This window comes from Microcaecilia unicolor, chromosome 5 (genome assembly GCF_901765095.1).
Source record: "Microcaecilia unicolor chromosome 5, aMicUni1.1, whole genome shotgun sequence".
In the NCBI taxonomy this organism is placed as follows: Eukaryota; Metazoa; Chordata; class Amphibia; order Gymnophiona; family Siphonopidae; genus Microcaecilia; species Microcaecilia unicolor.
In genome coordinates this window covers 88,642,425-88,786,603 of record NC_044035.1, presented here as the reverse complement: position 1 = coordinate 88,786,603, position 144,179 = coordinate 88,642,425, and positions in this window count along the sequence as shown.

The following is a 144,179-nucleotide window of genomic DNA, read 5'->3' as shown; positions in this document are numbered from 1 at the left end:
CTGTTGTAAAATTTGGTCAAGACAGATTATGACTCATATTTACAGCTTGACATCAACATGATGCAAGGGCAAAAACCTAAAATCATTTGTCTACATATCATTTAATTAAAAGTCTGATTTAAACACATGCATGGGCCAAATCAACAAGAAAAAAAGAAAACCAATAAATACATAGTAAATGTCTTACTGGAGAAAAGAATAAAACAATAGTTTAAAATGGCATACAGTCTAAAAAACAAAAAAAGTGTATATGTATTAACCCTCCACCCTTCAAAAAAAATCCATGGTTGCATTCTATTTACTCGTTAAGTAATAGATATTTTCCACCAGCAGATCATAATCCAAACATTCAGCAGTATTTTTTATGGACTGCGAATGTATAACAGTAGTGAACACAAATATAAATAGCAAGTTCAGGGTTTCTGTGGAATAAAGAAGAAAGGAAGGAAGGAATTTTGTGTTTATCGCATGCCTTTTTTCAGCTGTAGCACAAGAGGACTAAACATTCAGCTACAGTAGGTATTAGCCTCGTCTGCTCTAGAAAAGGCCTCTATCTCTACAATACTTATCCTGAAATACTGCACTGGGCATGATCCCCACATCGATGGTTATACATGAGGTTCTGCCTTAGTACATGCAGCATATGGCAAGGCCTAAGAAACCTGTATACATAGAAACAGAAAAATGAAGACAGATAAAAAAACATTTAACCTATCCAATCTGCCCATCTTTCACCTACATTGATAAAACAAAGTTTTCACCTGTAGCAGATGTTCTCCGAAGGCAGCAGGCCAAGTATTCTCACATCTGGGTGACATATGATATGATGGAGCCTAGTGCAGATACTGACTAGCAAGATGAATGTAGAAATTTCTAGTAGTATCCCACCATGTGTGCGCTGGTACCTTTCTGCCCGACGCGCAAGTGCAGGTCCTTCAGTCATGTAACATAGATAAATACATCTCCATGCAGATGTGGGAGGGTATGTGAGGATACTTGTCCTACTGTGCTCGGAGAACACCTGCTACAGGTGAGTAACTTTACTTTCTCTGAGGACAAGAAGGCCAGTTGTATTCTCACATCTGGGAATCCCTAGCTACCAGGCTCACCAATAACAACAAAGTTAGGACAATTGGGACTCAAAACATCGAGGCCTCAAAGTCAATTAACCTGAAACTATTTATATACTAGTTGTGAAGGTGCAGCCTGGAACCAAAGCAAACTGGGCTCAAGGTAGAGGAGTTGGATTCTAGACTCTGAACAACTTCTTCAGAACTGCCTGTCCAAACCAGCTATCACGTCAAGTATCCTGCTCAAGGCAGTAATGAGATGTGAAAGTATGGACAGAAGAGCACATCACAGCTTTGCAAATCTCCGCTATGGAAGCTGACCTCAAATGGGCTACCGACATAGCCATGGCTCTGACATCATGAACCTTGACCTGACCCTTTAAAATCAGCCCAGCCTGGGCTTAATTGAAAGAGATGCAAGCTGCTAGTGTAACAAGGGGTTAAGACTTGGGGAAAAGAGAAAAGAAGACGAATAATTAAAAAAAAAAGTATTGTTACCCAGTAAGGGCTCCGGGCTGGATCTTGGGGGGCTGGGGAGAAGAGAGGTGCTGCAGGAGGCAGCAGCGATTTTTGGGAGCGCTGGAGGAGACCTGCGCTGCGGGAGGCAGCGTGGATGGGTTGTTGTTTTTTTGCGCCGGTGCTGTGGGCCGTTTCGGAGGGCCAGGGGATGATTGGGTACATCCCCAGGCAGGAGCGGGCTCCCGGGGACGATTGGGCCCCGGGAGTGAAGACGCATTCGGGGCTGGTGAGAGGCACTGAGAACGCTGCATAAAGCAGCATTGAAGGTTTTTTTTTTTGCTCTCGGGGCGAAGAAGCGAGGCCCCGGGAGTGAAGAGCGGTTCCGGCGAGAAGAGGGCCGGAGAAGACGTCGGCGCGAGTGTGCATGAGGTGGCGCGCGTTTTTCCGTTTAGGCCGAAGCCGGGGCCTAGATTTTGGGCCGGTTGTGGTTGTTTTTTTATTTTGGCTCCGTTTCGGCCCCAGGACGTCGAGGACCGGAACCAGGGGAAGTCTACACGTGTGGGGAAAATCTACATTCAGGTAAGGGGGTTTTTAACCCAAAATTTTAATTTATTTATTTTTAAATTGTACAAATAGGGTTTTTGATTTTTAAAAAATCAGGGATTGGTTTAATTTAAATTTGGTTTTCAGTTTCGGGTTCAGGGGATTTTTCCTGATTTTTCCAGCGGGTTACATTTTGAATTTTAATATTTTAAGGGGGTCTTTTGGGAGGGGTCAGGTTTTAAGGGGTTAATTAAGTGTTAATTTTTTTAATTCGATAGGGTAGGTCCGGGAGGGGAGTTGGAAATTTTTGGGATGGTTTTTGGTCAGATTTAGGGATTTTGGAGGGGTTTAGAACAGTTTATTTGAGGGCGGACATTGGAATTTGGGATTTTTAAAATTGAAAAACAGGGATGGATAGAGAATGGGGGATTTAATTTTTGGGCCAAATTTTAAGGGTTTTGGGTAAACGGTAGGGGGGCTAGGATTTTTGGAAATATTTTTCCATTGAAGTCTATGGGATTTTTCTATTCAAAATGGTGCTGGAGCAGTGCTGGTCAACATTCCACAGGTCAGCTTGGCCAGTTTAGAATTTTAAAAAGGGATGGTGATTGGCTGAGCTGACTGCGGAATGGCAAGCCAGTGCTGGTCTCCTTGGCAACGGTGGTTGGGCAGTTGGTCAGAATGTGTTTGGGAGTCAAGGTGAGAGGAGGTGTGGTGTGTGTTGGGAGTGTGTGAGAGTGGTTTCAGGGAAGGAAGAGGTAGAGGTTTGAGAAAATATTGGGAAAGTATTGAAAAATAGGATATTGGTTAGAGTATAGGCTGTATAGAGTATAGGTTAGGGTTAATATTCATTTTTATTGGGATTTTGGAATTTGGGGTATTTTTAGAAAGTTGTGGGGTTTGGAATAGTGTATAAAGTGTATGGGAAGTTGGGGTATAGTGAATAGTCTGAATTAATATAAGAATCTAGTAGAGTTAACTGAGTTTAAAGGTTAAGTTAATAGAGAGGGGATAGGTATAAGGGTATAGTAGGGAATGTAAGATTATAATTAAGAGTATAGAAGTGGAATGAGAGGTATGTTTGCATGAAGACTGCCAAACATATTTAATAGGAAAGTTAGATAAAATAAAAGTTTAATTAGAGAGTGTAAGTTTGTAGGATAGGGAATTGGTTAATTATTTTGATTTTATTAGCTAGATGGCCCCAGTATAAAATTGTTACGGACACTAGGTGTCCTGGTACCTGGTCAGTGAAGGGAGGGTCTTGCTTCCATTTATTTTATTAAAGGGTGAGGTTTAGGAGGAAGAGCCGTCACCTGCAAAGAATCCTGGAAAGGCTGACACTGCAATTACAAGGGCCCCAACGCAAGAAAGGTTCACCGGCGCACTGGAGAAAGAGGAACAGCCTACAGCTAAGTGACTGTACAGGGAATTCTGTGACTGGGGGTAAAGGGAAAACAGTGGGGTTAGGTAACCTGAGAAAGAAGAGAAAACAAATCAAACAAAATACTTACCTGTACCTGGAAAAGTTGGGTGTAGAGGTCCTCTGTAAAACAGAAAAGTGAACACAAAGAATCACATTCTAGGAAAACACTTTTTAAGGGAATACCTAACAATATTAGGAAAGGTTAAGGGAATAAAGAGGAAAAGAAAATAAAGAACTTATCTGATATATAATCTGGTGCAGCGCTGAAATTCAATCTGAAAGAAAAAGAAATGGAATGTATGGTAAATTTGGGGGTTTAAGAAATATTCATTATTTTTATTGAACTGTTTTTACTATTATATTGAAAAGTTTTTGAATAAATGTTATTCGATTACATAAAAAAACAACTGATCGCTATCTGATTTTGGGAGTTTGGGCAGGAAAGATCCTAAAAGTTTAGTTTATTTTCCTCTCCTGGTCTTAGAGACTAGGAGACGAGGTTAGTGATTGTACCCATCCTCTGACCTTGGTGATTGGGATCTCAATTTGGCTGTCACGACTACAATCATCCGGCTATTGAGACCCCTTTAATTATTACAGCATACCCAAGGCTGAGGGGCTGTGGCACACTAGCCAATTAGAAATTGTATATTTGTCAATGGCTACCCCCATCTGGTTTGGATCAAAAGAAACAAAAAGGTGAGTGGACTGTCTATGGGCTTTAGTTTGCTCCAGATAGAAGGCTACGGCTCACTTACAATTTAAGGTATACAGTACACTTTCACCAGGAGGGGCATGTGGTTTTGGGAAAAATGTTGGCAGAATGATTGACTAATTACAATGGAACTCCAACACTATCTTAGGAAGGAACTTAGGGTGTGTACAAGTAACTACTCTATTGTGGTGAAACTTAGTGTAAGGTGGATCAGCTACTAGGTCCTGAAACTCATTGACACTGTGAGCTGAAGTAATCACCACCAAAAACACAACTTTCCAGGTCAAATACTTCAGATTACAGGAATCAAGTGGCTCAAAATGAGCTTTCATCAACTGGGTGAGGACAATGTTGCAATTCCATGACTGAGCTGATTTTAAAACCAGACTCAGAGAGATGCAGAAGGTATTCAAGCAGTTTTTATGTACGACAAGTGAGGGAATCTAAGGTCTTGCCTCCTCCACATAAATTAATTTTTTTATTTATTTATTGCATTTGTATCCCACATTTTCCCACCTTTTTGCGGGCTCAGTGTGGCTGTGGGATACAAATGCAATAAATAAATGAGTAACAACTCTTAGTAAAGTCTTTCCTGGAAGCCAGCATGATATGAGAAACATCCTCTGGCAAATCTAAGGATTCAAATTCTAGGCTCTCAACATCCAAGCCTTGAGGACCTGAGACTGAAGGTTGGGGTGCAGAAGGAATCCCTCATTCTGCATGATGAGAGTTGGAAAACATTATAATCTCAATGGATCTTTGGAGAACAACTCCAGAAGAATAGGAAACCAGATCTGCCTCAGCCAGTACGGAGTGATTAAGATCGTAGTTCCCTGGTCTTGCTTGAGTTTCAGCAAAATCTTCTCTATGAAAGGAATTGGAGGATACGTATACAGAAGACTAGGGCCGCCGAGAGACTGGGCTAGGCCAGGGGCAAGGCTGCCCCCGGGGCCCCGCCCCCGCCCCTGCTGCTGCTCCCCCCTCCACCCCCCCCGAGGTCGCCACCACTCCCCCCCGAGGTTGCCGCCGCCGCCGCTCCCCCCCTCCATCCGCCACCGGGCCAGGCCCCTGCATTGAAATTGCAGTCTCACCTCCGTGAAAGCAGTGCTGCAGGCAGCAGAACGCCTCCCTTCAGCCCTCCTTCCCTCCTTGTGTCCTGCCTTCGCGGAAGTTACATCAGACGAGGGCGGGACACAGGGAGGGAAGGAGGGCCGAAGGGCCAAAGGGAGGCATTCTGCTGCCTGCAGCGCTGATTTCACGGAGGTGAGACTGCAATTTCAATGCAGGGGGCAGACGGTGATGACAGAGGGCGGGTGGGACTGCGGCGCCGGGCCCCCCTTGAGGCCCGGGGAATTTTATCCCCCCTGCCCCCCCCCCTTTCGGCGGCTATGCAGAAGACCTTCCCCCAAATAGAGGAGAAAGGCATCCAATGCTAGTCTGATCCTGGAAAAGAACTGGAGGACCTTTTTGTTGATGTGAGAGGCAAAAAGATCCACTGAGGGGGGGCTCCACTCTTGGAAGATATTACGGACTATGCCCATGTTGAGAGACCACTCCTGCGGTTGCAAAATCCTGCTCAGTCTATCCACCAGGCAGTTGTCCTTTCCTGCTAGGTATGTGGCTCGGAGGATTATTCCATGAAGGAGGGCCCACTGTCACATCCCCACTGCCTCTTCACATATGAGGTAGGGTCCCATACCCCCTGCTTGTTCAAATTGAACATTGCAAACTAGATGTCTATTTGAATGAGAATAATTTGGTTCAGTAGCAGATCTCTGAAAGCCTTTATACATTCCAAATGGCCCTGAGCTTGAGGAAATTGATATGGTAAGCTGTTTTCTGAGCAGAGCAAATACTCTGGGTGTGAAGGCCATCTACATGATCTCTCCATCCTAAGTTGGATGCATCTGTTGTTAACACCTTCTGAGGAAGTGGAATTTGGAATGGCAGACCCAGAGTCAAATTTGAACAAATTGTCCACCAAAGAAGAGCATGAGTCATCTCTGGAGGAATCTGGATTACATCCAATAGATTCCCAGCTGCCTAAGACCACTGGGAAGCTAGGGTCCACTGGGCCTCTCTCAAATGGAGATATACCATGGGAGCGACATGTACTGTTGATGCCATGTGGCCTATTAATCTCAACATTTGCTGAGCTGTGACCAGTTTACTGCTTCAGACTTGCAAGGCGAGTGCTACCAAGGCTTCTGCTCTTGCTTGGGAATGAAAAGCCTGAGCCTGCAATGCATCGAGCAGGGCTCCTATGTACTCCAATCGCTGAAACAGGAGATGGTAGGACTTGGGGTTCTTTATCATAAAACCTAGTAGCTCAAACACCCAAATAGTTAGGCACATTGACTCTGTCGCTTCCTCTTGCAATGTGCTCTTGAAAATCATTCAAATAGGGAAACATATATACTCCCAGTCTGAGCAAACATGCTGCACCTACCACTAGATATTTGGTGACTACCCTGGGAGCTGGCATGAGGCCAAATAGAAGAACATGATACTGGTAGTGGTGTCTCCCTTTTCAGAATCTGAGAAACTTCCTGTGACTGGGAAATATTAAAATGTGGATATAGGTATCTTTTAAGTCCAAAGAGCATAGCCAATCTTTTTCCTGTATCATGGGAAGTAGAGTGCCCAGGAAAATCATCCTGAGATTTTCTTTGACAAGGAATTTGTTCAGGGTCCTTAGGTATAAAATGGTATGAAATCCCTCCATATTTTGGGGCACAAGGAAGTACCTGGAAGAGAATTCCTTCCCTTCTTCCCCTGGTGGCATGGGTTCAACCGCATTGACCTGTAGAAGTGCAGAGATTTCCTCTACAAGTACCTGTTTGTGCTGAGAGCTGATGAAGAATGCTCTTGGTGGATAATGTTGTGGTCTTTGATGCTGAGATGGACTATTTGAAGAACCCATCAGTTGGAGGTTAAAGGGGCAATATTTGCTGGAAAAATTCAGCCTCCCTCATCCAGCTGTGTGAGGCGCTCTGTGATGAAGCAGTGGGTTTCTAAGCCTGTGAACTGTATTAATTATTTCATGAAGTGTATTTCTCCTAATTAGCTAGAAGATGGCATCTGTTTTGTGTTTTAAAGCTGTTGCAGAAAAGACTATTTTCTTTTCCAGTTTAAGCTTATGAAAAGGCAATTTGCAGTACTATTGGCCAGATACTTTCAAAGTTGGTGCCCTGGGCTCTGATTGGCCCTGGAGTTCAAATCTGGCCAGAAGTTACTAGAATTTCCCCCAGTCTCAGCTTGGGAGTACAAAGGAGAGGCATCTCTGCCCTGAGACCCTGTTCAAGACTCGCGAGCAGTTCCCTGAAACCCCCCAGGTGCTACCCAGTTAGTAACAAGTGTTAGTTTTAATGTTGATCCTTCTTTTGATTATCTATTATTGTTTGCTATACTCTTTCACCTGGTATGTCAAGCATTCACTGTTCTACTGTGACAATAAACATGTTATTTTTTTGGCTCTGTTGTCCTGGACAGACTAAGAATCCTGGTGGTCTGTGTGTTGATTCTATGAGTGCTTTCCAGGAACTGTGGGACCCCTGAGAGTGTGGCCCCAGTACCTGGGAATCACCAAGGAATAACTTGAGAGTGGGAGACTCATCCAGAGGCAAATGGGACCCAGTCGGGGGGAGGAGGGTACTAGTATAGAGCAAGTGCCCAGGTGCAGGTGGGCCTGAACATTTCTGGGGACTGACCCTCTAGGTGGCTGCAGGGTTAACCCCAGGTGGGTGACAAGCTGACTGGACCTTCTGAGGATAGGCCTGGAGAGGCTGAGACTGGGGCTGCTGGGCAGAGTGAGAAGACAGTGGAAAACAATGAATTTGAGAGTAGTAGGGTTGCTGCCTAAACCTACTTGAAAACCTCCTAGAAGAGGAGGGTGCAGCTAGGGCTGCTGATACAAGGGCTGGATGGTATCCATATATTTTTTATGAGGTCAGAGACCTCCTCCACCTTGTTCCCAAAAAGATTGTCTGTTTGGCAAGGTACATCTGCCAACCTCTCCTGAACCACTGGGTTTAGGTCAGAGACACATAGCCATGAGAGTCTACATATCCCCACACTCATGGTGGAGAGTCTGGATTCAATATCAAAAGAATCATAAGTGCCCCTGGCCAGATACTTTCTGCACTCCAGTTGCTTACTGGCCAACTGACGAAGCTCTGTGGTTTGCTCTTGAGGGAGTGGAACCATGTCTATACCTTGAAGGTTGCCAAGATAGTCATATCCTCAGAATCAGGGGAAGAGTCCTCTCCCAACATCGAGAATGGTACTGCATGGGTTGATGTCGACATTGACACCCTTTGAGATGTTGGTGCTGAGGATCTCTCCACAGGCATGGTAGGAGACTCAGGAAGAATCTGAAGCTGATCTGAAGATGGTGAAAGCACCCTCAATGTCTCAGCAGAGTGCAACTGCAGTATCTGCACCAGCTCCTCCCTAAGTATGGTTCAGTACGGCTCATCAAAGGAAGGCATCAGCAAAGGTTGACAAGCTGGGACAGATGTAGCCTGAGAAGGAGTCAGTGCTAAACCAGAAATGGGAACCTGGCTTCTCAGAGACTTGCACATAGGCTCCTCTACCAAAGAAGGGGAGTGCTCCTCTCGGTGCTGGTGCTTCTCATGTAGATGCTGATGCCCTGGCACTCCCAGCACCAGCATCGAAAAGAACTGATGCTTATTTTTCTTGGACTTCCCTTGACACCAAGCATCATGGTCCTTCTGTGCCAACGGGGATGACATCAAATGCATATGCATCCTTGGTGTTGGTTCCAATGCTGACCAGTTTCAGGGCCTACTTTCAGCACTCAGTGTCAAGCGAGGTGAACTTAATGCCAGTGAACTCCCAGTGGTAGTTGAAGTCTCAGCAGCAATTGAGATCAATGCTTCCGGTGCCATTGTTGATGGACTAGCCTTTGAGGAGCCCAAAAGTTTCTCCTGCTGGACCTGCTCCACCTTGTGTTCTCAACTGCATTTTCAAACAGAGAGAGAACAAGTGTTAGGCTCATAGTAAGGCCAAAGGCACCCAATGCAACAGGAGCGCAGGTCCATCACAGAAATCACCCAACTACATTGGGCACACCTCTTGAAGCCACTGGGGTCTTCTTAGACATAAAAATAAAAAAAAAGAATTACAGCCAAATTAAACTCCTCAATTGTGAACTGTAAAAAGGGGAACATTAAAACTGTGGCCTAAGTGGCATATAGAAAAGAATGAACACATCTGGAGTCAGAAGAGTGGCTGTGGCTCTAAAGGATGCTATTCATTATGATAAATGAGAACTAAATGTCTCTCAGCTGTGCCAAGTAACCACAAACAGATGTCATGACTTTAAATAGCCCTACTGCACCACCCTAATGGTAGTGCTGTGATATACATAAGTGCAGGGATTAGGTGCTGCTGCATATTTTCAGACTGAGTGCAAAGGTGGCACTGAAGTAGTCAGTATAGATGCTGCTTCTGCCTGTCATCCTTCCCTTAGCAGGTCTACTCAGATCCGTACAACAACTCTTAACTATGTTTGGTAGGTCATCTTTTCAAATTGCATAGCAAAATAAAATATAAAAATGTACTATACTGGTTCAGATAAAAAGGTCAATCAAATCTAGCATCTAAGGACATGCATTCATTTTAAAAATAATGCAATTATAAGGCCAATAAAAGTAGTTTCAGTCTGTAACTCTTCAAGTGTGCCATTAACGTTGACAACATTGCGGTTTATGGGGTCAGACACATTTGAGCCGCCTTTAAAAGCAAGGGATGAAAAACATGAATCACATATCAATAATGTTGAAACTTGTTTTGACAAGCAGCCAAACAAGCTTATCCCTGCCTTACTTCTCCCAAATTTCATGGCTAATGATGTCTGCCACTCAGCAAGAAACTGAAAGCAAGGACAATCCTGCACTGAGAAGGAGGCAGAAAGGTGGTGAGCAGAAAATTATGTTGTTTCTATCTTAGTGTCAGAGAAAAAAAAATAAGTTTTAGGACTCTCTTAAGCTCTGTGGCTCTTTTCAAACCTACAAAGACTTGATAGTGCATAGTGAAGATGCAGCCAGAAAATCATCTACTACTACTGTTAGTACTTTTAGGGCCCTGTTTACTAAGATGCCGTAGGCGCGCAAACTTTTTAGCATGCGCTAAAAATTAGCATGCACTGATAGAGAAACCCATAGGAATATAATGGGTGTCTCTATTATTAGTACATGCTAATTTTAAGTGCACGCTAAAAAGTTTGTGCACCAACAGTGCGGATTAGCAAACAGGGCCCTTAATTTTTATAGCACTACCAGGCATACATAGTACAATGCACATTTAGGATAGATAGATGACCTGTCATTTGCAAAAATATAGGCTATGTCAATGTTATAGCCCAGGTCATTTCATATTGTCAAAATGGCATGAGCTATGGCTGTGAGAAACTTGAAAATTCTCCTGTGTTGTTTTCAAAAGAGAGTGCACACTTTTTGATGAGAATGTGTATTCGTGGGGAATTTTGCAAGAGTGCGCACTCCCATCAAAGAATTTGTACTGCAAGAACTGTAGGGCACTGTTCTACCATCACTGTTTGCCTAATTGACAATTTAACACCTCCATGGTCATTCCTAGGCCACTTTGCTGCCACTGTTCCCTCTAAGCTAAGCAGGAGTCCTCCACCTACAGTCTTGACAGTGGGGGTGCAGTTTCACTATCCCATGTTCAATATTGACAGACAGGGAAGCTCTGCAGGACTCTAGGGAACTTGTGTGTCCCTAGAAATTGAAAACACAATATTGAAGCACCAACCCCCCCCCCCCCCCCCCCCCCCCACTAGCAGCAATGCAGTTGGAAGACTCCTGCTCATTTTAGAAGGAACAGTTCTTGCTGCTTCTGCATGCCAATTGGTTGATTGCAGCAGTTGTATGTTTGTTAGCTGTTTTTCTCTTAGATTGGCTCAAAGAGGGGTGGAAAATCTTGTGATATATGAGGGTTAAGGGCAGGAAATTGATCAATGGCATGAATGCATGGTTTGCTTTTACAGATCTTGGAAAGCCTGAGTTGCTTGCTTCTGAAGAGAATAGTTAGTTTAATGGCTCCAAAATGTCTGAATAACTGATTCTGCAATGTGTAGTATAAGGATTTTTTTTTCAAGCTGACTAAAGATTATATAAACTATTGAGGAAGTCCAATGTATATAGGGTTACCATATGGCTCCAGAAAAAGGAGGATGGATTGAGCCAGCCGGGTTTTACTTCCATTGGTTTCAATGGAAAGCAATTGCTTTTAATGGAAGTAATTGAGTCAGCCGGGTTTTACTTCCATTGCTTTGGAAAGCAATGGAAGTAAAACCCGGCTGGCTCAATCCAACCTCATTTTTCTGGAGCCATATGGTAACCCTAAGTGTATATGATACCGCAGTAATCCAGATGAGAGGCTAATAAAGCATATAATAGTGTCTGTTGAGAGGAGTTGTCCAAGTAATTATGTATACAGCAGAATAATCTTAGTGTCCAGAAGCACTTTAACACCAAGCCTATTTATGCAGTAAAAGTAAAATGCGGATTGATGATTACTCCTAGATATTTAAGCTCTGTAATCAAAGTAATCTTAACACCACCTATGGTTGGGACCATGGTAGTAGATAAAGATTTATCTGAGATCCTGAGAGCCACTGTCTTAGAGAAATAAACACCAAATATCTCCCAATTACTCAAAAGATACGTCAAATCATACTGCAAACTAGACATCTGTCCTAGCAACCTGATAAGAAGCTCCCCCCAACAATTTATAACAGACCTCACGAAACACTTGAATTACATGCTACAAAACGGTCTTTTCCCAAAGGATAAAGGAAATATTCTACTTACTCCACTACCTAAAGACGCGAAGAAAAGCACAAATGACTTAACCAACTACCGCCCAGTAGCATCTATCCCGTTAATAACCAAACACATGGAAGGTGCAGTGACGAAACAACTCACCAACTACCTAGATAAATACTCAATCTTACAAGAATCTCAATCAGGATTTCGAGCGAACTACAGCACAGAAACAGTACTAGTTACCCTAATGAATAAATTTAAACAAACAATTGCAACTGGCAATAACTTACTTCTCCTACAATTTGATATGTCCAGTGCCTTCGACATGGTCAACCACAGAATACTACTACATATCCTGGAACACTTTGGAGTTGGAGGTAATGTTCTTAATTGGTTTAGAGGTTTCCTGACAACCAGATCATCCCAAGTAACAACTAATATGGTGACATCAGACCCATGGATACCTGAATGCTGAGTCCCCCAAGGATCCCCTCTCTCACCAACCCTCTTTAACCTAATGATGATACCACTAGCCAAGCTATTAGACAATCAAAACCTTAACCCATACTTATATGCAGATGATGTCACGATCTACATCCCATTCAAACAAGAACTAAAGGAAATTACCAACGAAATCAACCAAAGCTTCCAAATCATGCACTCCTGGGCGGATGCATTCCAGCTAAAACTCAATGCGGAAAAAACACAATGTCTTATACTCACATCACATCACAACACAATACAAATAAATTCACCACCTTAACCACCCCTAACTTCTCCCTCCCCATCTCAAACAATCTGAAAATTCTGGGAGTTACCATTGATCACAATCTCACACTTGAAAACCACGTGAAGAACACAACAAAGAAGATGTTCCACTCCATGTGGAAACTCAAAAGAGTTAAACCTTTCTTCACAAGGGCCATCTTTCGAATCCTAATACAATCCCTGATACTAAGCCACCTGGACTACTGCAACTCACTTTACGCTGGCTGTAAAGAACAAATCATCAAGAAACTCCAGACAGCCCAAAATACTGCAGCCAGACTCATATTCGGTAAAACAAAATATGAAAGTGCAAAACCCTTAAGAAAGAACCTACACTGGCTCCCACTGAAAGAACGCACCACGTTCAAGATATGTACGATTGTTCATAAAATCATTCATGGAAACGCCCCTACCTACATGCTAGATCTCGTGGACCTCCCACCCAGAAATGCTAAACGATCCTCCCAAACCTTTCTCAACCTACACTTCCTCAGTTGCAAAGGGGGTCAAATACAGCTTCTCCTACATAAGCACGAAGATGTGGAATGCACTACCAACTCACTTGAAAATGATCAACGAACTAAATAGCTTCTGCAAAGCCTTGAAAACCTCTCTCTTTAACAAAGCCTACCACGAAAATCCATAATGACTAGAACACAACCCTTACACTCCTTTATTCAGAATGTCTCACTGACCCTCCTGTCTTCGATTACCCCTTTGTAACACCAATTGTATTTCTCCTCTGTTACGGCAATGCCATAACAGATTTCTGTAAGCCACATTGAGCCTGCAAATAGGTGGAAAAATGTGGGATACAACGCAATAAATAATAATAATAATAATAAATGGTTAGATGCAAGCCAATCAGATGTCATATTCAGACAATGTTGGATCTTGCAAGATCAATAGAAAGAGGATCAACAAATCAACTAAAAGGATGTCATCGGCATAATAATAAGCTTTGATCCCATGATCTTGTTTGAGTGTTGTAAGCAGGCTTAAGAGGATATTAAATAAGAAAAGTGCTAAAACAGAGCACTGCGGAACACCACAAGAAAGAGAACAAATAGGGGAAGCTGTAGAAGTCCCTGTAACTGTAAATGTCCTGTCATGTAGGTAAGAAATAAACCAGACTAACACTTTACCTGTAAGGCCAATAGATTTAAGTCTAGTTATTAATAAAGCACAGTCTACCAAATCATAAGTGGCAGAAAGGTCCAATGAGATGATTAGAACCACCTTACCATCTTTGAAGGCTGTATGAATATCATTCAGGAGAGCTGTTAGAATAGTTTTGGTGCTGTGTTATGGATGAACCTCAGATTGTCGTAGGTGCAATACATGCTTATTCTCCGTGTGCTGGATTAACTGATGAAAAACAACTTTGTCAATTTGGATAGGCAACAAAGATTTGAAATTGGTCTGTATTTCTGAGCTAAAGATGTATCAGAATTCACCTTCTTCAAAATCGGTTTCACAGAGGTGGGTTTCCAGGAAGCAGGAAACTTACCTTTGGATAAGCTTTTAGTGTCCAATTACAGAGCAAGTGGAATCAGAACGTGTTTTGGTATTTTATTCAAAATGATGAGATTAGTTCTCAAGTACAAGTTGTACAACAAATAGGAGATTAACGTTGTGAAAGATATTGATGAAGACAGATTAAAGGTTCAACAACAAAAAGCATTTTTATTTCTTCTGAGGTTATTGTTGTTAAAGCCACTGACTGGTCAAGTGACGGTATAATGTAGAAAAACTAGGGTTTAGGGTAGAGGATATAGATGTAATTGTAATCATAGACTGGAGCTGTTGTATTTTATCTACAAAGTGATCTGCTAACAAAATCAACAGGGAGGAGTATTAGTTGGACAATATTAAAAGTAGTAGCAGTTAGTTCAGAAAGCATAGAAAAAAGAATCTTTGGTCAATTCACAGCATTAAGAATTGTAAGTGTAGTAGTGCTTTTTGCTTTTCTTTATCTCATTTTTCTTTAGTTCTGATAATGGTATAGGTTTCAAAAGTTAACATCTATTTTTATGGCCATTTCAAATCAGATGAAAGAAAACAAGTTGGTACTAAGCCCAATCCCTGATATTGAGGGAATCAGTGCTAGCCTTTTGATCATATTGCTGCTTCATCTTTAAGTATTTCTGTTCAGAGACCTCCTTGGCTACTTCTCAGGCTATTCATAGCTTTTCTTCATTTACTTGACTCTAATCATCTGAATTATTAATCCTTAATCTGCTTTGAACTCATCAGATGCTAATGACGTCTGGAGAAGCAGTGTTGTTCTACCCAGGAAAAGAAATTCTGGGGTAAATCCAGTTGAATTATGAATAAAACAACTGTATATTTGATCAAGCTGCTATGGAATATACTCTTACTACACTCATTTCTTATGAACCCAAAAAATTCTGTAGAATTTGATGTAATGTTCTGTTAAATCTTTTCCACCTCATATTTCTTTACAGGTGGTAAAGAGTGGAACATGCCTTCTTAATTCCATGTTGGATGTTTCCAATATATGGACACCCATATCACAAATATTTAGAACAGGCTATATCCTTTTCTAAGCTACATATGAGATGGGCATCCATTTTTGATGTTCTGACTTATATGTACTTTCTAAAATGCTACTCTACATCACAAGAAAGACAGACAGGGTCTCCAAATAAATAGGCATAACCTAATGGAGAGATGGGACATTTACAGTTCATAACTCGAAGGCATTTCTAATGCTTAAGAAGCTGCATTTTCCACTTGAAAGGGAGTTAAACCACTTGGAATGGTTTATAGTTTATTTTGATTTGCTATACTGCCCTTCCTATCAGGGGCGTAGCCAGAAAACAGATTTTGGGTGGGCCTAGGCAACAAGTGGGTGGGCACCAAGTGTTCTCCCCCCCCCCCCCCCCCACCACCCAACCACCACCAAAATAAAATCTCAGGCGGCAGGATAATGCTTCTTTCCTCCTTGGCAGTCTGCAGCACGCATGTGCTGAAAACTAATATGCAAGTGCTGATATCGTGGAGAGTAGCATTTTCATTTCCATAAGGTGGAAGTCTTCAGCTGGTGGAGCTTGGGATCCCCACCAGCTACCGCTAAATGTGTGCTACTGTTGGGTGGGCCTGAGCCCTAGTTGGGTGGGCCCTGGCCCATCCAGGCCCACCTGTGGCTACGCCACTGCTTCCTATAGAGATCACAGGGTGGTGTACAATCAAATAAAATCAAATAAGAAAAATACAGTATATAGTAAGAAAAGGAATGCCAATTATTATAGGACAGCAATAATCACTCAGAGAAAAAAAAAGGAAAGAAGGTCGGTGAACTCGCAATGCAATGCTACAGCCCATAGAGGCATCACCAAACGCTCACTGAAGTGTAAGATAGGATGTTTCAAGGCACACTTGTGATGGTGGAGCATTCCATAGTAGAGAAGGTGCTATACAAAAAATGCACTAGTTCTGGTTAAGTCAAACCATGCAACCATAGAAGAGGGAATATAGAGATGCTGGTCATTTAAAGAACGAAGAAGTCTTGACAGAGCATATGGAACAATGAGGGCTACTATATACGATGGAGTACCAGAATAAAGATCCTTGTAATTAAGGGTCATGAGCTTGATATTAATATGGTAGGCTATAGGAAGCCAATAGAACTGAATTAAAAGTGGAGTAATATGATCATAATATTTAGAGCAGGTAAGGATCCTAAGAACAGTGTTCTGTACTGTTTGTAAACAATGAAGTTAAGTTGCAGGAAGACCAGAATATATGACATTACAGTGAACAAACCAAGAGATAATGAAGGAGTAAAGAAATGCTTCCTGGGATCTTTTATCCAAAAGCGGTTGAAAAATGTGAAATTCATATAAGTAATAAAAGGTAATCTTTGTCAGTGATGCGATTTGCTCCTTAAAGAAGAGTTCCTGATCTATGATTATTGTCAAGTTATCTTTGAGAAGAAACTACGCTGGTTGGCTGACCAGAAATTTGAAGTGCGAGAGAAGGAACAATAGGTTTCCCTGAAACCCAAGTAGCAACGGTCTTAGAATGATTCAGGATAAGATGATTATAATATTGTCAGCATAGTAGTGGGCAAGTATACCAAGATCCTGGATGAGTGTTGCTAAGGGGCTAAGGAACAGGTTAAACAACAGTGGTGCCAAGACTGAGCCCTGTGGCAGTGCACAGAGAATGGGAAAACTGTCAGAGACAGAGCTCTGATAAGAAACTAAATACATTCTGGAAGTAAAAAAAAGAAGGAAACCATAGGTAAACAGTTCCAGTAATCCCTGCACTAGCAAGCCTTGACAAGAGCAATGTAAGATCAATAGTGTCAAAAGCTGCCATAAGATCATAATATGATGCTACAAGGGCTATTTTTTTTTTCATGAAAAGGATAGTGGATGCCAGGAATGCCCTCTTGGAGAAGGTGGTGGAGACAAAAACAGTAAGAGAATTCATGAAAGCATGAGATAAACAAACAGAAACATTAGAAGCAAAAGAACAGAAAGGAAGCATTGGGATAGCATGCAGGGAAAGGCAGTTACAACCCAAAACTCAAAGAGAGTACTGGGGGTAAGATGCATGGAGTGTCAGTTTTAGCCCTAAAAAGGTTAGGCGAAGGACACAAAGGAAAGGGAAATGGACGTTGGGCTTCATGTGGAGAGTTGGATGCTCATCTACCCTGAAAATGAGAGAAACACTAACAAAAATACTGTATGGGTTTTCTTTCAGAAGTGCAAAGAAAGTTTTTCCTTGCTATTTTAAAATATTTATATTTACATAAGTAAAAGAATGTAATCATTTTTCTTTCATGTACTTAGTAAAGTATCATTAGCTTGCAAGAATGCAATCAAAATTCCCATCTACTTCAAAATTAGAAAAAGGTCAGGGCGAACAAGGAGAAAAAAAAATCATTTCAAGATGGCTATCTTGATTATTTCTTTCCCTTTCCTTATAATTCATTTCCTTCCTATTGTGTATCCAATTTCTTTTGTCAGGATATCTTCAAGTTAACAAAAGAGACTCTTCTGATGACAGAAGGAGGAAAATAATCCTCCTAAGAACCAGAACATGTTTACTATTTAACTTTCCAAACCTGTTTGCCTCTCTGAAGTACATCATCCGCAATGATTTCCAATCCTGATACAAGCTCAAGTTGCTTGAGGAAACCTGTGGCCTTTCTTCGAAAGATAATAAGGAACAGACCTCTAAGTGTCTGTTGAAAAGAGTGAAAAAGCTGCTGTCTGCCACTCCATACCCTGGGGAGTTAAGTGTTATTGTTGGGAAGCAGACAGGCCATGTGCACCAGTGGAGGTTTACAATGGCACATGCTAGTGACAAGAGACATAACATCACAGTAGTGGCTCCTGAATGGCTGAAACTATTGACACACGTTGTGGTCTTTTAGTTAATACTGCTTTAATCATGGCCACATTCCAGCAAGCAGTAAGCATCATTTAGACTCCTTTACCTAATTAAAAGTGAGTAATCACATCGTTAAAATGCCCTTTCCAAACAGAAATAATGTAGCTTTTGTTACTGACTGGGTTTATACAATGTACAGTATTTCAATGTGTGTAATTTTGTTTCCATATTACTATAAAAATAACATTGTGTTATAATTTATTTTATTTATTTATTAGGATTTATTTACTGCCTTTTTGAAGGAATTCACTCACGGCGGTATACAGTAAGAATAGATCAAACATGAGCAATAGACAATTACAGCAGTAAAAATATTCAAAAACAATACAAAGTATGGCATGGTATACTATTTACAATTTCAACACAATACATAATAGAACAACATGAACATTATAATTGATAGTGAAGGGTAAAGCAAAGATGTAACATATAGATAGGTAAGAAAGTAGGATGAGTAAGAAAGTAAGGTGATTGATTTAAAGAAAGTTGCACATGAGGTCAGAGAAATGGTTAAATATTATCTCAGCTAGGGTAGGAGTGGATAAACATGTCCTGCTGCAGTATTTTTTTTTGTTACATTTGTACCCCGCACTTTCCCACTCATGTCATGCTCAATGCGGCTTACATATTGTATACAGGTACTTATTTGTATCTGGGGCAATGGAGGGTTAAGTGACTTGCCCAGAGTCACAAGGAGCTGCCTGTGCCTGAAGTGGGAATCAAACTCAGTTCCTCAGCCTGAGTCACTCCTTGTGTGTGTGTGTGTGTGTGTGTCATATTGTCTTTATTGAAACTTGCAACAAGACAAACCAAGCATACAAACAAGCGATAAAACAAGCAATAAAACCCGCTAACTAATACATAAATAAAACCTTACTGGCCAATACCCCCGCCCCTCAACAAACCCTCCCACTCAGGGAGGCTGAAACGAAAAACCCCTCCAATGCCTTGCCCACTGTAGTCCAGAACAATGCTCCTTCTCCCTCACTGCCAGCTGCTGGACAAAATGTACCACATCCCCTGCCACCTCCTGTACAGACAGCCACTTCCGATATAATGAAGCTTGGCAGCGTGCCTGCCACAGGAAGTAACAAAGGGCTGCAGCGATGATATACAGTGTCTCCCTACACCACCCCTTTCCTTTTGGAAACCCTCCATAGGCCCATTCTGCATAAGATAGCTGGTGGAAGAAAGGAATCCCTAATTGGCGGGCTACTGCCTGACAGACTTGTTGATTGAACGGGCACTTGAGGAGGAAGTGGTCCATTGTTTCATCCTCCGTCACGCACTCCCCCCTCGGGCACTTACGATCATTGCTGTTTCTATTTTTCATGTTAGCTCGAACATAAAGCCGGCTGTGGAAAGTCAGCCAGGCCATGTCCGCAATCTTCCGGGGGAGGCGTGATGAATTGAGGAAAGCCAGACCTTCCTCCTGTAGTGGACCTGGGCAGTCCCTCAAGGCTAGACGTGTTGAAAAGTGTGTCTGAATAATGCGGTGTTGTAGCTGCCTCCTGTCCTCCTTCTGGATTTCCTGTACTGTGATACCCCATCTCTTCACCAATCTCAACAGAGGTGAGATGTACTGTGGCAAGTATCCCGCCTTCCCTCGCAGGGGCATTGCCTGACCTCCCCTCACCCAATCCCTCAAGTACCGCTGAAGCCAGGAGGCCATGCAGTCTGCCCAAGCCGGCCTCCCTTCCCGCAAGACCCCTCCCAGATTTTGTTGGAAAAAGAAACAACTAAAATGTACCACAGGGTTGACCATTCCCAACCCCCCCTCCCTTTTGGGCAAATAGGTCACCTCCCTCCGGATAATATTCATCCTGTTCCCCCATAGCTGTTGGAAAAACAAGCTGTATACTCTGGCATGTAACGATATAGGCAGTAAACAGACCTTGGATATGAACAGGAGAAGGGGTATCAGATAGGTCTTAATGACATGCAGTTTTTCCACAAACCGCAACTTATATGATTTCCACTGGGCCACCCTTTCCTCGACTCTCCCCAGCCCCTTCTCCCAGTTGATCGTATCATAGTCCTGTCTGCCTACCCAGAGACCCAGGATCCGTACTTCATCCCTTGCTACTGGGTACTGACTGGGAAGTTTGAAAGCTGGTCTGCCCTGTCCTACCCAAATTGCGGAGCTCTTATCCTGGTTTATCTGGGCCCCCGCAGCCTGTGTGTATTCTGCCATCCAGGTCTGAACTCGCTCGGCTTCCTCCTTGCTACTGATTACTACTGTGACATCATCTGCGTAGGCGACACATCGCCATGTGTGTGAACCCAAAGAGATGCCCTCTAGTTGACCGCTAAACCCTCCACTCAACCTTCTGAGGAAAGGATCTAAGGAAAGGACGTACAGCAAGGGGCTGAGGGGACACCCCTGCCGTACCCCTGACCTCACTGCAAAGCTCTTGCCCACCCAACCATTTATTAGAGTGCTACTCCTTGCATTGCGATACAAAGTCTGGATCCACCCTATAAACTGGTCGGGTATCCCATAGCACCGAAGCACTAGCCATAGGTACTCCTGGGACACCCTGTCACAAGCCTTAGACTGATCAAGGGTCAGCAAATACTTTCCCTTTGTCCCTCCTTGACTCCTTTCCACTATTTCACGGATGGTACAAACTGCTTCCACTGCCCCTTTCCCCTTCACCGAGCAAAACTGTGCTGAGGACAAGAGACCACCCACTGCCCCAGCCAGGCGGTTGTAAATAATCCTGGCCATTATTTTCCTATCTACATTCAGAAGACTTATGGGTCTCCAGTTCTCGATAAGTTCCAGATTTCCCTTCTTTGCGAGGAGAACCAAAATAGAACACTGCTGTGAAGGGGCCAAACGCCCGTTCTGCAAACAATTATTAAAAATTGCAGCTAACACTGGAATCAGGACCACACGGAATTTTTTGTAGAACTCTGGGGTCAGCCCATCGGGACCCGGAGTTGTACGTGCTGATAGCGTATCAATAGCATCATCTACCTCTCCTGTGGTAATGGGCCTAAGCAGTTGTTCCATCTCCCCCTCCGAAACCTTTTCCAAGCCTGGGGCACTCTGCACGTATGATAGCATGAAGTTAGAAACCAAGCTCTCTTTCCCCCACAATTGGGTGTAAAACCGAATGACCCTGGCCTCGATTGAACGTTGGTTCGTCAATCGCTGCCCTGCTTCATCTCTCATAGCATAAATGACCTTGTGTCCTACTGCTACCTTGCAATTCTGGAAAGGATCCGGGGAATACCGATGCCCATATTCCCTTTCCAGAAGCAAAGCAGCGTATCGATCATATTGCAACAGCCTCAACTGGGCCTGCAAAGCTTCTATCTCTCCCTTCTCTAGATGGTTGGAGACCGCGTGGTCCAATTGCTTACGAAGACGACAGCACTGTGCCTGTAACCCCAGACTCTGCTTCCTGGCTAGGGACCGGAAAAGGGCCTTGACTCGCCCCTTTACCATGTCCCACCAGGCTCCCTTATCATCCATCACCTCCCATAGTGTTTCTTGGTCTGCTAAAAAACCCTCAAATATTTGTCTGTTTTCCTCTACTTCTAATAACTTTGCACTCAGTTTCCAAAATCCTGGGCCTTTCTGCGCCCCTTCGCATATTGTTAAGACTGTGGAAACTAAGGCATGATCTGAATATTCCGTCCATCTATTCGGCTGCCCCTGAAACTTAGCCAACCCGCCTACAAAGAGCCAGTCAATACGGCTCTCCGTGTCTCCCCTTCTAAAAGTGAACCCCTTCCCTCCCGCCACCTCCAGTCTTGCCTGTTTTACAATTGCTGCCAGCTGGAGGCTGTCATAACCCACCTGACGCCTGGACCCCTTTCTATCTGCTTGCTGTAAGACCATATTAAAGTCTCCTCCAAATACCACCAATTTGCTTGTATATAAATACGGTTTCACCCGGAGCAACAGCTGCTTGCGTTCCCAACTAATCTGGGGCCCATAAAAGTTAATGATTCGCACTGCTACCCCTCTAATGAAAACGTCTAAGACAACACACCTCCCTATCTCCACCTCTATTTCCCTCGTAATCTCCACTTCTCGGGTGGCAAAAAGAATAGCCACCCCTGCGCATCTTTCTTTGGCCAGAGACCAGAATGAGGGCCCCCCTTTCCAATCTCTCTTGGCCCGGTGCAGGAGCTGCAAAGAATCCAAATGAGTCTCCTGCAACAGGATGCAGTCTACCTTGCACTGGGTCAAATCGCTAAAGGCGACAAATCTAGTTCTCTCTGCCTTTATGCTGGCTACATTCAGAGTTGCAAAGATTAAGGACAAGGCAGCCATGGTTTATTTCTTAAATTTCTTACCCCTCCTCATCTCTTCACCGCAATCCCTCTTCACAGATATTCCTGCCCCCATCATTTCTTCAGGATCCTCTATAATTTCTTCTAATTCCAAATCCTCCCACTCTGAGTCATCTTCCCCGGCTTTCTTTCTACCCTTTTTTTTCTTGGTTTCCTCTGGACCAGCCCTTTCCCCTTTCATCCCTTCCTTACCCTCCTCTATTTCCTGCATGAGGCCCTTCGTTAAACTAGTAGGATGTGATGTTAGACTGGGGGGTAACACTGCTGGCTCCTCTCTGTTAAGTCTTTCAGATGATTCATTCCTTGCTCCCCTCCCCTCCCTCCTCTTCTCCTCCAAAACCTCCCTTTGGGGTGGATTCATCTCAAGATCACCCTCTCCTTCACCTGAAACCTGAAACACTGCATATCGATTACTCTGGCTCTTCTCCAGAATATCTGTTCTCCCCGCTCGGGCTAGCCCCCTCCCCTCCTTCCTCCGACCCCCCTTCCCTCCATGTTTCCCTACCAGGGTCCATGCTTCCCCTTCTTCTCCCCCCTTCTCCCCACCTCCTTCTTCCATCCTTTCACAAATACCCCTTCTTTGAATGTGATCCAAACCTGATGCCCTTTTCTCCCCCTTTCCCTTTCCCTTAGTGCCTGCCTCTGTATGAATAGTGGTATTTGATTTATCCATTAATCCCTTTAATGCTTCCCGCTTCTGTCCTTGTATCCTTGTAGTTTCTGCTTGTGCCCCTTCCTCCCCCCTCCTCTCTTCCTCTACCTGATTGTGCGATGCTTGTGGGCACTTGCTAAAAGGGTGCCCCAAGCCTCCACACAGGTTACAGCGTATGGTAGTGCAGTCGCTGGTGTCATGATCTGTACTACCACATCGCGAGCACTTTAACACTGTACATGACATGCTTAAGTGACGGAAAGATCCACACCTGTAGCACTGTCTGGGTTGTCCTGCATAAAAGCATTGAATTCGATCCCTTCCAATGTATGCGGCTGAAGGTATATGTTGGGTGACATAGCCTGCCTGTTTTAATTTTACAAGGGCACTCCACCCCCCCGCCCACACACGACTCTGGTCTGGTATTTTGCTTAATGGGGTCCTAATTTCGGCATACCGTCCCAACCAGTATGACAGGTCTGCAGCCATAAGAGATTCATTACGTACCAAAATGGTAATCTGGACTGCGTCCTGTCTACTGATGGGGACAGCCTTAAAATCCACCCATCTACCCTGATGCTGCACCTCTGTGTACTTTTCCCAAAACAGGTCCAAACCTCACCCTGTTAAGAAACTAATATCATATTCAGGGATTCCCACAGGGTGTATGCATGCATACAAATCTTCAGGGATAAAGCCAAGGGAGAATACCATTCTTAAAACAACCTCTCTAGGTGGTGCTACCCCTGTGCCCACCCAACGCAGCTGGACAACATTTCGACGTTTTGGGGTAACACCGCTCCCGGGACCCCGCAACGGACCAGAAAATGGATTTCCCCTTGTCTCCATGTCTGACTCCTGCCTCCCCTCCTCCTTCCCTGTCTCTGCCCCTCCTCCCCGTACTACTGCTGCAAAGGATAAAGGGGCTGATACCAGTATGCTCCCCCCTTCCCCACTCCCTTCCTGCCTTCCTCCCCTCCCCCTCTCTTCCCCTCCCTCCTCTCCCATGTCCACTAACCCCACTATGTTCAGTTCACTTGTGCTGTTTCTGTCTCTTCCCCCTCTGCAATATTCTACTTCCAGTCCTTTGCCAGTTGCTGCTGTTCCCAACCAGCACTCGTTCCCTTGCTCTGCAACTGTCCCACTCAGACCAGGTCTGGGATCTGTCTCCTCTTGTAGCTGACACTCTCCTCCATGCACTTTCTCTGTTTCTGACACTGTCATACTCAGTCTGAGTCTTGGCTCCGCCTCCTGGTGCAGCTGACACTCTCCTTCATGTACTCTCTCTGTATCTGGCACTGTCTTACTCAGTCTGGGTCTTGGCTCTGCCTCCTGGTGCAGCTGACACTCTCCTCCATGCTCTGTCTTACTGGGTCTGGGACTTGGCTCCGCCCCCTGGTGCAACTGACACTCTCCTTCATGTACTCTCTCTGTATCTGGCAATGTCTTACTCAGTCTGGGTCTTGGCTCCACCTCCTGGTGCAGCTGACACTCTCCTCCATGCCCTGTCTCACTCGATCTGGGTCTTGGCTCCGCCTCCTGGTGCAGCTGACACTCTCCACAATTCTCTCTCTCCTTTCTGGGACTCCTGCTTTGATGGGCATGAGTTTCTGAGAAGCTCCCTTCTGCTCTTTCTTCTTGTTTCTGAGTGGCAGAATCTATTGGGAGCCCCTGCCTGTCACTGAGCTTCCCCCATGATGTCATCAGCACTTCTGATTGAGATTGGATGGCAGCTCTTGGACAGCCCTGCTCAGAGGTCTGCCCTATCAATTCTGTCCATGAGTGACTGTGGTGTTCCCACGATGTTCCCGCCCTCTATCCACCATATTTGCTCTCAGCTTCTTCCATCTCTTGTAGTACTCCACTACTCCATTCCTGTACTTTCCCATCCTCTTTAGTCTCTGTCTCCATCTGCAAAACCCCTTGTTTTTGCTCTACTTTCCCTCCCGTTGTTCCTGGTAACTTCTGTACTTGCTCAGTGTGTAGTGATTCTTCTCCTACCTCAGCATTCAAACTGTTCTGATTCTCCTCAGCATTCAAACTGTTCTGATTCTCCAGGCTGTCTTTCTTCTCTGTCTCTCCCAGCAAACCTGAGCTCTTCTCTGTGGGTTCGGCTATGCCCTGCCAGCTCTCTAAGTATAAGGGACGTTTTTGAATTTTTTTCAGTTTCATAGCTCTTTTGTGTTCCAAACTTGCCAGGCTCTCTTGCTGCATGCAGTGCTGGAGCCCCTCCTTATCCACAGTACCTGCCACAACTGGACTAGGAGCCTCTGTTCTACAAGGCTGGTAAGTGGATGGAGCACCTAGCTCTTGGGAATCCTGTAGGAAATAAAATACTGGTGATAACTGGGAATTATTTGTGTCAGCCTTGTCTTTCCCTCCTTCTGGCTGCTGCTGTTTCTCTTCCCCTGCTGTCCCTTCCAGCATAGCCTCTGGGGTGTCTGGAACCACGGAGTCCTGTGTGTCTCTGGGTTCTGCTTCCTGCTGGATCTGGGACTGCGTCTGGGTCTGCTGCATGCGTTCCCTGTTCAGGAAAACCTCACGAAGGGGATTATCTCTGCAGTTCTTTAGTTTTTGCAGCTGCCTTTGTTTTGCTGTAAGCCGCTTCTGGAGTGCTTCAACTCCCTTAACATACTTGTCTCGTGGGCCAGTGGAAGCCAGGTTACACATAGTTTTTGCTAGCTTCAGCCGCTTCCTCAGTACCTCTATTTCACCTTCTACTCGATTCATTTTCTTCACTGATCTAATTACCTCTTCAGGAGTCATATGCTGGGCCTCTTTCTTCTGCCAGGCCCTAGGCCTGGATTCCTTCTCCTCCTCTTCTTCCTCACTAACGTCCTCTTCAGACTCTCCGCTATTCTCTTCCACCACCTCTCCTCTGATACTGGATGCAGAGAACCCTGCTCTGGAACCCGGGCCCTGCCTTCTTGCCCCCTGTTCTTCACCCAGCTTAGGAATGTTATGGCCAGGACTTACAGTCAGGGTGAGCTGGCTCCTCAGCAAGCGCTGCTGGGCTCTGGTCCTTCCTCCGTCCACAGGCCTGGGCTCTCCTGGTTCTCCTGGTTGCATGCTTGGGGCTTGGGTGGAGGAAGCCTCCCCTTCATAGTGTTTCTCAGCTCCAAGTGTGCTAGGCCTTTCAGCCTGGGGCCCTCCTGCAGGGGGGCCCCCTCCCCTCTGCATTGTTCAGCAGCCACAGGGTACAGCAGCTCTCCTTTCAGCACCTCTTCACCACAGGTCTGTACTCTGTGTGTGTGTGTGTGTGTGTGTGTGTGTGTGTGTTCCACCTGCTTCCTGAAGTAGAGATAGTCTTGTGTTAAGCGCAGCCTTTCAGGCAGTGCATTCCAGAGTGTGTGGGCTACTCCAGAGAAGACTCACTTGCCGGTATCATTATCATACATTATTGAACTGGGAAATGGGCTTGGCAGTGCTAGTATACAGGCTTTATGTTTTTCCAAGGATAAATTGTCCTTTTACTAAGCCGCGTAAGTGTCCACATGCGCCCAACGTGCACAAAAATGGAGTTAACATACGGCTACCGTGTGGCTCTTGCAGTAATTTCATTTTTGACACGCATGGCTGAAAATTTTTTTTTAATTTTCTGCTGCGCGTATCAGACGCATGCCAAGTGGCATTTGGCGCATTTAGGTCATTACTGCCCAGTTTCCGTGTGAGACTTTATCACTATGTCAATGGCTGGTGGTAAAGTCTAAGACCCAAAATGGATGGCGGCAATTTTCATTTTGCCGCATGTCTATTTTCAGCAAAAAGTTTTAAAAGGCATGTTTTACAGGTGCACTGAAAAATGATTCTGACCGTGCCCAAAACCTTTGCCTACTCTACTGCAAGCCAATTTTCAGCACACCTTAGTAAAAATACCCCTTTATGTACTAAAGATTGAAGGGACATAGCAAAAGTGCACTTCCTATAAAAAAAAAAAAACAGCACAAAACCCTCAAAGTTCAGGTGTTTTCTGCTATTTTTTGTGCAAGGTGCACTTCTGAGGTAGTAAACCTTCACAAGGTCCACTTAGCATAAAAACTCATAAACATTTCCCCATTAATAAGCAACTGAAATGCAAAATCATGACAAACAGCTCATTAAGGGGAAGGGTGGAAGTTATCAATATGGGCTGCTATTAAGATGGGTTATTTTACCACAAGTCATGCTTTTTTAGCACAAGATCTCGGTTTAAAATGGGATCCTGTGCTAAATTGAATGACGTGTGGTAAAATAGATTATCTTAATGGTAGCCCATGTTGATTATTTCCTCCTAAGGCATAAAGGGGCTTATTGTACAAAGCTGCGCTAGTGATTCCTGTGCCGCAATTAAGAGGAAGCCCATAGGAAATGAATAGGCTTCCTTTCATTTGCTGCACCGAGAATTGGTAACGCGGCTTTGCAAAAGAAGCCCAAAATGCACAAAATAGCATTAAAAAATGCTTTGCAGGCTCTTATCATTGAAAAAATGATTACAGCTCAAGAGTTGTAGTTATTTTTTAAGAGCTGGAAAAAATTGGCCCTCATGTGAAAGGGGGGGGGGGGGGGTTCTTAAACTGGAGATCCCCCAGGATCCCCTCGGGTGGATCCATAACTCTCTAGAGGCCTAATGGACCTGAAGCAATCCTACCTTGACCTGATACAGGGATATAATATAAGAACCCCCTCCCCATCCAGAAAGTCCTACTTCACCTCTTCTATAAATCAGGTCAAACCAGCTCACCTAGGCCAAAACCTGCCCTTACTATTGCCCTGACTAGTAGCAGATCCAGGGGGAAGTGAGTTCAATTCCCACTGTAGCTCCTTGTGACTCTGGGCAAGTCACTTAACCCTCCATTGCCCCTGGTACAAAATAAGTACCTGAATATATATAAACCACTTTGAATGTAGTTGCAAAAACCTCAGAAAGGCAGTATATCAAGTCTCCTTTCCCCCTCCCTTCCATTTTACCCTAACAGGTCTGGGGTTGGTGATGATGGGGCCAGCTGCTATCCTATTCAGAATGGTACTGGCAGGCCCCCCAGTGACAGATCTGCAGTACCACTGGCCAGGAGTCAAATTGTTATAATGGCACAAACCCTTATATTATTATTATTTATTGCATTTGTATCCCACATTATCCCACCTATTGCAGGCTCAATGTGGCTTACATAGTTTTGTTATGACATTGTCATTACAGAATATCAGATACAGTTAGTAGTGTGTAGAGATTAAGTAGGGAAGAAAGAGGAAGTGATTAGGCGGGTGATAGTAGAAGTGGATTTTCCTAAGTGGTTGGGTTGGGAAAATGAATTAGTGAAGCTGTTGGCTCTCATTGTAGGCCTTGTTGAAGAAGTATGTCTTCAGAGATTTGCGAAAGTTATTTGTTTCGACAATTGATTTCAGGTCTGTGGGTAGAGCATTCCATATCTGTGTGCTCGTGTAAGACAAGGTAGTGGCATGCATCAGCTTGTATTTTAGTCCTTTACAGCTGGGGAAGTTCAAATTGAGAAATTTGCGGGATGTTCTTGTGGCGTTTCTGGGAGGTAGGTCCACTAGGTTCAGCATGTAGATCGGGGCGTCTGCATGAATAATTTTGTGTACAATCGTACACATCTTGAACGCAATGCGTTCTTTAAGTGGGAGCCAGTGCAGTTTCTCTTTTAGGGGTGTTGCACTTTCATATTTAGTTTTTCCAAATATGAGTCTGGCGGCAGTGTTCTGGGCTGTTTGGAGTTTTTTGATAGTCTGTTCTTTGCAGCCGCATATAGTGCTTTGCAGTAATCCAGATGGCTTATTACCACTGACTGTACCAGGGTGCGAAAGACGTATCTCGGGAAGAATGGTTTTACTCTTTTGAGTTTCCACATGGTGTGGAACATCTTTTTCGTTGTGTTCTTCACGTGGGTATCGAGAGTGAGGTTTCGATCAATGGTAACTCCGAGAATTTTCAGGTTTTGTGAGACTGGAAGAGAGCAGTATGGTGTGATTATGGTAGAGAAGTTTTTTGTGTTATGTTGGGAGGTGAGTACAAGACATTGTGTTTTTTCTGCGTTAAGTTTTAGTTAGAATGCATCCGCCCAGGTGTGCATGATTTGGAGGCTTTGCTTGATCTCGTTGATGATTTCATTTAAATCATGTTTGAACGGAATGTAGATAGTGACATTGTCTGCATATATGTAAGGATTGAGGTTTTGATTGGCTAGCAGTTTGGCTAACGGTATCATCATTAGGTTGAATAAGGTTGGTGATAGGGGGGATCCTTGGGGTACTCCACATTTGGGTGCCCATGGGGGTGATCTGTCCGCGTTCGTTACTACTTGGTATGATCTTGTGGTTAGGAATCCTTTAAACCATTTGATTACTGTGCCTCCTACTCCGAAGTATTCTAGTATATGTAATATTATTTCATGATTAACCATGTCGAAGGCACTGGACATGTCGAATTGTAGGACGAGTATATTGTTACCAGTTGCGATTGCTTGTTTGAATGAATTCATTGCGGCTACTAGAACAGTTTCGGTGAGTTTGGTTATGAGTGGGATAGATGCTACTGGGTGGTAGTTGGTTAAGCCCATTGTGGTCTTCTTAGCATCTTTCGGTATTGCAATCTGCCCCTTGTTGTAGTACTGAGAGTCTACCACTAGGGTCTGTCTGTGCCATTTTGAATAAGACAGCCAGTAGAATAGGAGTGAGTGGAAATCACTCCAGTCCCTTGCCACATTCCTTCAACCCCTTGGGATGAATTGGAGCACTGGAAGTCAGGACAAAGTGCTTCAAGACTACTGGGCCACCAGGGAGTTTGGGTCCTCCCAGGGAGAAGTCCAGTAAATAAATCCATTTCTAGCCAATGAACCTTTAATTTTGTCATATTGCTGTTGCATGGACACATTTGCAGTTTCTTTTTTTTTTTTTTATTAAGTACATACGTACATAAGCATTGCCATACTGGAACAGACCAGAGGTCTATCAAGCCCAATATCCTGTTTCCAACAGTTGCCAATCCAGGTCACATGTACCTGGTAAGATTCCAAAACAGTAAAACAAATTTTATGCTGCTTATCCCAGAAATAAGAAGTGTCCCTCGCCCAATCCACCTTAATAATGGTTTATTGACTTTTCTTTTAGGAACTTGTCCAAACTTTTTTTTTTAACCCTACGTTGCTAACTGCTTTTACCACATTCTCTGGCAACAAAATCCAGAGCTCAATTACATACTGAATGAAGAAATATTTTCTCTGATTTTTTAAATGCACTTATTAGATTCATTGTGTACCCCTAGTCCTTGTATTTTTGGAATGAGTAAACAAGCAATTCACATCTACTCATTCAACTCACTCAGGATTGTATACATCTCTATCACATATCCTCCTCAAAAGTCTCTTCTTCAAATTGAAGAGCCCTAGCCTCTTTAGCCTTTCCTCATAGGAAATTCACCAATCCCCTTTATCATTTTGGTTGCCCTTCTCTGTACCTTTTCTAATTATACTATATATTTTTCTGAGATATGGTGACTACAATTGTATACAGTATTCAAGGAGCAATACAAAGGTATTAGAATCTCAATTTTGTTCTGCATTCCTTTCATAATAATCCCTAGCATCCTATTTGCTTTCTTAGCCACTGCTGCACACTGAGTAGACGGTTTCAACATATCAACAAGAATACCTAGATCAGTGATGGCGAACCTATGGCATGCGTGCCAGAGAGGGCACGCGGAGCCCTCTCTGTTGGCACGCGCGCCGTCGGTCGCCTCACCCGAAACTTAGCCCTCCCACCCACCCGGCATCAAGCATTCCTCCCTCCCTCCCACCCGGCACCAGCCCGCCCGGCCTCCATCCCTCCCTCCGAACCCGAAGAAATTTAAAAGTCTTCCCTTGTTCGAGTAGGCGGCGTCAGCATCAGCAGTAGCAGCGAAAAGCGTACTGCTGGTTCATCGCGTCTTCAGCCTTCCGTCTCTCAAGCTCTCTGGTCCCGCCCTCATTTCCTGTTAGGGCGGGACCAGAGAGCTTGAGAGATGGAAGGCTGAAGACGCGCCAAACCAGCAGCACGCTTTTCGCTGCTACTGCTGATGCTGACGCCGCCTACTCGAACAAGGGAAGACTTTTAAATTTCTTGGGGTTCGGAGGAAGGGAGGGATGGTGGGCTGGTGCCGGGTGGGAGGGAAGGAGGAATGCTTGACGCCAGCCCTGGTGCACGCTGGGTGGGTGGGAGGGAGCGAGGTCTGGTGCTTGGGTGGGAGGGTGGGAGGCCTGCCTGGTCGGTGGGTGGGAGGCCTGCCTGCTTGCTTGCTTGCTGCTGCTGCTGCTGCTGCTTGGGTGGGAGGGAGGCCTGGTGCTTGGGTGGCCTGGTGCTTGGGTGGGAGTGCTGGGTGAGTGCATGGCCTGGTGCTTGGGTGGGAGGGAGAGAGGCCTGCCTGGTGCTTGGGTGGGTGGGAGAGAGGCCTGCCTGGTGCTTAGGTGGGTGTCCTGGTGCTTGGGTGGGAGTGCTAGGTGGGTGGATGGCCTGGTGCTGGGTGGGAGGGAGGAAGGGAGGGAGGCTTGATGCTGGGTGGCCTGGTGCTGGGTGGGAGGGAGGCCTGCTGCTGGGAGGGCAGGGGGGAGAGGAGGGTGGCTGGATGGGAGGGCAGGGGGAGAGGAAGGTGGCTGGACATGGGCGGCTGGAGGAGGGTGGCTGGAGGGGAGGGCAGGGGGAGAGGAGGGTGGCTGGACATGGGCGGCTGGAGGGGAGAGGAGGGTGGCTGGACATTTGTGGCTGGAGGGGAGAGGAGGGTTGCTGGACATGGATGGAGGGCAAGAAATGAAGAAGAAAGGAGGAAAGTAAAGAAATAAATGGAAAGGAAGCCCTGGAAACAGAGTTAAGAGAACAGATAGCAGCAGAATCAGCGACTAGGACCAATATGGATAGAAAAACAAAATCACCAGACAACAAAGGTAGAAAAAAATCATTTTATTTTCATTTTAGTGTTTGGAATATATCCAATTTGAGAATTTACATCTGCTGTCTTATTTTGCACTGGGTATACTGGAGCTGTAATAACTTACAGAAATGATTTATAATGAAAGAAAATCATGTTATTTTTTTCTCCTATACTAGTATAATATTTTCAATGATGTTTGTTTATATGCGCCAAGGCTGGTGTAAGGGGGTGTGGCTATCATGGGGTGGAGTCATATGTGGTGACCCCGCCCATAATGAGTACCGGCACTTCACGATGAGTAATTAGATTTTGGGTTGCTGTTTGGGCACTCGGTCTCTGAAAGGTTCGCCATCACTGACCTAGATTCTTTTCCTGAGTGGTGACTCTTAATATGAAACCTTGCATCATGCAGCTGTAGTTTGGGTTCCTCTTCCCGATATGCATTACTTTGCATTTGCTCACATTAAATGTCATCTGCAATTTGGATGCTCATCTCCCAAATCTCATAAGGTCTTCTTGCAAGTTTTCATAATCCTCTTGTGATTTAACAACTTTGAATAATTTTATGTCATCAGCAAATTTGTTCGCTCATTATTCCTGTTTCTAGGTCATTTATAAATATGTTAAAAGCTGTGGTCTCAGCACAGATCCCTCTGGGACCCTTTTTTAAAAATTGGTATTACATTAGCCGTGCTCCAATCTTCTAGCACCATACTTGAATTTAATAATAAAATACTAATTACCTAATAATAGATCTGAAAATTTCATTTTTTAGTTCTATCAGTACTTTGGGATGTATATCATCTGGTGCACATGGTTTGTTACTCTTTAGTTTGCCTTATTGACCCAGTACATCTTCCAGGTTTACAGAGATTTGTTTAAAACCCTCACTTCCCCCCCCCCCCCAATACCTGGGGACCAAGTGGACCCCAGGCATGCTATTTTGTTCTGATTTTATATTCATATGACATCATAATAAAGGCTTGCTAAGACATCATAATGCATAAAGTAGGCTATGCAAAGTCTAGCTTTTGTATATAGGAACAAAAAGATCATGTAAAGCTGCTCAATGTGCTTTGTCAGTCTGGGGTCCCCATGGACCTCAAAAGGAATAAATTTAGTGCTGTCCCATGGTTGCACCAATTCATATGATCTTTGACCCATATAAGGGCATATCAGCAGGTGACAACTTATAATATTGTGCCATAAATAGATTTACAATGGATGGGGCGAATGTCGCCCCCACATTCACCCCATCCATTGCAAATTTATGGCACAATATGAGAAGAAATGGTTAGACAATTCTCCATTTAAAGCTAACATCGCTATATGGAAACGTTATATTGACAATGTGTTTCTGTTATGGTATGGTGATGTAACGACTCTAGGCCAGTTTGTTGACTGGCTCCATTCATGTCGTCAGAATATTAAATTTACTTACTCTTATTCTACTCAAAATATACATTTTTAGATATAGAAGTGAGCATTGAGAATCAGAAATTTAACACGAAAGTTAAAAAAAACAAACCCTACTGATAGGAATACATTCCTCCAATATTAAAGATGCCATCCCACTAAATTAAAGAACAGTCTGCCATTTTCACGGTTCCTCAGATTTAAAAGGATCTGTGAGAAGGAAGAAGATTTCAAAATGTGTGTAAGGAATTTTTGCAAAGATTTGGTCAAAAGAAGTTACCCGGATAGAGTTGTGAGTATGGCTTACAAGAGAGCCAAACATAACAATAGAGACCTCCTACTACAGAAAACATCACATACACGGGAAGATACAAGCAATGTTAAAACTTTTGTAGTTCAATTTCCAAAAGGTGGAGACCGTATTAGTAAGATTATTAAGCGAAACTGGACCATTACGCAATCTCATGAGAAGAATAGCTTTCTTTAGGTCACACAATCTAAAAGAGATACTTAGTCCCACCAATTTACCACCTATAGAAGGAAATACTGGTATAGGGGCCATAAAAATATCATCATTGTAAAACGTGCATGATCACGCAGGAGACAAGAGAATTCAGAAACCCTTTAGGTGGTAAGAGGTATCGGTTGAGATATGATACTGATTGCCAGACAACACATGTATATATTCTTATCTGTGCTTGCCAAAAAAATATATGTAGGAAAAACTATGAGTCGATTACATCACCGGATCACTGAACACCACTCCTGCATAAAAACACAAAAGAGAGGAGCCCCATTAGTGGAACATTGTATGGATAAATGCCATGATTTTGAATCGTTCTGATGCTTAATAATTGATCACGTTCCACCAAATGACAGGAGGAGATAGAAACAAAATTTTGATAACAGAGATGGATTTTTACTCTTCAGTCTCTAGAACCACGTGGCCTTAATGCACAGATTGAATGGGCAGCATACTTCTAATGCAACAATTATGATAATTTGATGCTAATTTACTTAATTATGTTAATGACTTAAATAGCCTGATCCCAGGCTGACACGTCAGTGTCGGTGTCTTACAGTCAGTGGACGCCATTTTGAAAGGTTTGTTAGAACAAACGATTTCTTTAGGAGATTTCACTGTAACACTTTACAAATGTTTTGATATTATTTTCAGAATTTAGGTACAATGAAAAGCTGTAATTTGTTTAGCCCCCTGAGGAAGCTCACTAGCAGAGTGAAATGGACAGCCCCGTTAGGCAGAGGTTTAAACTAAGTGTTATAAAAATATATATCTTATGATGTGCCTCAGAATGCCATAATCATTAGAAAATATAAAAAAAATTATAAAATGTATAAAAACGTGGAGTTTTTTGACAAATGATAATAACGGAGTCTAAACAAAGCTGGCACTTAGAAATTTTTGTTCTGCTGCCAAACAGACTATTGAGGTCTTTTTCTCCACAATATAAATTAGAATTATATCATAAGGTAACAGCTTACGGTGATAAGTTATCATTATTGGAAACTTCAGCTTGCTAAGTACGTGCTTCACATGGCCATTTCTTGAAAAAATAAAAAAGAACTGCCTGTTACCCATTGTGGTAAAAGGAGGCCTCAGGAAGCATCAAAAACTTGTGCTGATGCCAGCACAGGCCCCCTTTTGCCACAGCTTTGTAAAAGGACCCCTATGTACTTTGAAAATGTGCCTCAAAGCCAATTAAGTTCTGCACATAACTGGCACTATTCTATAACCTGAATGTGCAACTCTGCATGCTAAGCATTAAACTGTATGCACAAATTTAGGGGTCCTTTTACTAAGGTGCACTGAAAAATGGCCTGTGGTAGTGTAGGCACGTGTTTTGGGCACACGCAGAATAATTTTTCAGCGCACCTACAAAAAAACACCTTTTTAAATTTTTGCTGAAAATGGACGTGCTGCAAAATGAACATTGCCGCGTGTCTATTTTGGGTCTGAGACCTTACCGCCAGCCTTTGACCTAGCAGTAAAGTGTGACGTGGTAACCGGGCGGTAATGACCTACATGTGCCAAATGCCACTTGGCGCTTGTTCGATATGCGTGGAAGAAAATAAAAATTATTTTCCAGACATATGTATCGGACACGTGCCAAAAATGAAATTACTGCAAGAGCCACGCGGTAGCTGGGTGCAGGGCCGGTCCTAGGGTTTCTGGCGCCCTCCTGCAGCTTATTAGTCGGCGCCCCTACCCATCCAGGGGCGGGATCACTATAGCTCCGCCCCTACAGTAGTCACACCCCTTTTACTAGCCATGGCATCATTGAAAATATTACACTTGTCTTCCCTTCCCTCCCCTCCATCTATATCCAACAATTCTCTCCCTGCCCTCCCCTCCATCCACCCATGTCCAGCAACTCCCCTGCCCTCCATCCATCTATCCATCCATATCCAGCAATTCTCCTCTCCCCGGCTGCCCCCCTCCATCCATCCATCCATATCCAGCAATTCTCCTCTTTCTCACCTGCCCTTCCCTCCATGCCCAGCAATTTCTCCTCTCTCCCTGGGCCCTTCCCCCTCCCATCCATGTCTATCCTTGTCCATTGATGCTCCTCTCCATCTTCCCTTCCATCCATCCATATCCAGCAATTTTCCTCCCTCCCCTCCCCTCCATGTCTAGCAATTTCTCCTGTCTCCCTGGGCCCTGCCCTCCTATCCATGTCCATTTTTGTCCATTGATGCTCCTCTCTCCCCTTCCCTCCTCCATCCATCCATATCCAGCAATTCTTCTCCCTCCCCTCCATGTCCAGCAATTTCTCCTGTCTCCCTGGGCCCTGCCTTCCCATCCATGTCCATCGATCAATGCTCCTCTCTCCCCTGCCCTCCTGCTCCCATGTCTACCTGCTCGCCCTCTTCTCAGGTTTAAATCTTGTGTTTAAATTCACCTCTGACGACGCAGCAGCTGCGCAGCGTCAATGAAAGTGCTGCTTCCGACATCTCCCAGCCTTCCCTTTGCTCGTTCGTTCCCTCAGTGCCCCGCCTTCTTCTGACTTCATTTCCTTGCGAGGGCGGGACACTGAGAAGGGAATGAACGAGCGAAGGGAAAGCTAGAGACGTCGGGCAGCAGCGCTTTCACTGATGCTGCGCAGCTGCTGCGACGTCGGAGGTAAATTTAAATACAAGATTTAAATGCCCTAGGGTGGTGCAGGTACCAGAGCAGGAAAACGAAGGCAGGGCTGCTGTCGGGGTCCCGGGAGCTGAGGTAAGCGGCGAGGGTCAACATGGCGCGGCGGCGCCCTCCTGCCATGCTTACCTCGCTTACTGGGTTGGACCGGCCCTGGCCGGGCGGTAATTCCATTTTGGCGTGCACTGGGCACGTGTAAACGCTTAACCGGATTAGTAAAAGGGCCCCTTATAGAATTAGGGTGTTAGAGGGGAGATTATCAATATAGAATAAGATGGGTTATTTTACCACACATCATGCAATTTCAGTACAGGGTCTCATTGACAGGTGTCAAAAAAAAAATACATCTAAACATATCATTGGCAATTCAAAGTTTCCATTTAGAAGGCTGGCCAATGGAATCAGTAAATATAGTATGCACCTGCAACATTTAATATTACATCAGGATGTGTGCATATTTGTATGTTTTCCAGACAAAGAAACATATGTGAGTTTTTAATTAAAACAAAAAAGCTACCATGGCTTTTCCATATACACCGTTTCTTTCTAATGCATTCAGGGACATTGAGTATGGAACCCTCACTTTAATATTAGCCTAAAGCACTGGTTTTCAACCCAGTCCTTGGGACATACCTGGTCAGTTAGGTTTTCAGTATACCTATAATGAATATGCATGAGATAAATTTGCATGCACTACCTCCATTGTATGTAAATCTCTCTCACATATAACAATTTGGTCTATTTTTTAATTTTTCAGATTTTGTTTCCTGATTTTGGGGCTTTGATTAATGTACACAGTCCTATTTAGTAATCAAAAATAATGTTTAACTTGCATAAGACCATTTTGAAATAGGCAAATAGATTGTGCATGCATTAATTCAGAGGTTAACATGTGATAGGTGTGGAGAAATAGCCTAACAGTTAGTGCAGTGGCCTAAGAACCAGGGGAACTGGGATTGATTCACACTGCAGCTCCTTGTTACTCTGTATATAATATGTAAACTGCTTTGATTATAACCACAAAAAGGGAGTATATCAAATCCCATCACCTTTCTCTTTAAATCACGTCTGTGTACACTAGGGCATAATAAGTGAGGTGTGCTACTGCATAAGCATGAACTAATACTGTTAGCACACTTTATTCACAGCTGGGTCCAATTACATAAAATGGGACATGTGGTTAAATTACACAGTGTGCAGTAATGTGGTACTGCATGCTGGTAATTCTAACTGTAATTTTTTTTCAAGCACACTAATGATTGTACCTATCTGTAGAATAAATTATCAGTTTGCTTTAAAAACTGTTCACTTTTAGTTCATAGACCTTATTCTTGCCTGGAACGGGTTGCATGCCAACAGTGTATCTGGAAAGGAGTTTTACAGTGCATTCCCGTATGCTATTAGCAAACAATTTCCAAATGGAAAAATAAATGTATGCTATTCCAGCCTTTAATATCAACATAATCTATATCCTTTCTACATTAGCCAGAACTTTTTAAAACAGTAAGTACACAACTGACAAAGGAAAACAAGTTATAATGGGCTTACTGCTACTTGGAGTCAGGCTAATTTAGATAATTTCTGAATTAGTTTTATGACAAATCTCAGTGAAGTGTGGATCTACTGTATTCTGAATATGTACTGGCATACAAAAATAATATGTGCTACAAATTATTTTGTTATGACAACTGAATAAGTCAGAAGGTAGAAAAAACAATGACTCTCAATTTTTCCTTATGACTTCTTAAAATTTTCAGACTAAAAACAGATGATTTTAATTTTAATGACTTTTTTGTCTAGTATCACTGTTCCAAAAAATTAGGATACTCCTATGATATAGCAAGTGTTCAATTATTCATTCATTTATTTATATCCTGCTTGATCTGAGCATTCTTGGTAGGTAACAATTAAAACATACATAATCCATCTTTACAGACAAAAAAAAACATACAATTACATAAATTATACCAAACCAATATCACAACTAAATCCAAACCTGCCAAACAAATATTTAGAAAGAACAACTTCTTTCTAAATATTGCCATATCCCTTTGAAAATACCAGCCTTAAAGTTCAATTCTTCATTCATATCTTCATATATAATATCAGCAACTACTAAACCTCCTTTGTCTTTAAAAAGTGCATATCATTCCTATGTCCTTATTCCTTGACTTGCTCAAACAAGATGGTTTTTAATTCTTTCTTAAATGCTTCATGTCATCAAAGGCAAAGCATTCCATGGTTTTGGTCCAACTACTTTGGAAACTGAATTTCTATATTCTTCCAATCTAATGACTTGAAAAGAAGGTATTTCTAATTGAAACTTCATAGCTGACCAGAAAGCTCTAGGTGGTTGATAAATTAGCAAATTTGTCGTGATCATAGGAGACACCATATTATTGAGGACTTTGAAAATCAAGAGCAAGATTTTAAATGCAATTCTTTGCTCTACTGGGAGCCAATACAGTTTATTTTTTTTTCAAAACAGATGATATATGAGTATAGTGGGAAGAGTGAATTATTCTTGCAACTGCATTTTATGCATCTTTTATTTATTTTTATTTTGCTCACACCTTTTTCAGTAGTAGCTCAAGGTGAGTTACATTCAGGTACACTGGATATTTCTCTGTCCCAGGAGGGCTCACAATCTAAGTTTGTACCTGAGGCAATGGAGGGTTAAGTGACTTGCCCAAGATCACAAGGAGCAGCAGTGGGATTTGTACTGGCAACCTTTGGACTGCAAGACTGGTGCTCTAACCACTAGGCCACTCCTTCAGCTTTAATGGAATATATGTACTACTATGACATATCTAACGTATGAAGTTGGTATTCAAAACAACTTATGAACATAAGAGTAGCCATAATAGGTCAGACCAATTGTCCATCTAGCCCAGTATCATGTTTCCAAACAGTGGGCCAAGCCAGGCCACAAGTACCTGGCAGAACCCAATTATTAGCAACATTCCATGCTACCAGTTCTGGGGCAAGCAGCTACCTCCCAATGTCTGTCTCAATAGTAAACTATGTACTTTTCCTCCAAGAACTTGTCCAAACATTTTTTTTAACCCAGGTATGCTAACTGTTGTTACCATCAGATAAACTAATTGGGTGTTAACAGCACAAGTACTTATGCTGCAAAATGTTGTGCTAGCTGTCTGATACATTTTGCCCAGACAACCTGATATCTGGACAAAATTGGTTATAAGATTAGGTGGGGTCAACTGTATTTTAGGTGCACAGCTCTATTCCAACATATAATATTGAACTGATTTGCCTTTCATATGGGATTAGAACAGTGGTGTGCTGGTAAATATTTAACAACAGGCTCTCTCCCCGGTCCCCCTCTGCGCCGCCCCCCCCCCAAATTGCAGAGCTGGCTATAGCCGGGGAGAGAGCCGGGGGGGGGGGGGGGGTGGCTATTCATTACTCCAGGAAAAAAAATTAAATGATCCCAGGTTCCAATCTGATTCATATTCAATGTGCGATAAAATGCCATAAATAAGTAAATAAATATAAACTTTTAATGTTAAGCACCTGATTCTCAAAGTGAACATATTCCAAACACTATAATGAAAATAAAATGATTTTTTTTTCTACCTTTGTTGTCTGGTGACTGTTTTTCTGTTCATGTTGGCCCAGTATCCAATTCTGCTGCTATCTGTCCTCTTAACTCCGTTTCCAGGGCTTCCTTTCCATTTATTTCTTTCCATTCCTCCTTTCTTCTTCATTTCTGGTCCTCAGCTTCTGCCTATTTTCTTCATCCATGTGCAGTTTTTCTCCTCTCTTCCTTTTCCCTCATCTCATCTCCATCCTCACTCTTCCCTCCCCTCCATCCATGTCCAGCATTTCTTCTCTCTCCCCTCCTCTCCTCTCCCCTGCCCTCCATCCACCCATGTTCATCAGTGACCCTTCTCTCCCCTGCCCTACATGCACCCATACACAGTGACCCTCCTTTCACCTGCCCTCCATCCACCCATGTCCAGAAGTGACCCTTCTCTCCCCTGCCCTGCATGCACCCATACCCACCGGCCCTTCTCTCCCCTGCCCTACATGCACCCATACCCAATGACCCTCCTTTCCCCTGCCCTCCATCCACCCATGTCCAGCAGTGACCCTCCTCTCCCCTGCCCTGCATGCACCCATAACCAGCGACCCTTCTCTCCCCTCCATCCACAAATGCCCAGCGACTCCCTTCTCTCCCCTGCCACCCCCTCCCGAGTTGTTCGGTGAATTCTCCTCCCTCCCTCCAGATCCGGTCCCTCACGTCACCGATCTGACTCTTCGAATTCTTCAGGGCAGGCAGTCTTGCCTGCCCGCTGCCAGCGCTGACTCTCCCCCGCTGGCGCTGCCCGTTGATGCTTCAAATTGGCCGCCGACTTACAAGGGCGGCCTCCAAGACTTCAGCAGAAGTCTCGGCGGCCATTTTTAAAGCGCAAACTGGCAGCGCCAGCAAGGGAAAGTCAGCGCTGGCAGCGGGCAGGCAAGACTGCCTGCCCCGAAGAATTCGAAGAGTCAGGTCGGTGACGTGAGAGACCGGATCCGGAGGAAGGAAGGGAGGGAGGGAGGGGAGCCAGCTCGCAAGTCGGAAGTTAACAACCGGGTCTTGCGAGCCGGCTCCAGCACACCACTGGTTTAGAATCAACTGAACTCTGCATTGATTGGAATTAGGTTATCTATCATTTAAAGGGATTCATTTCAAAAGAATATTGGAGAGTCTTTTTTCTTATCATGAAGTACATTTTTATAATAGATTACCATTAGCCATGAGACAACTTTCCTCTTGTACTTCTTTTTGTAAAAGATTAAAAACCAACCTAGTCAATAAATATTTGATTAAAAATTAGATACAACATTAGAAACCAACCTAATCAATAAATATTTGATTAAAAATTAGCTAGAATAAGTCTGTGCATTATGTATTATCTTAGCCAAATTACTGTTAGTATTAAGTGTGCATAATACTGACTGTATGCTGCTTTGGACCTTTTTAGGAATTAACCCTAGATTCTATAAATGGCAACTAAAGTTCTGCATGCAAATCAGTATGCATAGCGGATTTGTATGAGGAATTTAATTGGGTAACAAGCCAATCAGCATCGATAATTGGATGCTAACAAGCAATTATCAGTACTAATTGGCACTAATTAGGATTTACACATACAGTTTGCTAAACATATTCTATAAATTGATGTGCATAAATCGGACCACGTGGATCTCTAAAGAAGGTGTGACCATGGAAGGGGTATGGGTGAGCAATAGGCATTTCTAAAATTCACGTGCATTGTTATAAAATATACTTGATCCACTCCTAAATTAGTCGTGTGCATTTACACCAGGTTTTAGTTGGCCACAACTAAATTTAGTCACAGGAATGGGAACTATGGAGGAGATTCTATATATATAGCGCCTAAAAAAACCTGTGCTAAAATCAGTGCCGACTAAGACTAATGTTAGGCACCGATTATAGAATATGCTTAGGTGATATCTCAGCACCTAAATCTACATGCATCCATTTAAACCAACAAAAATGTGGCATAAATCCCAGAGTGTAGATTTAGGTACAGAAGGCCATATTCTATAACTATGCATGTAAATTTCGGAATGCCCATTCCCCGTCCATAACCATGCCCCTTTTTCCCTGCATATGTTAGAAGTTTGGCACACTTCGTTACAGAATACACGTGGAGGGGGATAATCGAACGGGGACGACCATCTCTAAGGGTGCCCATCTCTGTGGACATCCCCGCGAAGGGGCAGGGCATCCCGTATTATTGAAACAAGATGGGCGTCCATCATTCGTTTCGATAATACAGTCAGGGATGCCCAAATCTCAACATTTAGGTCAACTTAAAGAGATGGTCAACCTAAATGTTGAGATGGTCGACCTTAGAGATGGGTGACCTCGGTTTTTGGCGATAATGGAAACCGAGATCGCCCATCTCAGAAATGACCAAATCCAAGGCATTTGGTTATGGGAGGAGCCAGCATTTGTAGTGCACTAGTCCCCCTCACATGCCAGGACACCAACCGGGCACCCTAGGGGGCACTGCAGTGGATTTAAAAAATTGCTCCCAGGTGCATAGCTCCCAACCCCCCCCCCCCCAAACCCACTCTCCACAACTGTACAACACTACCATAGCCCTTAGGGATGAAGGGGGGCACCTAGATGTGGATACAGTGGGTTTGTAGTGGGTTTTGGAGAGCTCACATTTACCACCACGAGTGTAATAGGTATGGGGGATGGGCATAGGTCCGCCTGCCTGAAGTGCACTGCACCCACTAAAAACTGCTCCAGGGACCTGCATAATGCTGTGATGGAGCTGAGTATGACATTTGAGGCTGGCATAGAGGCTGGAAAAAATGTTTTTTAATTTTGTTTTTTTAGGGTGGGAGGGGGTTGGTGACCACTGGGGGAGTAAGGGGAGGTCATCCCTGATTCCCTCCAGTGGTCATCTGGTCAGTTCGGGCACCTTTTCTAGACTTGGTCGTGAAAAAAAGGGACCAAGTAAAGTCGGCCAAATGCTCATCAGGGACACCCTTCTTTTTTCCATTATCGGCCAAGAAGGCCCATCTCTTAAGCACGCCCCATTTCGCCTTCGGTACGCTGCCGACATGCCCCCGGGAACTTTGGTCGTCCCCGCGATGGAAAGCAGTTGAGGACGCCCAAAATCGGCTTTCGATTATGCCGATTTGGGCATCTCCAGATTTGTGTCAAAAGATGGGCGCCCTTCTCTTTCGAAAATAAGCCTGTTAGGGTACTGCATGTATTAATTGACTGTCACCTCATGTTCAAGCCTCAGGTTTTCTCAATAGTGAAAAAGTCCTTCAGGTCTCTTTGGAAGCTGAGGAGAATCAGATCGTATTTCTTGCCTGACATCTTTAGATTGCTAGTTCAATCCTTGGTTTTAGCTCAGTTTGATTGCTACAATTCCATCTGTGCTGGATGTAAGGAGTGTGTCCTAAAATGGCTGCAAATGGCCCAACATACAGCAACTAGGTTTGTCCTCAAGGTATCACATTTTGATAGAGCTACTCCATTATTATGCAAGCTGCACTGACTGCCCATTAAAGCCAGGATTATTTTTAAATTATGCTTTTGTCTTTCAAATATTATATGGCATGATTCTGGATTACATGCAGCCCTTAATAACTGTTCCCCTACACAATATAACCTCTGGCTCTAGGGACTACCTTAGACTTCATCTTCCAGATTGTCAGAGTGCACTATAAGTCGGTTCACTCCGCAGACTTTAGATACGAAAGTGCTAAGCGGTGAAACACACTGCTAATGGCAATCAAGAGTCTGCCTAATTACTTGGCATTTCACAAAAGACTGAAAACTTTCATCTTTGAGAGGCTTCTACCTGTTGATGGAGTGTGTTAGATTGTAACTGGCCATCAATAGTTTATTATTTAGTTTTTATTTGTATTTTATTTGTGTTACTCTGCTCTTACTTGATATCTTGTTTATGGTATTGTAAACCTTACCTGTTGTTTTATTTATTGTAAGCCATATTGAACTCGAGTACGTTCAGGACAATGTGGGGTACAAAGTCAAAACAAATAAATAAATAATTCTTAACCAGAAACTTTGCTTCTTTAGATGTAAACATTAGTCTGGCAGCTGTAGCATCTACTAACTTCTTAATCTCATCCTGAATTTGAGTGGTAGGATCTCTGGGATCATGATGTATAAACAATAATAAAACAAAGTGAAAAATAAAATGTTAACAACATCTAGATAATATAAACTTCCAAAATAGGAACGTTTTCAGGTATTTTCTACATATTAAATAATTCCTTTCAAATCTGACAAAAGAAGATAGACTTTTCCAAATGCTGGATGCCTGGTACAAAAATGATGACACCAATTGACTAAACTTGCCTAATAGATGGGAAATGAATGAGACATTTATTACAAGAAGAATGATCTATACTACCCACAGACAAATTGATTAAAATAGTTAAATTGGGCCAAGCAATACAAAATTTTAAATGAACCTGAGCCTCAACAGGAAGTCAATGTAATTTTTGTTAACAAGGAATATCTTATCAAAATTACAGCTCCATTTACAAAGCGGTACTACCAATTACCATGCACTGAATATGAAGAAGTCCATGGGAACTGAATGGGTTTCTTTGTATTCAGCGCACACTAATCTATAGCACTGTTTTGTAAAAGGAGCCCTTAGAAATTGAAAAAAAAATAAATCTAACTGTTGTGTTCTATACCATTTGAAGTCTTTTAAAAAGATATTTAGAACAACCCAAATACACAATATTACTTTAGTCCATCTGCAATAGTATAAGTGCTTGTACTAATAAACCAAAAGCCTGCATTTTGAAATATTTATGAACTATCCTTAGCTTCCTCAAAAGACAAAAGGAATTTTTAATTAATTAATCTGAAGTTCCATAGTAAGCTGATCATCCATTTGGACTCCTAACACACAAGCTGACAAGTCAAAAGTGTAGTTATGATTCCCTAAAGATACAAGCAGATAATTTCTAATTTCATCTTGTGAGCCCATCCATAAACATTTAATCTTGTCATTATTAATTATCAACTTAAAAGAAGCTACCCAATGTTCAACTGTATCTAAACATAATATTAGGCCTTTCAAATCCTCATTATCATTAGTTGATAAAGGGAACAAAATACTGATATCATCAACATAGATGTAACTTTTAACCTTGTTTCTCCAATTTACTTCCTAAAGATTGCCTTAAAATGTTAAACAATACTGGTGAACCTTGAGGGACATCACGTTTAGTTTTCCAAGTAGTGGATAATGGTCCATCTTTTTTCACTTTGTAAGATCATTGTGTCATCTATCCTTTTAAGAACATAGCCAGAGATACCCTAAACCAACAGGGTTGATTTTAATATCTCATGGTCAACAAGTTTGAACACACTCGACAGATTGAATAGTATCAATATGGAGCTTTGACCAAGACTAAGAATAAACTTACCCTGAGTAATCAAATAACATATTACAGTTTCATGCAATCCATCAATTTATAGGTAACCCATCCCTCCATCACCTTTGTTGGTAAAGGTGTAGAGACCACCAGTCTGTATTTGGTGACATCCTGAACACTTGCCTTGTTGTTTTTAACTATGGAAGTCAGTATAATACCACCCACTAACAAACGGAAATTACTTTAAACAGTTTATCATTCTGCTGAATTGTGATGTTGTCACACAAATGCAGATTTCATCCCTGAATATCTGACAACTCAAGGCATGTGTCACAATCTTCACACTGCAGTCCTCAGCATTCTTCTAGTACAGATCTTCACTTGGAAGCACTGCAATTGAAATCGCTTCAAATCAAACCATGATGGTTCTGTTGTATTGCATACTTCATGCTTTGATCTCTGCAAAAAGTTATGACTTCTTCATCAAATAATTCCTGAAAAAGTTCCATCTCTGTTTTATGGATGAGCTGACTTTCAAGTTCAGATACATCATTTGTTTACTGGCTGGGGACTGTAAATCGGTTTTTGACATGTCCATTGTACTTTTGAAGCAGCCTTTGATTTTGATGATGTTGCTCCTGCAGCCTCTTCAACATAAGGCTCACCTGCAGATTAGACAGAATTCTTCACCAATTAACATTGCTTTTTAGCAGGTACCTTGTGCTCTAAAACTGTCCTTGTCTTCGTTTTACAAGTGTCCACTGCAGCAGATATATGTCACAGATATCTTCAACTTCGCACTCACGTGATGCTTGGCTGACATTCTTCTTATGTTTGCATCATTTTGTAACAGTGATCTTTTACTTCAGAACTGTCCTTTTAGCCCTTTTCTTACTTTTATCGGCTTCATTTTCAACTTTTGATGCATTAGGGAATTTCTCCCTTGTATGGTAAACAGGCCCCATCCAATGCATCTCAGAGTCAGAGTCAGGAGCAAATGGGCATTGCTCCAGCCTTGTTCCAGGTATGGGGTTGGTGGAGCCACAGGCTTAATGTCATGAGGTGGGAAGGGTGCCCACTAACCATTAAGGAGTTTTATTGTAAGATGGGAGAAGGGAGTGGACCACTAGCCTACCAGGAAATGGATGGGTGAGAGGTGGGCCGGAGCCATTATATTATTCAGGAATCTGGGTTTTTAGCACATATTTAACTAACATTGTGAAAACACAATGGTATTATTTCATCACATGATATGCTTCGATGAGAAAACTACCTTTAAATCAATTAAAAAACTTTAATACACCAACCTTATAACTTTGAAATAATCCTTCTTGAAAATCAGGATTAAAAAAAAAAACGGTAGGTGCAAAGTTTTAAATAGCACATGTAATAGCAAATGCTTTACTAGTTGCAATTTCACAACTTAAAAAAAAAAAAAGCCAAAAACAAATACAGCTATATTTTGAAATGAGTAATTAAGAAATACATTTTGCTGCCCTGGAAACTTCGTGTTGCTTTAAAACAATGTCAGCTGTAAGATTTATGCTAGTATTCTATACATAACAGTAGGTGCCTATGTTCCTTTATAGAGTATACACCATATAGGATCTCTTTTGATGTCTAAATATAGAAAATACTATTATAGAATTATCTCTCTCATGCATAAACTTACACACTTATCAGGAGGGCAATCTTTAAAAATACTGTTTCTGCACATAAAATGCTACCCATGGAACTGCTTTTTTTTTTTTTTTTTTTAATTATCCTCATGTTGAGCTATCATGCATCTTGGATATTTCTGTCTAGAAATCTGTGAACATTAGAATATTTTCTGAAGTCCATCACTTACGTTCTACATTAGGTAGAATTAAGGGCTCTTTTACTAAGGTACAATAAATGCAAATTCACATACTAACTTCATATCTTGAAATAGCACAGAAAATGAGCTTTTATTGGTAGGGAATGGGTGGAGACTGCCCTTTCGATTCCCACTGCAGCTCCTTGTGACTGTGGGCAAGTCACTTTACCGTCCTTGTGACTGTGGGCAAGTCACTTAACCGTCCATTGCCCCAGGTACAAAATAAGTAGCGCTGTACACTTGAACATGAAGAGACAGTCCCTGCTCAACAGAGCTTGCAATCTAATTAGGACAGTCAAACAGGACAAACAAGAGATAAGGGAATATTAAAATGAGGGTGATAAAATAAGGGTTCTGAACAAGTGAATAAGGGTTAGGAGTTAAAAGCAGCATCAAAAAGGTGGGCATTTAACTTAGATTTGAAGACGGCCAGAGATGGAACTTGATGTACCAGCACAGGAAGTCTATTCCAGGGATATGGTGCAGCAAGATAAAAGGAACGGAGTCTGGAGTTAGCAGTGGAGGAGAAGGGTGCAGATAAGAGAGATTTACCCTGTGAACGAAGTTCCAGGGGACGAATGTAAGGAGAGGTACTGAGGAGTTGCAGAGTGAATGCACTTATAAGTCAATAAGAGGAGTTTGAACTGTATGCGGAAACGGATTGGAAGCCAGTGAAGTGACTTGAGGAGAGGGCTAATATGAGCTTAACGACACTGGTGGAATATTAGTCATGCAGCAAAATTTTGAACAGGTTGAAGAGGAGAGAGATGGCTAAGTGGGAGACCTGTGAGAAGCAAGTTGCAATAGTCTAAGCGAGAGGTGATAAGAGTGTGGATGAGGGTTCTGGTAGTGTGCTCAGAAAGGAAAGGGCGGATTTTGGTGATATTATAGAGAAAGAAACAACAGGTTTTTGACTATGGTTACCATATGTCCGTATTTACCCGGACATGTCCTCCTTTTGAGGACATGTCCGGGCAACCGGGCTGGTTTTGCCAATCTACCCGTTTGTCTGGATTCCTGGACAAACGGGCAGATTGCTAGCATTTCCTCCCCCTACTCACTACTGCCCTGGTGGTCTAGTGACCTCTTCCACCTTCGGGGCAGGAAAGAGCCCCCTCTTTCCTGCCCGGAGCGCTGCCCTGCATGCATCCTTCCTGTTGCTGATCTCGGCGCCGATTCAAAATGGCCGCTGAGAGTTGAAGTGACCTCGGGAGACTTCAACTCTCGGCGGCCATTTTGAACGGCGCCGAGATCAGCAACAGGAAAGATGCATGCAGGGCAGCGCTCTGGGCAGGAAAGAGGGGGCTCTTTCCTGCTCCGAAGAGGTCACTAGACCACCAGGGGCCAGGGCAGTAGTAAGGTAAAGGGAGGGGTGACAGGGAGGGGGTGACAGGGTGTGTGACAGGGGGGAGGGGAAAATGTGACAGGGGGTGGAGCGAGGGCATGAAAGGGGTTGGGGTGGGGTATGTGTCCTCCTTTTTGGGGGACAAAATATGGTAACCCTAGTTTTAGCAGTCTGCTGAATATGTGCAGAGGAGAGGGAGGAGTCGAAGATGACCCCCAAGGTTACGAGCTGATGAGACAGGAAGGATGAGAGTGTTATCCACAGAGATAGAGAATGGGGGAGGAGGAGAGGTTGGTTTAGGGGGAAAGATAAGGAGCTCAGTCTTGGTGATGTTTAGTTTCAGATGGCGCTGAGACATCCAGGCAGCAATGTCAGACAGGCAGGCTGATACTTTGGCCTGGATTTCGGCTGAGATTTCTGGTGTGGAGAGGTAAACCGCTTTGAATGTAGTTGCGAAATACCTCAGAAAGGCGATATATCAAGTCCCATTTCCCTTTGCTATAAAGTACTAATGCAGATAACATGGATGTTTTTACTACCTCCTAAATAGGAGGTGGCAAGTGGATCTGTGCTGTACCTGAAGTTTTTTGTTCTGTGGTAACTGCAGATGCTAGGAACATCCCTGGCAGCTACCACAGAAGCTTTGAAATTACTTTGCTGCAATTTAAACACTTTACCACACTTTAGTAAAAGGGCCCCTTAAAATGCAATATCACTATATGGAAATATTAAGTAATTATAGGCTTCTTTTGTAGAGCTGCACTACTGATTGGCATGCGCTGATTATGAAGAAGCCTATGAGAACTGAATGTGCTTTTTAACATTCAGTGCACTGCTAATTGGTAGCACCACTTTATAAAAGGAGCCCTATATCTAAAAATCTATAGCAATAAAAGTCTAACCCTCCTTTACCATCTGGTAAATCATAAGAATTGTCTCTGTGAATTATTGTTTAGATTTGGCTTGTGTGTAGATAATTAAGGGGTTCTTTTACAAAGGTGTGCTAGTGTTTTTAGATGCAGAAATGATTAGCGTACGCTAAACACTAGAGATGCCCATAGGAATATATAGGCAACTCTAGCATTTAGTGCAAAATGCTAGCACACTTTTGTAAAAGGGGCCCTAAATGCACATACTAAATGAACTTATAATCTTTATCAACTTCTTGCACCAGACATTGAATGTCTATAGTGAAATCATATAATTGAGTCAATGCTAATTTATTTTTTATTAAAACAATGTTCCCAAAAAGCTAGACTGGGACCACATGCTATTTAAATTAGCTTAGCAAGCCAAGTTTGACATTCCAGAATCCAGAATATCACATGTATCACAATTTTCCTGTAATTTATACCACAAGTTTCTGGGAGAAATCCCTGCAAAGCTTTAGCACGTATTATGGGAGAGCTCAGGGAAAACCACTAATGAGCTCAATGAACTCAGACACTAAAATATAGAAATAAAAAAATGTAGAATGGAATAACAAAAGAATAAATAAACTGAATCAGATCAGTTGATCTATTTATTTAGCTCAGCACTAGTATAACAATTCTATAACTGCTTACCCTGGGATTGGTAGCATGGAATGTTGCTACTACTTGGGTTTCTACCAGGCACTCGTGACCTAGATTGGCCACTGTTGGAAACAGGATACTGGCCTAGATGGACCATTGGTCTGCTCCAGTATGGTTCTTGTGTACTTATGTTCTAATTAAGTTGAATGCGCTTCTCAGGATTGCACCCAAATTTGGGCGTTCTTTATAGAATCTTGGGGTTAGTGTGTACTTACATATGAGCAGATCATGGGCAGTCCATGGCTACAGAATCAAAGAAATATAGAAAAATGAACACAGATAAAGACCGTATGGTCTATCCAGTCTACCATCCAAGTCATCTACTATCCCTTCCTCTCCCTTAGAGATCCAAACGTTTGTCCCAAGTATGTATGTTGCCAAGTGATGTGCAACTGATTGAATACTATCAGTTGTATACGCTGCATGGCAGACTTAGGTGTGCCAACCTATACCTACCATTGACATGTCATATCTGTGGGCACTGCTTTGATTTGAAAGGTAGTTTAGCAAGAACCTAATAAACTAAACTAAACCTATTTTTTGGCACTAGTACTCTATGACGCTTAGGAGCATCCTGCAACTCTTGCAAAATTGGCACCAAGCACGTCTCACTGTGGTATCCACATCTTGGTGCCAAAATGCCCCGTATACCTCTAGCAGTGGCAAGCAGCAAGTTGTGTAGGATGTGTGTAAGACAAGAGTCACGTATACAGTTGTTTTTGTACTGTTATACCTTTCCAATTTCTAGTAGTCATAATCTAAGAATGCATTCAACCTGGAGTGAAATTCACAACTGTTGTATTAAATAACATATGACTTATACATCATCTTGCAGTTTGTCTAACCCCTTCATGAACTCTGTTATGCGTATTTGCCTTCACAATCCCCCATGCCAATGCATTCCACAACTTCGTTATATGCTGCTTGAAGAAGTATCAATACTTGCTTGCTGATTCATTTGAAATCTGTTACCAGATATTTCATTAAGTGCCTTGTATTTCTTGCAACTAAAACTTTAAAGCATAAGTTTGTTATTTGCTGTCTCTATATTTGTGTGATTTTAAATGCCTCTTCCACATATCATTTGCCACTTTTCTAAGCTGAAGCATGCTCAGCTCTGTACTATTTCCAGGTATGGAAGTATTCAGTGCTCCAAAACTCTTTGTTGACATTCGTTGTGCATTTTCTAGACTTACTGATCACAACTATACACAGTACTCAATAAGTGTGCATACTATAGATTTATAGTAACTATAAGCATTGTTGATAAATATTTTTTTTTTATTTGTTGTATTTAAATCCCACATTTTCCCACCTATTTGCAGGCTCAATGTGGGCTTACAATATTCACTGGCTCCCTATCCGTTTCCGCATACGGTTCAAACTTCTCCTTTTGACCTACAAGTGCATCCACTCCGCAGCTCCTCAGTACCTTTCCGCTCTCATCTCTCCCTACACTCCTCCCCGTAAATGTCTCCTGTCATCCCCCTTCTCCCCCACTGCTAACTCCCGTCTCCGTTCCTTCTATCTCGCTGCTCCCTATGCCTGGAATAGACTCCCTGAGCCAGTACGTCAGGCTCAGTCTTTGGCTGTCTTCAAGTCTAGGCTTAAAGCCCACCTCTTTGCTACTGCTTTCGACTCCTAACCATGACTCTCTTACTCAACACCCTCACTTATCATTCCTACCACTGCAATTTCCCCACCCCTAGCTGTCTGTTCGTCTGTCCAATTTAGATTGTAAGCTCTGATGAGCAGGGACTGTCTTTTCATGTTAATTTGTACAGCGCTGCGCAAGTCTAGTAGCGCTATAGAAATGTTTAATAGTAGTAGTAGTTATGGCATTCGCCATTCTAGAGTAAAAGACACAATTGGTGATACATGGAGTACACGGATGACAATATAGAATTAAGCTTACGATGTTCCATTATGGCATTCTCCATTCCGGAGTACAAGATACGTTGGTGTTACATGGAGTACATAGATGACAGTGTAGAATTAAGCAGACGGATAAAGCGAGAAAATATTCAGAGTGAGTTGCAGTGGTGTTGTGTTTTAATTAGATCATTGCTCATTGTGGTATGCCTTGTTGAATAGATAGGTCTTCAGAGACTTCTGAAAATTGATTAGCTCATAATTTGTTTTTAAGGTAAGTGGCAATGCATTCCACTATGCTTTAACATTCTTTATTTTTTCCAGCACTATTGGACTAATGTTTCTATAAGTAGTGACCCCTTGTATAATGAGGCTGAAGGTTACCCCAGAGTTGGCTACATAATAAGTGGTATCTAGACCCAAATTGCACTTCTGCTCTCCCTACTTTCTATCTCATGACACACAGGCTGTCAAGCAGGGGTCCTCAAATCCAGTCCTCACAATCCACAACCCAGCTGATTTTCAGCATTTCCACAATGAATATGTAAGAAAAGTATTTGTGTTCACTGCTTCCATCGCATACAAATAGATCTCATACAATTCATTATGCAAATCCTGAAAACCAGGCTGGATTGTGGACTTCAAGGACTGGATTTGAGGTTCCCTTCTAGAGAGCTTAAACTTTCAGATGGAATAATAATAGACATGGTGAAGGAAACATGCAAATAGAGAATGAGGGGCAATTTTTGACATTTGAATTAAAACTCTCTTTAACACATGCTCTAGTAATATATAAATATATACAAAAGAAAAATGATGAAAATAATGTGACAAATTGTTCATATAAACAAGGTCTCGTGTAGATGTATTTTTGATATAATGTCTTGTGAACAAGGGGATAAGGGAACAGAGAGGGGGGGGGGGGGTACCGGCGGTGGAGAAGATAAGGCCCAGAGGAGGGGACAACCCAGATTCTTAGCTCAGGGAGTTCCACATGTCAGGAGAAAGCATAGATCATTTTCCCCAGAGGACTGGAGGCAGGGTAAAAACTACAATTCCCAGCAGCCCTTGAGAAAGTCTTACAACAGAATCAAAGACTTCCTATCCCAGCAGCCCCCATTGGAGCCCAAGGGAAAGGCAGGTAAAAGTGAAACCCAAGACACGGAGGGGAAGCCAGGAATGGAGGAGGAGCCTCTAAGCAGAGCTAATCGGGGGAAGAGGATCAGCTGGGGAACGGGTAGGGCGAGGAGCCCATGGAATGGAAGGGGAAGAAAAGGAGGAAAAAGGGAGGCAAGAGGAGCTGATGGAGATTGCAGCTCTGGCAAGATCCACAAGTAAAAGGTTCAGACAGCAGGTAACCGCTTGGTGCGGGGTCTTGGTAAACAAGGGAAGGCAGTGGCTATCGTGGAGGAGCCAGGGAGCGACGGGGTCAAGTGGCAGGAAGCCAGGAGACAGAGCTAGCCAGAGGAGAGAGGGGACCCCTGGGAGCTCTCTGTCTCTGAACTGCTGATGGGATTTCTAAACTGCTTGTTTTTCTTTGTGGAACATTTTTTTGCTTTTGGGATTACTTATTTTGAATTGCATCATTGGGACTGCTGAGATTCATGTCCTGTTGGTTTATGAACTGCCTTTTTGAAGCTGTGGAGATTCCTGAACTGCTTTGTTTTTGGAACTGCATTATTAAAAACTACTTTTTCTAAACTGTTTGTTTTTGGGATTGCATTCTTGAAACCGATGGGATAATTTCCCTGGCGGATATCTTGGGAGCTGTGCTGGAATAGTACTGCTGATGTACCTCAGGTCGGAGAGTACACCTGGAGAATTATAGGGAGTTGTACCTAAGTGGAATATCATATAGAAAACTTGGGCCGGAGGCCAGAGGTTTCCTGAGAGGAGTGGAGGGATCCTTCACAGTTTAAGTCCGATTTTGGATGTTTTGTACAAAATATCCCAGATCTGAAAAGAAAAAAAGGTAATTTCAAAAAAGAAAAATGTAGGTTTTTTTTTTTTAAATACTGTTTTGAACAAGGTTTTATGTTTTGGACAATTTGTTTTTTGGTCCATTTTTGAAAGAAAAATACGCAAATAACTGCAAAACGTAGAGATTCATGCCAATGGTATGAAGAAGCCAGCATTTTTAGTAGACAGGTCCCTCAGACATCCCAGGAGAGCAATGGGGCACCCTAGAGAGCACTTCTGTGCACTTCATAAAAATGCTCCCAGGTACACATCTTACCCTTGTTCCCTTATCTTGTTCCCTGAGCCCTCCAAAATCCACTACCCCCCCCCCCCCCCTACACACACACTGTACACCACTACAATAGCCCTTATGGATAAAGGGGACACTTAAATGTGGGTACAGTAGGGTTTTGGTGACTTTGGGAGGGGTCACAGTTTCCACTACTAGTGTGACATGTAGAGGGAGATAGAGACCTGAGTCCCCCACTCCATAGTGCACTGCACTGACCAGTACACTACTCCAGGGGCCTGCATGATGCTTTAATAGACCTTGACTTTAACATCTGAGGCTGTCATAGAGACTGGTAAAGTCATATTTTTATTCACATTTTGGGGGGGTGGGAAGGGGTCAGTGACCTCTGGGGGGGGGGGGGTAAGTGGGAGTCATTTAGGACACCTTTTTGTGCCTTATTCGTTATAAAAACAGGTCTAGCTCAAAATGTCATAGTTTTAGTTCTGGATGTGTTTTTGTTCCACTATGACTGAAAAACGTCCCATTCTTAGCAATGCCCAAATCCTGTCTTTAACATGTGCCCGATACACCCCTTGAGATTTGGAAGCACTGCAGAAGAACAGCATAGAAATTTGTCTGAAAAATAGGTTTTGAAAATACTGATTTGGACATTTTGGGAGAAAAACATCCAAATGCTGCTTTATGTCACTTTTTAGAAGTTTTTATCTTTTGAAAATGAGCCCTATAGTTTCAAAAAGAATCAAAGAAACAGTTCTTTGTCTCCTCTGTTCAGTTTCATTCACTTCAATTCCAACATCATTTACACACCTTTTTTCAGAATGTATATTTGAAAAAAAAAAATCCAGCTCCTTACCCCTTATGATAGTGCCTTATTTTTTCTTCTGCTATTCTGAAGCCGTCCGTGGAGGTGTACTTTCAAAGCACTAAGACTTACAAAATTACGTATAGGGGCATTTTTGATATGATATCTATGTCAGAATTTGGACGTTTTGAACCAAACGTCCCAAATCCGAATAGCAAAATGTAGCCATTTTTGAAAAAAGAAAAATGTCTATCTTTTTTTTTTCAAAAATACTATTTCAAACAAGGTTTTGTATTTTGTGCATTTATCTTTTTAGGCCATTAAAAAAAATGCACAAGTTAAAAACACAAAATCAAGCCATTGGAATATAGGAGAAGCCGTTGGGATGTAGGAGCATTTTTAGCAGATAGGTCCCCCCAGACATCCCAGGAGAGCAGTGGGACACCCTAAGGGGCACTGCTGTGGACGTTATATAAATGCTCTTGTCTGCTGAGCCCTCCAAAACTCACTACTAGAGAATGACACGGGAGCAGGTAATTGATGTAAACTGTAAAACCCCAGGAATGGGGAAAATTTTCAAAGTTTTACCACGGGTTCAAAAAGAGGTTATTTCCCTGCCCCACAGGAGCAGTAGTAACCCCTGCATCCGCGATACAACAGACGCTTACCTTTTTCACGTCCTCCTTCCCTTCCAAGTCTGGTGTCGTTCGCTTGCTCTCCCTGCCCTCCCCCCCCCCCCCCCCCCACCGCCATCATCTGGTCCTGTATCGCATTCTTCCTCCCCCTCTGCAAGCTCCGGTGTCACTCCTGCACCTCTTCACTGCAGCCTTACCATCTTCCGGACTGCCGGCAGCGTTAGCAATGTAAGCATGCTGCCTTCGCGCAGCCCGGAAGCCTTCTCTCTATTGAGACTTCCTGTTTCCACTCGCTGCAGAGAGAAGGCTTCCCAGCGCACAAAGGCAGCGTGCTTACATTGCTAACGCTGCTGGCAGTCTGGAAGATGGAAAGGCTGCAGCGGGAGCACAGCAGAGAGGTGCAGGAGTGACACCAGAGCTTGCAAGTGTGTGGGGGGGGGGGGAGAATGCGATACAGGACCTGATGGTGGCAGGGGGTTGGGAGAGCGAGCAACACCGGACCCTGTGGGAACAGAGGGAGGGAGAGTGACACTGACCCTGGGGGGGGGGAGACAGGAAGATTGGGAGAGTGACACCGAACTTGGGATGGGGAGGGAGGGAAAGCAACACAAGACCTTGTGGGGAGGGGGGAGTGAAAGTGACACCAGACTTTGTGGGGGGGGGGGGCGGGGTGGTATGGAGGGAAAGCAACACCAGACTTTGTGGAGGGGGAGACGGAGGGAAAGTGACACTGGACCTTGGAGGGAAGGAGAGAGGGAAGGAGAGTGACACGACCTCGCAAGGGGGAAGAGGAAGGAAGGGCATGGGGTATAAGGCCTTGGAAGCAAGGGAATGAAAGAGACAAACAGATGGTACTGGGGACTGATAGGGTGATGAGATCCAGTGGAGGGTAGATGAGGGCTAATAGGATGGGAATGAGGGCTAAGGAAGTGGGTGAAAAAAGATAGGGTTTAGGAGACTGGATATTAAGAGAGAGACAGAGGGAGCAATGGTAAAAGCTAGTAGGTAGATGAGAAGTGAAACAGAGTCTAAGGTGAGGGGAATAAACACAAATAAGGGGGTGGAGGACATGAAATGAAAGATCACTGCCAGACAGATGTAGAGAAGGAAAGGACAAAGCCAAGAGGAGAGAGAAGAAATGGAAACGCCAACCTGGAAAAGATTTATAGAAGACAGACACATGGAAAGTGGAAAAGAGACTGGGACCAGCCCAATTAGAAAAATAAAGTGATCGGACAACAAAGGTATACAAAAAATATTTTTATTTAATACTTTTTAATGACTGAGATGTGCCTGCTTTGTGAAATGCACGTCTTTTCTATTTTTGTGTTTACCTGGCTTTCTTGAGGGAGATCTCTATTTCAGTTTTTCTGTGGTTCTCTGTTTTCTATAGTGAGAAAAGAATTAAATGTGCTTGGAGTTGTAGAATGATTAGAAAAATTAGTGCTCCTTATTTCTTGTTATGTGAATGAATATTCAATCACTGTTTCATTATTGCTTGTCAAGTCCAGTATTATTACATTTTAAGGGCATTTGTTTTAATTTGTGTATGCAGTCCTTACATGCACATGATTTTGCTTAAGTGCGGTTAAACAGCGAGGCTTCTGTGGCAGGGGCGTAGCCACGGGTGGGCCTGGATGGGCCCAGGCCCACCCATTTTCCCTCCAGGCCCGCCCATCCGCATTGCTGTCTCTAGCCCTTTTGTCCCACGGAGGCTGCGCTTCCTTCCTGCCCTGTCTTCTCCCGAAGCTCCGCTGCATTGGTCCCTCCCTGCAAGTAGAATCCTCCTTCACCGGTCGCGCTGCGCTGCCATACAATTGCACACGCAGCTACGCTCCTCCCCCTGCCGCATCTATCTGGCCCTCTGTGATGCACTTCCTGTTTAGGGCCGGATGAACGCGGCAGGGGGAGGAGCGAAGCTCCATGTGCATGGCAGCGCAGCGCAACCGGCGAAGGAGGATTCTACTTGCAGGGAGGGACCGATGCAGCGGAGCTTTGGGAGAAGACAGGGCAGGAAGGAAGCGCTGCCTCCGTGGGACAAAAGGGATAGAGACAGCGCAAAGGATGCGGATGGGCGGACCAGGAGGAAAAATGGCTGAGCTGCTGGGACATGGGAGGGAGAGGAGGAAGGGGCTGGAGGGAAGGGAGAGAGTTGCTGGGACATGGGAGGGAGAGGAAGAAGGGACTGGAAGGAAGGAAGAGAGCTACTGGATATGGGAGGGAGAGGAAGAAGGGACTGGAGGGAAGGGAGAGAGCTACTGGATATGGGAGGGAGAGGAAGAAGGGACTGGAGGGAAGGGAGAGAGCTGCTGGGACATGGGAGGGAGAGGAAGAAGGGACTGGAGGGAAGGGAGAGCTTCTGGGACATGGGAGGGAGAGGAAGAAGGGACTGGAGGGAAGGGAGAGAGCTACTGGATATGGGAGGGAGAGGAAGAAGGGACTGGAGGGAAGGGAGAGAGCTGCTGGATATGGGAGGGAGAGGAAGAAGGGACTGGAGGGAAGGGAGAGAGCTGCTGGGACATGGGAGGGAGAGGAAGAAGGGACTGGAGGGAAGGGAGAGAGCTTCTGGGACATGGGAGGGAGAGGAAGAAGGGACTGGAGGGAAGGGAGAGAGCCGCTGGGACATGGGAGGGAGAGGAAGAAGGGACTGGAGGGAAGGGAGAGAGCCGCTGGACATGGGAGGATAGGGAGAGAAAGAGGGGAGATGGATGGAAGGATGCAGAGAGAAAGGGGAGAGACTGGAAGGATGTGGAGAGAGAGAGAGAGGGGAGACTGAACAGAAAAGGGTAGAGAGATAGAGACACTAGATGGAAGGATCAGGAGAGAGGGTAGATGGGTGGAAGGATGAGGAGAGAAAGAGGGAAGACACTGGATGGAAGGGTAGGGAGAAAAAGGAGATGCTGGATGCAAAAGAAAGAGGGGAGCTGCTGGATGGAAAGAGGGAGAGGACAGAGTAGGGAAAGACTGGAGAATAAGAGGAAGGGGCATGTGGAGAACAAGGGTGAGGAAAAGATGAAAAGCCATAGGTGGTGAATGGACAGGAAACCCTGGCAAGAGAAAGACGAAGGAAAGCAGAATCTAGAGACTGGGAGCAACACAATGAGAAAAAGTAAATGGCCATACAACAAAGGTAAAGAAAATAATTTTATTTTAATTTAGGATAAAGTAATATGGTACCTGTGTTAATAAAGTTTCAGAGACCAATACTTCCTTCCTTAGGTCAGGAGAGGATACCATAACAGCGTTATGCTGACCTGAGGCAGGAGGTTTTGGCCTCTGAAAGCTCATTGAAAAGGGTGTTAGGCTTTTAAATAAATTTTCTGAAACCTGATGCACTGAAAAGCAGCACTTTACCCCTATGTGACTAAATTTTGCTGGGGAAGGGGGAATAGAGAGAAAATTTTGTGCCCACCCACTTTAGGTTCAGGCCCATCCAAAATTGGCAGTCTGGCTACGCCACTGTTCTGTGGATAGGGACAGAGTTCGCGGGGACGGGGACAGAATTCACGGGGATGGGGACAAACTTTGTCCCTGCGTCATTCTCTACTCACTACCCCCAACTGTACACCACTACAATAGCCCATAAGGGTGAAGGGGGCACCTATATGTCAGAACAGTAGGGTTTTAGTGAGTTTTAGAGGGCTCACACTTTCCACCACAAGTGTAACAGGTAGGGGGAGGTACGGGCCTGGGCCCACTTGTCTACAGTGTACTGCACCTACCACTAGACTACTCCAGGGACCTGCATACTGCTGTAATGGACCTGGCTATACCATCTGAGGCTGTCATAGAGACCGGTGAGTACTATTTTTATTCACATGTTTTGGGGGGTGAGAGGGGGTCAGTGACTACTCGGGGAGTAAAGGGGAGGGGTCATCCCTGATTCCCTCCAATGGTCATCTGGTCATTTAGGGCACCTTTTTGTGTCTTACTCATTAGAAAACAGGTCTAGACCAAAACGTCAAAGTTTTCACCCTAGATGTTTCGGTTTCGTTCCATTATGGCTCTAAAACATCCAAGACTTAGACACGACCCTGACACACTCTACTGTGATTTGGATGCACCGCAGATAAAATGCATAGACAGATGTCTGCAAAACAGAGTATGAGAAAGTAGACTGCCATATGGCTAACACCAAATGTCCAAAAGTAAGTTGGACCTTAGGGAGACGGGGGCAGGAGAGTATAAAGAAATTAAGTTAAAATTAGTTTTTAATGTCACAAAAGCTATGGGATGCTGCGGCTTGCCTTTCCCTCTGGCACCTGTTTTACAAAAGTCTACTTTCCCTGTCGTCAAAACCTGGCTACGCTTCTGGCCCGTAGTTTTTCTGATGGTTCCTCCATTATCCATCAACAATTTTTCTAGCACTTTTATGTGGGTTTTTGATTCAGAATGGTTTTCTGTGTGTGAAAACATCATGGCATATAGCATATTCCGTTACGTTACCAGTTAAAAATCAGTTCAGGGTGGTCTTGGTCTATTTTTGTTCTAGCACATTAAACAGAAACGAAAACTCATGTAAAAATGTATGCCATCTTCTGAGTATCTTCTGAGCATAAGAATCAACTAGGAGATTTAAATGATTTCAACCATAGGCATTGCCTTTGTTTAGGCACATACTTTTAATTATATTATTCCATGCTTCCGCATAATCAGACAACATAGCATATGTTGGGTATAGTGAAGCTCGATAAAAGTTAGATGGTCCATCTGCAATTTTGGCGACAATGTGGCACATATGACCTAATAGTGGCCAAACCCCCAATCATGTGTAATTGGAATACCATATGCAGCAGGAAGACTCTGTTTATATTAGTTCCCACACTCACACTGAATGATGCACAGTCTAGAGGGATAAGCACTTTCAACTGGTAGCAAAGTTTGTCATGGAAATGATCCCATTTTTAAAAAGAGAGAAATATTGGATAATTAAAGGAACAAATGGTCCCTTCTGAATTCAAGTCATGTTTTAGAGCAGATGAAAGTCATTGAGCAAATGAAGAAAAGAATACTTGTACTCTTTCTATGCATCTTGATGTATACTCTTAGTTTTTTTTTAAACATAATATGCCACCAGAACAGGCCTTACTCTATAAAGAATATAATATATTCTCTTGGTTTTGAAAATCAGAAATACCATGTTGTTTATTTAATATTTGATTTTATTTCAAATCTTCACAACCATCCATCACTTGCTCAAAAGTTGATGCTCATATGTTTTAGTTTTGGTGCAGCGGCACTTCCACCCCATTCACATTGACACCACATAAGCGTTATTCAACAGACCACTTTTATAATGCCTCTTCTAAATCTTTTGCTACTTTTATATGTTTTCTAGCTCTTACACCACTTGCACAATACTTAAGAGCAAACTCTAGTTTCATCTTTGATTTTTTAATATCCAAAATGCTTTGTTTCTTGATGCCATATTCTGGACAAAGTTGGGCTACTGAAATTCCACATTCCAATTTCTTGATTAACTCGAGTTTCAGCCCCACCTTTAAATTAACTCACTTTCTCTTATCTCTACTGCTACCACAAGGTTTAAAAACCATCGTTTATCACTAATGAGCGTGTGGGATCTACAGTACACAGATACCACTAAACAAATGCTGCCTAGTAAGAGCATGTGCAGGTAGGAAGAGGAAATACACCCTTATCACATGTTTTTCATTCTTCTGAGTCCTGTTCGTTAAATCAGGGCCCATTAAAATGAGGACGGACTAGGGATGGACTGACCACATGGGCAACCAGGCAGTGCCTGAGGTCCAAGATAGTCTGGGGAGCCCAGTGCCTCTCTCTGTCTCTCCTCCGCCCCCACCCCCGCACACTACAGCCCCCTGAGCCTCAGTGAGCCCTCCCCGGGCCTATTTTGTAGGGCTCTGGTGGTCTAGTGGCCTCTTCGGGGGCAAAAAAAGAACCCCATTCTTTCTTGGCTGCTGTGCTGCTCTGTCTAGCACTGCTGTGTGTCTTCAAAGTGGCTGGCAAGATTGCCGAGACCTGTAAAACTGCCACCAGGTAGATCAGCAGTGGCGGGCAGAAAAGGGTATGTTTTTTTCCTCTCCCTCCCCCCCCCCCCCCCCCCCCGAAGAGGCCACTAGACAGCCAGAGCTCTTCAAGGAAGGCCCAGGGGGCTGTAGTGTACAAGGGGGTGCTGGTAACAAAGGTGGCTGGGGTGGTGCTGGGGACCCAATGACCCCTTCTGCCTGGGGGCCCAAATTACTGTCAATCCACCCCTGGAATGGACTGTACTTTAATTCAACCTATCTCAATGCTTTTAGGTGGATAGGGTACATAAAATCTTAGCTGTATATATGGCTTTTATTTTAGATGGATCCCCATGTGTAAATTATTGCCTTTAAACATGTAGTCTGCCTACACGTACAAGAACCATTTTGAAAAAAACACTATTTACATATGGAAATCTACAGTATATAGAGATTTCAAGGAGTTGTAGCAGGACATGGAAAGGAATAAATGCAAGTATAAAAAATCTATACATCAGCATTTACTCCTGCTCCTAAGCAATCATAATGCCTTCTTGAAGAGCCCTCCACCCCTGACCTGTATTAACTATGGCACATATTTTATAAGCATTATTAATGTTCTATAGTTCACAACATTTTTTTATTGAGATAATATTCAAATACAAAAGTCAAAAACAATATTGTCTGTTGACAAATACAGATTATAATTAATACAAAAACATAAGAAAAAATTATGCCCGCTGTTCTTATGGTTAATGATATGTATTTTATTTGTTACTTATGTTTTCAATGTATTTTTTTTTTTTTAAATACTCCCTATTTGTTTTTGTACTTTTTCATATGTTTTTGTATTTATTATTTATGTTTTAAACCTCCATACACCAGATGTTTATAGTTCATGAATATCTAAATCCTGATTTTACAAAGTTGAAATATAAACGTCTAAAACTGGAGAACATCAACACGGCAAGGGGGCATGGTCTGGACTTGTTGAGGATGGGATTAGGGCAGGCACAAGATATAAACATTTATATCTCATTTCAGAATGGGAATAAATGTCTATATCTAAGGGGTGCTTTTACTAAGGTGCTCTGAAAAATGGCTTGTGGTAGTGTAAGCGCGGGTTTTGGGCATGCACTGATCCATTTTTCAGTGCACCTGTAAAAAAGGCCTTTTTTTATTTTTGACAAAAATGGACATACGGCAAAATCAAAATCCCATGCGTCCATTTTGGGTCTGTGACCTTCCCGCCAGCCACTGACCTAGCAGTAAAGTCTCACATGGAGGGGCATAATCGAATGGCGCCGGCCATCTATTTGGGCGGCGCCGCAAAGAGCAGTCCCAAACCGTATTATCAAAAAAGATGTCCAGCCATCTTTCGTTTCGATAATATGGTAGGGGCCGGCCAAATGTCAGAGATGGCTGGGTTTGAGATGGCCGGCATCGTTTTTCGCCTATAATGGAAACTAAGGGTGGCCATCTCAAACTTGGCCAAATCCAAGGCATTTGGTCGTGGGAGGAGCCAGCATTTGTAGTGCACTGCTCCCCCTGACATGCCAGGACACCAACCGGGCACCCTAGGGGGCACTGCAGTGGACTTCAAAAATAGCTCCCAGGTGCATAGCTCCCTTACCTTGGGTACTGAGCCCCCCCAAATCCCCCCCAAAACCCACTGTCCACAACTCTACATCACTACCATAACCCTAAGGGGTGAAGGGGGGCACCTACATGTGGGTACAGTGGGTTTTTTTTTGGGGGGGGGGGTTGGAGGGCTCCCATTTAGCACCACAAGTGTAACAGGTTAGGGGGGATGGGCCTGGGTTCACCTGCCTGAAGTGCACTGCACCCACAAAAAAACTGCTCCAGGGACCTGCATACTGCTGTCAGGGAGCTGGGTATGACATTTCAGGCTGGCATAGAGGCTGGCAAAAAAATGTTTTTGACTTTTTTTTTTGGGTGGGAGGGGGTTGGTAACCACTGGGGGAGTAAGGGGAGGACATCCCCCATTCCCTCCGGTGGTCCTCTGGTCAATTGGGGCACTTTTTTGAGGCTTGGTCGTAAAAATAAAAGGACCAAGTGAAGCCGGCCATCTTTTTTCCATTATTGGCTGAATCCAGCCATCTCATAACCACGCCCCCGTCCCGCCTTCCATACCCTTCCAAACGCCCCCTTTAACTTTGGCCAGCTGTGCGACAAAAAGCAGTTGGAGCCGGCCAAAATCGGCTTTCCATTATACCGATTTTGTCAGCTTCAGGAAATGGCTGGCCATCTCCCATATGTGTTGGAAGATGGCCGGCAATCTCTTTCGAAAATATGCTGGATGGTAACCTGGCAGTAATGACCTACGTACGTCAAATGCCACTTGGCGCGCGTGCGATACGCACGTCCGAAAATAAAAATTATTTTTCAGCCGTGCATATCGTACACGTGCAAAAAATGAAATTACCACAAGAGCCACATGGTAACCGGGTGGTAACTTCATTTTGGTGCACATAGACGCTTATGCGGCTTCGTAAAAGGGCCCCTAAATGATATAGGTTGGAATGTAGATAAGCTACCTGGGATGTCTAGGTGTCAGAAAAGTGCTCCTACTTCACAGTGCTCCATGGGATAAATTAAATGAGGCCACTTTCTTCATTTCCCAGTGTTAAATGTCCACCCCAAAAGGGAAACTGGCAAGGGAATCTGGGCTTAGTGACAGACTTGGGAAAAAAAGAATGTTTATGTTTCTAAAATGTTTCATAAGCATTCATTTGCTGCCACAGAGACATTCCTTTTCCTGTTTTTTCCCCACTGATCTTTTATCCAGTTTTCTAATATGGATGTTCCTGCTATACGAAGCTGGTGCATAAACTTTCTTTTCTCCATGTACAGGCTTTACGTTGACAGATTCTCTTCTAAGATACTAGTGGAACTTGAAATGTGCTAACCTGGACATCTCAATTCCTACTTATACGTGCTTTATGAAATGCCTCTCTATGTTACCCAATATTTAACCATTTTGTAACATATATTGAGACCTTATCTCCTGCATGGTGGTAGAGCACAGACACTGAGCCATCAACCTGACCCAAAGATTATCTTTTAAATAATATGGTGTCATTATTTACTGTAATTTGAGACAGGATACAGTGAACAATTCACACCTACACACTCTTGAATGACATAAAATCAGCAATGACTCACAGATTTAGAGATTATGTTAGACAATATGGAAATTCTGACCTGTCTGTCCCTTTCAGGTTACCCATTATTTTGCCACCCACAGATTCTTGTAATTGTGTTTTATTCTTGTTTGGTAATCCATCTAACAAAACATGTTTTGATGTATAAAGACAAGGACGACAGAGTCATAATTGAGCATTCTTTCCTAACTCAAATGCAAAATATGGAAATTCCCAATGCACTGTAGAACATTACAAAAGAAAGTACTGTGAGAGGCATTGAATACTGATTTTCTGTGCACGTTGATTCTACATTTCTTACCTGAATCACTTATGTTGAAAATACAATTTCTTAATTGTTTTTTGAGGGAGTGTATTGGGGCAGAGAATGGGTGTTCCTGCGCTAACCATTAAACACATCTATTTTACCGTGTGCTAATTAGCAGGAGCACCTACTACCTACAAAATGGGTGGTAGTAAGTGCTCCCACATTAATTTTGAAAAAAATGGCCACATGCTAATGGCAATATTAGGACATGGCCATTAATGGATAAAGAAAAAGAAAAGAAAAAAGGCATTTTACAGCTGTGGTAAAAATGGCTTTAGCATGCAGGAATGACCTGCATAAGGCTGTGCTAAGGCCATTTTTGACCGGCTCAGTAAAAGGACTGCAAAGTTAAGAAAGAAATGTAAAAATCAAAAATAGGAAAGAGAAGGAGAATAAAAGAAATAAAAATAAAACTAAGGGGGGGTCTTTTACTAAAGATTAGCTCAAGGTATCTGCAACAGGGCTCATAGGAATAAAATGGGACCTGCTGCAGATAACTCGAGCTACCCTTTAGAAAAAGATCCCCTAAAAGAGTTAAGCTAAGAATAGAATGAGAGAATTAATTTATTGGAAATGCCTGGGCAAAAAGAAAAAAACAAATGAGCCTTTAGGCCAGTTTCAAACTTGGGATAAGAAAATTCTGCACATAGGCTACATGGAAAAGAGTTCCACAGGGTTAGGGCTGAAGAGAAAAATGCTGTAAAATATAGAACGTCTAATTCCAATTTATTACGGGAAGCGTGTAGTGCCACATTTTGTTCCTCTATTACCCCTTCATATTTCCTATAGAAACAAACCAGATTCCACCAATAAATATACGGCAGTATATTCCTTCTAATTTAACAATATAATTCTAAGAGCGATCACTATAAGGAAGTCAAACAACTTCTAAGATTTATGGGTAAGAGTAGCAGTCAATCCTTTGGATTTCTACATTAACATCCTATATGTAATAGGTTTGTGAAGGTAAAAAATTGAAAATATAACTTGCCAAACATCCATCCAGTTTGGGTGAAGTAAGGGACAATCAAACCACATATGACCTAGAGTTCCAATATCCTTTTTACAATGCCGACAATGAGAATCAGATACCAACTTCAATTTTGAAAGTTTATATGGCATCCAATATGAAAGTTTGTAGAGAAATACAGATGGCCTGCCCACCAAGTAAGGAATAGCGGTGACCATCCAGAAATAGTATCATGAACTATTGTTACTATATAATCCATATTGACTGTCATGTGTCCTATAAATTAGAGGCAAAACCAAGTCCGAAACATGTTAATCCCTGAATAGCTATCCAAAAAGGATATACTGCTAGATCTGATACCTGTAAATGAACATTTAATGGAAGGACTTTGGACTTCATCCAATTAATTTTATAATAGACAATGCCCCAAAACTTTTGATCATTTACAATAAATGAGGTATATCTTGTAATTGTAAAAAATAAAATTAAATTATTTTCATATACTGCTATCTTATGACATACCCAACAATAACTTATACCCTTTCCCCCTGATATTCAAGCTATTTAACTGGCCAGACACAGCCAATGACCGGTTAAACAGAATATCTGTGCCTAACAGCTAATATTCAGTGGAAGATAACTGGGTATCTCCACTGAATATTGCCAGTTAGTGCCTAACACATAACCAGCTATATTGCACGACTTATCTAGTTAGGTGCCGATATTCAGCGCCTAACTGCATAAGATCAGCAGCCAAACAGGATCACACACATAGCTGCTAAAAGGTTAACTGGCTACCGCTGAATTTCAGCATAACCAGTTAACTTTTTAGCGGTTAAAAAAACCTGGGCATTCAATGCCGTTTACTGGAAACAGAGGGTACCTTTATATAAATTAAAGAAAGAAAATAAATGATCATTAACCAAAAGACGGGCCTTCGACCTAGAATAAACCAACAAGATAGTGTAAAAAAACAGGGCCTAATCCAAACCATTGCAATACTTGAAATAGAAAGTCCCAATTAATATTGTCAAATGCCTAACTCTGCATCCAATCCAAGTGCCGTTACTGGAACATCTAGATCTCGTGCTATGTGCATTAGTTGACACATAAGTCTGGTATTATCTGCAAAGAAATGTTCTCTTACAAATCCAGGGGCCCTTTTACTAAGCAGTGTAAGCGTCTACGCGCGCCCAATACATGCCAAAATGGAGTTACCACCTGGCTACCACGTGCCTCTTGCAGTAATTTTATTTTTAGTGTGTGTCCGATATGCTTGTCTGAAAAATAATTTTATTTTCGTGCACTGGGTGCGCGCCAAGTGGCATTTGATGCATGTAGGTTATTGCCGCCCGGTTACCGTGTGAGACTTTACCGCTAGGTCAATGGCTGGTAGTAAGGTCTCGGACCCAAAATGGACATGCAGCAATTTTCATTTTGCCCACACGTCCATTTTTGGCAAAAATAAGAAAAAGGCATTTTTTTTACAGGTGTGCTGAAAAATGATTCGGTGAGTGCCCAAAACACGCATCTACACTACAACAGGCCATTTTTCAGTGCGCCTTTGTAAAAGGGCCCCACAGTTTATATGATATTTACTAAGGAGGGTAAGAAATCCACAATTTTGGGAATAACATGTATAGAATGTTTGTACGTTTCGGAAGCTGCCAGGTGCCCTTGACCTGGATTGGCCGCTGTCGGGGGACAGGATGCTGGGTTTGATGGGCCTTTGGTCTTTTCCCAGTATGGTATTACTTATGTACTTACTTATGACCCCTGATAAACATTGGGCCAGTTTCTTGGTATAAACCTTATAGTCCACTTTTAATCATGAAATTGCATGATAAATAGCCACATATCCATGATCTCTGCCTGGTTTAACATACACTACTATGGTGGCTTCAGAAGAAGAGCCCTCTATCATATCACAATTAGTAACAGAATTAAACAATATCAACAAATGAGGGACTATTTCTGAACTAAAAGCTTGATAAAATTCTATAGGGATCCCATCTGGGCCTAGGGCCTTTTTTTTGACGCAGTTGATTTATGGCATCTACTTTCTCCTGTTCAGTGACAGATGGTCAAGAAAAACCTTTCTGAAAACTAGTAATCTTAAAATGGGGTATTTGGTTCAAATATATATTTGTCTATGAGAATCATACAATTGTTCATAAAATATTTCAAATTGTTCAAAATGTTAACATCTTCCATATACACCTTATTTCTATCCACTACAATAGAGGAGATGTTCTAACAGTCTTTTTTAGCTCTTAAATACTAAGCCAAGAGGTAGTCCTTCCTAGTTGCACCTTCATAGTAAGAAGAAGTTTGTTGAAAAACCTGTTGTTGGGCTTGTTGTGCAAGAGTTTGATTACATTGATACCGCTTTTGGGTCACTAGATTAACACCTTATAACATAATAGTCTCTAAAGACTTCATTTCTGTCTTTATAGACTTATTAGAGGTCCTTTTACTAAGGTGCGCTGAAAAATGGCTTGCAGTAGTGTAGGCACGGGTTTTGGGCGCATGCCGATCCATTTTTCAGTGCACCTGTAAAAAAGGCCTTTTTTAATTTTTGCCAAAAATGGACATGCGGCAAAATCAAAATTGCTGTGCGTCCATTTTGCGTCTGAGACCTTACTGACAACCATTGACCTAGTGGTAAAGTCTCACGTGATAACTGGGCAGTAATGTCCTACGTGCATCAAATGGAAAAAAGAAGGGTGTCTCTGACGAGCACTTGGGCGACTTTACTTGGTCCATTTTTTTTTACGACCAAGCCTCAAAAAGGTGCCTGAACTGACCAGATGACCACCGGAGGGAATCGGGGATGACCTCCCCCTACTCCCCCCAGTGGTCACCAACCCCCTCCCACCCTAAAAAAAATTTAAATATTTTTTGCCAGCCTCTGTGCCAGCCTCAAATGTCATACCCAGCTCCATGATGAGAAACAATAGATGAAAAACAACAAAGCAGTGGAATCAAATGTATTTATTGGAACAATACCCGACGTGGCCACGTTTCGCCCTCAGGCTGCGTCAGGGGTATAAACTATCAAAGTGTATGTAAATATATCATACACACTAGTAGTTCCAAAATCTAGTTCCATTTATCTGCTACTTCCAACTGAACTGACGCAGCCTGAGGGCGAAACGTGGCCACGTCGGGTATTGTTCCAATAAATACATTTGATTCCACTGCTTTGTTGTTTTTCATCTACTGTTTTGTAAGCAGTTGTGTGCCTTTTTGTTTTTTTTGTTTTATACCCAGCTCCATGACAGCAGTATGCAGGTCCCTGGAACAGTTTTAGTGGGTGCCGTGCACTTCAGGCAGGTGGACCCAGGCCCATCCCCCCCTACCTGTTACACTTGTGGTGGTAAATTTGAGCCCTTCAAAACCCACCAGAAACCCACTGTACCCACATGTAGGTGCCCCCCTTCACCTATAAGGGCTATGGTAGTGGTGAACAGTTGTGGGGAGTGGGTTTTGGGGCTCAGCAGACAAGGTAAGGGAGCTATGCACCTGGGAGCAATTTATGAAGTCCACTGCAGTGCCCCTTAGGGTACCTGGTTGGTGTCTGGCATGTTAGGGGGACCAGTGCACTACAAATGTTGGCTCCTCCCATGACCAAATGCCTTGCATTTGGTAGTTTCTGAGATGGGCGTCCTCGGTTTCCATTATCGCCTAAAATTGGGGACGACCATCTCTAAAGTCAGCCTAAATTTTGCGATATAGGCATCCCCGACCGTATTATTGAATCGAAAAATGGATTCCCATCTTCTTTCGATAAGACGGGTTTCCCCGCCTCTTCGCCAGGACGTCCTGTGAGGATGTCCTCAGGAAAACTTGGGTGCCCCTTTTGATTATGCCCCTTCCACATTAATTAATATCAAAATTGTATACAAGGGTCTAAACTCCACTGGGAACCAATGGTAATGTAAATAAAATGGCGTAACATGCTCTCTCCACCCTATCCCTCCTAGCAATCGAATACCAGCATTTTGCAAACTGTGCAGCCTTTTGAGAAGGCAGTGAGCAATCCTCAAGTAAACTACATTACCATAGTCCAATTTCAAAAGGACTAAAGAATGCATAAACAAATGCAAGGTTACATCGTCAAAATACAGTCAAACCTTTTGCAGTCTATTTAAAATATAAAAATATTAAGTGATTCACCCTTGACACCTGTTGCTCAGATTGCAGGTGTGTTTCCAAAGCCACTCCCAGATAGTGAAACAAATCAGACAGGGCCACTCAACCCTCAAAAGAACTAGGTATCATCAATGGCCTAGACAAATGACCCATCAGCCAATAAACTCTTTATTTATGTTCAGTACCAAACCATTCTTGCCCAGCCACCCCACAATAACAGCCAAACAATAATTCAAAGAATCCAAATTCTGTTCATGAGGATCACAATAACAGACTAGCAGAATGTCGTCGGCATACACATAAACATCAAGCAGATATAGCTGAATCAATCGGACCAAAGGGCCAACAAACACATTAAACAAAACAGGTGTTAAGAACGATCCTTGAGGCACACCACAACTGGCTTATACACAGATGACCTGTTACCCCTCTCCTTTACAAAATAAAGTACGGTCAGCCAGAAAGGAATGAAATCACTCCAGCACTCAGCCTTTAAGTCCTAGATTGGCCAATCTACTGAATAATAACTGGATGGTCCAATAAGTCAAAGGCAGATGTCAAGTCTAACGATATTTATTTTATTTATTTGTTGCATTTGTATCCCACATTTTCCCACCTATTTGCGGGCTCAGTGTGGCTTACAATAAGACTTGAATAATAGAAATACATTTGTTACAACTAAGTTATGGATTACATTGAACAGAGTTGTGCGAGGCATTCGAATATCATTGGTAGTATAACAATGGGACAACAGCATAGAAACATTAGAAAGAGTCAATGGGAAAAAAAGGGCATTATTAGGCGCCTAGACATATAGTGTATATAGTTCCGTGGACGAATGTATGGTTGACTGGATAAAGGGATGATGGATCAGATGTGGATGTGTATTGCATTGTGGACAGTGAGTGGTCTCTATGTGTTTTGGCTCTTTCCATAAGTTTGTTCGAACAGGTGTGTCTTCAGTAGTTTACGGAAGGAGGCTTGTTCGTTGATCATTCTTAGGTTGCGTGGTAATGTATTCCAAGACTTCGTGCTCTTGTAGGAAAGGTTGACGCGTGTATCGTCTTGTACTTCAAGCCCCTGCAGGTTGGGTAATGAAGGTTGAGGTGAGTTCGGGATGATCTTTTGGTGTTTCTAGGTGGTAGGTTTATTAAATCAGACATGTACGCTGGGGCTTCACCGTAAATGATCTTATGGACTAGTGTGCAAGTTTTAAAAGTAACGCGGGTCCTTGAGTGGAAGCCAATGTAGTTTCTCTCGTAGTGGTTTTGCCCTTTCATATTTAGGTTTTCCGAAGATGAGCCTGGCTGCTGTGTTCTGGGCTGTTTGAAGTTTCCTTAGTATTTGCTCTTTGCAGCCAGTGTATAATGAGTTGCAGTAATCCAAGTGGCTAAGGACGAGGGATTGCACTAGGCTGCGGAAGACGAATCTTGGGAAGAATGGTCTAATTCTTTTCAATTTCCACATGCTGAAGAACATCTTCTTGGTTATGTTGTTTGCGTGAGTTTCAAGTGTTAGGTGGCGGTCGATGGTCACTCCAAGGATTTTTAGTGTTTCTGAGATTGGAAGTTTTAGGTTTGGTGTGTTTATCACGTTGAATTCTGTTGTGTTGTATTGGGAGGTGAGTATCAGGCATTGGGTTTTTTCTGCGTTCAGTTTCAGGCGGAATGCATCTGCCCATGTGTTCATGATGTGTAGACTTTTATTGATTTCGCTGGAGATTTCTTTGATGTCTTGTTTGAATGGGATGTATATTGTCACATCATCGGCGTATATGTACGGGTTGAGGTTATGGTTTGATAGGAGTTTTGCTAAAGGGATCATCATTAGGTTGAATATAGTTGGAGAGAGAGGTGATCCCTGTGGGACTCCACATTCAGGTATCCATGCCTTGGACGTGGTTGAATTTGATGTGACTTGATACGAGCGCAGGGTTAGGAACCCCTTGAACCAATTCAAGACATTTCCTCTGATGCCAAAGTATTCAAGTATGTGTATTAGGATTTCATGATCAACCATGTCGAAGGCGCTGGACATGTCGAATTGTAAGAGGAGTATATTGTTGCCGGTTGCAATTCTTTGTTTGAATCTGGTCATTAGGGTGACTAATACTGTTTCTGTGCTGTGATTCGAACAGAATCCTGATTGGGCATCAAGCAGTATTGAATGTTTGTCTAGATAGTTTGTGAGCTGTTTGGTTACCATACCTTCGGTTAGCTTGGTTATTAGTGGTATGGATGCAATTGGCCTGTAGTTGGTTATTTCGCTCGTGTTTTTCTTTGTGTCTTTAGGAATTGGTGTGAGTAGGATTTTTCCTTTTTCTTTTGGGAAGAGTCCATTTTGTAGCATGTAGTTTATGTGATTTGTTAGGTTTGTTATGAATTGTTGAGGAGCAGTTTGCATGAGGCTATTTGGACATATGTCTAGTTTGCAGTGGATTTGGCATATTTTTTGAGAGTTTTAGAGATGAGTTCTTCTGGTAATAGTTCAAATTCGGTCCAGGTTCTGTCTGCTGGGTTGTGTTCCTTCTTCTGGATCTAGACAGTCTAGGAGAGTGGTGTATTCTATAGTGCTGGCGGGTATTTTTTGTCGTAATTGTACAATCTTCTCCTTGAAGTATTTTGCAAGGTTGTCAACACTTGGTGTATCTTTGCCGTTGGTTGTAACAGGTGTGGTGTCTAACAGTTTGTTCACGAGGTTGAAGAGTTTATGTGTGTCTTTGTAGTTTGGTCCTATTAATGTTTATAGTGTAGTCTTTTTGTCTGTTTGATGGTGTATTTGTATTTTCTCCCGAAGTTGTTTCCAGTCGTTTAGTGTTTGTTCATCTCTCTTTTTATTCCAGGCTCGTTCAAGTCTCCTGACTTGTGTTTTCAGTTTTTTTCAGCTCTTCGTTGAAACCATGGATTTGCATTTTTCCTGTGTGATGTTCTGGTTTGGACTGGGGCGATTTTGTCTAATGTTGTTGTGCTTATATCGTCCCATTCTTGGAGGAATTGGATGGTGCCAGCGTTTGCAGTCCATTCACTCTGGTAGATCTGTTGCCAGAATGTTGTGTGGTCTATTTTTCCTCTGTTGTGTAGGTTGTTCGCTCATGTTTGTTGATTGTGTTTGGTTGTGTTTTTTGCCAGTAAAGTGTGACATTTGCTTTATGGTGGTCTGACCATAGTGTGGGTGTCCATCTTGTGTTGGTGAGTGTGATAGTTGAGTTCGGTTCGAGGTCTATTTGTTATGATATCTAGTGTGTGTCCTTTTTCGTGTGTTGGTTGTAAGTTGGGTGTTTGCAGATCCCAGAGTTGTAGGAATTCTTTGAATTCTCGTGTACTTGGTAGGGTGTCATCTTCTAGGTGTAAGTGATGTCTCCTAGTATGAGGATGTTTGAGGTTGATACGCAGGTATTCGAGATGAAATCCATGAGTTGTGTTGGGCGTCTTGTCATTTTCCTGGTGGCCTGTAGAATAGGATTGTGTTAAGGTGTCCTATTAGACTTGGATGGTTGATTCTTGTCGATGCAATTTCAAGTTGTGGTGAGGTAGATTCGCCTGTGATTGTGATGGTGAATTCAGGTTTGTATATTAAAGCTATTCCGCCTCCTCTTTTTTCTCCATTTCTTGTCCAGTGCGTGATTTTGTATTCTGGTGGGCACGTTTGTAGGATGGCGGGGTCCGTAGGATTATGGAACCAGGTTTTTGTGATAAATAAGAGGTCTAGTTTGTCTGTGGTGATCCAATCTAGTATGTCTATCGAGTTGCTTACTGCTGATCTGCATGGACGTATCCTAGTTTGATTTGGTGATGTGGTTCCAAGGCGGGGTTAGATGTGTTTATTTTATTAACTGTCTGTGTATTCGATGGTTTGAATTTGTTGTTGTCATTGGTTTTCCCTGTTTTCTCATAAACTATTCGGGGTTTGTCCTGTTGGTTGGTTGTTGTGTCTTTGATTTGGTAGGTTGTTTAAAGGTTGTGCATGGGATTGGTGATATGTAAGTGGGTTGTTGTGGTTGTTGTTTTGGGTGTGCATGGTGTGTGTGTGAGTGTTATGCGGATTGTGAGTAGTGGAGTTGTTGTTGTCTAGGTTTTGTGTTGTGTTTGCGTTTGTGAGCATATAATGAGACACTGGATGGTTATGAGTGTATTGTGGTGTTCATTTCTATGTGTTGGGTGTTGTGGCAAATAAGTAATTGGTGGTATTTGAGCAATACTACGTTACAATTGCATTTGAGCTTGGTTACAATTTAAGCGAAGTAGTGCTAACATTTCAGTTAATCTAGCAACAATTTAGTTCAAAGCTGGCAGCAGTTTCAGTGCTAGCAGGCACAGTGTTACTTAACTTTGTATTTAAGTATGGCAACAATTTAATTTAGAGCTTGGCATAGGACGCTGTGGCTTTCAGTTAGAGTAAGCAGAGCAAAGCAGGTTGAAAGCAAGGATTTTTTAAATTATGTAAAGCTAAAGCAGTGCATGCAAGCTTGCTTGGTAACAGTTCGCTGTTATGCGAATGAGGTAATATTTACATTTGCATTAGTCTTAGCAGCAATTAAATTAAAGCATGGCAACAGTTAAAGGTGCTATATTGCCATAAGACACAGCAGAGTATAGCGAGGATTTTTTAAATCATGCTAAAGCAATGCATGCATTAAGATGAGCAGGTATTTTATTACTCTGTTCAGCCTCGGCAGGCAGCTCCTGTTCCCGGCAGGTTGGTCCTCTCAGTCGATCTTGGTTGTCAACAGTCGGCCTTGATGTCCCGAACGGCAGCCACGGGACCAGTGGCTCGGTTGTCTGGTGCTCGGTGTCTCTAACGCAGCCACCACTAAAATAATTAAACTCCTTGTCTTTTCTCTGATGTTTAACAATCCCATTGGGTTTAAATTCTGATAAACTTTATTATCTTATTAGATAGACACAATTCAGTTTATTTATTTAAACCCTAGGATCCATTGTATTCCATGTATAAATAACATTTTATTCCTTTCGTACTAACACCTTAGAAATATTCCCTCCATATACAGATCGATTGAGCAGTAATACTACAATCATAACTCTGTTACTGTTATGCTGTGCACTAATGCTCTACCAAAGGTCCCTGCATGTGTTTATTGTGGATATGACTCAGATGTTCTGCTATTCGTTCTTTAATTTTATGTTTTGACTGACCAATATACCATAATGAGCAAGGGCACTGAATTTCATATATCACTTGACTAGTATTACAATCTGTGTGACTTAATAATTGGAACTTCTTGCCTGAATAGCAGAACATCTGAGTCATTTAGGATAAAAAAGTAAATGAAAACAATTCATCTTGAGTAGTGCTGAATGACACGTTCCTTCTACAAAATAAAACTACTACATTTCCTCTACTGAAGCCCAATAGAACACTGAATCATTTTAGTAACCAGTCCTTTCACTTTCTTTCAGGATCCTGTTTACTCCTCCAGGAACATTAGCAACTTGTTGAGATCTTCAAAATTCCTGGTAATATAGTTTAGGGTAACCCATAAACACACTGGATAATACATGCCACATTTGTCTCCAACTTTTTAAAGATAATCTCTATAAGAAAATAATTGTTTATTCCTTTTGAAGTTATTCCCATTAAGATCTGGCAAAATTAAAATCTTATGTCCCTGGTATAGCAATGGGACTTAATTTTAGCAGCCTTCAAAACTTCTAATGCATGCAGGTATCACAATATCTACACCACAGTCTGTGTTCTGCAGATATGAGGGAATGTGATAGCCACACTCAACCTCAAATGCCCATTTTAACTTTAAATCCAATAACTGGACTAGAAATTTCTCCAAGAAGGTTTCCATATCATTAGATTCCTGGCCCTCTGGCAAACCCTAAATTCTAACATTATTATGAAGTATCCTGTTGTTCATGTCCTCAAAATCTTTTTCCAATGCCACAACAAGTTTCATGTTGCGTCTAACTTCTATGTCAACCTGTACTGCCATCTTGGCCTTCAGACTATCAAGATACTGCAATGTTTTTCTGCACTGCTGCTTCAAACCAGTAACATCCTCTTGGAGCACTTGTAAGATACCTTTATTTTCCTTCAAAAGATCCTTAATTTGCAATATTTCAGCCATGACTACATGTAGAGATATTTCTGATTCACTCTCTGTTTCGTTTTTGCGGCAAGGGTGGCTCAGGTTTGGAGCGATTAACTGCCTGTGAGGATGAGGAAGCATAATATAACTTTGTGGGCTTCATTCTTATATATTCCTGCAAAGATGACCAAATGTAATATAAATTTAAAAGCAAAAAACATTTTTAAGTTTCTAATTTTGCCCAGGGAAGCAGGAGCACCAGGCTTATGCAGCCATCTTGGATCTCGTTACACAGTATCCTCCCCAAAATTGGCTATTTTGGGGGCATTATGGAGACAGAGTTAGCACTTGGCTGGTTAAGTGCCAATTTTCAGCACTTAGCTGTCTAAGATAACTGCATAAATAGGACCCAATAAGACACAGTCTTATCTTTATGCATTTTTCATTGCCAGTTAAGTGCGAATATTTCACCTAACCAGCTATGTTTTTGCTGGCTCTATATACCCAGAAATTCAATGCCGGAGCCCAGGCATGGCCTAACATTGAATTTCTGGATATAATGCTGGTGATGGTTAGCAAATGCTGATTGCCGCCGGCTGCATATTGGGCCCATATAGTATAATTAGCATGAGATAAAGAGGGCAGGGCAAGAGAAGCTCCATAGAGGAGCACAAGTAATGAGAAGAATGATTAAAGAATGTAAGTGAGTCCAAATATAATGAACATACTGGTCGTGGATAGATCTCTTGGTGTTGTCCCGCCACTTTGAAATGCAATGGCTATGGAAATGAGCATGCTTCCTGGTATATACAATTGCACTTGCTTTGAAGCAGTAATAATATGCACACAGCAAATTATGCATAACACTTTCAAAATTAAATCCTCTGTGTACTCTTCTTCTTGTACCTAACCCTGCCCATTTTTGATCATAAGCAAAAGTATCCATACTTGTGATATTTATAACATGGCTACCTAGGTTAAACAAAGAGGAAAGCATCCATTTTGGTGGTATTTAATAAAGACATATAGGTGATATAGGCTATTTTCGAACAGAGAAGGTGCGCACATCTTTCGGACACAAATCGGGAGATGGGTGTCCCTCTCTCAGGGTCAACCAAATCAGCATAATAGAAAGCTGATTTTGGGTGTCCCCAATTGCTTCCCGTCTCGTGACGACCAAAGTTCCGGGGGCTTGTCGGAGGCGTAGCGAAGGTGGGACTGGGGCATGTCTACACAGATGGGCGTCCTCAAGCGATAATGGAAAAACAGAAGGGTGTCCCTGACTAGCACTTGGCCGACTTTACTTGGTCCATTTTTTCTTATGACCAAGCCTCAAAAGGTGCCTGAACTGACCAGATGACCTCCCCTGACTCCACCAGTCATGACTAACCCCCTCCCCACCCTGGAGTGGCCTAGTGGTTAGAATGGTGGAACTTGGTCCTGGGGAACGGGGTTCCATTCCCACTGCAGGCACAGGCAGCTCCTTGTGACTCTGGGCAAGTCACTTAACCCTCCCATTGCCCCAGGTACAATAAGTACCTAAGCCACATTGAGCCTGCATGAGTGGGGACGCATGGGATACAAATAATAAAAAAAATACAACAACTTTAAAAACTTTTTTTGCCAGCCTCAGATATCATACTCAGGTCCATCACAGCAGTATGCAGGTCCCTGGGGGGGGGGGGGGGGGGGGGAGGTGTGTGTGTGTCAGCGGAGGCATAGTGAAGGCATGGGCGTCCTGAACTGCCCCCCCCCCCCACAGGAAACAGCCAAATTTCAAGAGAGTGGAGTGGAGGAGTGGCCTAGTGGTTAGAACACTGGTCTGCAATCCAGAGGTGGCTGGTTCAAATCCCACTGCTGCTATTGTGATTTAAAATCTAAATAAATAAAGGGGGTGTTATAGGCATAGCAAAGGCATGGATTTCCTTCTCACAGAAACATCCACGTTTTGGATGTCCTCAACTGCCGTCGCAGAGACGGAGGCATAGCAAAGGACGTCCTTTACCCATATTCTTAAAAAAAAAAAAAAGACATCCCTGATGAGCACTTGGACGCTTTCACCCGGTACTTGTGTTTTTTTAAGGTTGGTAGACAGCTATTATACACACAGCTTGTCTGCATGTATGAAGCTGTCTTTGGTATGAGCAGAGCAGCCATGCATAATGCTTGGCTGTTCTGCACTGGCTTCCCCTCCTTAGTAAGGAAATCATGTGCAAATGAGCTAACAGCGAGCAGCTCATTTGCATGCGATTTCCTTCATGCATGCCTGTTCCTTTCCGAATCGCTAAGGGATCGTAAGGGAAGGGTTTTTTTCTGGTCAGTTAGTGCATCAGTTAGTCCACTGCAGTGCCCCCTAGGGTGCCCGGTTGGTGTCCTGGCATGACAGGGGGACCATTGCACTATGAATGCTGGCTCCTCCCATGACCAAATGAGTTGGATTTGGTCGTTTGGAGATGGGCATCCTCAATTTCCATTATCGCCGAAAACCGGGGACGACCATTTCTAAGGACGACCATTTCTAAGGCCGACCATCTCTAGGTTGACCTAAATGTTGAGATTTGGGCATTGGGCATCCCCTGACCATATTATCGAAACGAAAGATGGACGCCCATCTTGTTTCGATAATACGGGTTTCTCCGCCCCTTTGCAGGGACGTCTGCGAGAACACCCTCAGGACAACTGGGGCGCCCCATTCAATATGCCCCTTCCACTTGGCTCATTTTGAAGAGAAAAACATTCAAAAACTGTCATAAAGCACCATTTGTACGGATTTCTTCTCAAAATATCCAAATCCGTATTGTCGAAACCTGTTTTACGCATCTATCTATGCATTTGTTTGCAGTGCATCCAAATCACAAGAAGGTGTGTCAAGGGGGGTGTTTTGAAGATGGGATTAGGGTGCACTTAGGGTGCGCCTAACTCAATGGGCATTTTACAGCCATAATGGAACAAAATGAAAATGTCTAGGGTGAAAACTTCACATTTTGGTATAGACCTGTTTTTAATGAATAAGACACAAACAGATACCCTAAATGACCAGATGACTATTAGAGGGATTCAGGGATAACTCCTCTTACTCCCACAGTGGTCACTGACCCCCTCCACCCCCCAAAAATGTGTACTCACCAGTATGTATGACAGCCTCAGAGTTATGGCCAGGTCCATTACCACAGTCTGCAGGTACAGAGCTACGTATGTCTAGTAGTGCTATAGAAATGATAAGTCGCAGTAGTAATAGTTGGTCCCTAGAGTAGTATAGTGGTGGGTGCAATGCACTGTAGACAGGTGGACCCAGGCCCATACCTCCCCCTACCTGTTACACTTGTGGTGGAAAACTGAGCCCTCCAAAACTCAACAGAAACCCACTGTACTGGCATATATGTGCCCCCTTCACCCATAAGGCTACTGTAGTGGTGTGCAGTTGGGGTAGTGGTTTTAAAGGGCTCAGCAGACAAGATAATGGAGCAGCAACAGTGAGATACGTATCTGGAGGCATTTATATGAAGTCCAAACAGTGTCCCCTAGGGTAGCCCATTGCTCCTCCTGGGATGTCTGAGGGACCAGTCTCTGCTAAAAATGCTGGCCCCTTCTACATCCCAGTGGTTTGATTTTCTTCCGTTTTACACTTGTGTGTTAGTTTTCCAAAATGTCCTGAAAAGATAAACGCACAGAGAACACAATCTTGTTACAAACTGGTTTTTTCAAATTTAAAAATTACTTTCGGAAATTGTTACATTTGCTATTCGGATTTGGGATGTTTAGCGTAAATGTCCAAAGTCTGACTTAGACATCATATTGAAAATGCCCCTCCACTTTAAAAAATACTAGCTAAGATCTAGCAGCAACAGTGCCTACTTTTGGGCAAAGACATTGTGCCCAATATTCAGACCATGGAGGTTAACTGGGCTGACTCCCACAGACAGCGCTGAGCCCGGATATTCATAAGTACATAAGTAATGCCATACTGGGAAAAGACCAAAGGTCCATCGAGCCCAGCATCCTGTCCCCGACAGCGGCCAATCCAGGGCAAGGGCACCTGGCAAGCTACCCAAACGTACAAATATTTTATACATGTTATTCCCGAAATTGTGGGTTTTCCCAAGTCCATTTAGTAGCGGTCTATAGACTTGTCCTTTAGGAAACCGTCCAACCCCTTTTTAAACTCTGCCAAGCTAACCGCCTTCACTACGTTCTCCGGCAATGAATTCCAGAGTTTAATTACGCGTTGAATGCTGGGCTTGACCACAGTGACCAGCATTAAATATCCAATTTATATTTGGCCAGTTTAAACATAACCATCCAAGCCGATATTCAATGCTGGCCAGTTAAGTTTAAACCGACCAACGATATACCTGCTATTAGGCAGAGAAGGGCGACAAAAATGATAAAAGGGATGGGACGACTACCCTATGAGGAGAGGTTAAGAAAGCTAGGACTCTTTAGCCTGGAGAAAAGGCGGCTGAGGGGTGATATGCTAGAGGTCTACAAATAATGAGTGGGATAGAGCGGACAGATGTGAAGCGTTTGTTTACGCTTTCTAACAATAATAGAACCAGGGGACACAAGATGAAATTAGATTGTGGTAGGTTTAAAACAAATTCGAGAAAGTTTTTCTTTACTCAGCGCGTAGTTAGACTCTGGAACTCATTGCCGGAGAAGGTAGTGACGGCAGCTGGCCTTGCTGAGTTTAAAGGGGTCTGGACAGATTCCTGAAGGAAAAGTCCATTGATCATTATTAAATTTTGGGTTTTTGCCAGGTTCTTGGGGCCTGGATTGGCCGCTGTCGGAAACAGAGTGCTGGGCTTGATGGACCTTTGGTCTTTTCCCAGTGTGGCAGTGCTTATGTACTTATGTAACTTAGCCGGCGGTGCTTGGAATATTAGTGGATATCCGGTTATCATGCAACATAACCAGTTATCCGCTAAGCACTAATCGACAATGTTCAGCGGGAGATAACTGGCAATCTCCCACTGAATATTGCCATATATTTGGTTAAGTGCCAATTAATAGATGCTAATTTTCAAAAGAGAAAAACATCTCAAAAGTGGCACAAAGCAGCAGATGGATGTTTTTGCCACCAAAATGTCTAAATCGCGATTTTCGAAAAGGCATTTTTAACCAAGTGTGTCCAAATAGCAAGGGGGCATGTTAGAGGTGTGTTTTGGGTAGGACTTGGGTGGGCTTACGATGTGGACATTTTTCTGAGATAATGGAAGTGGAAAAAAATGTCCAGGGCAGAAAAGAAGTATGTTTTTATCTAGACCTGTTTCAGTCACAACTATGTCTGAAAAAAGTACCCTAACTGACCAGCTGACCACTGGAGGGATGAAGGCATGACCACCCTTATTGAGTGGAAGTTTGCTCTATGAATGAAAAAACGATCCACTCAACTAATCAGTTATATATAATACAAACCAGCATACGGGCGAGTTATTTCTCTGAGGGTATCTCCTTCTTTCCAACACACTTTTTCATACATATGTTTAGTGGCCACTGATCCCTGGTTTTGGTCTGTTGTAACAGTGTGATACCAGTGGAGAATGGGCTACTTGTTAGTATTTTTGTTTTATCAAGATTAAGGAACATGGGGTAAATATTCATCCGGTAGCAACCAACAATTTTTTTTTGCCTCCATTGACATTATGCCCAGATATTCAATGCAAGTCATGTCTGAGCACCAGCACTGAATATCCAGGTTTGTACAGTCAGCAATCCCTTATCCAGTTAAGTGCGATATTCAGCACTTGGCTAAGTGAAACCGGAAAAAGATAAGACTGTTTTATGCGGTCCAATATGTCTGTTTAACTTAAGGCAGTTAAGTGCTGAATATCAGCACTTAACTGCATAGATGCAGATTCTGCCCCAGACAGGGTATGTTTACTAAGGTGCGTTAGCATTTCTAATGCACCTTTAAATTTAAGGTGTGTTAAACGGTAACGCACCTATACATTTCCATGGGCGTGTTAGCGTTTAACATGTGTAAACAATTTATGCGCATTAAAAATGCTAACATGCCCATAGCGTACCTTAGTAAACACAGTTGTAATCTCTGGCTATGGCTTTTGCAGTTAGTGCTGATCTTCAGTGGTTAAATACAGTTGAAAATCAGCAGATATCCCCCTACAAGTGATTTAACTGTGCAGGAGCTGTTCCTGCCCAGTTAAATTGCTTTGAATATTGATCCCATAGACTTAAAATGTCTTGCCTCTTATCATGAATAAGACAAAGATCCTGACAACTGGTAAAATCAATAAATTCATCTTTGTTGAAGAAACGATAGAAATAGTAAACAACTTCAAACTGCTTAGATCATAATCAATAATAAAATAAGCAGTCAAGAAATCTAATGATGTAGCACTATTGGCAGAATGGCTATGAAGATCTTAGAAGAGATTTTGAAGTGCAAAGAAGTATATCTGCATTCAAAGATTCACTTGTCCAAGCGATGGTATTTTCATATGGATGCAAAAGTTGGACAATGAAAAAGCAAAACAGGAAAAAGAAATCAATGCTTTCACATTACGGTGCTTTCAAAAACTAGTGCTTATATTGTGGACTGCCTAAAGATCAGATTAAGTAGTACTGGAGAAGATCAAATGACAAGACTTTGACTTTCATACTTTAGTCATATCATGCAAAGAATGTTCATTAGAGAAAGACATCATGCTTGACAAGGTTGAAGTTAATGCAAAAGAGGAAGACCAGCAATGCAATGGATCAATATAATCACAACAGCTATGGATGTCCCTTTATTTATTTATTTATTATTTGCTACATTTATATTCCACATTTTCCCACCTATTTGTAGGCTCAATGTGGCTTGCATAGTACCGGAGAGGCGTTACAGAGTCCGGTGTAAACAAAGTGATGTTGTGGTAAGATAAAGTTCATGTGGCACAGCCACACTAGGGAATCGTACAACGGAAGAGTTGTGTATGTCCCTTACGTTCTTTAGTTTTGTTGTGTTGCAGAGATCAGGCATTTATGTTGGATCGGTAGGGTTTACCTTTTTAAACAGGTTAGTTTTTAGTGTTTTCCAGAAGTTTAGGTGGTCAATCAAAGTTTTCAAGGCTTTCGGTAATGCGTTCCACAGTTGTGTGCTTATGTAGGAAAAACTGGACGCGTAAGTTGATTTGTATTTGAGTCCTTTGCAGCTTGGGTAATGCAGATTTAGGTATGTTCGTGTTGATTCGGATGTGTTTCTAGTTAGCTGCCTGAATGAAGACTGGACACAATCTCAGGGCAACTATCCACAGGTCACCATGAATTGGCATGTAAAAATAACATACTACCAAATACAATACATAGAAATCAAGGTTGACATTTTGAGAGCCGTTTGATTAAATTCTGTGGAAATGAGAAGTCACTCATGACTTATTATCCACAAGGGACCTGCAACCTGAAAGATTCAACAGGAGCCTTGCTGAATATGGTGGGAAATATACTCCAAGCAAAAACAATAGTGGAGTCATCATCATCTGAATCAAGATTGACAGTACAGGGTGGTCACTATCTAATGCTTGGTCATACTTTTATTCATGCATATACCAGCAATTTTTTTAAATGTTTTCATGAGCATACTAAAACCTGTTCTACATACTCTACCCACTTATGAAATTACCACCATCACCCGGATACTATGGTTCTCATTTTCAAAGCACCCAGATACTATGGAGCTCAATTTCAAAAGAGAAAAACGTCCAAAGGTGGCATAAATCTACATTTGGACGTTTTTCTCACAAAAACATCCAAATTGGTATTATCAAAACCATTTCCAGATATTTTTCTATGAAGTCTGTCAGAAGTGCATTCAAATCACAAGAGGGCGTGTCAGGGGCATTTTAAAGGTAGTATCTGAGCGTCCTAACACTTGGACATTTTTCAGCCTTAATGGAACAAAACAAAAAAACGCCCAGTACTAAAACTAAGACGTTTGAGCTAAAGCTGTTTTATAATGAATAAGCACAAAAGAGTGTCCTAAGAACCAATGACCACTGGAGAGAATCAGGGGTGACTCCCAATAACCCCCCTGGTCACGACCCCTCCCACCCCCACATGTGAATACAAATATGATTTAGTAACCTCTATGCCAACCTCAGATGTTAGAGCCAGGTCTATTAGAGCAGCATGCAGGTCCCTGGAGTAGTGTAGTGGTCAGTGCACTGCTGTGCACCATGGAGTGGGGGACTCTGGTCCCTATTGCCCTCTATCTGTCACATTGTGGGGGAAACTGTGAGCCCCCAAAACTCACCAGAAACCCACTGTACCCACATATAGATGCTGCCTTCACCCATAAGGGCTATTGTAATACAGCTGTGGGAAGTGGGTTTGGGGTTGTTTTGGGGGTCTCAGCAGATAAGAAAGGGATCAACGGTGTGAGATTGTACCTGGGAGCATGCTTTTGAAATCCACTGTGGTGTCCCATTTATCTCCTGGAATGTCTTGGGACTAGGCTACTTAAAATGCTGGCCCCTCCTTCATCCCAATGACTTGATTTTCTATGTTTTTCACTTGGACAGTTTTTTTTTTTTTTTTAATGAACCAAAAAATAAAATACAAAGCACAAAACCTTGTTAGAAACATTTATTTATGAAAACAAAAAATAGACATTTTTCTCTTTGGAAAATGAACTTCTTTCTTATTCAGACGTTTTTTGCAAAATGTCTAAAGTCGGATTTAGACGTCATATCGAAAATGCCCCTCTATACAACTTTGTAAGTCGAAGTGCCTTGAAATATGCCTCTACATAGCACGACTTAAGTTGCGAGTGCAAATCCAGTCATATTCTGGATTTGCCGTGCAACTTTTAGTTAACAAGTAAATCAGCACTGATAATTGCCACTTAGCAATCAAATATTGATACTAATTGGAATGAATAAGAATTTACGCGCAAAACTGTTTAAGTGTATTCTATAATGTGATGCACATAACATTTGAAGTTGCATAGTGAAAGGGAGGCATGGCCATGGGAGTGGAATGAGCGGGTCATGGACGTTTCTAAAATCTACGCGCATGGTTATATAATACACTGGGTCTGCATGTAATTTAGGCATCAGCATTTACACCAAGTTGGTCTAACTGTCCATACTAAATTTACTTGTGTAGACAGGTGCTCAGCATATTTTATAACTGCATGGAATTTTAGGTTTAGGTTTAGGCATACTTTATAGAATATGCCTAGGTGTTTATTTTGTTTCAGCGCCAATTGTTTAGGCATGTATAAGAATCTAGCCCTATATGGATAAAGTCTTTAACACATATGCCTTTATATAATTAAAGCCATTGAAGATGTCTACTTGTGCTGTAGCAGTTTGAGGGACAAATGTTACAGACTTCAATTATGGATGGGAGCTGCCTGCCCTGATTACCCTCTACTCCTTCTTATCACTTTATAAATAGCTTGCAGTATCTCCTCTTCTTTCATCTCACTATCCAAGGTATTCCAACCAGCATTTACACAAAGAGAACAATGGAACTTTGTCTAAGATTTGACTGTTTGTTTATTCTTGTAAGGTTTAATTCGGGTTTCTCTAAATCCTCAAAATATTCCATAAAGCTGCCAGAAATATTCAGGATAGGATGAGTTAGACTACAACATCACTTTGTTTTTGGCACTAACTAATTTTCTTTTGTTTGCTTCCTGACCTGCAGTGCAGGCAATTCACTGGCCTTGATTCTATAATTACAAACAAATGATCTCATGTTACAGTAGAAAAGACGATGCTAAGAGACTTCAAACTGAAACTGTTAAAAGTCTACCACAAAGTTAATTCCTCATATCTATTTTCTGCTTGTCTGACAACCTATTCATTTTCAGAAGTGTCATGCTATATCTCTCATACTAGGATTTAAATTTTTATGGAAATTCCTTAATTATAGTGATCTTACATATGATGATGATTTTTTTGGGGGGACCTCAAGTATACTTGAGCTTTTGCCACTTAACTAAGGGCTGATGCAGCAAAAGTGTCCAAGCATTGGTGGAAGGTTAGTGCACATCCATGCATAATTTTGTGAGTGCATGATGTAGAAAATATTTTGTGCAGAAAACCAACACTACACAAAGTTGTGCATTAGAAACCGACACACAGCAGGCTAAAATAAATTATAATGCGGCTATTTAGAGGCTGACTGAATTTAGGTTTTGGTGTAAATTTTGGCACCAAAACTGGCCTGAAATTATTTTTTTACCTTTTTCAGTAGTAGGTCAAGGTGAGTTACATTCAGATACACTGTCCAAGATCACAAGGAGCAGCAGTGGGAATTGAACCGGACATCTCTGCATGTCAAGACTGGTGCTCTAATCACTAGCCACTCCTCCGCTTCACTTCAAATTTGGCCTTGTTTCGGTTTTGGCTAAAAATGCAGGTGCATTTTTGGCTGAAACCGAATCTCCCCCTCCTCTCTAACCGAAATTGGGCCCCAATCCGACTCCCCTCATACAAAAACAGGCTCCATTCTGCATCCGAACAAATGTGAGCCCCATCTTAGGTTCCTCCCATTAGGCCTACCTTACAAACCCTTGTGGTCTAGTGTCCTCATAGAAGCAGAAGCAATCCCAGTCACACCTGCCTACACTGGCTGCACAATCAAAATGACTGCTGTGACTTCCTGTGACAGATTTGCAAGACTGCTGTAGTAGGTTGCATAGCTATTTTGAGACTGAAGCTGGCATGGGTAGGTGCAACTGGGGATTGCTCCCACCCCAAGGTCACTAGACCAGGGTTTGTAAGGTAGGCCTGGTGGAAACCTAGAGGTGGGAACCTGCTTTTGTTGGGGGGGGGCAGAGTAGAGCGCTGCACGGGAACTGGGTTCATGGGAATCCCACGGACCCCTTGGGATTCCCACAGGGACGGAAGCAGTTCCTATGGGGTTCCTGCGGGGATGGAAGTAGTTCTGTGGGGTTCCCGTGTAAGTGTAAGCTGCACCTGCACCAGCCCCTCATCTACCAAGTACCAAGTTCTTTGAGTGCCGTCTCCTCCTCCCTCCTCCTTGCTAATAGCACAAATGTGGAAAGTCTTCCATTAAGGAGGTGGTAGAGACACAAATGATGATGGAATTCAAAAAGGCGTGGGATGAACACAGAGGATCTCTAATTAGAAAATGGAAGTTTTAAAAAACCTAACCTTACTACTACTACTATACTACAACTACTTGACATTTCTAAAGCGCTACTAGGGTTACGCAGCGCTATACAATTTAACGTAGAAGGACAGTCCCTGCTCAAAGGATCTTACAATCTAAAGGACAAACCTTAAATTGCTGCATGTGTGTGGATGTGTGACATGACGCTTAGATGGCAACTCTGGCTGTGATTAACTAGGGCCAATACCGGGCAGACTTGTATGGTCTGTGTCTAATATGGCAGTCTGATTTAGGATGGGCTGGAAAGGGCTTAGACAGCAACGTCAGTGACTGGAACATAAGGACATGCTGGACAGATTTTTACAGTCTGTGTCCCACAAATGAGAAGACGAATAGACTAGAGTGGGCTTCAATGACAGCTCCAGCAGTTGGAACATAGGGATAGGGCCATATAGACTTCAATGGTCTATGTTCCAGAAACACTAAAGACCATAATCAAGTATAAAATATCACACTTGTTGATTTAATCATGAATTGATAATGAGTGTGACTATTGGGCAGACTGGATGGACCGTTCAGGTCTTTATTTGCTGTCACTTAGTATGTTATAATTAATCCTCTTTGCTCCTGGGCTGATGTGCAGACCTCAGCTCTGATACAGGCATGAGCATCGGATGTCACCTGACCTACTGGCGCATGCATGTGGTGACCTCTCAGCACACAGTGCCAGTAAATCAGAGACAAATCTTACATGTGCACACCAGAGTGTTCCAAGTTTCAACTTCCATTCCTTCCTTGCCTACAGTGCTGTGGCTCAAATCCAGAGAGAGGCTGAGGGAGCTGACTGTAATTTTCTTTTATGTACCATTAAATTCTTACGGGGATGGGTAGGGATGGTTAAATTCTTGCCGGGACGGATGGGGACAGGTTGGGATGGGTAAGATTTCTGTCCCCGTGCAACTCTCTAGGGCAGAGTGAGGCTAGAGTAGGGACCACTTATGGTCGAAGGGAGCATGCCACTACCGTTTTTTGTTTCACTTTAGCCAAAACTGCACAGTGAATTTCAGCCACAAATTTAGTTTCATCCAAACAGAAAAAAAAGAAGTCAGTTTTGGTTGCCCTCTAAAGATATTAGCTGTTCTGCTCAATGTAAAGGATGCACATAAGACTGTACGGTTGAGCACTACATTTGTAGAAGCCTAACGACTTAGCTAATTTCTTCTTTTTGCTGTGAATATAACAGTACCTAAAACATTTTTCATGGCCTCTATGAAGAGCATAAGTAATAAAAGTAATCAAAAAAGTAAAGGACAGAACAAAAAATGTGAAAATTCTGCACTAAGTGCACCCATAGCTGTGCACAGGTCTTAGTTAAAAAAAATGTATTGTATTATACCTGTGCATGTGCTGAAATGATTCTGTGCATAAATATTGCCATCATGTTATGATTCTGTTAGAATTCTGCTAGTCAGACAGGGGAATGCTTGGAATTGCTCCTGATTGGTCCATCAGGGGCTGAGCTGATGTTAGTCTGATCTAAACAAGCTTACCTTTCCCTACAACCCCTGCTTTGGCATTATTCCTATTCTGCTGAAGCCTTACCTGCGCTGTGTCTGAGCTATTAGCTCTGTGCTTTCGTGGGGTTTGATTACTCCTTACCTTGCTTGCAGTTTCTGTTCCTCTGTCTCTGTTTGCCGGCTGCTTCTAGTGTGTCTAATTACCTCTCTACACTGCACCTGGGATTCTCTCTGTTTGACTGTGGTGCTGTGTGGTGAGTTCCTACCACCTTCCGTCCAGTTTGTTTGTTTTGGTTCCCCTTCCTTCGGAGTTACCCTTTGTTGCTGTGTTTGTATTCTGATTTGTATGTCCTGCCCTTGTAGCAGGCTTGGGACCCTTTGTTTCTCCCTTTGTTTGTTTGCTCTTTCCCTGTACTCCAATTAACCCTTGTTGTCTGCAGTGTTCCCTGCCTCTGGCAGCTGTGTGTTTGAGCTTGGTTTAACCCTTTGTCTGCAGAGTTTCCCTGCTTCTGGCAGTTGTCTGCTTGGTGCAGTTTTCCCTTGTGACTGTCAGTCCTTTCTTTGCTGTAATTATCTTCTGTACGTATATATTTACACAACATATTGAGATCCACTGAGGCAGGTGGTAAGCGTATGTACATATGATTGATTTCAAGGAACAACGAATGTGACGTGATGGTTCCACTTGTTCAACCAATGACCAGTGGTGGTTGTAATGGTTTGAACTGAGCACATTTTTTCAGTAGAATACTATTATTAATATTTGCGTTTGATAACCTGTACTAATATAAGGGCCCTTTCACAAAGGCATGCAGGGCCTGCATGTGTCCAGTATGCACCAAATCAGCATTACCACCCATATACAACATGCCCCGGCTGGTAATTCAGAATTTGGCACATGCCAAAAGCACGCTGTAGAAAATATTTTCTATTTTCTACCTTGTGGTGCTTACCTGGCGGTAAATGGCAGTGGACATATGCTGCATGCCTACCTCTTAGGTAGCATGTAAGACCTTACAGCTTTCAGGCTGAAAATGGACGTGTGCTAGTTTTTATTTTGCTGCATGTCCATTTTCTGGCCGCTTATAAAATGGCCCTTTTTTCATGACATGGCAAAACTGTCCCACTCACACCCAAAAGTTGTGCTCACACTGCCGCAGGCCACATTTTGCTGTGGCTTAGTAAAAGGGCCCCTAAGTTTGTTATAAAATATGAGTACAGGGTTTTTTTTATGATTTGTTTTCCCAGATTATGTAGTTTAGTTAAAATGTAATGCCAAGAATGCAGAGTGATGCACTTGGGGTGCAGAAATCCAAGGGAGATGTACCAGATAGGAGAAAGAGAGATTTATAAGTACAGCTCTAGAGAGAGACCTTGGGGTGATGGTGTCTGAAGATTTCAAGGTGGTGAAACAATGCGAGAAGGCAGTGGCCACAGCCAGAAGGATGCTAGGCTGCCTAGAAAGGGGTATAACCAGCAGAAGAAGGAGGTGTTGATACTCCTGTACAAGTAGTTTGTGAGGTCTCACTTGGTGTATTGTGTTCAATTTTGGAGGCAGTATCTTGCTAAAGACGTAAAAAGACTTGAAGCGGTTCAGAGAAAAGCGACAATAATGGTATGGGGTTTGTGCCACATGACGTATGAGGAGAGGACCTAAATATGTATACCCTGAAAGAAAGGAGAGACAGTGATATGATATAGACATTCAAATATTCAATGGTATTAATCACAAACAAACCTTTTCCAGAGACAGGAAGGTGGTAGAACTAGAAGACATGAATTGAGGTTGTGTGTGTGTGTGTGGGGGGGGGGGGGGGGGGGGGGGGGGGGGGGGGGGGGGGGGGGGGGGGGGGGGTGGGGGGGGGGGGGGGGGGGTGGGGGGGGGGGGGGGGGGGGGGGGGGGGGGGGGGGGGGGGGGGGGTGGCTGACATGCTATGTCAACTGCTTTTTCATGGAGGGGGTGGTAGATACCTAGAATGCCCTCCTGCGGGAGGTGGTACAGATGAAACAGTAGCAGAATTCAAAAATGTGTGAGATAAACACAAATGAATCCTGTATAGAAGGAATGGAACCAACGAAGCTTAGCAGTGATTAAATGGCAACACCAGTAATTGAGAAGCAAAGCCAGTGCCGGGCTGACTTCTACTGTCTGTGCCCTGATCATGGCTAGACAGATTTGGATGGCTGGAGTGGCGCTTCAATGACAACTTCAGAAGTTGAAGAACAAGGACAGTGCTGGGAAGACTTTATATATATATATATATATTATATATATATATATATATATAAAGACAGTACATAAGTAATGCCACACTGGAAAGACCAAGGGTCCATCAAGCCCAGCATCCTGTCCACAACAGCGGCCAATCCAGGCCAAGGGCACCTGGCAAGCTTCCCAAACGTACAAACATTCTATACATGTTATTCCTGGAATTGTGATTTTTCCCAAGTTCATTTAGTAGTGGTTTATGAGAGAGAATCAATCATACCTTATGCTATGAGTTTATCTTGTTGGTCAGATATTATTTTAAAACTCTATAGACTCTTTAGAAGAAATATATTGTTGTTGTTTTTTTAAAACATGACTTAGGGCCCTATTTGCTATGCTGCATTGTAACACTAATGTGTATTATTTGTCAATAAGGTGACTTAACACAGGATATTTTAGGTCAGGTAAATATATACAAAGCAGCTGACTACACTGACTATTATGCAAGATGAACAATGCAGCATTAAACTGTGCACTTCCACAGGTATTGTTAACTTGGTCCATAGTGTATTGCCTCGCTAAAGCTAAGAGTGGAGGAGTGGCCTAGTGGTTAGAGTGGTGGACTTTGGTCCTGAGGAACTGGGTTCAATTCCCACTGCAGGCACAGGCAGCTAGCTCCTTGTGACTCTGGGCAAGTCACATAACCCTCCATTGCCCCAGGTACAAATAAGTACCTTAGCCACATTGAGCCTGCCATGAGTAGGAAAGTGCAGGGTACAAACAAAAAAAGCAAGTGTATGATTCTGGGAAACAATTTAAACAGTAAAAACATGACCCCCTTTCATTCTTTTAAAAATGTATGCAGGCCCCAATTAACTCTCCACCACTCTTGATCCCTGATTCTTTATAAAAGTTTGAAATATACCATCCCCAATATCAACCCCTAAGAATGATCCCTCTTAAAACTAAGGTGTTACCTCACTGGCCACCATATACGCCCCTGCCCCCCCCCCCACCCCCCCACCCCCACCCCACCCACATGATTCTTTAAAAAAAATCAGAGCTTCCCTGGAACCAGCAATAGCCTCTACTATCCAATTTCTAACACCTACCAGGGCTCCCTGATGGGCAGGAACGATTCCCACACACTCTTGCTCTAGAAGCTAAGACTTTCAAAATGGTGGCACTACCACTAGGAGTCAGGCTGACAAATAAGAGAACTTTTCCATTGCTCTTGCTCCCAGTAGTTACCAGGGAGTCCCAATAATTGAGAAGATAGGTTTTGGAGGAGGGGGAGCTTCCAGATATTATTGTTGCCACAAGGACTAGAATGTGTGTTTTAAAAGGAATATGAGTTATGGTAGATTTTTTGTTTAATCACATGCCCATGCCTTCTAAAAGAGAGCAGGCCTGACTCGAGTATGCTGTCTTCATGTTCCTGCAGCTGAGACTATGCCATATTACCTGCTGTAGCAACACAAAACCAAATTTACTGTAGATTAGTGAACAGGCCCCCAAGTTACTTACACATTTTTTGAACAGGAATTTCTCATTTGCTCATTTGATGGTGCTGTAACCTGCTATTGAACTCTATAGCAAACTCTTATAGCTATCAGGAAGGAATTCAAAGTTTAGCAACCAGAAAAAAACCCCTAGAGAATTCTGTAAAAGTAATTTTTTTTTGCTTTCACAGGTACATTGTTGTATGTGCTTATTAGGATGCAATTTGTTATAATTAATTGCTGATTAGGTGTTAGGATGCTGTGTTTCCTAGCTATCCAGAGCCAGCCTAACCACTAGGCAAACTAGGCAATTGCCTAAGCTGACAGATTCTAAGGGGGAGTCACCAAAAAGCAGCTGTAATCATGGCAAAGCAATAGAACCTGATAGCCAGGTAATTATGAACTTCTACTCACAGGCAAATAGCTTTTGAAAATTGCCCTCATTACATATTAAATAAATGTTGTTGTTTTCTATGGACAAAATGTGATGCCCATCTATGCATTTTTACAGGACTTTTCTGGCATAGGTGATGTTGTGCTCGTTATAACTGTTGATTTTATTATGAAACACCTAATAAAAAAAAGAATGTGCAATTCCTTTCCACTGGCCCTGTAGCTATCAATATATATTAATTGCAGACTTCTTCAGTAAGAGATTTAATACAGACCACAGGAGAAAACTTTACCAAAAATCAGACGATAGAAAAGTTAACAATAAAAATCATCATTTTGTATTTTATGTGTTACTGCTACATTTTCAAATTTGTATGAAAATCTTGAGTATCATTTCAGCAAGATCCAAATACTTTCAAATACTGTATCTTAATGGGAAACTTTTGATTCAGAGACTTGCATGTAACTTTTAAGGCCAAATGCTTTGAAAATATACCGCACTAAAATTTGTAAGCCTAAGTGCTTTGAAAATACACCTCCACGTAACTTTGTAAGTCTGTGCTTTGAAAATGAACACCTTTGTCTCATTAATATAGTCTGACTTTATCCTCTTTTAAACCACTGCCTAAGTGACAAAAGCTGTTTCTTGCTCATGGTAACAATGGGTTTATCATATCAAAAACAAAGGCACAGACTTAATGCTCAAGAGACTAAACCCAAAGGTCATGTATTATTATTAAAGTCCATCTGGCACTGAAACTTTCAAGAGATTGATCCCTCTATGAAGTGGAAAATAGAATCCTATAAAGTACTGCCAGCACTTTGGTATATTTGTAGTTAAACATAGAAAGGGAAAATTAGTACAGTACCTAAGAACTGGAGGCTGGCCACTATAATGCAGTTTTTAAAAAGGGTCCAAGGGTGATCCAAGAGACTATAGCTTAGTGAGACTGACTTTGGTGCTGGATAAACTGATAAAAGCTATTCTTAAAAACACTAACATTATAGAACAATAGATAGACAGGGTTTAAGGGGCAGAATCAACATAGATTTATCAATGGGAAGTCTTGCTTTTTCAGTCTATTAGATTTTAATATGTGGATATGTGTGAGGGGAACGAGCTGGAGCATGGGTGGTCACAAGAAATTGGGCCCCTTAAAGTACACAAGAGGGCACACCAAAGCTTTAAGTAATACACTGGTTATATACACAGCTCTCTGATATCACTCACTGTTTGCCAGAGTCCAAGAACATGAGCACCAGACAACGAATCCAGGGGAAACAGAAACAGAATAGAAAACCAGGGATAACAGGAACACACAAACAGCTGGAATATGGAAAAGATCAAGAACAAGGGAACATAGGCAGAGGTAGCAGGATCAACTGGAATCTAGACAAAGATGAGGAAACAGAGCATAAGAATCAACAGGTGGAGGGGCATAATTGAACGGGGACGCCTATCTCTAAGGGCGCCCATCTCTAAGGACGTCCCGGCGAAGGTGCGGGGAAACTCGTATTATCGAAACAAGATGGGCGTCCATCTTTCGTTTCGATAATACGGTCGGGGACGCCCAAATCTCAACATTTAAGTTGACCTTAGAGATGGTCGACGTAAATATTGAGATGGTCATCCTCAGTTTTCGGCCATAATGGAAACCGAGGACGCCCCTCTCAAAATGACCAAATCCAAGCCCTTTGGTCGTGGGAGGAGCCAGCATTCATAGTGCACTGGTCCCCCAGACATGCCAGGACACCAACCGGGCACCCTAGGGGGCACTGCAGTGGACTTCACAAATTGCTCCCAGGTACATAGCTCCCTTACCTTGGGTACTGAGTCCCCAACCCCACAAAAAAACCCACTCCCCACAACTGTACACCACTACCATAGCCCTAAGGGGTGAAAGGGGCACCTACATGTGGGTACAGTGGGTTTTGGGTGGGTTTTGAAGGGCTCACATTTACCACTACAAGTGTAACAGGTAGGGGAGGATGGGCCTGGGTCCGCCTGCCTGAAGTGCACTGCACCCACTAAAAACTGCTCCAGGCACCTGCATAGTGCTGTGATGGAGCTAGGTATGACATTTGAGGCTGGAAAAAAATGTTTTTAAAATGTTTTTTTGGGGGGGAGGGGGATGGTGACCACTGGGGGAGTAAGGGGAGGTCATCCCCGATTCCCTCCGGTGGTCATCTGGTCAGTTTGGGCACCTTTTCAAGGCTTGGTCATGAAAAAAATGGACCAAGTAAAGTCGGCCAAATGCTCATCAGGGACGCCCTTCTTTTTTCCATTATTGGCTGAGGACACCATCTCTTAATCACGCCCCAGTCCCGCCTTCGGTACAGTGCCAACATGCCCCCGTGAACTTTGGTCGTCCCCGTGATGGAAAGCAGTTGAGGATGCCCAAAATTGGCTTTCGATTATGACGATTTGGCCGACCCTGAGAGAAGGACGCCCATCTCCTGATTTGTGTTGGAAGATGGGTGCCCTTCTCTTTCGAAAGTTCCCCTCATAGTGACCTAGTGTAGGTCCAGCCTTGAAACAGGGCAAATAAACCCCCACCTTCTGGACTGGCCCATGCAGGGCCACTCAGACAGTCACAGGACCAAGGAGAAAACAGGAGATGGGATATTCCTATCTAGTCCATTATATGGGCTGAAGCCAATAGGCGGAGCTTGTAGGCAGTAGGTGGAGCTTTAGTTCACCCAAAACAATAGCAAATGGTATCGAAAACAATAGCAAAAGATTGTTAAAAATAAATGAATGGTCTCTTCAGCTTGGAGAAAGGACGTCTGAGGGGAGATATGATAGAGGTATATAAAATAATGAGTGGAGTGGAATGGGTAGATGTGAATCACTTGTTTACTACTACTACTACTATTTAGCATTTCTATAGCGCTACAAGGCATACGCAGCACTGCACAAACATAGAAGAAAGACAGTCCCTGCTCAAAGAGCTTACAATCTAATACTCTTTCCAAAAATGCTTGGACTAGGGGACATGCAATGAAGCTACAAAGTAGTAAATTTAAAACAAATCAGAAAAAATATTTCTTCACTCAGTGTGTAATTAAACTCCAGAATTCGTTGGCAGAGAATGTGCTAAAAGCAGTTAGATTAGCGGGGTTTAAAAAAGATTTGGATATCTTCCTAAAAGAAAAGTCCATAAGCCATTATTCAGATAGACTTGGGGAAATTCACTGCTTATTTCTAGGCTAAGCAGCATAAAATGTACTGTTTTGGGATCTTGCTAGGTACTTGTGACCTGGATTGGCACAGTTGGCAACAGGATACTGGGCTTGATGGACCTTCGGACTGTTCCAGTATGGCAATGCTTATGTTCTTGTTTTCTTAATAACACCTTAAGGTGGATGTGTGTAGCTAAGGTGAACTCCCTACATGTTTTGCTTGGTTCATAGGTGTTTTTCTATATTGGTATTTACGCACATGGTAGCATTTACTGTGTACTATTTTAAGGTTCACTGTTCTGGTTAATACAATTTTCAGGACATGAATGCCTACAAAGATATTCACATTTTTTAAAATGTGCACTAAAGATTAAGGGGAACTGCACTGTTAATTAATTAATTAGAAAGCAGTTATTGGGGGGATGTCCTAGATAAACTTATAAAGGACTCAGGAAAATTTAGGCAGCACCTCACAGAGGACAGGATCTGAGTAGACATTCCAGAAAATGAGTTTGGGATATCTGTGCCACTAGGAAATTTAAATGTAGTCCAGAGCACAGAGATGTGGATGCCCAGCAGGGGACATTCCTTTTGTGGGCTTAGAACGGGGATTCTGAAGCGGATCTCTTGCCTCTGATGGGCTTAAATCCACCCAATGACATGGGGGCAGGGCTCAAGTAATGTTCATCCTGGTTGATGGCTGGCTTCAGCAGTGTTCCTTTTCCTGGGCTTTCATCATAGGAGACCAGTGGGTCTTATCTATCATCAGACATGACTGTGCCCCTGAACTGCTGGTCCCATGAAGTATGCTTTGTTTCCTGCAACAATACTCTTAAAAAGGTAGCTGTGGTACAGGTGACCCTCCATTGACTCTGAGTTTTGTGTGTGGTAATATCACTGCCAGGGCAGAGGAATATTTTAATTTTTAGAGCAGCAGGTAGGGAACTAGGTTCAAATCCATGTCAACTCTTCTTGGCCGTGGGCAAAACACTTAACCTCCCATTGTCTTGGGATGGCTGGGATTGGTACTGGCAACTTCACCCCACTTGTGGTAGCGCCCTATAAGCTGTTCACATGTGCATGGGGACAAAGAGAAAGTATCATTGCCAGGGCCCAAAAGAGAAAGGGATAAATATCTCCCATATTTAATACTACCCAAAAAAGAGTGCTCCTTTTGACCCAACTTGAACCCAAGGCATGTCAATATTTTTCTCAGGATTCCTTTGAATCTGTTATGATGACTTTTAGCCAGGGGAGTTTTTAGCCACCCTGGATATATCAAAAGCAAAATTATACATCCAGTTTAACAGAAGCACACATAGGAGGAGAGGGTAAACATTCACTGATTCAAAGGCCATATGTGACTGCCATTGCTGAGCATAGATTTTATTACAGTTGTACCCTGCACTTTCCCACTCATGGCAGGCTCAATGTGGCTTACATGGGGCAATTGAGGGTTAAGTGACTTGCCCAGAGTCACAAGAAGCTGCCTGTGCCTGAAGTGGGAATTGAACTCAGTTCCTCAGGACCAAAGTCCACCACCCTAACCACTAGGCCACTCCTCCACTCCACTCCTCACAGTAGAGGTCCAGATGATGAGAGACCCCATTCTGACCTAGAATTTGGGGACCACTGATCTAGAGGCACTATTCGCATGCCATATTTTGGTCACTTGAAATATGGAGATGGACTTCAGAAACTATTACTGGCTGAAAGTTGGAGATTGGGAACTCAGCTGACAGGCACCTGGGTTTTTCAACAGATGGAAGAATCCAAGGGAATAAATGCCCTGACAATCCCATTTCTATCTGTCCCTGTCACAGACACCCTCCTGACTTTTTGGAGCCAAAGCAGCTCTACTATTGCTAGACTGGAATAGGGACCAGGGCCAGCAATTGCTTTTTGGTAGAACTGTCTGGATAATGCAGCTGAAAATCTCTACTGACTGCCACGGCACTAACTGGATAGCATCAGGGTAGTCATGGGGCAGATCCAAGGCAGAGCTGCAAGTTATCCAGGTTTCGTTGATATTCAGCATCATTATCCGGATAACTAACTGGATAATGTGGGAAGCAAATAAGCTGTCCTATCTTATCTGGATAGTTATTCGGGTACCAGTGCTGAATATAGGTGGTACCGGGATCATTTCTGGCTGCTGCCTTATAACCAGATATTCAGCATCAGTATCTGGATTTGGCCCAATGTTGAATATCCAGGAATAAGTTTAAATACTGTGGTCAGGATTTGAAGTCAATGCTGACTGTGGTTTTTAAAAATTGGGGGGACAGATATTAGTAAATTGTATTACTGGAGCACATACATCCCTCTTGAGAAACGTGAGACTTATTTTAACTTATATATATAATAGTTAAAATAGATAGATAGATAGATAGATAGATAGATAGATAGATAGATAGATAGATTTAGCTCACACATTTACAGCAATAGCTCAAAGTGAGTTACATTCTGGGTATTTTTTCATGCTTGGAGGGCTTACAATCTAATTGTATACCTAAGGCAATGGAAGCGTATATAACTTGTCCAAGATCACCAGAAGGAAGACCCCTACCAGGCTATTATCTGACCTGATATGCGGTTATCCTATTAAATCACCAGTCTTCCAAATTTATACTGGTACAGGTTTGTCCCTCTCCTCTCAAATGTCCTCATACTGCATAGTTACCTAGCCTTGCTTAAATCTGCTGATGACACAACGTTATTCAAAGTTGTTAAATTGCAAGAGGATTGTGAAAAAATTACAAGAGGACCTTACAAGACTGGGAGACTGGGCATCCAAATGGCAGGTGACATTTAATATGAGCAAATGCAAAGTGATGCATGTGGGAAAGAGGAACCCAAAGTATTGCTACATGATGCAAGCTTCCACATAAGGAGTCACCGACCAAGAAAAAGATCTAGGTGTCACCATTGACAATACTTTGAAACCCTCTGCTCAGTGTGCTACAGCAGCTCAGAAAACAAATAGAATGTTAGGTATTATTAGGAAAGGAATAGAAAACAAAAATGAGGATGTTATAATGCCTTTATATCGCTCCATGGTGCAACCGCACCTTGAATATTGTGTGCAATTGTGGTCACTGCATCTCAAAAAGATATAGTGGAATTAGATAAGGTATGGAGAAGGGTGACAAAAATGATAAAGGGGAAGGAACGACTTCCCTATGAGGAAAGGCTAGTGGCTAGGGCTCTTCAGCTCAGAGAAAGACGGCTGAGGGGAGATATGATAGAGGTATATAAAATAATGTGTGGAGTGTAATGGGTAGATGTGAATCGCTTGTTTACTGTTTCCAAACATACTAGGACTAGGGGGCATGCAATGAAGCCACAAAGTAGCTTTGAAATCTCCTACAGCATGCAAGGAACATGTGTTCTTGTAATGTAGGCAACTCAACAGTGTATTGCTGATGCCACGGCAATGGATTCTAGGAAGTCATCCGTAACATCTATACTTAATAGCTTTTTTTGTTTTGGGCTAAATATTTATTTTTTTGTATTAGTTTCAGCTATCTTTTTAATAAATGTCATTTAGAAGGTACAGATTTGGTGTTTTTTCATAATTGTATGTTGGATTTTGCATTCCTACATAAAAAGTATAATTTGTGGTATAACCACATTTTTGTTGTTTGTCAATGTAAGAATAGGTAGCAGTCATAGCTGTGAGTGATAATAGAGGTTTCATGATCTCTTAGACTACTGTATTAGTGTTGTTTGATTAACCTGACAAACAAAAAATCAGATCCTTTAAAATTTGATGCTGTGTTGAGTAAAAAATCTGTTATGTTAAAGAAACAAACTGAATATACATTATTTTGTTTACAAGTTGCAACAAAATGAAAATCTGAGACATTTATTCAATGTCTGCTTATAAGATTTAGTACAGTGCACGCCATTTAAGTGCACGTCGGATAAGTGCATGCTCTGTTTAACTGCATGCCATACTTCGGTCCCGTTTTTGGCACCATCAATTTCCATGGGGACAAACTTCGGTTTAGCGCACCACTGATAAGTGCAAGATTCGCTTATATGCATGGTTAAAGACCGCTCCTCTGCAGGAAAGACTCCGCATAAGCACGCGCATGGAATATGGAAGCCGATTGGCGCGTGACAACCAACGAGATTTCAAATTTACTGCCTCTTTAACTGCCACAGGCAGAATAAGTGAAAGAATGTTGTTACAGCATACACCGGGATCGTCGTCACGGCGGAATTGTAAGACATTAACACTGTCTGAATTAACAGGAGTTCTTAAAAAATTAGAAAACAAACAAAGTCAAGCATCTATTGCTAAAGAATATGGTGTCAATCCCAGTCAAATTTCATGTATCTTGAAGCAGAAAGACCAGCTTCTGGAAGACTGGCAAAACAAAACAAATCCACAACGGAAACGAAAACGGGTGGGAAAAGCAGAGGAGATAGAAGAAGCTCTTCTTTGGTGGTTTTCTCAAGTCAGGAGCAGACATTTTCCTGTAAGTGGTCCACTGCTTATGGAGAAAGCTAACCAGCTAGCTAAAAGTCTTGGACTAACTGAATTCGAAGTCACTGTTGGATGGTTGGAAAGATGAAAGGAAAGGAACAGCATGGTGAGAAACAAGACGCTGATGACTTTGGTGCTGAAAATTGGGTTGTTTCATTCGTCCTACCATCTTGAATGAGTTTGCACCTCGTGACATTTTCAATGCTGATGAAAACGGTCTCTACTGGCGAGCGATTCCTGATGGAATACTTGCATTCAAACATGCTGAAACTACTGGAGGTAAAACATCGAAGGACTGACTGACGATCCTCCTTTGCTGTAATATGGATGGGAGTGAGAACTTGGAACCCCTCATCATTGGAAAGAGCAAACAGCCCCATTGTTTCAAGAAAGTTAAGCGACTTCCTGTGCCATATGAGGCTAACCCAAATTCATGGATGACTGGGAAAATTTGGAGGTACAAAAGAGAGGGAAAACAGTATACAAGTACAACAAGATAAACAAAAAAAGAAGCAAACACTGGGCCTTCAGGATTGAGAAAAAATGGAGTCCTTTAATATCACAGATATCTGTGATATTAAAGGACTCCATTTTTTCTCAATCCTGAAGGCCCAGTGTTTGCTTCTTTTTTTGTTTATCTGGGAAAATTTGGAAGCAGTGGCTAAAGAAATTAGATAATAGAATGCAGGCAAAAAAGCGTCAGATTTTGCTGCTTTGTGATAATTGTGCTGCACACAGGGATGATATCAGGCTGTTTAATGTCAAGGTGGTCTTCCTGCCACCAAACACTACCTCTCTGATCCAACCTATGGATCAGGGCATAATAGCCAACATTATCAGGCTCTTGTGCTATGTCTTCTGATGAGCGTTATGGGTGACCAGACTGGCAAGGATAAACGTGCTGTTGAACTGGCTCGTAATCTATCACTGTTGGATTCCCTACATATGCCAAAAGAAGCCTGGAATCATGTTACACAGGCAACCATTGTGAACTGCTACAAATGGGCAAGCTTTGTTAAGGATGTGGAGAGGAATGAAATAGATGCAGCTGTTGCAGACGCGTCAGATGAAGAGGTTATTGACATCCCAGCTGGTGTTACTGAAGAGGAATTTCATTGCCATGTAGCTGTTGATTACGATCTACAAACAGCTGAAAACAGCACTGATGTCGAGATTTGCGTCTACACGCACGCAACAAAGGCTGATGAGGGAACAGATGATGAAATGAGCAGCGAGGCACATACTGACGAAATTCAACCACCTCCTCTTGTCACTTTTGCAAGAGCGCTGGAGAGTCTGAATACCATGCGGGCCTATCTGGAGGTCACTGGATGTCAGTGCTATGACAGTTTTTATCGTCTGGCAGACGTAGTCTATGGAACTCACAGACCCAAGATTGTACAGAGGACTATAACTGATTACTTCAAGTAAACCTAATGTCAGTTAACGGAGACTGTATACTGTACGTATAATAACAGTACTGTACATATGTTTATCAGATGTCAAGCTTCTTTGGGTCACAACGGTTAAGTGCACACTCTGGTTAACTGCATGCATTTCTTTGGTCCAAGACCCTTGCACTTAAGCAGATTGCACTGTATATATTTGATATCTTTGGTTTGATTTGCTTTAGATTTCGACTTGTATATGGCAGCATGGTATATGGGAGTTTATCGCAGAGAAACATGCACAGATCTTAATTCTGTATAAAGAAAAGATACCAATAAGAGCAATTGCAAAGAAGCTGAAAGCATACAAATGTAAGGCATGCCAATACAGAATTATGCTAGTATTCTATAAAGGAATCTGGGTGCCCAGATGCTGTTATAGAAAAGTCTCACACTGCGCAGCATTAGAGAGCCTAAATGGAGCTCCTGTTTATAGAATTGCCACCTTAATGAGCCGATTATCACATGAAGGACTAGATTCAGTAAATAGCAGGAAAGGCTAAAGCAGCTAGGGCTCTTCAGCTTGGAGAAAAGGCGGCTGAGGGAAGATATGAGAGAGGTCTATAAAATAATGAGTTGAGTGGAACAGGTAATCGTGAAGCGTCTGTTTATGCTTTCCAAAAATACTAGGACTAGGGGGCATGCGATGAAGCTACAATATAGTAAAACGACTTGTAGAAAACTTTTCTTCACTCAACAATTAAACTCTGGAATTTGTTGCCAGAGAATGTGGTAAAGGTGGTTAGCTTAGTGGAGTTTAAAAAAGGTTTGGACGGCTTCCTAAAGGAAAAGTCCATTATTAAATGGACTTGGGGAAAATCCACTATTTCTGGGATAAGCAGCATAAAATGTTTTGTACTTTTTTGGGATCTTGCCAGGTATTTGTGACCTGGATTGGCCACTGTTGGAAACAGGATGCTGGGCTTGATGGACCTTTGGTCTTTCCTAGTATGGCAATACTTATGTAAAAATCAATGCCGGAAAAAAACCCCGGCACTCTATTCTGTAATGGACACTCAAATATGAGCACCAATTATAGAATTAGTTTTGAGTACCAATTTTGGCGACTAAATATGGGCTCCAGGATTATGCCTGTTGAAACTAGGTATATTTCCTGGCACTCAATTTAAGCACATGTCCCCGGTTTTCTAAAACACTTTGCACAAATTTTAGGAATGTTCCTAACCTGCCTTTGCACATCCAATGGCCACACCCCCCTTTTGGATTACGAGCTATGGGATTTGGGCATACATTGTTATGGAATACTGTGTAGCAAGATCTGTGTTTAAATTTAAATTAGTACCAATTATCACCCAGTTATTGGTACTAATTGGTTCATTAGCCAATTTAATTGGGTTCATATCTTGGATCGGTGCCCAATTTTGGGCACAATATAGAATCCAGGGGATAGTGTCAAGCCACCAAGGCTTCTGTGTTACATGTTAATTTGTGTATTAATAGGGTAATTCTACAACCTAGGGGTTAATAGTTACATGAAGGAAATATGCATAAATGTTTAAACACTAGGTTCAGTAAATGTTGCCTAAAAATAGGCACTGAAAAAAACCTGCTTAAGCGGTATTCTATAGGCTGTGCCTAAAGTTTGGCATGGTTTATAGCATAGTGCTTAAGCGTGATAGTCGCACTTAAATTTAGGCGTGACCATTTGCACCAACAGAAATGTGGTGCAAATGCAGTGTACCTAAATTTACAAGCAGAACACCCTTATTCCGTAATTACACATGAAACTCAAAACCATGCCCTCATTCTGCCTCAAAATGCCCTTGATCCTTTTTCGGGCTGCATGTACATTTTATGTGCAGATCCCGCAGACCTAACTTTATGCACATAACACCCAATTAAATCTGATTAGTGCCAAAAATTGCCTGTTAAAAAGCCAATTATTGACACTATTTGGCTCATTATTCAGTTAAATTGCACGCACAAATCGAAACCATGATAAATCGATGCACACAATTTTTTCTGACCTTTATAGAATCAGGGGGTATGTATGTGTGTGGTGTGTGTGTGTATGTGTGCCTATGAACATAAATGCTAACATGTTGCCTCAGTGCTATTCTGCATAAATACCCACTTACACCATACACAGAGGTGGAACATAGGTGTGACATAGGCAGGGCTTCCACTTATGTGCATAACTTATAAAACACTGTAAGTTATGTGGGTTGCTGCCACACATAGGCACTTTGTTACACCAACTGTATGGCTTAATTAAGTGTGAACAACTAAGTTTTGACTCATTGATACCTGTCTGGTTATGATAGTATTCTATAAAGGAATATAGGCATTTATGTTCCTTTATAGAGTAAGTTCCTAACATACCTTATGGACACTTAATTCAAGGCACCCTGTTATTGAATTGTCCCCATCCTCTTCCCAAGTGCTCAATGCTGTTTAGTAAAAAGGCCCCTAAATTAAGTAAAGGACTGAAATCCATGCTGCCACTGCAACACAATCTGTATAGGTTCAGACTGTGGGCTTAGCCATTAATGTGAGGTTTTTGGCAAGATACTACACTGGTTTATCATTGCTTTCTGCAGTGCACAACATCCAATCTCCTAGGTGGATAGACATTTAATTGAAGACATTCAAGCATATCTATGACAGAGAAGTACCACTACTAGATCATTTTAATATCCCATATGTTGACTGAGGCATCCCTTTTGCAAGGTCATCTACAGGTAGGGAGATCTTGTATTCTCTAAAGGGACAACTGTTCAAGCAGTTGGTAATAGAATCTATGCAAAATGGGGCTGTTTTGGACTTAGTGTTTATGAATGAGGAGAAGGTTTATGGTGAATGATCATCTGGCATCCAGTTATATTAAGACAGGTGTAGAGAGGGTTCATTCAAAAGTTAAGGGTCTAGACTTCACAAAAACTTATTTTTCTTGAGATAGGGAATACTTCAAAGAGTTGTTAGCTGGATGGGAACATCTGGAAGAAGCAGGAAAGCAGTGGGCATAGTTGAAAGGAGCTATTTTAAGGGCAACAAACCTTTTGTAAGGAAAGTAGATAAAAGTAAGAGGAAAAGAAGCTGCTTTGGTTCTCAAAGATAATAGCTGAAAGATAAAGAAATAGAGGTTAGCCTTCATAAACTACAAGAGATCACAGAAAAGGAAGAACAATATCTGGAAAAGCCAAGAGAAGCTGATAAAGTAGTCAGGAAAGCAAATATCTTCAAGACAATAAGGTAAAATGGGGGGGGGGGGGGGGAGACACAATTTTTTTTAGATGTTAGTGATAGGAGGAAGGGCCAAAGTGGCATTACGAGAGTCAAGGGTGAAGGAATGGAATATGTAGAAGCTGATAAGGATAAAGCAGAATTGCTTAAAAGATAAAAGGAGGCTAGCCTCTGCACGTTATAAGATGACTCAAAGAAGAAGACAGGAGAGAATACCTAAATAAGCGAAGAGAAGCTGTAAAAGCCATCAGGAAAGCGAAGCGGCAAATGTAGGAAAAGATAGCTAATACGGTAAAATTGGGGGATAAGACCTTTTTCAGATATGTTAAGTGACAAGAGGAAGTGGCACAATAGCATTGTGAGACTCAAAGCTGAGGGAGAGAAATATGTGGAAGATGATAAAGATAAAGCTAAACTGCTTAACAAATATTTTAGCTCTGTGTTCACAAATGAAAGACTGGGGGTAGGACTGCAGAAAACAAAGGCTAAAGGGGATGAATGCATGGTAGACCAAGACCCATTTACTGAGGACTGTGTTCGTGAGGAGCTTGCCAAACTAAAAGTAGACAGAGTGATGGGGCCTGATGGGATACACTCGAGAGTGCTTAAGGAACTCGGAGAAGTTCTGGGCTCCGCTGACGGACCTCTTCAATGCTTCCATGGAAACTGGAGTGGTCCCGGTGGACTGGAGAAGGGCGTATGTGGTTCCTTTGCACAAGAGTGGAAGTAAGGAGGAGGTTGGGAATTACAGACCTGTCAGTCTGACCTTGGTGGTGAGTAAGCTAATGGAAACACTTCTAAAGAAGAGGATTGTGAGATTTCTTGAACTACATGGAATGTGTGACCAGAGGCAGCATGGCTTTACTAGTGGCAGGTCATGTCAGATGAATCTGTCTTCTTTGACTGGGTGACCAAATATTTGGATGTGGGAGGAGTGCTTGATGTGGTATACTTGGATTTCAGCAAAGCCTTTGACACGGTTCCGCACAGGCACTGATAAATTGAGTGCCCTCGGTATGGGACCTGGAGTAACTGATTGGGTTAAAAATTGGTTGAATGATAGGAGACAGAGGGTAGTGGTAAATGGAGCTTGCTCTGAAGAAAAGGATGTCGTCAGTGGAGTACCGCAGGGATCGGTCCTAGGGCCGGCTCTTTTTAACATCTTTGTGAGCGATATTGTGGAAGGGCTGTCTGGTAAGGTTTGTCTCTTTGCGGATGATACTAAACTCTGCAACAGGGTGGACACCCTGGAGGGTATGAATGACATGAGAAGGACCTAGCGAAGCTGGAGGATTGGACCGATATTTGGCAACTAAGGTTTAATCCAAAAAATGCAGGGTCATGCACTTGGGTCGCAAAAATCGAGGGAACAGTACACTATAGGGGGTGAAATGCTTCAGTGTACAAAGGAAAAGTGGGACTTGGGGGGTGAGTGTGTCTGATGTCCTTAAAGCTACCAAACAGGTAGAAAAAGCGATGGTCATAGTCAGAAGTATGCTTGGGTGCATAAAGAGAGGCATGTACCAGCAGGAAAAAGGAGGTGATAGTGCTGTTGTATAAGTCTGGTGAGTACTGCATGCAGTTCTGGAGACCGCACCTACGGAAAGAAATAAACAGGATGGAGTCAGTCCAGAGGGTAGCTACAAAATTAGTAAGCGTCTTGAATGCAAAAATTATAGGGACAGGCTTATGACCTCAACATGTATACGCTGGAAGAGAGGAGGGAGCAAGGAGACATGATAGAAACGTTTAAATATCTCAAGGGCATTTATGTACAGGAAGAGAGCCTTTTTCAAATGAAGGAAAGCTCTTGAATGAGGGGGCATATGACAAAGTTACGAGGGAATAGGCTTAGGAGTAACCTAAGGAAGTACTATTTCACAGAAAGGGTGGTGGAGGCATGGAATGGCCTCCTGGTGGAGGTGGTGGAGTCTAGGACTGTTCCAGAATTTTAAAAGGCATGGGATAAGCATGTGGGACTACTTAGGAACAGGAAGAATTAGGGGTTACAGAGGATGGGTCATATGGCCTTTATCTGCTTCATGTTTCTATGTTTCTAATATTTCTGTTCTATGTTCTCAGATCAAGGGCCAGGAATAGAACTGCAGAAGAGAAACACAATAGGAATAGAAGTGTGATAGACCTTGAACATTTTTCACAGAGCTGTGTTGTGCAGAACTAAGTTAAAGGTAGACAAAGCGATGGGGTCGGATGGCATACATCTAAGAGTACTGAAGAAACCTAGGGAGATTCTGAAGGTTCTGCTGTCTGAGCTTGTCAATGTTTCTCTAGAGTCGGAGTAGTTCTGGAGGGCTGAAGAATGGCATATGTAGTCACTCTCAGTGAAAGTGGAAGTAAAGAGGAGGTTGAGAACAAAGGCCAGTAGACATTCCACTACTTTCCGGATGTTATCCTTTTTCCTCATTTCTCTAGAGGTATTTAAAAATTTAGTTGCCTGAAGACTTTTAATTATCTGGGGGCTTTTTTCCCCATCCCCAGCAATTCTAGTTTAAAGCCCTCTTCTGTAGGTTAACCAGTCTAAAATAGAAGACACTTTTGGGGTCCTTTTACTAAGCTACAGTATAAAGCGTTCTTAGGGTGCCCTTATGCAGGATTTTCCCACACGCTAAGGTGATTGAAACTGCAGCAGTAAAATGGACATTTTTCTATTTTTTTCAATTAATGGCCATGCACTAATATTGCCATTAGCAGGCAGCCATTTAAAAAAATTAGCACGTGAGCACTCATCGACAGCTATTTTGTAGATGGTTAGGGCTCACTTTCTCATCAGATGCTGCCGATTAGTGCAGAAATGCCCAATCTCCACCTCCCAGATATACCACCTCTGCAATTACACCATTTGCATGGCCATGTATCATCTCCAGGATGCGAGCTTCTCTGATTTGGTCTTTACCCTCTAGAGGGAGGATTAACAAGAACACCACCTGCACATCTATCTGCTTCCCCTCTCTCTGAGTCATGAAGTCACTTTTGACATTTACAATGGGTAATACGTTCCAACACGGATGAGCAGAAATGGGTAACACTAATCTTGATGAGTCTTGGCCAAAATCATATGGATCAATATTCAGCTGCCACAGTTGCAATTTTTTTTAAACACCAGCTGGTACAGTCAAAACAATCTGAATGTTCAGCACCACTATTTCATTTCATTTATATTCCGCTTTCTACCAAAGCAGATTATGTAAAAAACTACCCACACCCATCCTGTTAGACTATCAATGAAATGAAATGCTTTGATGTACCCATGCATACCTCCTACCCACCCCCACCTTGCTAGACTGTCATTGAAATGCTTTGAAGCTTCACTTATATATACTATCAACTAACACATTTGCTTATTTCCAATCTGACGAAGAAGGGCAACCTTCGAAAGCTAATCAAGAAATGTATTAAGTTATGTCCAATAAAAAAGGTATCATCTTATTTTCTTTCCATGTTGTATTTGTTTGATTTCTATTGATAACCTGTAAAAACATACAAAGTATAATAAAACAAATACATAGAAAACACTGATCACAACAATAAAATTCAAACAATTCTCATTCCATAAAGGCTTGTACAAAATAATGAGCCATCAAGTAGTTCTTGAACTGGAGAGCATTAGCATATAACTTTAAAGTGAGTGGAGGAGTGGCCTAGTGGTTAGGTGGTGGACTTTGGTCCTGAGGAACTGAGTTCAATTCCCGGCATAGGCAGCTCCTTGTGACTCTGGGCAAGTCACTTAACCCTCCATTGCCTGCTGCATTGAGCCTGCCATGAGTGGGAAAGCGCGGGGTACAAATGTAATAAAAATAAATACCCAGGAAGCTGATTCCTAGTATTAGCCCTTTCAGAGTAATGCAGTCAGCACCAGAACTTGTACAGACAGTGAGGATAACAGTCTGTTATCTGGATAACTTAGAACAACCTTTTGGTTGCCCTACATCAGTGATGGCGAACCTATGGCACGCGTGCTAGAGAGGGCACGCAGAGCCCTCTCCCTTGGCACGCGTGCCGTTGCCATCGCTGGTCCGCCCAATCTCCCTCCCAGTTCGGCCTTCCTCCCGCCCTCCCTCCAACGCAACGAGCAACAGCCCGCCCGTCCGTCCTCCCTCCCTCCCTCCCAGCACCAGGAACCCTCCTCTCCTAAAATTTTAAAAGCGTACCTCCTCAGTCGGGGTTAAGGCGACGCACGCCGCCTTAACCCCGACTGAGGAGGTACGCTTTTAAAATTTTAGGAGGAGGGGGGTTCCTGGTGCTGAGAGGGAGGGAGGGAGGGAGGGCGGGAGGCCGGCCTGGTGCTGTCTGTGTGGTGCTGCGTGGGTGGGAGGGAAGCTGATGGTGGGTGCTGGGTGGGAGGGAGGCCTGCTGCAGCTGCTGCATGCTGGGTGGAGGGAGGCCTGATGGTGGGTGCTGGGTGGGAGGGAGGCCTGCTGCTGCTGCTGCGTGTTGGGTGGGAGGGAGGCCTGCTGCTTAGGCCTGCTGCTGCTGCGTGCTGGGTGGGAGGGAGGCCTGATGGTGGGTGCTGGGTGGGAGGGAGGCCTGCTGCTGCTGCGTGCTGGGTGGGGGGGAGACCTGATGGTGGGTGCTGGATGGGAGGGAGGCCTGATGGTGGGTGCTAGGTGGGAGGGAAGCCTGATGGTGGGTGCTGGGTGCTACCGGGTGCTGGGAGGTAGGGCAGGGGGGAGAGGAGGGCTGCTGGACATTTGTGGTTGGAGGGGAGAGGATGGTTGCTGGACATGGATGGAGGGCAAAAAATGAAGAAGAAAGGAGGAAAGTAAAGAAATCAATGGAAAGGAAGCCCTGGAAACGGAGTTAAGAGAACAGATAGAGAGCAGCAGAATCAGCGACTAGAACCAATATGGATAGAAAAACAAAATCACCAGACAACAAAGGTAGGAAAATCATTTTATTTTCATTTATTGTTTGGAAATATGTCGAACTGGAGAATTTACATCTGCTGTCTTATTTTGCACAGGGCATACTGGAGCTGTAACAGCTTACAGAATTATTTATAATGGAAGAAAGCCATGTTATTTTTTTCTCCTACACTAGTATAATATTTCAATGATGTCTGTTTATATGCGCCATGGCTGGTGTAAGGGGTGTGGCTATCATAGGGGTGGAGTCATATGTGGTGACCCCGCCCATAATGAGTACCGGCACTTGCGATAAATAATTTGGTTTTGGGTTGCTGTTTGGGCACTCGGTCTCTAAAAGGTTCGCCATCACTGCCCTACATTATCTAGATAGTGGATTGAATATTCCTGCTATCTGGATAATTTCTGAAATGCCCATTCTCTGTCCCGATCTATATGGAGAGTGTCAAGTTGGCCTGTAAGAAAATTCAGAGGCACTATCCTAAATTATCACCTTTTTTTGTTTTTTAGTTATAGTTGGGTAGAACTAAATGCATAATCTGTTGTAAATATGTAAATTGTTGAAATAATTGATCTGAAATCCAGGATTGCAATCGTATAGCCCAATGCCTTTTTCTTGTCCTCCACCTTGAGCTGCTGTTAAAATATAATCACTCAAATTAAATTTGATTAACAGTTTAGTATTTCTGAATATCCTGATCAGTGCTGTACTGAGGGCTGTGTGAGTGGTCACCCACACAGGGTGCAAATATAGAGGGACATAAATGTTACTCCCAGTCCACTGTCCTTACTGCACCACCGACAATGATTGAGCATTGACACATCCAGATATCAGGTGCTGATATTCAGATAGGCTTTTTGAATATTTACCAGATAAAAAGTTAAAACATGCCCTCTTAGTAGGGTAACCGAGTTAAGGAGAGCATGAGATCAACAGAGAGGATCCTTCTTTGCTAAACAATGGAGAGCGGAGAAAACAACCTGTCAACACATGTTTGATGGTTCATTATGCTCTATTCACCTGGTTCAGAATGCCCTGGATAAGGAAAAACCTTGAATATGATCACACTGCAGCTGAATTGTATCCTTAGCTTTACAGATGGATTAACTGAACAGATTTTTTGTGTGTGTGCCTTCATTTTCAATGTTACTATGTAGAAGGAAAGAGACAGTCAGTCCAGTAGAAGAGGAAATCAAGCTGAAAGTGAGTGGGTTATATGTAGCATTTACAATACAGGCAATAAGGCTAAAACAACATGAATTCAATTAAGGTGCAGGACAAGTATTGTGTAACAATAAAAACATTGAACAGTGATCTTTCTCTGAATTTACACAGAGCAATATTTTATAAATGGCAATTTGAAAGTAACATTTGAATGCCTATAGAATGAGATCATCTTAAAGTATTTTTAAATGTTGTGTAAAATCTCAACCACTTCCCATCCACACTCATTGTATAGGAATTTAAATCTTTTCAATGGGAAACTCACAGTTGGTGCTAATCTACAGCTATGTAACACAGTCACCGCTTTATTGAAGACTTGTATTTTGTGTGTTTATAATAGCATGTTCTATTTTATTTAACACATGTAGTTAGTAAAGGGTAATTTTATAACACCATCAGTTGCCAACCTGGGATATGCATAAAGGAATCCTGTGCAGTAGGAATGGATCCTCAGAAGCTTAGCCAAAATTGGGTGGCGGAGCAGGTGGGGGAAAAGAGGTTGGTGGTTGGGAGGCGAGGATAGTGGAGGGCAGACTTATACGGTCTGTGCCAGAGCCAGTGATGGGAGGCGGGACTGGTGTTTGGGAGGCGGGAAATACTGCTGGGCAGACTTGTACGGTCTGTGCCCTGAAAAAGGCAGGTACAAATCAAGGTAAGGTATACACATATGAGTTTATCTTGTTGGGCAGACTGGATGGACCATGCAGGTCTTTTTCTGCCGTCATCTACTATGTTATAGTGGGATCATAAAAAGGTGGGCAGGAGCCTGAGGGGGCGACTGATTCAATGAGCTGGAAAAGAGCATTGGGTTTATACAGTGCTTTCATTATAAGAAAAAAAAAGTACCAGTACTCATACAAGGCAACCTTAGGGATGGGGTCACTATCTATGGCTCCACCCCCCTATAATAGCCACACCCCTTTTACCAGACATAGAACATATAAAAAGGCATCTCTGAAAATATTATACCAGTCTCTAGAATATCAAACATATCTGTTACTGGGCGAGCATAACAAACCGGATTTTCTACAAAAAAAGAATACTGCACCTCAGTCATACATACACAGAACATGGAATAGAGCCTCACCAAATACAAAATTAGGGGTCTTTTCTTAGCCACGGTAGTGTTTTAGCTTGTGGTAGAAATCATTGATGGTAAATGCTGAGGACGCCCATAGGAATATAATGGGCATCTCGGCATTTACCACCAGCAGATTTCTACCACCGAGCTAAAAATGCTACCGCAGCTTAGTAAAGACCCCATAAGTGACCACAAATTATTTTTTATGCTGTTGCTATTATGGATACATATTTCAATGCATCCAATCACCTCAGAAAGAACAGGACAGATATAAAATGGACCTAAGATGATTACATATAATCCAGAGTAATTTGAATATACGTCCTTTGGCCAGTGCCGTTTCTAGACAGAATATTTGGGGTGGCACCGGGGGGGGGGGGGGGGGGAGGTCAAAGTGTCATTTTCACACATCATACCCTTCTCCCTCATCCCATGTTAAAATTTGCATGATAATTGATAGTAATCTTTCATAAAGCCTTCGGTATTCTCTACAGGATTGGTCAGAATCAAATGTATAAATGACAAGTTACCGACTCACCTGCAAATGCGCAGTAGAGACTTCCCTCTCTGTCCCGCCCTCGCCGTCAAGACGTGAATGACATCAGAGGGCGGAGGGAAACGGCCGCTGGCCGCTGGAGCCAGTGGAGACGAAGCAACATCGCCAGTGCACCAACCTCCACCCCCCCCCATCCCCGACATCGCTGCCGCTCCTGCCCCCCCTCCGTATCGGGCCCCCTGAACTGACATGTCAGTGCAGGGGCCCGGCACGGAGGGGTGGCTGTGAGGAGGGTAGCTGGACATGGGGGGAGGCAGGGGAGAAGAAGGGTTGCTGACATGGATCAATAGAGGGGAGGGTTGGTGGACGGGGAGGAGGGCAGGCGAGAGAGGAGGGTTGGTGGACGGGGGGGGGGGGGGGGGTGGGGGGGGGGAGCGCAGGAGATACAGGAGGGCTGCTGGACATGGATGGATGGAGGTGAGAATTATTACATTTGCAAAACACAAATCTTGCCCGTTTTAACGGCTTAACGGCTAGTCTTTATATAAACTGTGAAGGTCCAGTTGTATATCACAAATGTCATATTCCCCAACAATGGAGCTATCCTTCTTAGAACATACCATACAAAAAATTTTTCAAATTGTGATTATCACCTCATGAACAGCACAAGCTCCTTCTACTGCCAGACACTGTATAAAGCAGATGGGTTTTAGTTTGTGTGGTGATTCTATAGGACGCACAGACCACTAGTCCCTTGCATTTTTATTTTTGGTGACAAGGACCACCTTTGGCAGCTCTTGCCCCAGAGCCTGCCTTCAAACATGTCAGATACTTTGCAAACCATCCTCAAGATTTGCCTGAAGAAGATCCCTGGTAGTCTAGTGAGTCAAGAATACCCTCTGATCCTGGTCTGACTCTTTCCCTTATGTTATTGGTATCAATTTAAACTTATTTATGCTTCTACATCATGCACTTTATAAAAATGATCGACCATACTTACCTTATAGACCTTCTGCCTTCTGGTCACCTTTGTTCATCAAATGAAATTCAGTTTTTTTCTATTTGATTACTTGTAATTTATAGAAGTATTTTAATTTTATTTGTTCTCTTTTCTATGTTCTATTCTATTTGATGATGACATTCCATCTCTCTTTTTTTTTTTAAATTTGTTAATTACCAATAATTTATTAGACTAAACGCTTTGCTGATTTTGCTAAAGTTGGTATAGTAAGTACTGTCTAAACCAGAAACCATAAATTGGCCACCATGGACCCTAGGGGTAGTCTTGCGGTACTACTGCTAGAAGGCATCAATCCATCCATTCACCCAGACAAGTGGTTCTCAACTCTGCCATGGCACCCTGGTGCGCCTCAGCGAACTCTCAGGGGTGCCATGGTGCATCGCTCCTACTTTCCCCTCCTGCAGGTCCGGCATCTGCCACTTCCTGCTTCTTCCCTCGCCACCGCCGCAGTGCTTGGAGCTTACATTTTGGGCCATCCGCAATTCACACAGGCACTGTAGGGACTTCCCTCTGCTGCATCCGCCCTCGCAACAGGAAGTTGCATCAGAGAGGGCCAGATGCGGCAAATTAGGGAGGCCCTGGAGTGCCTATGTGAATCACAGATGGCCCAAAAATGTAAGCTGCAAGCACTGCAGCAGCAGTGGGTGAAGTAGAAGGAAGTGGCAGCGATCCTGGACCTGCAGGTAGGAAGGTAGAGAGCAATTCTGGACCTTGGGGAAGGTAGAGGTGTGCTGGTGTGAAAGGAGTGTGCTGCAGGGGAAAGGGAGACATGTGGCGGGGGGAGTGCAGAGACCCATGTGGCTGGAGCAGGGGCGTAGCCAGACAACAGATTTTGGGTGGGCCTAGGCAAGAAGTGGGTGGGCACAAAGTGTTCTCCCTCCCCCCCCCCCCCCCACCAAAAATATCTCAGCTGGCAGAAAAATGCTTGGCAGTCTGCAGCAGGTATGCGCTGAAAACTGAGCATGCACAGATGCCGGTATCATGGAGAGTAGCATTTTCATTAGTAACATAGTAACATAGTAGATGACGGCATAAAAAAACCTGCATGGTCCATCCAGTCTGCCCAACAAGATAAACTCATATGTGTATACCTTACCTTGATTTGTACCCTGCCTTTTCAGGGCACAGACCGTACAAGTCTGCCCAGCAGTATTTCCCGCCTCCCAACCACCAGTCCCGCCTCCCATCACTGGCTCTGGCACAGACCGTATAAGTCTGCCCTCCACTATCCTCGCCTCCCAACCACCAACCTCTCTTCCCCCACTGCTCCGCCATCCCAATTTTGGCTAAGCTTCTGAGGATCCATTCCTACTGCACAGGATTCCTTTATGCATATCCAACGCATGTTTGAATTCCGTTACCGTTTTCATCTCCACCACCTCCCGCGGGAGGGCATTCCAAGCATCCACCACCCTCTCCGTGAAAAAATACTTCCTGACATTTTTTTTGAGTCTGCCCCCCTTCAATCTCATTTCATGTCCTCCTCGTTCTAACTGCCATTCCCATCTCCGGAAAAGATAGTATCAGGGGGAAAGTCTTCAGCTGGTGGAACTTAGTATCCCCACCAGCTACCCACCTAACATGTGCTACTGTTGGGTGGGCCTGTGCTCTAAGTGGGTGGGCCCTGGCCCACCCAGGCCCACCTGTGGCTATGCCACTGGGCTGGAGGGTGGGTGCAGAGACCCATGTGGCCGGGTGCGGAGACCCATGTGGCTGGGAGGGGGTGCCACAGCGACCTATGTAGCCGAGGAGGGTGTCGTGAACTAAAAACGTTTGGGAATCCCTGACCCAGATTATCAAATAAGGGAAAAATGAGGGGAATGCGAGTTGCATTCCAAGATCCTTGTTGCTTTGCTGAGCTGGGACATTTTTTCTTTTCTTGTCTCTGTGTGCATTTCAGGGGGTCAGGAGCCACAATTTTCGAAGACAGCAGTGCACAGGCAGGACTGAGTGGGCATCACTCCTGCTTCTTTTTGAAGGTATACTGGGGAGGTGGATCTGGGGGGCTCAAGGAAGATTGTGGTTGTCACTAGACATCCCATGAAATTTTGAGGGGAAATATCAGTGGGTCGATGATCGGAGTGCCACTAGATACCAGGGAACTTTGGACAAGGAGGATTGAGGATGGTCATGGGGAACTACAGTGTCACCAGACATAAGGGAAACTTTTAGAGGTTCCAGGAGGTTAGAGGTGGGTGGTTAGAGGAGATCAGGTCAAGGGTTGGGGAATCAGGGTGCACTATTTTATTTATTTTTTGGAGATTTACCTCACACCTTTGTCAGTAGTGGCTTGAGGTGAGTTACATTTAGGTATGTTAGACGACTGATATTCAGCACTCTGGTATTATATGGAGCACCACCCAACCAAATCTACGGGAGCAGCACAGAAAAATAGTTCCCCAGAAGCAAAGCACACATTGGCGTTGTTCTTATGTGCCTTTAAATATAAGCTTTTCAAAAATATTTCCACTGAAAAGCTTATATTTAAGTGCAGAAAAAACAGGGGCCAATGTGTGCTTTCACTTTTAGGTTTGCTGTGCCTCACACACATTTGTCTCTCACTACTGATGCTTAGGAGCTTGCATGGGCTTCCTTCTTCTTCAAAATTAAATAAAACCTGACAGATTTTAAATAAAAAAAATCTTGGGAAATCCTCTTTTCAAACACCCCAATGCCAGCTCCGAGCCGACATTAAGTTTTCAGCTGTAAAGGAAATTTAGAGGGGCATAATCAAAAGGGACGTAACAAAAAAAAAAAAAAGGACCAAGTAAAGTCGTCCAAGTGCTCATCAGGGACGCCATTCTTTTTTCAATTATGGGTCGAGGACGCCCATGTGTTAGACACGTCCAAGTCCCGCCTTTGCTACGCTTCCGACATGCCCCCGTGAACTTTGGTCATCCCCGCGACGGAAAGCAGTTGGGGATGCCCAAAATCGGCTTTCGATTATGCCGATTTGGGCGACCCTGGGAGAAGAATGCCCATCTTCTGATTTGTGTCGAAAGATGGGCGTCCTTCTCTTTCAAAAATAAGCCTGTTAGTTTTGTGCACTGCTCTCTGAGCATTGGGAAGGAATAGGAAATGACCTCATTAATACCTGTTTGACTACATTTAAATACTATTTGCACTATTGGTGCACATATTGTTCCCCATGCTAGAACCCTCTGAACATTCTGCGCAGATTAATGTCGGTACTAGTCCAGTGCTAATCAGCTCTAGTGCCGGGTGTTAGGTTCTGAACATAGTCCCCAGAGAGCTTACCATCTGATCTTTATAACTGAGATAATGGAAAGTTGCATATTTTCCCCAAGATCACTAGAGTAGGTGTGGGATTTGAATTGGAATTCTCTGGTTGTCAGCTCAGTGTTCAAATCACTAGGCTACTCCTCCAGTCCACTAAATACCAGGGAAATATTTTTGGAGAATCTTCGGGTCTGGGATAAGTGGTTGATGGATCAGGGTTCATCTTAGTGGGGGATCAGGGGTATGGGGGACCCAGGGGGAGTTATTAACTTTTCTGCATTGACGCAGAAGGGTGAGCTAACCTTTCTATGCCTCCTCAGATCTGGTGGTAAATTTCTCACATTGTGCTTGCCTTAAAATTTTCTGTGTATTTCACTACATTGGAGCAGAATAGCTAATAATCTAGTTACCATTCATTTTAACATGCTATGTGCCGAAGTCTACCACATGAGCCGACTCCTGAAGCAGGCATACTTTTGCCAAAACACAGACCATGTCAAGTCCATTGTATCTAGCTTTCCAATATACATTCTACATTCTATCTATGGAGTTCAGACTGGTTTGGTTGTCCTACGTCCCTTCTCTACTTTTTTGAACATTTCTAACTCCCATGCTGAACACATTTCTACATTGTATGCCCAGTAATGTGCTTGTATGCTACTCATTAACCATATGCTTCTGCCTACAGGAGCTTTCTGCATTGGTCCATGAATGTGGGTTTATCACTGCTTTTTATCTTATCGAAAATATTTGTGGTGATTGTTGTTTTCCTTGGTACATTTTTCTAAGTGACTTATGACTTGCTGCAACTGCATCCTAAATAAGTAATTTTAAGAAATACTGTACATAAATCATTTGCCATTGCAATATTTAGGTCCTTAGTCATAAAAGATTTTCCCAGTAAGCAAACTTCCAAAGTCATAGACTGACTTTTGAAAGAGAAAATTAATGGGATGCAAACTCTTGTGGCCTCAGAGGAGATGTGACCCTGCAGACACAGGTTGAATACAGGGTTTTTTAAAAATGATTGTGCAGAACTGTTAATTTATTTGGGAAGTACAGTGGATACCAAGAAGTATAGACAGGAGGTAGACCATAATGAAGGGGTGAGAAAAAAACCCTATATTACCACAAGCAAAATCAAACCTAGCCCTTAATTGCTGGCTCAAGTTGCCCTAAGCAAACAAATTATCACACTTCAGAATCTGCTTTAAAAAAAAATCTTTTCTGGACACATTTGTCTCACAAATAATTGCTATAGACTAAAAAGGGGTGAACCACATTGAATTTAACCCAAACCATGACTTGATCCCTGGTGGGGGAGAAAAAATTATAAGCATATAGAATAGAATGGAAGATTTCAGTTACAGCCACTTCTGTGTTGATATAGCTTCATTTAAATCCAAACTGGTTTGAGCTGAGCGTCCATAGAATGCTGACCCAACATAGATCAGGATATTATATGCTTTATGTATGAACTCCTGGATACAGGTTGCAAAAATAATTGCTACCAAGAATTGACATGCTTGCCTATAAATGCAATAACATGTTTGTTTTTTTGCTTCAGGAACTGGTGTCTACCATTTTCTCGTGAGGTCAACAGATGCCAGTTCCTGAGGAAGAAGATGAAACAGGTTCCTTGTTAAACAGGAGGCATCTAATATTCTACTTTTGTCAAGCTCCATACATTCTGGGATGCTGCATAAGATGTGTTCAATCCAACTGAAATCAGTAGAGGTGGTCTATATAATGGGGGGGATTCTTAATAATGCACAAAAAGGCCCAGCACTTATATATACTAATTTCTTCTAGAATCTTCAATGCTTTCTTACAGATCTTTCTGGAAGTATCACAGACCGATTGACAAGGCCAAGTTTCATATCTGCTTCAGGGACTGTCGTCAATCCATGATTCTTATTTCTTAATCAGCATTGTTTTACATGAGTGGGCTTCAGCATCACCTTTTGCTGATCAAAGTGTGATGACACAGCTTGAAGACAACATTGGCTTCAAAAGTTTAGAGAGACAATTAACATTCATTGTACAGAACGCAGTTGCACTCATATGTTTATACTTCAAAGGGATCCATGATGGAATTTTGAGCTGCAAATGATTGACTGCTTGTTTGGCAGCATTGTCATTTATAAGTATGCTCTTGTAAGCCACAGTAACTGAGCAATGGTTCACACTGATTTCTGAAGGTCACTTTGGGGTCCTTTTACCAAGCTGCAGTAAAAGGACTCCTGTGGTGGCATTGCTGCACGGGTTTGCTGCATGCCAAAGCCACCTTTTACTGCAGTGGGTAAAAAGAGTTTTTTTGTTTTAAAGAAGGAAATGGCCTTGTGGTAGTTAAACACTTGCTGCTTGGTCATTTACTGGGGGAGCCCTTACCGCCTCCTAAGGGTTCCTGTGCTAACTCAGTGGTAACCAGGCATTGCAAGGCACTGCCTGATTACTGCTGGGTAAGCCCCTGGTGCTAAAAAATACATATATTTTCTGAGAATCGGAAATGGCGTGCAGAACATGCCAGAACTACTGCCAGGCTCCTGTGGTTGGTCCAATTTGCCATCTGCCATTGCTGCAGTAGCCCTACCATAGCTTTGTAAAAGGGCATCACAATTATTTACATTACATATATTTTGATATTCATATCATAGACTATTGAATTCACTGAATGGTAATACAAAATTTCAAAGAGATTCTTGAATTGAGTATTTGAGTTGTTCTTTGTAATTTGGGTTTTCAGTATTTGGATTAGTCTCTATCAGTTTGGCATCTAGAGTTCCAGATGAATAGAAATGGGCTATAGTTCATCCTCATCTCAAGAACCTTAGGCTGACCATTCTTCCTTCTCTAATTATTGCCCTATTTTCAACCTTCCATTTATATCTAAGGTTGTAGAAAATATTGTTGCTACCTAATTGGTTGATTTCCTTGATAAGCCCATTATCTTACACCTACAGCAAACTGATTTATGAACCCACCACACTCCACGGAGCACACCCTACTCCCCCTAAATAATTGTATCAAGCCAATTTTAAATAGTGATGGGGTTATCCTCCTCATTTGCTTTGACCTGCCTTCTCCTTTTGACTTGGTTAACCACTCTGTTGCTTTGTAGGCTTGCTGACCTTCATGTAGGCCTACTGACTCTCAACATAACAAGTACAAACCCTCAACCATAAATACCCCAGGACACACCCTCCCTACCTCAGACAGCTTGAAAATACTCGGCGTCACACTCGACCGCAACCTTACTCTTGAGAGCCAAGTAAACTCTGTAATAAAGATAATGTTCTACTCAATGTGGAAGCTCAAACGACTAAAACCTTTCTTCCCAAGAGAAATCTTTTGAAACCTAATACAATCAATGGTCCTAAGTCATGCAGACTATTGCAACGGAATCTACGTGGGATGCAAATAACAACTCACAAAAAAACTCCAGACCACCCAAAATACAGCAGCCAGATTGATATTCAGCAAAACACGATTCAAAAGTGCCAAATCCCTTCGAGAAAAGCTGCATTGGCTCCCAATCAAAGAACGGATCATCTTCAAAATCTGGACTCTAGTCCACAAAATTATATACGGCGTAGTCCCAGGATACATGATAGACCTTATAGATCTACCAGTAAGAAACAGTGTTGGATCATCAAGATCATACCTAAACCTTCACTACCCAAATTGCAAAGGACTGAAATACAAAACAACTCACGCATCCGGCTTCTCCTACATAAGCGCACAACTATGGAATGGCCTCCCAAAAGCGTAAAAACAATCCATGACCACTTGAACTTCACTAAAAACCAACCTCTTCAAAAAGGCCTACCCCAACGACCCCACGTATACCTCTTCACCCAGGAACATAATATTACTGGACATCACATAATCTTCATCCCTTCCGATCCTTCACATATACCTCATTCGATCACTATACAACCTTGTATTTGTTATCAACCAACTGGGCAAGTGCCTTTGACGGTACTATGTAAGCCACATTGAGCCTGCAAATAGGTGGGAAAATGTGGGGTACAAATGCAACAAATAAAATAAATCAATCTCTGGAGTTGCTCTTGGTTCAACTCTTACCTCACTAAGGGATCAGGGCCCGCTTTACTACAGAGGGCAAAAAGCCCCCCCCCCCCCAAAAAAAAAGGCCACACGGTAAGATCACTCTTACTGCATGGCCATGTGGTGGGGAGCATTTACCACCACCCACTGAGGTGGCAGTAAGGGCTCCCACGGCAACCCAGCAGTAACCAGGCAGTGCAAAGCAATGCCCAATTACTGCCAGGTTACCTCCATGTTACCATCGTGCTAGCCATTTATGGGGTGTTTATTTTTTCCACATAATTGGCAAGTGCTTGACCCATAACTACCACCTGCAGCTGCATTGGGCCAGTATTCCCAGAACAACATGCTAAATAATAAAAGGGCAACCTCTAGGTATAGAGGGTACACGTGGTCTGTGTTACACACTGAAATGATGGATGATATCCATGCTCTGATCCTAATCTTTATGGAAACAAGGGCAATGATGGAGGACTTGAAGATAAACTGGAGAGAAACAACTATGGTTTCTAGCTATGTTGTAACACAGTTAAGTCAGTTATAGTATCTGTATGACATTTGTGAGCCCTTGGCCCAGAGGTGGCCGCGTGAGAAACACCCAACCACCTCTGGGTAGACCAAGCAGCAAAGGACTCAAATACAAATCCATCTATGCATCCAGCTTTTCCTACCTAAGCACATAACTATGGAACGCATTGCCTAAAGCAGTAAAAACTACACTCGACCACCTAAATGTTCAGAAAGCACTAATGACAGACCTGTTCAGAAGAGCATACCCCACCGACCCAACATAAAAATACCTGGACACTTGTGACACTCATTTTACCACAATATCACTTTGTATTCATTCATACCATGTATTTGTTCAGCCCAGAATTGGCTAATGCAGTTAATGGTAATAGGTAAGCCACATTGAGCCTGCAAAAAGGTGGGGAAATGTGGGATACAAATGTAACAAATAAAATAAATACAAAATAAATCCCCTCAGAACTAAGAGTGCTCCCAAGAACTGGACCGGACCACAAGTGGAGATGAACTGAGGCAGCTTTACTTGCAGCAAAAAACACAGGGCTAAAAGGGTAGTCAAACAGCACAGAAAGGAAAACAGGAAGCCTAGCTATATAGTCTAACCTAGCTGATTCAAGGCAAACATGAAACCTAGAATAAGGTGAAGTGGAACAGCCTAGCTGTATAGGGAAATCAAACATAAGCAGCCTAGCTGCACATCTCACTACTAGTGTAAACAATGCAAAGCAGAACAGCCTAGCTGTATCATAAGCAACTTAGCTACACATCTCAATACTATAAAACACAATGCAAAGCATAAAGTATACAGTGAAGATAAAGTAGAACAGCCTTGCTGTATCTTAAGCAGCCTAGCTGAACATCTCAATACTAGCAAACACAATGCAAAGCTTAAAGTGTACAGTAAAGGTAAAGTGGAACAGCCTAGCTGTATAGGGAAATCAAACATAGGCAGCCTAGCTACTACTACTACTTAACATTTCTAAAGCGCTACTAGGGTTACGCAACGCTGTACAATTTAACATAGAGGGACAGTCCCTGCTCAAAGAGCTTACAATCTAAAAGACAAGTGAACAGTCAGTCCGATAGGGGCAGTCAAATTGGGGCAGTCTGGATTTCCTGAACGGTAAGAGTTAAGTGCCGAACGCAGCATTGAAGAGGTGGACTTTAAGCAAAGACTTGAAGATGGGCAGGGAGGGGGCTTGGCGTAGGGGCTCAGGCATAGGCGCCGACTCCGTGGGTGCTGTGGGTGCTCAAGCACCCCCAATAATTTGGCAGTGGCACGTGACGTGACCGCTCCCTCCCTGCACCGTCCATCCCGACTCCTTTCCCTGCTGCACCGCTGTGCTGTCCGTCCGCCCGCTCGCTCCGCCTCCTACCTGGCTCCTTCAATGTTCCGGACTGACTCTGTCTCCATGTGCAGACACTGCCTTCGCTGTCGCCGTCGGAAGCTTTCCCTCTGGCTCTGCTCTGTTCAGTTTCCGGCATCATGCTGCAACAGAGAGGCAGAGCACAGAGGAGCTTCCGGTCCCGGAGTGGAGCCGCTGTCGCCGAAGAAGCCCGAACTGGTGGGGTGGGCCGGTGGCGCCGCGCGTGAGTACATCATATCCTCGGTCCTCCTCTCCTGTCCCGTCCCATCCCTCCCGAGTCCTGGGCCGGCTCCTGCTCCAGTCCCTGCATGCTCCCTGCCATGGCCTGCCCTGCACAGCTTCATTATTTCAACTTCCGGGCCCAAGTGTGCAGCAGTTTCCTGTAGCGCATAGGCAGGAATCGCGGGATGCTGCAGGCAGCGGAGGGAGAGCTCGAAATCGCGAAGGCAGCTATGTGGTGTGTTTACCGGTGGCCTGGATCACATTGATGGAAGGGCAGAGACTGAGAGTGAGCCAGAGAGCACAAGGTACAAAAGTGGTCATTATGTGATCAAGTTTGACTTAACAACTGAAGGAAATAGAACAAAAATAAAACCACCTAAAAAGGAACAGCTGCAAAAGGTTAGGAGTTTATACCAGTTTTCAATATTGTTTAAAAATATCATCTTGCAAGCCCAGGCCCAAAATATCAGTGCATTGAAAAAGGCTGAAGGAAGGCCAAATGGTTGCTGGGATGGATAATAGATGAAGTGAAAGAGTCTATTATAACCAAAAAGAATATTTTTCAAACAATAGAAAGTGGACCCAAATGAAAACAAAAAAATAGAAAAAGCATTGCTAAGGCAATCAAAAAGTGAATTCGAAAAGAAGCTTGCCCCAGAGCTAAAAACTAATGGGAAGAAAAAAAACTTGTCCCAGACACATGATTCAGGGCAATTATAAAAATGAGTGTGTGTATTTATGCACATCTTGCACGTTTAAGTGGTGCTTTAAAGGGTACTTTTGTGTGCAATTTTATGAGACAGCACTTAAGGGGCCCTTTTACTAAACAGCAGTAGAGCTAATGCGTGGGTACTGCGTGCCAAATTATCACTACTGCTGTGGTAGCGCAGGTGCCTGGTGGTAATTCTGAAGTTGGAGGGGGAGGGGGAGTAGGGGGTGGGGGGGAATGCAGCACCTGTAAAAAAAATAAATAAATAAATTTTCAGCACCCCCCAATCATTTTGAAAAGTTGGCTCCTATGGGCTCAGGAAGGTTGTTCCAAGCATAGGGTGAGGCGAGGCAGAATGAGCGGAGCCTGGAGTTGGCGGTGGTGGAGAAGGGTACTGAGAGGAGGGATTTGTCCTGTGAACGGAGGTTTTGGGCGGGAACGTAAGGGGAGATGAGGGTAGAGAGGTAGTGAGGGGCAGCAGACTGAGTGCATTTATAGGTAAGAAGGAGAAGCTTGAATTGAATGCGGTATCTGATTGGAAGCCAGTGAAGTGACCTGAGGAGAGGGGTGATATGAGTATATCAGTTCTGGCGGAATATAAGACGTGCAGCAGATTTCTGAACAGAGTGAAGGGGGGATAGATGGCTAAGTGGGAGGCCGGTGAGGAGTAAGCTGCAGTAGTCAAGGCGAGAGGTAATGAGAGCATGGACGAGAGTTTGGGTGGTGTGTTCCGAGACGAAAGGGCGAATTTTGCTGATGTTAAAGAGGAAGAAGCAACAGGTCTTGGCTATTTGCTGGATATGCGCAGAGAAGGAGAGGGAGGAGTCAAAGATGACTCCGAGGTTGCGGGCAGATGAGACGGGGAGGATGAAGGTGTTATCAACTGAGATAGAAAGTGGAGGAAGTCATCCCCCTTCTGGAGCCCATCACTGAAAAAGAAATTAGAGTGGCCATCCAAGACTCTCCTCTAGGGAAGTCCCCAGGCCCAGACGGGATCCCTATAGAGTTTTACAAAGTCTTTAAATTTGACCTCATTCCTTTTCTCTTACTTTTATTCAATGACCTGTCTCCGGAAACCACCTCTACCAGTCGATTCGCAGAGGCAGTCATAACGGTCATTCCTAAACCGAATAGAGATCCTCTTTTGGTGTCTAATTACTGGCCTATATCCTTACTCAATGCGGACTATAAACTATATGCTAAAATTCTAGCCAACCGTCTTAAAAAAGTTGTGCATAAAATTATTCATCCCTGTCAAGTAGGTTTCATGCCTGGACGACTTATTAGCGATAACGCAAGGCTTTTTCTTCATTTATCGCATATAGCCTCTTTCCAGCCCCAACCAATTGTGGCTTTATCATTGGATGCAGAAAAGGCCTTTGACAGGGTTGAATGGAACTTTCTCTTTGAAGTGCTAACCTGGTTCGGCTGCCCTTCTGAATTTGTGCTTAAAGTTCAGTCTCTTTATGCAAAACCAGTAGCCAAGGTAATCACTAATAACCTTTTGTCAGAGAACATTATTTTGCTCCGTGGCACCAGGCAAGGCTGTCCATTATCCCCATACCTCTTCAATATTGCATTAGAGCCGCTTCTAATTGCGATTAGATCTCATGCATGTGTACATGGAATTGTCTATAAAGATCTAGAATTTAAGTACTCTGCCTATGCAGATGATGTCTTACTTTATATTTCTGATCCGAACCAGTCTATCCCAGCGCTCCTGGACCTAATCGCTCACTTTTCCAAATTTTCGGGCTACAAAATCAATCAGCAGAAGACAGAATTATTTCCTCTCAACGCATTAGCGCTTCCAAATATAGCTCAGTCTTTTAACTTGGTGTGGGCCACCCCAAAAATTAAATACTTAGGAATAGAATTGCACGCCAACTCCATAGATTCTATTCATCATAACTCCGACTTAATCCTGAAAACCCTTAAAGCTTTGCTGCATTCCTGGCATCCTCTACACTTGTCCTGGTGGGGCCGGCTTGAAACTATTAAAATGATGATATCTCCAAAAATTAATTATATCCTCAGTATGCTTCCGATCGTCTTCCCCCTTCCATTCTACTCACAAGTTGACAAATTATTATCTTCCTTTCTATGGTCAAATAAGCCTCCAAAGATTGCTTTGAGGAAACTTAAATGCACCAGGGAAAAAGGCGGAGTTTTATTTCCCGACTTCTTCATTTATCATAAATCTTACATTTCACAGCAGGGGTGCAGATGGTTCTTCCGCGCTTCTGAATACAAGCCCATGTGGCTGCAATTGGAGGAGGCCATGGTAGCTCCTTTCACTTTACCGCTTCTTCTTACTGCTTCTTCAATTCCATCACATAGAGTTAATCAGATTATAGTCTCCACGGTCAAATGTCTATTGGACCTCGACAAATTTCAAGCAATACCTCTCAGTAAGTCATCACATCAGTCACTTTGGTATAATCCGCATATCTTAATAAATAAGGCTCCATTCTTTTGGAAAGAGTGGATAGATAAGGGAGTCTTCTATCTGTCTGATATTGTTAATGCTGATAATAGTTTTTGGTCCTTTTCTGAGGTAGTATCCAAATTTTCTCTACCTCCTACTATGTTCTTTCAATGGATGCAACTTACTCATAGTGTGAAGGCATCTGTTGAGCTGGCATCATTGTCATCTCGGCTGCCTTCTTTATTTGCCAACGCCCAGACACTAGTATTAGCTGGGCACACAGCTTCATCTATTTATAAAATTTTTATTAATGCAACACACAACTTCAATACTGCCCTTCAACATAATTGGCAGCTTGATACAGAGTCTGTGGTAGATGAAAATATGTGGTTCTGTTTCTGGTCTAAAGTTATGAAACCTCTTTCCTCTGCAGCGGTTTTGCAGTCTATGTTTTTTTTATATATCATAAAACCAATTGGACTCCTCGAAAACTTGCTACTGCTGGCCTGAGCTCATCAGACAAATGTTGGCACTGTTCGCTGCAAGTGGGTACTTTCTCTCATATGCTATATGAGTGTCCTCCGATCTTTCAATTCTGGAAGGCTGTTTGGAATATTATACAAAAATATTTGCCCATAACTGATGACCTGACTTATTCAATTGTAATTTTTAAGTCCGTTCATGCAACTTTTGATTTGACCTCCCCGCAATCAAAACTATTGGACATTCTCCTCACTATTGCTCAACGGCATATTTTGCAAAACTGGAAAAATGCACAGTTGCTGAATATTCATTTCTGGTGGAATACAGTCCTGCAGCATCAGAAGTTTGAGCTCGCCATGGCTGCGAAAAGTCGGCTACAATAGTATCTAAGAAAAACATTTGGTCTATTTTGGACAACTACCTCCAAACTATTCAGGCCACACCTTAAACCAGTACAAAGGATTTATTTGTTAAACACCTGGATGCTTTCCCCTCCTTTTTTCTCTTCTTTCCTTTCTCTTTTTTTTTTTTTTCCTTTCCCACCTGTTGTGTTTCTTGCTTCCTATGTTTTTCCATCATTGTTTTCCTGTTATTTGTATTCTTGGAAATTAATAAAATATTTGGAGAAAAAAAAAAAAAGAAAGTGGAGGAAGAGGAGAAGTGGGTTTTGGTGGAAAGACGATGAGCTCGGTCTTGGACATGTTCAGTTTCAGGTGGTGGTTGGACATCCAGGCAACAATGTCGGATAATCAAACATAGGCAGCCTAGCTGTGCATCTCAATACTAACAGAGCAATGCAACAAATGGCATACAGTAGAACGCAATAGACTAGGCAAAGGGCCTGCCCTAGTGGGACAAAGACAACACAGGTAATACTTGGCTGACAGAGGAAACACCACTAGTGGTTCAGGAAAGGGTTCATTCTGTCAGTATACTCAGAAGAGCCACGGAACAACCATGGCAAGCTCCCTCAAAACCAGAGTGGAGCAGAAGCAAAACAAAGAGAAAAGAAAGTCTCTTGAGGACCTGCACTGCAGGTGGAGGCAAGATCGGGTCATTCCACTCACAAAAGACTAGGGATGTCTCCTAAGATAAGCAACCAGTTACTGAGGCTCCTGAGCCAGATGCTCCCAAGGCAAGCAAGATAAAGAAGCCAAACCTGAGCTGATGCTCCCAAGGCAGAAGACTCAACTGCTCTGCACAGCACCCAAGGGCCAGGATCAACCCACGCGGACCCCTCCGCGCTCCAAGCACCACTCCCTCATCCAGAGATACCTCACAATATGGCCTCAGCCGCTGCACCTGTAGCACCTGTAGCATTCCCCATCATCCAGCCCACACAGTCCCAAACACAGCACAATGCTACTCACTGCATACAGCGAGTAAGGACTCACGGTGGGCGACTGGAGTCTCAACTGAGGCACGGGAGGCTCTGGACCCACAGGACCCAAGCAAAGGTGAAAGCTGTAGGCAGAGCTATTACTCCTCAGAACTAGCAAGCTTGAAAGCAAGCTTTACAGGAACACAGCAATAGCTGAAAGCTGTAGGCAAAGCTTTTCTCCTTAGGACTCCCAAGCTTGATAGCAGGCATCACAGGAATACAGCATAAGGAAAAGCTGTAGGCCAAGCTTTTACTCCTCAGGACTCCCTGGCTTGGAAACAGATCTCCACAAGAACACAGCATAAGGAAAAGCTGTAGCAAAGCTTCAGGCCACGGTCTCACAACGAAACAGAGCCTGGGCCCAATCAAGGGTAATTATCAGAACCCTGAGCATTCTCAGAAACCAGCTTAAGAAGTTCTCAGTGCTGATGACATTGCCAGCTTGGCCTCCACCACTCTACAGTGACCCCACAGGTCACTGACTGGAACTGCAGGTAATTTTAGAAGGTAAGAAGGAGGAACACAGCACAGACGAGCAAGGCACGGACATCAGCGACGACGACCGTGACAATCTGATGCTTTGCACAATTGCTATACCTGGTAGGAAAAGACCCCCCCCCCCCCTAGTCTTGGGGAGCAAGGGAAGTAGCATCTCAATCCCAAAGCTACCAATCAAACAGTGCTGAAATATAACAGTTGGGTATTGTAATATAGGGTTAGAGAGGGAAAGAGAAAAAAATATTTATTTATCTTTTGTTTTTTGTTTTTTTTACGTACCTCAGGCCCAGGATCGTTTGGGGCCATTTTGGGGTCATCGGTGGGACTGGTGGCTAAAGGAAAGCGCTGTGGGAGGCTGCACTGTAGTTTTCGGGGCCCGGGAACAATTGAGTACGTTCCTGGGCCTGAGGAGGTGAAACGGAGCAGGAGGGACGCTCCGGGGAGATGGCCGGCGTCTCGGTGTGCAGGGGGGGGAAATCCGCATGGCTTTGTGGTGGTGGCCCCTGTTACGGGAAGGCTGGCTGCAATGGAGGGTGCCATCGTTCTTCGGGGCTGGTGTGGGCTGGAGACGCTGCCGAAGGCAGTGTTTAAGTTTTTTTTAACTCCTGGGGCGATGGAGCGCGTCTCCGGGAGTTAGAGGCTCAATGGTGGGAAAAAAAAGACTCGGGCCGGATTTCGGGCCCGTGCAGTAAGAGGAGCGCCGAGAAGAGGGCTGCCGGTGGAGAGGACGTCGTGGGAGTGACGTGCGGGCGTGCATGAGGCAGCGCACCTCATGCACGAATCGCGGACGCGCGTTTAGCGTGTAGGCCGAAGCCGGGGCCTAAATTTTGGGGCCGGCTTCGGTGCTTTTTTATTTTCGACTCCGTTTTGGCCCAGGGACGTTGAGGACCGGAACCGAAGGCAGGGATCGAGTGAGGGGAAAATCCCAGTCCAGGTAAGGGGTCTTTTGACCTGAAATTTTATTTTGTTTATTTTTAAATTAAGTAAATACGGTTTTTGATTTTTAAAAAATCAGGGGTTTAAGTTTTTTAAATTTGGTTTTTAGATTCATGATCAGGGGATTTTTCTTGATTTTTCTATCAGATTAGTTTTTTTAATTTAAATATTTTTAGGGGTTTTTTTGGAGGGGTGCTAGTTTGAAGGGGTTAATAAAGGGTTAAATTCTTAAATTCGACAGGGTAGATTAAGGAAGGGGTATATTAATTTTTGAGATGGGTTTTACAAATTTGGGTAGTTTTGGAGGGGTGTTAGAGGGGATAGTGTGCGGCGGATAGGAAAATTGAGGTATTTTTAAAATTTAAAAGTATGGTTAAATGGAGGATTCGGGGTTTTAGTTGCAGGGAAAATTTGGGGTGTTTCGGAGGAAATTGGAAGGAGTTATAGTTTAATTTTATAATTTCCCATTAAACTCTATGGGAAATTATATATCAAAATGGAGATTTTGCAGTGCTTCTCAGAATTCCGCTGGTCAGCAAGAGGGTTTAGAATGTTGGAAAAGGCTTGGGATTGGTCAGTAATGCTCGGAATCCCAAGCCAAAGCTTGGTCTCCTAGGAGATGAGGCTAGCTGACAGTTGCAGAGAGAGGCTGGTGGCTGAAGAGAGCGGAAGCGCAGCTCAGTGTGGGAGAGTCAGTGTGGAATTGTTGGTGATTGGAAGTTAGAAAGTGAGTTTGGTGTGATAGTAAAAAGTTGGAGGATGATAGGGAATTAAAGGGAAAGCCAGAAAAGGGGTTTTATTTAATTTTTGATCAGTTATAATAAACTTGGGGGTATGAGGTGTGATTGATTTTGGTGGTGAAATGTATGAATGATAGGGGAAAGGGTATGATTACATGTAAGAATAAGAAGGTGATTAAGGAATGTTGGGATGTAAGTGACTGAAAGGGTTATCAGCCTCTCCAGTTTAGGGAATTAAGTGTTTAGCACAGGCTTGGAGCAGTACAGGGATTTTTAGTTAATTTTATTTGAATAGTTTAATTGGCCCTAAGTGTTAACTAATAATTCTCTAGAACCAAAAGGTTTCAATCAACGTCTCAGAATAGACAGGGTTTTTATTCCTTTTAAGTTGTTAAGAGGAAAGTTTAGGGAGAAGACCTGGAAGAAAACGTTGGAGGTCAGAGAAGCAACAAGGGCCCCTCCGCAAGAAAGACTACACATCCAGTGAAGAAAATCTGATATCAGCTAAGTGACTATTGAGTGAATAGAAAAAAAAAATAGAAAGGAAAAGATAGAGAGAGATAAAGACAACACCATATATACTTACCTTGCTTGCTTTTCTAGAGTGAGGATGGGTAGACGGGTACCTGTGAAAATAAAAACAAAGAACGCACAAAGTATCAATTCTAGCAGCATACTATATAACTTATTTGTTATCTAATTTAATTTAAAAGAAATTGAGAAAGGTTCTTTAAGATACTTATCTGAAAGTTTCTGAAAGTAGAAGTGATTCCTGTAAAGAGAAGAAAATAAGAGAAACAAAGTTAATATATTCAACCTGAGTTGGGAAATTATTCATTTTGTATTGTAGTAAAATTAAAAGGGAATTTTGTTAGAAACTGAAATTGTTTTTGTTCCTAGTTTCTACGATTACAAGAATGTGTTGAATAAAATTGTTTTTGGGGGGGAAAATTTAATAAAGTTTCATTGACTCTTCCAAATAAGGGAAAATCCTGAAATTAGTTTTTTTCCCCTCATGGTCTCAGGGATTATGAGGAGAGGCTAGTTTTTGTAGCTTACCCCCCCCCCCCCCCCATTCTTGTGTAGAGTCCAAAGTCACGGCTACCGACACCTGAAAATTTGGAGCTCTGTTTCTGATAACATCTTTTACGAGAGCGAGAGGGGTAAGGCCACGGTATGGGCTATGTCTTAAGCAAGAAACAAGAGGGACACCTGTCCTCCACTTTATCTGAATATTCAGTGCCAGTCACTATCTGCATTCTGGTGCTGAATATCTGAATTTTATTTAAAGATCATGGAAGACAGTTATTCCCATTTTCTTCTGTGTATCCTGGCAGTCCTCTTTGACTCTATGTGAATGCAGGAAGCCTGTACTATTAAGATACTAGCCATTGAGCCCGTTAAAACGGGCTATTGGGTCGCCGCTGCCCCCTCCCCCCAAGGTCGCCGCTGGCCCCTCCCCCCAAGTTCGCCGCTGCTGGTACCCCCCCCCCCCAAGTTGCCGCCGATGCCGGCCCATCTCTTCGTTATTCAACTTACATCTCCGGAGCAGGCAGATCAGCTGAGCTCCCGTCGGCCTTCCTTCTCTGCCTGTGTCCCGCCCTCGTGTGACGTAACGTCAGCGAGGGCGGGACACAGGCAGGGAAGGAAGGCCAACGGCAGTTCAGCTGATCTGCCTGCTCCGGAGATGTAAGTTGAATAGCGAAGAGACGGGCCAGGTGGAGGGATGGCGGCAACTCCGGGGGGGGGGGGTGTACCAGTGGCGGTGACCTCGGGGGGGAGGGGGAGCGGTGGTGACCTCGGCGGTTCCCTCCGCTTCATGCAGTTTCCCTCTCTGTCCCACCCCCCCGTCATCACGTATTGACGCGGGGGCGGGACAGAGAGGGAAGTCTACTGCGCATTTGCGAGTGAGTACGGTCACTCGCCATTTATATGTTTGATACTGCAAGAGGGATGATGAAAAGTAATCAGTGCCACATTAAAACCACAAAAGATTCACTAGTATATGAACCCTTATTTATATATAGGTGAAGCATGGATAACACATTTGAGATCAATGTTAAATGAAACTACCATATACAGTACAACATTCGTGGGTCTCCATGAAGAATACAGTGTGATAAACGTTTTCAAAACAACTCTGATTAATGGGGAGATAAGCCCATTGCCAGCCAATGATAAAGGGCTATTGCAGGTCCATGATCAGGTCTGGATCGGTGGCATGGAAATTTCAGTAACAAGAAGGGACTACAAGCAGAATAAAATTACTTTAAACCAGTGTGAAATCTGGTCAGGAGACAGGCTAAGGTTAATTGGCTTGTTATCTTTCAAATTTTGTATAGTACAACAATTCTAAGATCCAATAGGTTGCTTTATCCACAGGGTTGTGAGTAACACAATACTTTTATTGGCATGCTGCGGAGGACCAGGCTTCTCTTGCTCCTCAGAGACAACTTAACTGTCCACACCACCACACCCTGTGAAAATTAAAGGCCTCCTTCAAGGACATTTAATGTTACTAATTGTGTTGGTTCCAGTCTCTGGTTTCTAATAACTCTCTTGCCAGGGTTTCCTTTTCCATTTGTCATTTTCTCTGTCCTCCTGTCTTCTTCACTTTCTTCATTATAGCCATATCCAGCATTAATCTTTTCCTTCCAGTTTCTTCCATTTATTTTTCTGCCTTTCTATCCAGATTTCATTATTACTAACCAGTCTTCAATTTCCCTATTTTTACTGCATCTTCCTACAAGTTTCCATCTCTTTCCCTCACCCCTGCCCTCTTCCTCATGTTCCCCAGACTTTCACTAACTCTGTCCTCTCCTTTTTCTTTCCTTTCTCCCCCTATTCCATCCTGTTTCCTTCCATCCCCTCTTTCCCACTATTCCATCCAGTGTCTTCTCCCTCTCTCCCCCTTCCATCTAGTGTCTTCTTCCTCTCTTCCCCTTTCATCCAGCGTTTCCGCTCTCCCCTCCCCTTCCTCCTGTCTCTCCCCTCCCCCTTCCATTCAGCATCTCCCACCTCCCCCTTCCCCCTTCCAGTCAATATCTCCCATCTACTACTACTACTTATCACTTCTATAGCCTCTCATCCCCTTCCATCCAGTGTCTTCCCTTCCCCCTTCCATCCAGCATCTCTCTCCCTCTCTAACCTTTCTCAGCATCTCCTTTCTTTCTCTCTCATTTCTTTCCATTGTTTCTCCTCTTCCTCATTCCATTCAGCATCTCCCCCTCTCTTCTCTTTGCAGCATCTTCCATCTCTCTCGTTCCTTTCCATCCAGTGTCTCCCCTTCATCCCTCCATCGAGCATCTCCACCTCACCCCTATATCGAGCATCTCTCCTCTCTCTCTCTCTCCCCTTTGCAGCATCTTCCATCTCTCTCATTCCTTTCCATCCAGTGTCTCCCCTCCCCCTTTCCTCCAACCATCTCCCCCTCTATCGTCCCTTTTGCAGCATCTCCCATATCTCTCATTCCTTTCCATCCAGCATCTCTCTTTCTCTCCCTCCTCCATTGCCTCCCCCTTCTATTCCCTGTCTCCCCCCTTTCTATCCTTTTCCATTCTACTGTCTCTCCAGGGTTTCCTCATTCCATCCAGTGTCTCTCTCTCTCTTCCATCTAGAATGTCCTCCCTCACTCCCTTTCCCTGATGCAGCCATCCAGAATCTCTTTTCCCACGCCTCACCTGTCCTCTCATTCACTCTTTCCAGTCCCCTCCCCACCCCTAGGATCTCTTGACCCCTGCCTCACCTGTCCTCTTGCTCACTCTCTCCAGCCCCACCCCCCAAGCAAGGTTAGGGACATAGGCGCCAAACTACCAGCATCTCCTCCTGGATGTTGCTGTGGTGGTCTAGAGGAACCGTGAGTTTCCATGCTTTATTATGCCCTTTCCTTCCCTGCCTCTCCATGCCTCTCCATGCACTCTCTCCATCCCCCCAAACCCGACACAGCTCTAAAAAAAATAAATAAAAACATGTGTGGGGCTGTGCTCCTGAGCACGCTACTGCCAGCTTCCCTCTTCCTCTCTCTGGAAACAGGAACTTATATTATAAGGTGGGTGAGGGAGGAGGAGGGAAGCCTGCAGCAATACATGCAGCAGGAATATGGCTCCATGCACATTTTCATTATGCTTTGCCAAGGAGGGAGGGTGAAGGGAGTGAGTGAATGAGAGGCAGGAAAGAAAAGGAAAGGAAAGGGAAGAGCACAGAAGCTTGTGGTTCCTCCAGGCTGCCAGTCCTCCATCCTATATGCCCTACTTCCAATGTACCCTACACAGCTGATTAACCCCCCTCCAATTAATCCCCACATTCTATATACAGCACCCAAAATTATGCACCCAAATATGGGCACATGCCCAAGTTTCACATGCAACTTGAATAATGAGTCATTTACTAGCAATGATTGGGTGCTAACAACCAATTATTGCAGTTAATTGACATATTAGGATTTCCTTGTGCATCTTGGCAGGTGCTATTATATAAAGATCTATGCACAAATTTTATAGCACGTAACTCAAAAGGGGGCATGGCCTTGGGAGGGGAATGGGTGAGTTAGGGGTGTTCACTAAAGATGTGCACAGTATTACTGAATACTGTGGATTTGTGCCTAATTTGAGCACCAGGATTTATACCAGGTTTCAATTACTATAAATCCTCATGTAATATAATGTAATGTAATATGGTTCTTATTTTCTGCTAACTCACAAACAACAGAGGTTCAAAGCAGGAGACAAAGATGAAAAATAGGCAATACAGCATATCATTAGACCAAAATTATTTTAAATGTTTTTCACCAAAGTTTGGCATGGGAAACAGCTCTAAGTGCTATTCTGTAAATGGTGAATAACTTGGAGCACTGTTTATAGAAGAGCGAACTGTGCACACTTTTTGTGTCAAGCAAATGTGGGTGCTATTTCCTGAATTTAGTCCTAAAAGGCTTTTGGAAACCCAGCCTCCCAGTTCAGAAGCATTTCTTCCTGTTCAATGACTCCCCTACTTTACCCTGCTGCCTTAGTGGGACTCAAGTGATATTAATTTTCTTACTTGTTCCTAATGACTGAATCATCTGAAAACATTCTTATCAGTGAAGATTTACCTCAAAGCACAAAGGCAGTTAAGTCCAGAATACACCAGCCTAATGTTATTCACAGTTATTGAACCAAAGGAAAAGGTAAGGAAATCATTTAGAAGGCACGTTGTAGATAGAATGTATTTGGATACAGGCAGCAGATGATGTTTTGTATATTCCTGAGAATCTAGCATGTGATGTTTTTGTTCTTTCCTGAGAAAGTAGCAGAATAGCAGGTGATGTTTGTACATTCCTGAGCAGGTTCACGAGCTGTTCATGTAGAGTTGTTCTTGTAAGCAATGCATGATCATGGTTGTGTAAGCAAAATGTAACCAATAGTAATGATAATACATGTAATATCCATGAATATTCATAGAGTATATAAGAAGGGGATTGACTCCCAAATAAAGAGTTTTTTGCCCAGACACACGAGAGGAGAGTTATTTTGCAACATCTGGTGATCCCCGACGTGATCGGTGAAAACGTGACGTACTTACTACGACTGGAACAGTCAGCGCGCCATTCCTTCTACGGAACACTGTAAGTATGGGGGGAAATTTAACATCATCACATAAACAACATGCACAGGAGCTATATACTATAACGCAAAGATATGGTTCCTCCCGAAATCCAATAACTCTTAAAGATATAGAGCGTTTAATTGAGGAAATAGTTTGTCAATGTCCCTGGTATCCAGAGAAGGGATCATTCGATCCTCAAACATGGGAAAAGATAGGGCAGCAGTTTCGTTTAGAGCCTAGAGTTTCGACTCCTATATTATTGACTTGGAGAGAGATATATTCTACTATAGTAATTCTCTCTTCTGGATTGACAGGCATTACTAACGAAAATATATCCAACAAATTGCCAGGCAAGACCTGGTCTCTTTTACCTCCCGCGACTCTTGGACCTACACCTTCTCCTCCTTCTTGTCGGCTGGCCACCGATATGGGAAGGGAAGAGCAAAACAAAACTCCTGACTTTACTACTACTACCCCTAATAAACCAATTGAAAATATCCAAAACAACAACGCTAATGATAGCGTTATTATTACCAAAACACCAAAGAGCGTAGAACGACCTAGTTTAATTCAATTAGGTATACAGCAAGCACGAAAAAATGGTGAATTCATTTGGAACGATGATCTATGGGATAATTCGGAACCTAATCCTAATTTATACCCAGTTACTAGAACTACAACAATAGAGGCAGGGAACGAAACACATCATGCAGAATGGACTGCTCTACCTTATCAAGTTTTGAGAGAATTACGTAGAGCTATCGTAGAATCAGGTTTAAAAAGTTCATTTGTTCAAGGCATGATAGAAGGGATTAGTAACGGTTACTTAATGACTCCAAAAGATTGGAAAGACCTTTTCCGTATGCTGTTAACTCCTGCGCAATATGTAGTGTGGGATAATGAATATAAGCAAGCAGCACAACTTATCACTGGGACTAATTTGGTGCCTGATCAAATTTATGGATCGGGACCATTTTCAACCCTTGATATGCAAATTCAACAAAACGATACCTGTTTTCAAGCCATAGGCACTTGTATCTTGCGAGCATTTAAAAGAACACCAGAAGGGAATAAACCAACAAAATCTTTTGCATCAATTAAACAGGGTGCAACCGAATCTTACCTTCAATTTGTTAATCGATTGCAGGAAGCTGTAACTAGGCAAATTGATAATCTTGATGCGCAAACAGAGTTATTGATTAAATTAGCCCAAGAAAATGCAAATTCAGATTGCAAAAAGGCATTGCAGACTGTAGCTCATCGCCCAGGAATTACTTTAGCAGATTTATTGAGTGCATGTGCAGATGTGGGGACTCATGGTTATTCTATGAATTTGTTAGCAGGAGCTATACAAAAAGGTAATAAGCCACAGGGGACGTGTTTTAATTGTAAGAAACCAGGACATTTTCGAGCTCAGTGTAGAGCCCCAGGAGGGGGTGCCAACTTTGCAAAAGGACCTTCTCGACCTTCTCGAAAATGTCCTCGATGTCAAAAAGGATATCATTGGGCCAATCAATGTCGCTCTAATCCAATTAATTCCACACCGCCACCCCCAAAAAACTTTGCTCCGGGTTAACTCCTAACCTCGGTCCAAAGGGAGTGCAAGGGTCTTTTGCTCATAGTACTACTGCTACACAAGGTAGTGCAGGAATTGACCTTATTGCAGCGGAATGTAAAACTGCCATCTTACCTCATGAAGTTTTGGTATATAATACTACCTTTAAAGGACCCATTCCAGCGGCTACTGTAGGTTTAGTATTACCTCGCTCCTCTGCATCGAAGGCAGGTATTCATGTTATCCCTGGAGTTATTGATGCTGATTACACAGGCATTGTTAAAATTCAAGTATGGTCCTCATCACCTTTAACAATTTCTCCCGGGGACTCGTGGGCACAATTAATTATTTTACCATATTTTACAGCACCTATTCCTTCTACTGTCTCTCGTACAGGGGGCTTTGGATCTACGCGACAGGTAAGTGCAGTTTTAAAACCGGTTTCTAATGCACGACCCACTGCTCAATTTTTATTGCAACAAAAGCCCTTTGTTGGTATATTAGATACCGGGGCGGATGTTTCTGTCATAGCTTATAAACAATGGCCTGTGGAATGGCCCATTGAAGATACTTCACATGTGACAGGAATAGGGGGAACTCAGTCAGCCTCCCAAAGTTCTCAATGGTTATCTATTACATATCCTAACGATACCAAGGTTCTAGGACATATTAAGCCCTGTATTTTACAAGTACCCTTTAATTTATGGGGTCGTGACCTTTTGGAACAATTAGATGCATCATTGATCCTACCTGATTAACAGTTCATAAATATGTCTTTTTCTCTTCCTTTGGAATGGAAAACTGACAAACCTGTTTGGGTAGAGCAGTGGCCGATTACCAGAGAAAAACTGTTGATTTTACATCAATTGGTGGAAGAACAATTACAATTAAATCACATTGAGCCTACCAATTCTCCATATAATACTCCGGTATTTGTGATCAAGAAAAAATCCGGAAAATGGAGATTTTTACATGACCTACGAGCTATTAATGCGATTTTAGAACCAATGGGCCCGTTACAATGTGGTATTCCAAATCCTAATTTGATTCCTTATGATTATCAATTAGCTATTATAGATCTGAAGGATTGTTTTTTTTTTTTCAATTCCTCTCCAGGAAAAAGATTATAAATACTTTGCTTTTACTGTACCTGTTTACAATAATGCACACCCTACTACTAGGTATTGTTGGAAAGTTTTGCCCCAGGGAATGTTAAATTCACCCACTATTTGTCAATACTATGTTCATCAAGCCTTGCAACCATTTCGTGCCTATTTCCCTCAACTTTTGGTATATCATTATATGGATGATATACTAATTGCAGGGATAACTCTTCCCCCTTCTTGGAAATCTACTTTAATTTCTATCTTGGCCTCCTCAGGATTAACAATTGCCTCAGAGAAGGTTCAAGAAAAGGAACCCTATGTATATCTAGGTTTCCGTATGACTAAAGCTGCAGCCCAACCTGTCGCTCCTCATCTCAATTTACAGTCTCCCACGACATTACATCAATTACAAGAGATTTTAGGAAATCTCAATTGGTTACGTCCCTACTTGAAACTTCCTACAGAATTTTTACAACCCCTGTTTCTCGCATTAAAAGGTCATAAAACACCTGCTGAATTAATTACACTCACTGCATCGCAACAAACAATTCTGTCACAATTGGATCAAATCTTACAAACAAAATGGACAGATAGACGAGATGCATTTGCCCTTTTTTGTTTTTGCGTTCTCAAAGACCCCACCCACCGACAACCGTTTGGTGTCTTATATCAAGATACAACTCCTCCGAAATTGATAGAATGGGTCTATTTACAGAATACTCTCCATTCTACTATTACACAATGGCCCCAGCAACTAGCCTTGCTGATTACTAAAGCTCGAGAGCGAGCAACATTCATGACTGGTTTCGACATTCTTAAACTCATCATTCCTCATTCTTTGTGGCAGTGGGAAAAAATGATTCAGTTCTCCGACGACTTGCAATTTATTTTAGCCACTTATGTTGGTATTATAGATTGCCACTATCCTAAAGACCCTCGCATACAGGGCACATCCATTTTGCCAATCACTCTTCATGATCCCATTTCTTTACGTCCACTCCCTACTGCTCTCACCGTCTTTACAGATGGTAGTCCCACTCGTGGGGTGGTTACTTGGTACAATCTGAACAAATGGCACGTCAAATTTACCTCTCCACAAACCTCTGCTCAACGTTCAGAGCTTGCTGCCATCATCCTGGCTCTTTCTTTATTTTCAGATCAACCACTGAATCTTATTGTTGACAGTCAATATTGTGCTAATCTTGTCCGTCGCATGCCCGACAGTTATGTATCATTCAAAATGGATGCCTCTTTTTATGCTTTACTGTTAACCCTCCAAGGTTACTTGGAGAATCGCCTTTCTTCTCTCTTTATAGGTCATATCCGCAGTCATCAACCTTTTCCTGGTGGTCTGTCTGAAGGGAATGCTCGAGCGGATCGCCATCTTCATTTTTTCTCCACAGCACACTGCAGTCATGAACTTCATCATCAAAATGCACCTAGCCTAGCTCGCCAGTTTCAAATTTCTTTAGAAGAAGCTAGAGCTATTATCAAAAATTGTCCACAATGTTCCTTTTCAGCTCCTACTACCTTTTTTCCTGGAGTTAATCCTCGTGGTCTGGAAGTTAATAGCCTCTGGCAAATGGACGTTACTCACTTTCCCCCTTTTGGTCAATGGTCTAAGCTTCATGTGGTTGTTGATACTCATTCTGGATTTTTGTGGGTCACTGCACAAAAAGGGGAAACTACATCTCATGTCCGCTCTCATCTTCTCCAAGCTTTTGCGGTCATGGGTGTTCCTAAAACTCTCAAGACAGACAATGCCCCTGCTTATACTTCCACCTCCTTACAGGAGTTCCTGACCCTCTGGCATATTGAGCACCTTTTTGGTATCCCCTATAACTCCACTGGTCAAGCTATTGTTGAACGTGCTAATCGCACACTGAAAACTGCTTTAAGTAATCTGACTACAAAAAAAGACGGTATTCTCCGTCATAGAGTAAGCATTGATGAATGCTTAGCACAAATCCTTTACACACTGAATCATCTCAATCTCATCAATAATCCTGCTACAAAAACTTTTTCTTCCAGATTTGAACAACATTTTTGTACTCCTGCCCCACCTTTATCTCGTCCTTTGGTCATATACCGACAACTACCTTCTGATCAGTGGAGTTCCCCTGTGCCTCTCCTTACCTGGGGTCGTGGTTACGCTGCTGTTCAAACAGATTCTGGCCCGGTGTGGATTCCAGCAAAGTGGGTGAAACCTCATGTCGTGGCATCAAGGTCTTCACAACCCAATTCCCAATTTCACACTCACCCTTCAAGGACCGCAGATGCAAACACGCAAACGGTCAGTGACTCGTCAACCTAATGCTCCTGTTACTTGGGGACAAATTAAAGCCTTGAGTCAACAAGCTACAGAGACTTTAGAAAAAGCTCATATTGAAAAGACTGATGATAACTTCGTAGTGGCTATTATTGCAGCGCTTAATGCTAATTCCATTACATTGCTTCTACTGTGTTGTTGTTTGTACATACCTTGTGGACAGTCACAATTACTTCCCACAAAAAATATTTGGGAAGCGTTTGCAATTTCACTGAACCAAACTGATTTCTGTCTTTCTCATCAAAAGGCAGTTGGAGAAGTTTTGGCAACTTGCCTGATTCCAGTATGTCATGATCCTAAAGATATGCAAAATGATACTTGGTTTTATTCACAGCTTCCTGTTAATTCATCCTATCGAAATGCTTCTTATGAATACCATAATTGGGGAACACAAACCCTGTTGCCGCCTACTTTGGCAATGCATGTGAGAACCAATCAAATAGCTAGTATCAATATGACATGTGCTCGTATGGTTAATTGTACCCGATCAAATTGTGTTAATTTTGGACCAACTTTGTTAAATTGTAGCTCCTACGAAAATGTTTCATATATTTATAAATTTACTCATTTACCCCCTGGCTGGTTTTGGTCATGTGGAATGTATACCTTTAATTATATTCCAGCTAATATATCTGATGGTACTACATGCTGTCTAAGTCGACTCACTATGGTACTTCCCAGTAAACATATTTTATTTTCTAACTCCTCACATATGCGATCCAAGCGTATGACCCTTGCTGCCAATTGCAATGATAATGTTAAATTTCTGAGTCAAACTGAATATCTGGCACTTGCATTTTCATTAATAGGTGTCCCTGCATTGGCAGCGGCAAATGCAAAAAATATTCGTGAATTAGCCTGTTGGGCAATTAAATCAATCAATGCAACCTCCACTGCTATTAGTTTACTTAATGCTGAGCAACAGCAATTACGTCATGGAGTTTTACAAAATCGAGCAGCCATTGATTATCTTTTATTACTTAACCATCATGGTTGCGAAGAGTTTCAGGACATGTGCTGTTTTAATTTATCTGACAATTCAAAGGCCATTGACAAACAATTAGCTTTCCTACGGAATTTAACTACTCATATTACTATTCATAATAACCTACTCTCTGATGTATGGGATCAATTGTGGCAATGGATCCCTTGGACCTGGCTCCGCCCTATTATCCAGTATTTAGTCATTGGTATTTTTGTTTTCACTATTTTTTGCTGTTGTATACAATGCATTCCTAACCTTTTTTCTTTATGTTTTCCTCGTCCATTCGCTCCAACACGTCACTCTGCTCAATATGTTTATAAGCTATTACAAACATCTCCACCTCCATCTCCAGCTGGCACACCACGGAGATTTCATTAAAAAAAAAAAAAAAAAAAAAAAAAAAAGGTGGAGATGTAGATAGAATGTATTTGGATACAGGCAGCAGATGATGTTTTGTATATTCCTGAGAATCTAGCATGTGATGTTTTTGTTCTTTCCTGAGAAAGTAGCAGAATAGCAGGTGATGTTTGTACATTCCTGAGCAGGTTCACGAGCTGTTCATGTAGAGTTGTTCTTGTAAGCAATGCATGATCATGGTTGTGTAAGCAAAATGTAACCAATAGTAATGATAATACATGTAATATCCATGAATATTCATAGAGTATATAAGAAGGGGATTGACTCCCAAATAAAGAGTTTTTTGCCCAGACACACGAGAGGAGAGTTATTTTGCAACAGCACGTAGAACAGTAGGCAACAAAGCTTTGAACTTTTGTATTTTTAAAAATCTACTCATGTATTTTTTTTCTTCCTTTTAGAGATTTCCTAGAGCTCTTCAAAATCACCCAGATGAAAGTTGTTAATCATTTAAATAAAAAAACAAATGAATTAAGTCCAGCTAAAGAATAGAAATTCTGTATGTAAAAGCTTTGTATTTGCTAACAGGTCTGTCCTTTCATCTTCCAGCTGCAGTCTTAGTACCCATTGTTTGTTGCTACCAAAGCTGTTAACATTGTTTGTCTTCAGCAAAAAAAACCAAGACTAGAAAACTTTGAAGGTTTCTGTTACTTAGTGTCACCTACTGTTTCTGTCAGCAAAATGAGATAAACCTGATGGACTCAAGGTGTCTGCTCTAATTCCTTTATTGACACATAGTCTTGTCTTCAAACACTTGTGTAAATGAATAAGCGTTGAGATAGTAATGTGTCAGTAATAGCCTGTCAGATAATGGCTATTGTTTATATACTGATCTCTGCTTTGGAAGGTCCTAGATGCTCAAAACAAGTCCTACAAATTTACACCTCACTGAGATCAAAGTTCCTTTTTTCTTTTTCTTTCTCAATTCACTTCTTTTATGGAGGAGGACATGAAAATTGCTGTCTACCCCAAGTCTTTCCTTTATCCAAAACAGATGATAGTATCATGCCTTTGTCTAAGAAAGAAACCCTATTAACGTGAGTGGGTTTAGATTATTAAGTGGTTGAAAATGTATCAAGCAGTAGAAGAATGCATCAGTTTTTTTTCCTACGAAAAGCAAACAAACAGTGGATCAAATAAAAGTCCTCTCACAATGAGCGTCTTCCTGAACAAGGTCTTTATTCAAATCTACAAAAAACGACCCAGTTTTTTTCCTGCCTTCTAATTTCAGATAAATTGTAGCAATAGCCCTCACAGTGAACTTCAGTGATTGCTGCAAATAATGGTGACATAATAACGCATGGCGACAATAGTCAGACTTCC